Source organism: Tyto alba, unplaced genomic scaffold, assembly GCF_018691265.1.
Source record: "Tyto alba isolate M040663 unplaced genomic scaffold, T.alba_DEE_v4.0 Super-Scaffold_20000042, whole genome shotgun sequence".
NCBI classification, from domain to species: domain Eukaryota; kingdom Metazoa; phylum Chordata; class Aves; order Strigiformes; family Tytonidae; genus Tyto; species Tyto alba.
This window is the reverse complement of record NW_024881293.1, coordinates 58,573-180,468: the sequence shown is the minus strand read 5'-3', so window position 1 is coordinate 180,468 and position 121,896 is coordinate 58,573. Positions and strand designations below refer to the sequence as shown.

Below are 121,896 nucleotides of genomic sequence, written 5' to 3'. Positions count from 1 at the left end.
AAGTGTTATATTTATTGCTCTCCCATTATGAAGACTATCCTTGATTTACATAATTGTTATATATTGTCCCTATTTGATTTGTCATTTTGTGTACCAATGCTGCTACTGGTCTAGGTAAGAATCAGCTTTTCATTTTTCACTTGAACCAAGAGAGATAGTGGCTTCACCTCAGATGATGTCATGCCTAGTGTCCTACTGTTGTTTACACTGGTAGTCCTGTTCATACCCTTGACATCACACTGTTGATGCTGTTAACTGCAGTAAATAAGATTTTCACTCTTAGAGATAAGTAACTTCTGATCTAGTTTTGCCTCAAGCATGTAACTGTCCTAATTTTCTTTTTGTTCTCCTTGGTTTCTGTGAATTAAGCACCATTTACTATTAATAATTTTAATTTCCTACGTGAGGTAGGTTTTTGATCATTCTTACTTTCTTTTTGCAGTTTATAACCTCTGAAACATACTTCTTCTCATTGCTCTCTCTCCCTTTTGAATCTTGAATTTTAAGTACCTATGCATTTTCTGCACACAGATCCCAGAGCTGTTTAGTCAAACTCAATAATTCATTTCCTTAGATTTCAAAGTTTGCTTTTCTAAGCTTCAAAACCTTTATTCTGGACTTACTTTTGTCCATTTTGAAATTTAAAGTGAGAAAAGTCAGTTCACGATGGCACTTTATACAAATTTTACTACTTTTAACCCATACAAGAGTTCGGTCTGAAACAGTCTTGTATTTACTTTTGTGGACAAATCCATCACCTAAAATATCTGAGCCAACATAATCAGTAATTATCTTTCAATTCATTTTTGAGACATTAAAGACTCACATATTTCCCATTAATGTTTACACATTTGATAACTGTATGGACACTAATGGTGATTAGGCTGGAGCTGGAGGCACAGAGGAGGCTAGTGGGACTTTCTTTCTCCAGCCACCGCTCCTGACAGTGGTTTGCACCAAAACACTCTTTTGCCCCTGCCATAACATTTCATCTCTCTACGCTCTGCTTCTTGCTAACACAAAACACCACTTCGTTCCACCCATCCACACTGATTTCCAGCAGGAGGTTTCCCTGAGGTTTCTCAGTACCTCTGTGACTTTCATGCCTCTGTTTTGCACTTCCACGTGCCATAACTGTTTTGAGTCCTGTATGTGAGCATCTCAAAGCTTGTTTGATAGTTTGTTTTTTCTTACATTGTCACCAAGTGTTAGGTCAGGTCTTAGGCACTTTTAATAGAAGCTGGGTATTGGTTAACTTCTTGGCATTGTCTTTTGTGCTGGTAGTCCAATATCTTCTCAGTCCATATATCTGGTCATCATCTGAAGTTATGAGTCCTCGTCCTGCCCATTTACCTTTCTGGAAATTATCCATCCTCTCTGAAAGGCAGCTTGGATATCCTAAACTGCGATGGTCTGGCTTTATAACATAATACAAAATTAGAGAGTTTTTGGTCTTTTCTGACTCTTCTTGCTTGGAACCCCTGTTGAGGATTTTTCTCCAGCTTTCTACAAAAGCTCTAAAGTCTTCTGTGATCTTTGCAAATTCATGGTATTCTACATTTTTGCTTCCAGTGTAAGGTAGATATTATTATGGATAATGTCAAAAAACCCCAGAAACGTGACAATGAAAATGATATTTTGATTTAGAATGGATATAAAAAATGTTCAACTTTTCCAGTCACAACTAGGAAAAAAGATTTAAATGTCAGAATTGTGGGAAAAGAATTAGGAGAAACAGCATTTTTTCAAAGCTGGGATATTCTCCATTCACCCAGCTGGGTGGGCAGAACAATAGAGACCTGCATGGCTTCAACTCATGGATGATACTCTAAATGATCTACAGCATCATCTTATCTCTGTGCCTCTGTTTCTCCTCCCACTCTCTGTCTTGTCCATTTATATTGCTATGTCTCAAATTGCTTATGATATGTGTCCAAGCATCATCCAGCACAACGTGGTTTCAGGCTCCAGCAGGACTCCTAGGCATTACAATCCTACAAAAAAATAACAATGATAGTGAGTATAACTACGATAGTCAAGCTACTCTAGGTCTGCATAATTAACCATGCCCTCAGAAAAATAACCTTTTAATCAGTCTGATATGTCAGCTATGGCTTCCTTCACTGTCAGTCTCAATCTATCAAAATCCTTCCTTCATGTTTCTTGTTTAGAAACATGAGGGCAGGCATCCATTGCCCTGTGCAGAAAGTACTGGGACATTCTGTCTTTTCACAAGGCTGTAGTCCCATAATGCTTCATAGTTTGCTGCTGTCCAAGCATCATGAGACACAGTGCATGTGTTTCCTATGTCCATCCCATGAGATATACATTTACTGTATATGAGAAAAGCAGGCGCTAATGCAGTGGCAAAGCAAGACACTCCATGCCATAGCCTTGTCTGGATCAACAATAAGGTCAGATTGCAAACTGCCTGATACAAGAAGACAAAAATCTACTACCTGCAGGAGGCTGCATTCCTTGATTATTAGTTTCCAAATGGCTCTGTTCTTTGTATTTCCTCTCAGTATAATCTTAGTTTGGAACGTCTTCAGTTCTGCAATTGTATTACTTTTCCTGAGGACATCTAAGTAGAGTTTCTTGTCTGTCCTCTTTATCGTCTAATATTGTGATGTATCCGGTTCCAGTTACGCTGTGTGGCAGGCTGCCGATGGATTTCAGACATGAGACTTGAAGTAAAAACACTATTTGCAAATGGGCAGGAACAAGAGGTACTTCACGCAGTCGCATAAGCTTCTGTTTTCTAAAAACCTATGCAATTTCAGCCTACCAGGACCAACAGGGAAGCAAACTCTGTCCAGGCACAAGCAGAGGGGCTCACCAAGGCTGTGGGACCTCCATCACTGGAGGTGTTCAAAACCTGACTGAACAAGTCCCCAAGCCATATGATGGGTCATTAAAGACAGAGCTGCTTGTAGTATGAGGGTGATCAAGAGATCTCCAGAGGTTCTTTCCAACCTTAAATTTTTAATTATGATATGAAAACACCTGCAATAGATTGACCTTTTTGCATTATTCTTGTATCAGGAAATAACTGTGACATATGAGCAGTGGTTATTACAGTGCTGACAACCTTCATAAAGAAGGCAGGAGTCCCCATATTTGCACCATTTAACTTTTCTACTTTTCTACTAAAGCATTGCTCATATATACTTTTTTTTTTTTTTTTTTTTCCTCGAATTCAGTAAGTTCCACAATACCTCTCTGAATGGGACACATGAAATAAATCAATCACATTTGTCTTTCATCGTTTGCCATAAAAGATGTTGTACCTCAACATCTCCCCATCTCGAATAAAGGTAAAAGGGAACACTCGTGTACAAGCTCCACAGTGAATCCTGCTTTTCTTCATGAGTGTCTAAAGTGCAGATAGTTGCAAATGTCTCCTTTCCTCTTTTCCCAATATTCTGAATATTCTGTTAGCTTAAGTGAACCACATGAAATTGAAATACTGAGGACATTATTTTGGTGTGTCTTTCAGCTTTTTTAAAGCATGAAACCATGAGCAGTCCTCATTCCCCAGATCTACATGATACATTGTCAAGTTTCTATGTCAGGGACATGGACTTCGTAATTGCCTGCTTGTTCTCTGTTTACCTGTAGGAACTATTGTCATGCTGAGCATGAGTGGTACTTAATTAAAAAAATCTGAGTTGTCTCGCCAGAGAGGCTTTTGGGGCCTCCAGTGTTTTGCTTGAAATTTGGAAGGATTGGAAAACAAGATGCACAGCTCATGGAGGTCACTCAGAAGATGTGAAATCCTTGCCTGTCTCTGACATTGCCCCAGGTTGGTCATCCTGGGCCATTTTATGCAGCTAAATCTTCTTCAGTGGGATCTTCTCCTACCAGGTTTCTGGTACACATTTACATTAGTGTGTACTCATATATACCCAGATGTTTCAGGTGACTCATGCCACAAAGTACGTACCATCTACACCAGTGCCCAAACTCCGGTATATTATACCTCCAGCTTGCCAAAGGTAAATCCTATTTCTGCTTTCTACACCATATTAGCAGTGCATAGATGGCCAGGTCTCTCCAGCTGTCAATAACATCTTGCAACAGAATGAGGGTAATACTCCCATCAGAATTTGTCCCTCTGCTTGAGGAGTAAATACTGTGAAGAGAGGTACGCAAGGGAGAAGAAGACTACTTTTCTCAGGGGAACCCTTGCTACCATAATACAGAACAGATTTTAAAAAATTTTCAGTAGGCTGAAAGGACCTGATGGCAGGAGTAGGCTGGCAGTTTGAAGAGAAGGATGAAGCAGGAGGACTAGGAGTGGACTAAGTAGGTCTGAGCTGCATGAGGGAACGGGAAGGGCAGAGATCATGAGACAAATGGGAGGCCAAAGGCAGGTGCAAAGAGCAGATGACATTTTTCTCTGACTCTTATAACTGCACCTTGGTCCTTACAGGGGCTGGACCAGGCCCCAAAGAGCTTACCAGCAAGCTATGTCCTCAAAGCCAGCTTATGTAGTATGGTTCCCCAAGAGCATCACTCCCTGTATATGAGTGCTACACAAACTCAATGAACCTTCTATAGACAATTTTTGAAAATATCACAAATGTCACTGCCTCCCTGAGGGCCTGGATCACTATTGCACCACTGGCACCACCAATGGCACTTCGCTGTCTCAGGTTGTTGGTGTTCCATCCTGTTGCAACACCTTCTCAGAGGGAGTATACAGAGCAATCATAGAATCATAGAAACATGGAATGGTTTGGGTTGGAAGGGACCTTAAAGTTCCAATCCCCCTGTCATGGGTAGGAACACCTTCCTCTAGACCAGGTTGCTCAAAGCCCCATCCAACCTGTCCTTGAATCCTTCCAGGGAGGGGGTAGCCACCACTTTTCTGGGAAACTCTTACAGTGTCTCACCAACTGCACAGTAAAGGATTTCTTCCTTATATCTAATCTAAATCTACCCTCTTTCAGTTTAAAACCATCATCCCCTGTCCTGTCTCATATGTCTTATATACATGCACATAAATCAGTTCTGGGTCCAGAACTGGGCCGCATGGGCTTTGTATCACAGACACAGTGTTGGTGGATTGCTAAGAGTGGACAGCAAGACCAAAGAGACTACCGAGAAAACAACTAGTGGTACACCTTGTCGAGAATGAAAGTATTAACACAGTAATGATTTAACTGCAAATCAAATTTCATTAATAACTAACAACACTTGATCATTAACTGGTCTAAATATGTACAAAATAATTCAGAAAAATGTTATAATTTAATTAGTGACTTATCTACAGGTTCAAAGATGACAAGATTCACTCTAACTTACTATACGGTGTCTTAAATCAATACATACATACATGCACATACAGAAACACAAAACATGCAAGCACACACGCACACACGAGACAAAAGTAATCAGATCCAGTAGAATGAAGTATGTACCCACACATACCAATAAGCAGAGAAAGACTAAGAGAAGCTAGGTCAAAGTAAAAGTTCCCTCCTTGAGTTTAGAGTGAATATTCACAATGCCTCGGCATTCCTCAATGAGCTTTGATAGTTGAGACTCAAGAGGGTTGACTTTGCCCTGGCCTTCTGTCAGCTCTGACAGAAGATGACACCTTAAGATTTTTAAGACCCGAGAGGTGTCCCAGCTCAGGGGATTTGCTGGTCACAGGCCCGCTGCAATCCAGGAGAGCTCAAAGGATCTCACTTGGAGTCGCAATTTATAGGGCCCAAGATAATTGACTTTTGTCAGATACTTTTCTCAGGCCCATATTGAACAATGAAGCATTCTGGTATTTTCCAGGAGTTGCACAAGAATTGAATGTGCAACTCTGTTATTGTTCTCATTTGATCACATCTCAGGTACAGGTGTGCCAGTTTGTTAGGAGATGATGGACTGTTATAACCATTTCTGAGTGATAGGGAAGGCCAGGATCCAGGCTCATTAAAGGGGCACCTTAACGCCCTGATTCACTGCCACTAGCAGTCCTTATCTCTCCAGGTTGGCATATAGCCTGGAGGAGGTGAGTGTAATCATACTTAGTACCAAGGGGACTGGGGTGGGTGGAGGGGTGAGAATTTCACCACCACACACCTGAACCTCTGCCATGAAGATTTCTGCAGGCTCTTGTGACCACCTATGCATCACAATACCTGTGTGAAGCCCTCAGAATCAATATAACAGCCTCTTATCCTTGTCTAACCTTAGCTTACACTTAAACATTGGCTGCTCTGACAGTGACTAACTTCATAAACCTCCCTTAAAGCTATCTTAGATGTCAAACTCTAAGGAGCATTTCTCCTTCAAGTCGTCTTTCCACCAGAGGGGTTTTGGACATGTCAGAAGCTGGTATTTTGATGAAGTTCTCCATAAGCTTTGAGGAGGAGGGACATGATATGGCAGCATTGGTACTGGCCTGAACCATGAGACCATGGTCAGTGTGGCAGGCATGTGCTCCTAAAGACAGAAGGGATCATCAGAAAGAGTGACTGCCATGAGTTTTCCTGAATAGAGATATTCCAACCCAGAATAGAATCAGATCTGGAGAGCAGAATGGGAAAAAAAAAAAAAAAAAAAAGTCCTTTTTGTTAAGATTATTTTTTTCAGATAAAATCTGGGTGGTTTTTTTGTTTCGTTTTGTTTTCAAGAGCAGTTTCTTTGGATGTTTATGGAAGAGGTCCTAGAAAATCCATCTGAAAGTTATGAACAGTTCAGGCTTTTGTCACAAGAGACAGCTAAACATCTCATATTTCCTATATTTTAAATATATGTTTGGTATTGACAACAACATAGTTTTTAATATTTAATTAAAGACTATAAAAAACAACACTGGATCCCTGAGAAATTCCTTTTTCTACCTCTGCTACTCTAGGGAAAACCTAAAAACTTTCCGTTACATTTCTTTGTTTTGTATCTTTTAATGAAATCAGTTATTAATCCAATGAACCATTTTCCTTTACCCAATACCCATTTATTTTCCTTAACAGTCTTTTATGAGGAACCTTATAAAATGTGTTTCAAAAATCCAAGTAAATTACATGCACTTAGGTCACCTTGCACTCTGATTCTATTAACTTTTTCAGGTTAACAAGGCATACTTTTCCCTTCAGGAGCTGTGATGGTTTGACTCAATCAAGCTATACTGCGTTTATCTAAATGCTGTATTATTTGATTCTTAATTAGACTGTTTTTCTGGGACTAGTGTTCCTCACACCAATGGGTAACTTTGTAATCTTCTTAATAATTGCTTTTAGTGCAAATATAAAGACTGATACAAAGCCCACTGAAGACATTATATAAACAGCCTTAGGGTTAGATCCTGTGCAGAAATATTTTTTGGCCCTGATTAGCTAACTCTTCTAACAGCTCAATAGATTTGTTTTTAATTATTTAACTTTATTTTAAGGCCATAATCTTACTCTCTGAAAAAAAAACAAACCAAACCAAACCAAAACTAAAAACTAAAACCCAACCACCACCACCACCAACAACAAAAAAACACCAAAAAAACAAACCCAAAACCAACAAGCAACACAAAGCCCCACCACCACTCGCCTGTTCCCCCAGTGTAAAAACATGGGCTTCTACTTGCAAAGTACCATTAGTTTTTCTATTATTCTTCCTGTAGACTGTGTGACTGTCTTTTATATGTTCTTCTTCAACTCCTGATCTCCTGCTGCAGCTTTTGTTTTTGCAGACATCTCTTCCTAGTCATATTTTTTCAAAATGTACAGGGCTTGTGGGACTAAGTTGCAAGGTAATAATAAATAAAAAAGGTAGACCAAACCCGCTGCACACCTGACTAGTCAGTGGATGGGATGTGGCTTCCAGTGTGCAATTTTCCCATCTGGAAGGATTGCTATCCTGTGCATTTTCTGGCTTCTGTAATTTACAGTGTCTCCTCTACTTAAGAAAGGAGACTAGAGTAATATGTGAATCACCCAGACCTTACATGAACCAAATGATACTTTTCCCTTTACATTCAAATACTTCTATGCTTACAGCTATGTATAAACAGTCTGCAGACATGAAAAAAGTAGCTTAAGGTATTATTTGCATAACTCGCTCTGTGTGGAGCTGTGCAGGACCTAGCACAACGGACAGTATGTTCAGCTAAAACAACTTGTAACCCAGAGCTTTTGGTTGCAAGTTACAGTTTCTGGCTCAGTTTCATGTATACCACTTTCCAAGCAGGATTTCCTGGACAGAGGTGTCTGTTTACAACAGGCTGCTTTGCTAGATCAGAGCCTCACCACTCCCTCTGTCAGACACAGACACTGGTCTTCTTCTCATGGTCTCTAGTAAGGAAAATTGCAGAGGGATATGTGGTAGCAGTCAGTGGTGGAAAAGGGTAAGGGCCATATTGCCTTTATATCAGATTATGTGTACAACATCACCAAAGAGCTCAGCCAGGTCCACTGAGGAAGGGCAACTACCCAGGAGGGAGGAGCAGGAAAAGGAGGAGAATGCAGGACATTAAGGGAGAAGACAGGCAGTGGCCTTAGAGCATAAAAAATATTTTTCGCTAGGGGATCGTATTGGAATGGAGCTCTAGGAACTACAGGGGTGTTTCCTACATTTTGCATAAAGTTATGCAAATGGTTCCTTTGGCTTTGGGCTGTGGTTTTTCACGTTCTGCAATGGGCTCCAAAGAAGATTCCTCTGTTGGGCAAAGAAAGGAGATGTGTTCAAGAAACACAGTGTAGAGAGGGGGGTTATACAGCATCCCCCCACCTCATTCTTTCATCAGCTGGAAGCATTCTTTATTCTCAGTTTGAATTAGTCTTAGGGAGTTGGAAGGACAACATTGCTGGACCTGTGCCTTCTCCTAGACACTATCATATCACAGTATGATGTTTGTCCTTCACTTTACATTCTTTAACCTTTGGATTTTTCTTGTTTTTATGAGTGTTTGTTTTCTTTCTGCCTTCTATTTTTGTGTGCAGCACTGATTTTTATTGCTCCTTGTGCATACCCTGGACTGAGCAGATTTCTCCATTCCCTCCGCTGCTTCCACGTGTCCTGCCTCCCTTTGCTGCAGCTGGACAGCGTTGCCTTGATCAGTGAAGTGGCAACATGTCACTTATCCCTTAAACTACTGATATTCCCGCATGGTCAGACTAGCTGTGAAGCACAGCTGCAGACCAACAGGAGACAAACAGTTGTTCACATTTCTAAACTGCTTGTTGAAGTTCTTCAGTATGTAGGTTGTGATGCTGCCACGAGCAATCTCATCTTTTAGGCACACTTCCATTTCTTCTCTTCCCAGACCCTCAAGGTATCCTAGTCAAACCACCTGCCCCTCATCTTGCCCCATCTGTCTGTCCCACATTCCTCTTTCCGCAGGGCCCGTCTTTCCTTTTGAACAACAGTAGCTCCTGCTGCTTGGCTCCCTACCTCCCAGTTGACTAGGGCTGATCTATTGAAAAAGGCAAAGCTGTAAATAACAGTAAAAGGGGAGATACCTAAAAATCTCTGAAAAACAGACATTTAAGAGAACAGAAAATTGATAAAGGGAGTTAAGATCAGTAGAGAAAAATCCACAGTTGCAATCAATAGAATTAAGAAGTTTCTCAGGTACATTAGAAACCAAAATTCTAGTAATGACACAGATCGAATATGAGATAGATATTGCTTCAATGAGAAATAATGATGCAAGAAATAAGTGTGTATGTGTATATATTCTGTTGCATATTTGGTAAAAATATATATTTTTTTTTTTACACTGTATTATATATGGGATTACTTTTTTATTGATAAAGACAATTGTGTGTATCTAATAGAGGGTTCTTAGAGATCTGATTTTGAATGAATAGTCTAGGTGTAGGAAAATTTACATCATGTGGTATTGCTAAGATCTAAATAACAACAGCTTTAAACCTCATTGACCTTTCAAAGTCTAATTCTCCAATGAAGACTGTATGAGTTTCTCCTGGATGTATGTATGGCTCAGCTCTAGGACCAGAGATCTGAAGCCAGGCCTGACATTACAGCTGAGACCTGCTGTGGGTGAAACAGAGTCTGCTGTGCTAATGATGTAATGATGAGCCCGCACTAGCAGAAAGAAGTATATAACATTTGGCAAAGTAAGTCTGGTAAAAACATTTTTTTGATGTAGGCAGACTTACACATCTGATAACAAAGAGTGGACACTGGTGGACTTGTCCCAGCTGGCAGCTAAACTCCTATCCAGCTATTCATTCACTCCTCCATTCAGCAGGACAGGAAACGGATTTGGAAGATCGGGAATGAGAAAACTTGTGGGTTGAGATAAAGACAGGAGATGATTTACAAATATCATCGTGGGCAAAACAGATTCAACTTGGGGAAATTATTTTAGTGCCAAATAATATATATATATATATATATATATATATATATTTACCGATTCAGGTATTGGGAAGCAAAAAGACAAATATTAAACCACATAGGGAAAACACGATTCTTCCTCACTTTCCCAGGATTGACTTCACTCCAAGCCCCTGTCCTACCCCTGTTGTTACCACCAAAGGTTACACCCAACCCATTCATTAGTGAAACAAGCAGCGCAGGATGGGATTGCAATCAGTATATAACAGCTCATTTCTTCTCATTCTGTTCTTCTGCTCCAGCGTAGGTCCTCCACTGGCCACAGGGAACATCTTCTCTGACATGCAGCAGTCCTCTGATTCTGATGTTCTCTCTGTTGTTTCTCACACTTTTTGTTCTGCTCTCTCTATCCAACATTTTCTGCCCTTTCTTAAGTAAGTTTTCATGGAGGCACCATACACTTAACTTATTGGCTCAACTTTGGCCTACAGTAGGTCTGTTGCTGTGTCCAGCACAGGGCAGCCCCTGACCTTTCCCACAGTGGCCATGCCTGCTTCCTCCTGTGCTACCAAAACATTGCCACAAATACCCAGGACAGATACCTATTAAAAGATATTATATCTTTCAAAACAAATATTTGGAATCAGAGCAGGAAAAGAAGTTCCTTTTCATGGTTCTGCAATGCTGTTTTATGGGCACAGAGAAACAAAGGTGGTCTTGGGTTTATTTGGTTTAGTCCAGTTGACAAATTTTCCCAAGTCCAGTCTAAAATTGTTTACATTTTCTAGTACTAGAACTATCCATCAACACAGAAGAGTCTTCTCTGTTATTATTAATGTTCAACTTTCTTCTCACGCCATACTCCTCCCTCATCATGTCAATGTTCTTCTGGCTAAATTAATGAGTGACTCTAGTACTGTTGTTTGCAGCACCACCAAACATGAGGAGTAGCAGCCCAAATCCAAGAATGGAGTTTGTAATGCTGAATTTGGGGCATCTGCATACAGTAGAGTGAATATTGAAAAATTAGGATCGGAGACTAGGATTTGTGACAGTGATGATGCTCAGCACATGAACATCTGCATCCATACATTGGAGATGACAATGACATTGGTTGTGTGGAGTTACCTCCATATAAGTTCATGTCTCTAACCAAGAGCAGTACTTAGGCAACTTCTAAAACTGGGATTTGGAGCATGAAACATTCCAATGTCAAGACACTTAGACCTCTGACTTCTTATAAAAGACTTACAGCTGTGTCATGTCCTGCGATCAGAGCACCTGCCCAAGAAACAAAGGGCTACATGCTACATCCCAGCTGAAATCTGTAGGTAAAACTGCAAATATCTGGGGAAGGGAGAACACAAGTACCTCCCACCACCACCCTTACTCAGTGTGTCTATTTTAAAGCTGTAAAAGGAGCATAAAACACACAGATGTGTGGAACAAGCAGGTAGGAAGTCTCTTGTATGACACCCAGTAGGAAAACTGTGCCTTGAGGTTCTTCTCTGACTGCTTAGGCTTTTTATATCTGACATTTATTGGCTAAGGAAAAAAAAATACATCCAAAGAGCAGGGACTAGATGCATATCTCTGGGATGATCTTGGCTCAGTTCTATGGTGTAGGGTGACAGCAAATAACATTCTACATAGTCCAGATCTGTGCCAGCAGCACCAACTTTCCAATTTAGGCCTAGGGAAGCTGGGATTTGAATATATGCCATACAGTCTCTATGTATGTCTCTGGTGTGTGCCTGTGAACAATATTAGGGTGTGGGCTTCAGGGAACATAAACATCATAGGTACATTAAGGTATCATCATCTGCTAACAGCTACTGTTCAGGTCTCTTTAGTCAGGCTTAATCTTGAGCTAGGTCACGACATGAATTCGAAATATAACATTGTGATTTGGATCCATCTGTTGACTTTTGAACTTCCCTACCTCTTTCCATACCACATGGAATAACAATGGAGAATGACAATTTTCAGGTGTAATGAGGTAATTTTCTCTTCTCTGCAGAAGCTCTGATGTCACCTCTGCCCAGAAGCACCAGTACAGTCAGCAGCCCCATTACCCGCTCCCTCAGTTGGTTCTTTCCCATCAGATAGACACTTTCCACAAAACCAGGAAATTCAAGCCATCCAAGCCATCAGTTAGCAGTGGTGCAGACTGTGTGAAGCTTGGGTTCATATCCATATTCTGCCTGAGCCTCTGAACTTATATCTCACCACAGGCTGTCTGCTACCAGGGAGGAGAGAGAAGGTTTTTCTTGCTCTTTCCATTTACTGTTGGCATACAATGCTCTATAGGTATAAATCCTCAGTCAGTTACGTACTGGTTTCTTCTCACATTGTCACCATGCCCTAAGGGGAACAGCTTCAATTTGAGAGACCCCTCACCACAAAATCATGAGTATTCCACAGTGTTAAAGCTTTTTGGGTCAAGTCCCTTCAGACAGGTGAGGGATTTGCTCCGTCACCACTGTGAACTGGTGTTCTACTAAGGTAGTGAATGAACAAGAGTGAAACCCTCTGCTACCTGACTTTAAAAATCTGGTCTGAAAACAGTTCTGAGGCAAAATAATTCCATAATTTTTGGATACACAGAGAGTTAAGGAGAAATTTCAATCTCTTTAATAAACAGATTTTTTTTTAAAAAAGTCTGGTTTGTTCAAACTTGTTTCCACTGAATGCATGGGAGAGAGATAATTGAGGCTGGGCAGAGGTGCTTGAATCCTGCAAGTAGGTGAGGTCCTATGGAGCTAGAGGCATTTTCCTTTGGAAATTAAAGCCAATCCTGAGCCTGCTCTGTACTTGAGGATGGATCATGAGAGCCAGAAGCACAGAGGACCTTGTCATTCCTGTACAAGCTCCCTCTGTGCAGCCATCTTCAAACCAGCATCCTTAGCCAAACCCAAAGCCTCCGTGTATGCTGTTCTGTTCCAGCCATGGCCAGGATCTGTCTTGAATGTGGACCTATCCACGATATCTAGGGACAGGTCAAATGGACTAGGTCTTTGGCATCTGCAGGGTCCTTCAGTGGGACATTGCACCATATACAGACAGAATCTCCTTACAGCCGAAGGACAAAGTCCATGGGAATTATTAGAGGTCCATGTCCTCCATCGCTCTGATCCCTGAGATTTAGGCACCGTTCACAAAATGAGCATAAGGGGTCTGTCTCTGTCCTGATATGAAGGAAATCAATGCCATTTAAAATCAAATCACTGTGCTTTGGTGACTCCAGCAGTATTTGTACTGTTTTGAATGTATCAAATCAGAAAGGCTAGCTGCTTCTGTGACCTGCCCTAGGCACAGTGTGATTTGGTGACAGAGCTCTGGTTGCAGCTCAGGACATCACTTGTGTTTATGTGTGAGAATTGTACTCCCCTGCCAAAGTACAAAACATCAGGTCATGAGCTTTCTAGCACACCACCTGCAATGTGCATTCTGAGGGAACAAAACCCCAGGAACAGCAACAGCCCAGCCCTGTGTGTCCCTCCTAGCTGCAAGCACGCCCGCAAGAACAACCATGCCCACATGCAGGAAATCTGTGCCCGCTCCCTGGAGCACCCCGATGCAACACACGTGTCTGTATGTACAACCCAACACTGCTTGGCAGCAGGTCAGCCCCAGCCCCAGCTCACTCTCTGCTCTGTCTTGGGTTTGCTTTAATGGCTCCTCTGAGATGCTGCCTCAGTGCAGTGAGTTTATGAATGTGACATATCATTCAATATCATCTACCTATAAGCCACTCTGTTACCATGGCAACTGCCTCTTTAGCCCAGTTCCTGGGGCTCCTCAGGTCTGCTTGATATTCACCTTGACACCTTTGCTGGAGACCTTGGGGAAACGCATTAAGTGTGAAAACACCTTGCACTTATTGGTCCAAGGTAATTCCTCCCCACACGGATGCGCACATCATATCATCTCCAAGAGAGGGGGTCTCACCTTCCTGACTCCTGTCCATCCTCCACTTCCCCCTCTCCCAGCACAGTTAATAAGCTGCAAAGCCAAACCTGTGTAGGAGCCTGGGGTTCTCTATTATCAGAAATGTTGAATTCTCAGTGCTCTGGCCTGGATTCCTGCTGAAAGAGCTAGGCAGATGTGATTAGGAGAGTATGTGAAATATTGACCCTTGCTAACATGATTTCTCTGTATTTCTGATCCCCTGCATGTGGCTAGCTTTCCTTACTCTGAGCCTCCCTTCTTTCCTGTCCAATTATTAATTTTTTCCCTTGTTTTCAGGGCCAGGCATTTACTTTTCTAGCTCAGTCTCCTGTTTTGCCTTTCTTCCCAGGAATTTCTTCCTAGGGTCTTTGCATTCTTTTGCTCTGCTTCCATGCATCTGTTTTACCACTGGCTGATCCGTTGCCCACACTGTCCCAGTCTCCTAACTCCTGCCAGGTTATGGGATCGGCTATTTTTTTTACACAGTTGCCAGGTCCTGTCCCTTTCTCTTTGCACCCATTCAGAGGCTTAATAGAAGGCAAGATGACTAGTCAGGCAAATTTTCAGGAGATATGGTAAGTGATAATAGTGAAAAAAATTGTTTCCAGCTATTCCCCAGCCTTTCACAATAGCTACTACTGATGGTACCATGGGTTCTTCTGCTCTATCCTGTCATGTCAGATGTCTCTCCATCACTCCTACTTATGGGTAATTTTGGTGTGCCTAATGATATGTTCCCACTGGAGATTTCCAGAAGCCTGTTTCCAAAGCCAGTCACAGAGTGAGTGAGTGGCAGAGATTTACACAGTCACTCTGGAAGGCAGTAATATTCTGGAAGGCGGAAGAGTTTGTGCTGATAGAAATGTCTTATTTTCTTCAACATGCCTGGAAATGTCTCATCTGATTTCCTGTTCACTCTTCATTTGACACTTTGTTAGATGGCAGGTCTCCATTGAAGGGATGGAGACTGCACAGAATCTATAGCTGGTGATGGAAAGGCAGGGGAGAATTTATGTTCCCTGTTTTGGAGCACAGTACCAATTCCAAACACCATTTTGATTATGTCTTGTTAGAGGACTTTGAGTCCTGTGTACCAAGCAATCACTTCTTTTTAACTTCTGGAGCAGAAGGATGTTATCCCATTTGTTCCTCAGCATGAAAGAAATTGGGAAACTGAGGGACCATGACAATAACAATAGAATTATTGTTGAGTGGTTGTGTTGCCCACTCTGCATGTGTTGTCCACACTTCCTGTGGCAGCAGGAGAAACTGGATCTGATGAGGGACCATGGGTGGACTGCAGACGATATTTGATAATTTGCAAGTGCCTAATAAGGCTGCCAGAGAGAACACATGCTCTGTCCCATGCTCAGACGCAGCAGTAGCTTCGGCTAGCAAGAGGACTGATGCTGGGAGAGGAACAGTTTAACCAAACATCTAGGAGATGGGGCTGCTCTGTGCTGTCCTCACAGCCATTCCCTCTGACTCCTCCTGTGATGTTTGGGCTACTGCAAAGGTTTTTAGTTAGCTGGGAAATAATCAAGGAAACCTTTTTAATAGGAAATTATACTTGAACCTTACAAAAATTTTGTGCCGTTGATAGTGCTCTCATCAGGAAGATGTCTTGTGCTCTCATCAGGAAGATGTCTCAGGGCAGGAGACCCTCCTCTACTCTGCTGTTGTGTCTGCTTAGCCAGCAGGAGAGAGATCAGCTGAAGCCTGTTTTCCAGCTTTGGAGAAGGGAATTATACATGAGCTTCATTTGCAGGCAGTCCCCTCCACCCTCCCATCGTGCTTCCAGGCCACTGCTATTTCATCTTCTTTCTGCTTCTAAAAGGTTTCAAGCCATTCTGGCTTTTACCCATGTTCCACACATACCAGTAGTGTACTCCTGAATCAGTGATGGCTCATGCTGCATTGTGGGACTGCAAATTCCCCAGCCTGCCAGCAAAGCAGGTACAAGGGAGCTTTGCTGGACAGACTTACGATTGGTTCCGACTCCTGCTCTCTCTGTCTCTGCACAGTATTTACTTGCCACCTGACAACCAGTGGGAAGCAAAGAAACCTCAGTTTCTTACAGTTCCTAGCTGAAATCCCTGAAGTCAAATTTACACAGCCTGGCCACATGTTGCCTCTTCTTTTGTATTTCTGTCACTTACATTCCTAGGAACACTGTGGCCACCTTCACAGCAGAGTGATTGGCTACATACCCCTCACCTATTAGACACCCTCCTAGTAGCTGCGGCACTGTCCTGAGGAAGGGTAACTCTGAATTTGGGGATCACAAGCAGCTTTTTGGTGAGTTTTCACAGGCATGTGTTCTGCCCATTAGGCTTTTGTACAAGACACTGATGCTGCCCCCACCTCCAGCTACACTTTAGTGAGTCACAGAGCCAACACCAGAAGAGCCTGGCATTTTTGAGTTCTAGCTTGAGAGACATGTCATAAATCCAGGAAAACAAGATTTTCAGACATGTTTGTGCATATCACTGGCTGGCTGTGCCACCCTTACAGTCATCATGTGGCTACTGTGAATCCCACCCCACGCAACTTTCTTTCTCTCAGGTGCTGGGTGGGAAAGTGCGTGTCCTTGTTTCATGCTGTGCATGGCAGCCTGGAGTGGGACCTCAGCACTCAGCACTTGCAGGGATCAGCTTAAAGAAACACTTTGATGACAATTGCATGGACACTATAAGCTGTACCCATAGGGCAAGCATACCTTAAAATGACAACAAACGTGGGACTATAACTGCCAAAGGCACAACTGGTGAAGCAGTGCTTTGCTTCTCACCTGGAGAAAGAGAAAGTCTTGGTGGGCTGGAGATTCCCTGCTGAACCCTTTCCTAGTGGCTTAGTGCTTTTGAAATATTTTGTGTATATCTGAGAATATTTGATTTTCTCTGATACCAATAAATTATCAAGAGAAATTGTCAGATTTTATGGTAGGGGTTGAATGAGGGAGGGAAGTAGATTGTTAATGTTAAGATATTTTTCCTGCCTGGACTGGTTTAACCTGTGATAAGATGTAACATTAGGATGTATTGTCACAGTGCTTGATCCCAGTCCAAGACAAGTTTTGAGCAATTGCTCAAGGGCCTATTTGAGCAAATAGAGCTATTCTGGATTTGGGCCAGTCTCTGGGGATGGACTTGGAGAGCCAGAGGCTGTGTACCTGTAGATGAGAACACTAGTATGCTAGAGGCAGTTTATGACAACAGGATGATCGGAAAAGCCAATAACACCCTCCCCACCCTCTGCAAGCTTCTGTTCTGCTCTCATCACTCTACATCCAGCAATGTCTCACTGCTTTAATATAGCCCTGATTTTAAACCCAGACCCTTCACACAGACTGCTGAGGATCCCCTTTACCCTACCCACACTGATAACTCCACAGCCCTAAACTCCCAGCAGCTGTCGTTATGCATGCAGACCCAAAAACTGATCTGACAGATTGTTCCCTAATGTTGAGGTGGCATAGAAAGACCGTAAATTCTTGTCATCTCACCTTCCAACTTTTGCTCTTCACTATGTCTGCTCTTTCTCTAAGACTACATTTCTATAAAGGCTTATGTATGGGAACCAGAGGAAGAAATGGATGCTTTCCCCAGCATGGCCTCCTCTATCAGCTAGGAGAACAGGGTCAGGCAGAGCCACTGGCAGGGATAAGTTATGTAGGAAGAACTAGGGTTGGTCCCTGCATGATATGACAGTTCCTGCTGGCATAGCATTGGCATCCCTAACAGGAACAGCTGGGTGCTGTTCAGGAGAGGAATACAAACAGCACATCTTGCAGGAAATACAGGAACCATGCTCTTAGAGGGTGATCACCTGGCACTTTCATTTGGGTGAACTTGTGTGAGAAATGACCACAAAAGTCTTGTGTAATCTTTACAATGGGTAAGAGGAAGCATTTCCTACTGACCCAGCGAAGTATACATGTAATGAACTAGAAACCTCTCAAGCAGTAATGCATTACACCTCCAGTCAGGCATGCTCTAGGTGACAAATGTAGCCAAAACAGCTATGCAGAAGAACTGTGAAGATGGCATCTGCATGAGCTAATGAGTGTGGTCTGCCCTACACCTTGGCTTTTACTGTCATGGAGTCACAGAAGGGTGGAAAAGCCCTCTGGGGGCCTCTAATCTATCCTCCTGATCCCTCCCCAGGGTTACCTTCAAAGTCAAATGAGCTCGCTCATGGTCTTGTCCAATCAAGTTTAAAATATCTCCAGGGCCAGAAATTTTTCACCATACCTTTGCTATAGATCCTTCCCTAGCCAGATCAAACAGCCCCAGTTCCCTCATACACCTTGAACTCAATACTATCGGGTATTTTAGTGACCCTTCACTGAACTCTGCAGGCTTTCTTGGCATCCCCCTTGTACTGGAGTGCCCCCAAACTGTCCACAGTTCTCCAGATGCAGCCCCAGGAGTGCTGAGCAGATGGGAGTAGCCCATGTCCCCCATCCATCCCGCTGTGCTCTTGCTAATACAGCCCCATCTGGGCTGAGGATGTGTTGCCATTTGGGGAACAAGAGGAAGAGTTAGCTTTGGTGCATGTTCATCTGTTTTTTTGTTCTACATTGGTGTGTGGTAAGGACACCTGCCCAGTGCATCAGCACACCGACTGCATGTCCCACCCAAGATACATCCCGTGGGAGGCTATCACAGGAGAAGAACTGTCTATTAGGAGAGCATACTAGAAGACATGCTTCATTCAGAAAGAAAATGGTGGTCTGGAAGAGATAGGACTATTATCTGTAAATATTTTAGGGGATTCAGACTACCTGGGAAGGAGATGTTTTAACTAATTGGATAGTGGTGGCCCAAGGAAATACAGGGATGAATTCACAGGCCATCTGGATTTAGGATGGAAACTTAAGGTGGTATAACATGCAATGGTTGTAGCAGTCTGGAGAAAATTTCCAGTTTCATGTCAGGAGGGAGGAACCTCCAGAGGAGGTAAACCAAATGGCAAAGGATAGCAAATTCAGAAGAGAGCTGTCTGGAAGTGAGTGGTACCCTGGAGAAGGTGTCCTGGACTGGGTTGCCATGGATGAGTGGAATCTGACAGATTTTATTGACAGGGACCTAGATGACTTAACGCAACTCAGCATGCCCAGTTTGGGCCAAATTATTTATATCTTTCTCATTAGAAGTGTGAGCCTTAGGATATTTTGGCCTTAAAGCTGCTTAAGGTTCCTCTGGGCTCAAGGGAACCTAGCACAAACATGGGAAATTTTTGGTTTTAGCAGTTTTCTCTGATCCTGTAAGCTGGGAGTTTGAGGGAAGAAAAATGAAAGGTATATTCCATGGGTGATCATGGCAATTCTGGTCAGTTACCCAGCTGCAGATTTGAAGATTAAAGGTGGGGGCAATTAGCAGGAGAGTGAGAAAGCAAAGGGACATCTCCAAAGCTACATAAAAAAAAAAAAAAAAAAAAAAAGAGAGAAAAAAAAAAAAGGAAACATTTCATCCATCTGCTTACATTTTCCTTGGTGCTTCTTTTCCATTGCTTTGATAAGCAAGACACTAAAGAGATATTATGGAAGAAATTTCCTTCCCCTGACAACCACTTTCCCTTATCTATTTGCCCCCAAGTGAAAAGATTATTTTTTAAAAAAAAGAGAGAGAGAGAAAAAAGAAAAAAATCTGAAAAGAGTTCTATGATTGAACAAGACCATTGTGGGATATATTAAAGAAACAGAGGGAACCAAGGGCTGGCTTTGATGTAGAGCCTTTGAAAAACCTGAGCAGTGAGAAAAAACCTTGATCCATGCATGCCCTGATGAAAGGGAAGAGCAGGACTTGTCACACCGAAGCCAAATCTCTGTTTGTTGAAATCACATAAAGGTGCCAGGTCCAAACATGTTTATTCTGACACTCAGTGTCAGACTTGCTGTGTGCAATCCAGCTGTCTCAATCCAGCCAGAGTCCTCAAGTGGAGAGGATGGGCTGGAGAAGAGGCTGCTGGGTGGCAGCCACTGATCTGCATAGGAAGGTGTGTGAGGAGCAGAGAGCTGCAGGAGTCACCTCGCCTCTTCATACCATCTGTTTCTAGCCAGGAAGGAGGGTAAGATTATTGGTGTGCATGAAAGGCAGAGAAGAGCTGCTTGACTTTGCAAGGCTGTGGTCAGCCTCCACTAATGGTGGAGCAGCTGGGAACGCTCCTGTTTCACCCAAAGAGCCCTGCAGGCTTGCAGGATGCATTGCATACAGCAAGATGCATTGCTCGTAGGATGCATTGCACACAGTGAGATGCCTTGCTCACAAAATGCATTGCATGCAGTGTGAATGCAGAAACCCACTGAGTGAACACTGAGGCCCTGAACGGTGGTGGCCAGGTCCCTTGAAACCAGTGCTGGCTGTGGTATAAAACCCATGGCTGGGGTCTGTGGTGGGAGGGAGGAATCCCATGGTGAGCACTGTCCCTTTCTTCTCATCAGCTCAGCCCCTCAACTCACTGGCAAACTCTAAAGAGAGATGGACATATTGAAGAGTCCAATAAAGGGCCATGAAGATAATGAAGGGACCAGAGCATCTCTTATGTGAAGAAAGAGCTGGGACTGTTCAGCCTGGAGGAGAGAAGGTTCAGGGGGGAACTGATCAGTGTATATAAATATCTGAAGGGAGGGTGCAAAGAGAACATAGCCAGATTCTTCTCAGTGGTGCCCAGTGCCAGAACAAGAGGCAAGGGACAAAAACTGAAACAAGGTCTCTCTGTCTGAACATCAGGAAACACTTTTTCACTGTGAGGGTTACCAAGCAGTAGAACAGGTTGCCCAGAGAGGTTGTGGAGTCTCTATCCTTGGAGATATCCAAAAGTCATCAGGACATGTTCCTGGACAACCAGCCCTAAGTGGCCCTGCTTGAGCAGAGGGGTTGAACAAGATGATGTCCAGAGGTCCCTTCCAACCTCAAACTGGTCAGTGACTCTGTGATTCTGTGATCAGCTTTAGATCATATCATACTATTCCAATAAGCCCTGGGCACAGAGCTAGGAAAGATGTACAGTCTCTGAAGTCTTTGATTTGGCACATCAGGAATTTGTGACAGCTGAACCTACATGAGAGGTGGGAACATTTCCAGATAGTAAATGTAATCCTTCCAGCAAGGGGTTCATGACAAAATGTCTCAAAGACTATTTGGGAAAGCATTTTTCTTGGCTTAAGTTGTCATTCATGAATCTTTGAAGACTAAACTAACCTCATACTCTCCTAGGGGCTAATGGTGCAGGAAACCAGGACTCAGAGAGAAGGTACCAGTTAGACAAGACAGTCTCCACAACCCCAATATAAAATTAGCTGAGAGCTGTGTGCTGGCCACAGATTAATCTAACTGCAATCTTAGAGGCATCTTATTCCAGCAGATGAGGGTAGGGCAGGAGTGGTTGAAGGACAGTGACAGACCTTAACTCCCACACCCCAGTTCCTCACATCACCACACCCTCATGACCTCCCATCATTGGTCCCCTCCTACTACTGCTGACTCAGACCCTGAGACCCTACAAGACTATCCTCACTCTGTGAATCATACTCATAGCCTCTGTCAAACAGGAAGTCCAGTGGCACCCCCTGGCCCCTACCATCACAGCTGGCCACTGCTTTTAACTCAGATGATCCCATGTAGAGGTCTTGAGCCTGCTCTGTCTCTAGGCACAGCCTAGAGGGATAGAGGGCAACAGAAGATTATGCAGTAGACTAATCACTGGGAGGTGAGCACAGAAGCTTGCACTGCTATGTGGCAAGGGAGTGATCCCAGGAATGGGGAGAACTGCAGGAATCAATGACATGTACACTCTCCATGGCCACCTGCTCCCGCAGCAGGGAAGGCCACCACCTCTCCTGGCATGGGTCAGAGACAGCTGAAGCCAGTTCTGGGACATGGATTCTTGGATTCCACCTCAGTGCTAGACTGAAGGTCAGCTACAGATTACTCCACCTGAAACAAAATAGATGAGCCTCAAGATGCTGTGCAGACTTCGATGGGGCCTCAGTCTGACTTCCCATTCAGGTGATGTCCTCTGGACCACTGTCCAGATGTATTTCTTACTGTTCTAAACCATCATGCAAATTCTGGTGTTTTCGATCTTGTTTTGGATCTGGGGTGAAGGGAAAGCACTGCTTGATGCTTGCTTTAAACCTTGAATCAGCAGAGATCATTTTCCAGTTAGGGCTTCAATTCCTGCATTTTTTTGCATGCAATTCTGTGCAACTTACCTTAAAATGTGGGAGTGGATGGAAGAAGGTACAGAACACAGATGATATAACTGAGAGCATCCTGCTTGAGCAGTGCTCTGAGTATGAGACCAGGTCAAAGAAAATGAAGTGTCCAAAAAAGACCCCTAGGCAAGGAGTGGAGTGCTGGGTAATCTCAACAGAACCTGCAGGCTTTAGGTTGCTCTGCTGGATCTAAAGTCTTGACTTGGAGGGTAATCTCTTATTTCTAGCCTTCCCTGAGGAGTTTAATTTTAAGATGAATGATATACGCAGATACTCTTCAGTTTGACTTCCAACAATGCTGTCCTGCTGGAACACCCCAGATGGCCACACAGCTCCCACCAAGATTAGTAGTGGATACCTTAGAGTGGATGCAAGAATAGAACAAAATTTTTCTTCAAAGTTCCTCAGTGTATTCTCCTAATGTCTGTAGTTTATAGAGTTTTTAAAAACAGACAAGGCATTTTTTTCTTTTATTAATTCATCTGATTGCTTTTTGAATCCATGACAATTTTCAGCAACAAAGGCACCCTGTTTTGATGAGTTCTGCAGCTTAATTACATGTTGCACTCTGTCATTCAGGCTTACTGATATAAGTCTCAACTAGCATATCTATACATTGGGCTGGGCTGACAAATCTTTACTGAACCAATCAGAAAATAACAAAATCACAGATTGGTTGAGTCTGGAATGGATGTCTGGAGGTCATTTGGTCCACCCCCCTGCTAAAGCAGGGCCACCTAGAGCTGGTTGTCCAGGACGATGTCCAGATGACTTTTGGATATCTCCAAGGATAGTGACTCTACAACCTCTCTGGGCAACTTGTGACAGTGTTCAGTTAAAAGTGCAAAGTCATTGTCACTGTCAGTGAAAAATCATGTTTAGAAACATCAGGTGTACGCAGGGATAGATCTACCACCTGTGTGATGGGGCATTTAAACTGATGGATGAAGTACAATGTATTAGATTGAACTTGTTTCATGTAGGTAATTACAGCTGAGGTAATTATAGCCCCAGTAATATGAAGTCATAGACACAGTGATCCAATCACAGTCAGCTCCAGGAATCTGTGTGTGACATCAGGGTCAGAGCTTCCATCTCACCACCTAAAGCTGCAAGCTGTGAGTTTTGGGTATCCATTAGCACCAAGGTGATAGAGATAAGTGGAAATAACAACAGGATAAAAATGTAGCAGAAAAGCAACACCAGGAGTCCTAGCTCAGTGACAGGGAAGTTCAAAAGTTCAGGAGCATGCCTGACAGTGAAACGTGCTGGAAAATAAAGACCTTAATTACAGTGACCATTTCTGACCCTGCCATTGTTAGTGACTCGGTAGCTAAAATGCCACACTGAGCAGAGGCTGGTGCTGGTGGCTGTGAGAGCAGGCTTGGCAGCAGGGCAGCGAGCAGGAGCACTGACAGACAAGGCTGGAAGGTATATCTCTCTGGTAAAAACCCTCTGTTCAGTTATTTTGGATTGAAAGCCCCCCAGGCTTGCAGGTATATCTCTAGCGTGTAGCAGGGGCTGTACATGCAAGTATCTCAGAGAAATGCAGACATAGAAGATTTCACTGGTAGAACAGGAATCCACAAGGGAAATTTGTTGAGATAAGTGCCTGATTTGCAGGTACTTATGCAGACGTTCTGTGATGCCTCTAGCAGTGACTTTCACCTACAGTTTGACTATGTGAGGGCCAGAAAGTCTGGAAACAAGGTATGGTGAAGTTTGGCTTTATTTCTTGCACATGACTTGGGAGCCATATCTGAGACTTATTATACTCACATGGTGAATTGTGTGTCCCAGTCAAGGAGTTAACACAACCAGCCACAAAGTTACACTGAGGACTTAATGACAGGTTCATCAAATTGAGTGTTAGTTGCATGAATCAATTAAAAGGAATCTTTTTTTTTATCAAACACATTCCATGAGTTTATTGTATTTTTGTTCATGTTATTGTGCTGTTAGCTATTTATTTCAGGTGCCAGTCCCACTCATTGGTGCTTCTTTGTGAGTGAGCAAGGTAAATTTATTCCTTTTACTGCTTGTAAATGTAAAATCAAGGAAATAATCTGTAAATCATTTATGAGAATTACTGATCTCTGCACCAACCAAGTAGAGCCAGGACCTTTATACTGTGCCACAAGAAGGACCACAGTGTGGTCTGAGTGTTCAACAGTCTTGCTGCTCACAGAAAACAGTGGTGCTGCAGTAAGCATTAATTTTGATTACCAGTTTACAAACTACCAAAGGACATGGGCTGAAGTCCAGTGCTGGCAAAATCTCTGCTTCTCAGCTATCATAGCTCCGTTATGTTTCCTGTGAGACCATTGCTTCCCCCACCCACTCCATCCTTATTGTCTTCAGTGCTTCTCAGGGGACATGGATGAGTTAGGCTGCTTCAGGCTCTGTATACACGTTGAATTATTTGTGAGGTACCTTACACATCCTTACTGAGTGCTTTTTAGAGAGTGTGCTTATAAATATATTAACTCCTTACAGCTCTAAGATACCTGACACCGAATCCTTCCCCTTTTCCATGCTGTTCAGGACTCAGTAAGCCAGGATAAAAGTTTATTTTGTAACAAATAATTTTATATGACCTAAGGTAACCTGGGTCTTAAATTTTCCTGTCACAGGAAGAAACCCCAGAATTATTTCATCCTACTGTCCACAGTGTGTAACTTATCCAACAAACTGATCTACTTTTGTCTTAGCCTACTGCTTGCTGACATGCAGTTGGAACTGGTTTCCTATGGGAAATGGCTTGATAAGTTTCTTAGGTGCTTTAGAAGTACAGTTTCTTCTGCTGTGTGAATTGACTCCTGTCTAGATCTCTCCCCTTATCAGAGACAGATTTTATTAAGTCATAAGGCACTTTTAAGCTCTGTGATGAATATTAGTATTCATGCAGGACAGCTGTACAACAGGAGTGAGGTGGACTCTATGTAAGAAACATATTCAGGCCTGGAAGAGTATTTAGGATTAAATGAATGCTAAAAAGGGCCTATATAGGAGGAAAGGTATCTCCAGCTAAAGTGGTTCCTGTTGAAATACAATACAATACAGCTTTACAGTGAACCAGAAAGGGGTCAGGAGGAGCAAAGCTACTAACAAATGGTGGAGACTCTGCAGGTGCACATCAGTGCAGCGCCACTGATGTCATTAGTGTTGCTGAAAAAATTCACACAGGTTTCAAGCCAACCTAGGGTCTTCAATGACATACTTGAAAACTAATTAGGAACATGTCAAAATGTTTCCAAACAGTTTCCCTGGGCTGGATAGGAACCAAATAGCCTGTACCTGAGCAATCAGCTGGCCCAAGTGGAACATTTGGGCTAAGACCACAGTGTGGATGAATGCAGTTTTTTTCTCAGCACAGAGGTCTTTACTGCTATATGCAAGAATTATTTTTCTCCTTTGTTCTCTGCTTCTGAGCCCCCTCTGGCAGTAGTAATGGCAGAATGGTAAGCTATGCCTCTGTTCTGAAATGCAGGTCATCGTTCTAAGTCTCCTCATCGTTGGTAACTGCTGAATTTTGACCTGTTGACCATTCTCCTTTCACCCTAGATGGATTTTGTGATGGAGACTTGTTTAGCCAAACTAACTTACACCCATTTTTTTTCCTTTTTCTTCCCTTGGCTCTTGCAGGATCTTCTTGGCTGGATCTGCAATGTTGGGCAAGAGTTAAGTATTTCACAATAAAGAGCATCGATGTCAGTGGGAAAGGCTGAGATGGCCTTTATCAGAGTACTCTAACCTGTCCTGAAAATACAGCTTCCAGTTCCCTCGGGCCAATATGAAAGCATGGAACTCCATATGACAGGGTAAATCTGGTGCTTTCCTGTATCAGGAGTGAAGCTCAGCATGAAGATGTCATGTCAGTGTTAGCTTCCCAGTAAGTTGGGGCAGCAGCTGGTGATCAACTATGGTCAACCATCACAGTATGCCAAAGACAACATTACCCAGAAATGAGACAATGCATATCTTTATGATTAAGCATGAGGGGGGGACATTCAAGGTGACATTCACTGCACAGGGGTGCAGCCAGAACTAAAGTGACTGACAGTCTATGATTATCTCCTCCAGCTTCCTCAGTGCTCTGCATCCTTTGCACAGCTGTGGGTGGATTTAGTGGCAGAAGGTCTGAAGGAGTAATTGAGGTTCAGTTGTTTTAATTGCTACCATCCCCTATGAGGGATGTATTTGGGGATTTGTACAGTAACTTCCTCCTTCACAGAGCACTGTGTACCTTGTTCTGGCTTCTGGGCTTACTCTATAAGCCAGTATTAGCACAGTGAGGAAGGGAGGGAAGGACTTCCTTCTAATCAGTACTGATCTGATGAAGGTATTTTTTCTGTCAGGTCCTCATAGGCTACCTCTTGCCATGCAGCCACTGGGTTCAACCAGGTATTCCTAGTTATTCTTAGTAACCAGGTACTCTTAGTTATTCTCTGCTATAACAACACCTGGCTGATGGTTGCACATTGGTCTCTGCCCCTCACCATCTGTGGTGCACAGAAGTTTGCTCTCTGGAGAAAATGAGGCATAGTTGAAGCCTCTGGGCATGACATTTGGGCAAAATGCAATAGTCTGTACTAGTACAAAGCCAAGCTATATCGACTCACTTGTTCCCTCTGGCCCTGAAACATGTGATGTTCTGAAGGAAGGTAGAAGAGAGCAGGAATCAAACAGGGATCTGACCAGTAATTTAACCATATCACTGATGCTGACTTCTCCTACCAAATAACAGGTCCCACACCCTTTCTGTATGAGTAAAGCAAAGGCAGAACATGCAAGATCTTGAGGGAAAGAGGGACAAAATGCATATGCTCAAGGGTGCAGAGGGAGTGGTTGCATGGATCCCCACAGCCCCAGTTAGTCATCATGGAATCCCAAGCACAGGTTTTCTCCAGTGATGGAAACTGTATGTGCAGCTTGTGGTAAGGACACATGTAAGACCCTAGTGCTAGGTGACTTGGGGTAAGCAGACCAAGCTCTCTGAGGAAATGAGCACTGCAGGTTCTTTGGGAAATGCAATTAAATACCACTAGGTCTTTTACTATATCCCCTGACAATCTGCCACCTTATAATGGAAAAATATGTCTTAGGCCTAAATTGGTCCCTTCCTGCTGCCTGGAGAAACAGATTTTTGTCAGTGTCTCCAACCCTGCCCAAGCCCTCTGTCTCCCTCCCCAAGTCCTTGCCTCTCATCTTTCTCATCAGATGCTTTCTTTCTGCAGACAGAGAAAGGCAAATGGGAGTTCAGAAACAGGCTTTATTCTTTCCCTGTAGATCTAGTACTTCATCCTATGCTGTCAAGTATCTTCAGACTAGACAGGCCAGCCTTTTTCTAACCCCTTGGGAGGTACTGGGCCTGGTCACCTTTCAGCTTTTCACAGGAAACATCTGCAGAAATACATCTTTCTTGAGATTTGCATGCAAGCTGGAACAAGCACCCTGTGGTTCAGGGAAGAGGGACAGAGCCCTTTGTGGAGAAAATACCTGAATTCAGCCATGCAAACTAGCCCCAAGGAATGTCATACCTTTGCAGGAATGCAAAAGAGAATCTCTGTTCTGCAAGATAATGCAGAGCCAGGAAGGAGCTTGGCACTGGCTGTATCTTGTGAGCGTAGCAAAACTCAATGAGAGATTGCAAAGAAGCATAAAACTATGTGATTTAATTTAACTTTCCAAGGAAGTTGATACTGCCCACCTGCATTCCCATATGCACATTTGCAAACACCAGGACATGTATGCCCAGGTGGTCTCAACAAGATCAGTTGTGTACAGCATGGAGGACAGTGAGTGTCAGCTACTATGTCCTTACAGTGACTCCCTGGATGCTCTTGATTGGTGTGGAAAAGGGGGTTTTGGATAGTACTTTTGACTCAGGAGTCAACATTTATTGCAACGTGATCTTTTGCTTTAGAATTTTGCTTGCTTCACCTTCTGTAAGTCTTAGGAGAGATTGATTTCTGTTGTCTATGTTTCCTTGTTTTGGGCCTCTTGTGGATCTGGTCTCTTTGTTGGGGTAACAGGAGGAGAAATGGCACATACATTGTGATGTATGGCTGCCAGAGGACAGGCTTTTTACTGACAAGTCACCCGAGCAGTTGGTTGTTGTTCAAACAGCACTTTTCTCTTTTACTATTGCCGGTCATGTCCTTTTAATCAGCTTGTGCTTACCTGAAAACAACTCATACAATTTTTCTGTGAGAAGGCAGAATGAATACCATAGATGGTGGCATTAGGAAGAAAGTATTGAATTTGACGAGCAGGCGCTTATTTTCTAGGTTCACATGTGCATCCACAGCACCACATCAGGGGAGTCCCTGATTGTAGCCCCTGGCTGGCTGGAGTTTGTTGTATGACAGTTTCATGAGATGCATATGGTTCTCTGTGACTTCAGTGAGGAACTTTGACAAAAACTTCTGAAAGACTAAGTAAATTGTATCCTTCACAACCAGTTTGCTGACACACTTAAAACAGGCAGAGGAACACAATCTTCCTTTAAAGAGGACATGATGGGTTCTCTGTCTTACATGCCATAACAAGTAATGAAAGTCAAGCACGTTCCCTGCACACTTGCAGGCTTGTTTAACCCTTCTTTGTCCACTGCCTGCTGTGAGATGCATGAGGGAAGATACCAAATTGCTAATAACCTGAGTAATTCTGAAGATGAAACAGGTAAAAAGGCAGTGACCTGACCTAAACCAAAAAAGCCTGATTCCATATGGAAAGGAGGAATGGATTTTGAGGGGTGAGTAGGGCTATAAATAATGATATTTTTCTTAGGTAGAGATCACATTTACAGTTTTTCCTCCTAGTTTTAAAAAGAGTTAGGAGAGCAAATTGTTAATTAAAAGGTACATAGCTTGAAAAACTAACTCTAAATATTTGTTAAATATTGTTTGTAGCTAAAGCTTGCATAGTTAAGTATAGCTGTATTTACCTGCTAACAGAAATTTCTCTGCTCTTGTTTTTCAATTCAGTTTGTTTAATTAAAGTAAAAAATATTTATTCATCACACAGGTGGCTGATACTGGGCTTCCTGGACATTAAGTCCTGGATGCAACATGTGCTTTGCTAGTACTGTCAGTAAAACCTCACTGTTCTCCTTGTTTGGATCTTACTCCATAAGAGAGAAGGTGAGAGTAATGAATGTTAACTTGAAGAATATCCTCTTCATTCTTTAACCACAGACAAAATGCACTTGTTCACTCCCCTCCATCCATGAGGGTTGGCTAAAGAAGTCCTTTTCCAACTTTACACCCTTCAGGGTCTTCCCTCTGTGGTAATGGAATAACTCTACTTTTGCTGGAGTCTGAGCTCCCCAAATGACATCTGTTGCAGAACTCCCTGTGCAAAGTCCCTTGTATCAGAAGGAAGTCCTGTCTTAGAGAGCCTCATCTGTTTCTGTTGGCATCTATTTATATGTCAAGCTTGGAGTAAGCTTTAGGTTTTTCTTAAGGGTTTAACTGATGATTTAGGTACTTCATTAGATTTGCATTTTATAGTTAATAGTGAGTATATGTACAAATAAGCATGTATTTCACCTCTAACTTAAAAACAGAGACTGTCTCTTAGCATGACAACAATCTTATATAGAGGGGGAAGTCTGAGAATATCACCATCTCTTTTTCTCTGTCCCACTGACTATAAATAGTCCCTTCTTGGTCACTGAAGTAGATTTTCCCCCTTATTGTTTATCATGATTGGTTAAATAGGCTGATACCTTTGTAGAGGCTCCTACCTTTTCCCCGAAACATTTGATTCAGTGTATAGGCACAGCATAAAGCACATGCTACCCTGCACTGAGATGGCAAGTAACTGTGAAAATGCCTGACCAAAGAAAACAGACCCGCATTGGAATTCATTCAGGATTCCCAAACCTTGTCTGTGCACCCCAGAATGTGGCTGGGCAACATGCATCTCACCAAACCTAACTGTATCTGGGAGCTCTTAGGAGGGAAGGCTATGGGGGTTAGTTATCAAGCCCATCTCCTGCCAGGACAAACAATCACAAATCATGGGAAGAGGTTGTGATCCAAGAGCCACAGACAATGTGTCAATGATCTCAAGATGGGAAGAGTCAGACTCAAGCCAAGGGGTGCATCCCACAGGTGAAGGGTTAGATGAGGTTGCAAGTGGAGGGTGTGGGATGGGAAGCACTGGAGGTAGCACGAAGGTGGTAGAATAGACCAGTTTCAGGAAAGGCTGGACACCATTGAGTTTATACAATGAAAAATCTTGAGTTAATGGCTGTGGTAATGGACCACCCATATCAAAGGGCAATAATCAGTGGATACAATCAGATTGAAGTATGACTGACTTTGAGTAACAATCAAAGTATCCCAGAGTCAAGCAGCAGACTAATATAGTTCAACATCTTCATACACTTTCTGGACAGTAATTCAGATGCACCCTCACAAAATTTACATATAACACTAAATATGTGGAAGTAGCTGGCACATAAATGACAGAGGGTCCAGAGGGACCTCAACAAACTTCAGGCCTTGGCCAACAGGACCCTCACAAGGTTCAGCTACTAGGAGGGCCAAGCTCTGTACCCAGGGCAGAATAATGCTGGGCATCAGTGCAGCCTGGGAAGCAATTGATCAGCCCTGCTGAGAAGGACCAGGAAGAGGACAAATCGAACATGAAACAACAGTGCACTCTCATGGCAAATAAGGGAAACCACAGACTGGGCTGCTTTAAGACTGTGACCAGAAGGGAGGCGTTATCATATCCCTCTACTCAGTGTTTCTGTTGTTGCATCTTGAATATTCTGTCCACACCCCAAGCCCCCTCCCTCCACCCATAACAAGAAGGATATGAAAAAAAAGAACAGGAGAGGTCTGGCAGAGGGTGGCTGAGATGTCAAGAGCCTCAGACATATGCCTGAGGAGTTTTGTGTTGTTGGACAGAGGATGCTGAGGGCCTGGTATTCACAGCCCACAAATACTTGTAGAGCAGTTATAAGGAGAATGAAGCCAAACACTTCTCAGTGATGCCAAACGATAAAACAAGGGCCAGAGAGACAACAAAGGTTAAGGTAGGATATTAGGAAAAAATGTCAGAATAGCATTAGCTTTTGCTCAGTCAGGTCCCACAGTGACCTCTAAGACATTTCCCAAAACATCTGCTTTTCCCCAGACCCACACTGCTCCATGCAGAACAGACGTTCCCAGTTTAAAATCTTGCATACGGCTATCTCACTTGCACAGCAAATACCTATTAGAGTACATTTTCCTCAATATTTGTTTGTGTGGAATTCTATTTCCCTGAAACTTTTCACCAAGCAAATTTCAGACACGTGCTTAAAATCTATTCATACAGGAAAGGATATGAAAAATGAACCACCATATTAAACTTAGTCTGCGAACAATCAGTACTGTGTAAATTGGATAGTCAATGCTACAGTTTGGGATAATGCCTACTTTGTGAACAACTGATAAAATAACTTTTGATAAAAATATTCATACAATGTAAAAAAAGAATAGATCACCATGGTAGCTAGAGGTGGAAGGGAGGTGGAAAATGCAGTAGAAAAGGAAGCAAATCAACTAGTAGATGAAGAAAGAGTATCAGCAAAAGAGAAAACATAAGAAAAGCAGAAAATTTTGACTCATTCAGACTAAACAATTTTTTACTTGTTCTTAAGGGAGTCACATGGAATGAATGCAAACTGAGAGGGAGATGTATGCAAATTCATGTAAATTTATCTGAAAAACAGCACATACCATCAGTTTCTTGGCAAGTTACCCAGTGTCTCTGTGCCTTAATGACTGTATATGACTAAGTAGGAGGTTAAAAGTGAGCAACAATAGAAATGTTGCAGTACATTGCAGCAAGGTTCCACAGCCCTGGGACAAGAACTGATAGACTGCATTTACACAGAAAAGATTAGGGCTATATTTTTGCTGCCCTTTTCTCACTCTAAAACTAACATAGGATACATATGAGAAAATGAGAAAATGACATATGAGACACTGGAGCAGGTTGCCCAGCAAAATCATGGATTCCCAAACCCTAGAAGTGTTCAAGGTCAGTTTGGATGGGTCTTTGAGCAACCTGATCCAGTCACAGATGTCCACAGCGGACAGGGGGTTGGACAAGATGATCTTTAAAGGTCCCTCCCAATCCAAACTGTTCTGATTCAATGATCCCAGGCCAGACCCTGTAGTAAGTCCCAGCTCTGAGCTTTGTACAAAGCTGTCAGAAAACCTGTGAAGACCTGTCCACCATTGCTGAAGAAGAGCTAAAGCCATTTTGCAATACTCATCAAGCCCATGAGTGGGTTCCTATTTCCTCTATACCCAGTTTGCATGGTTATTAGTATTTTTATCATGTGCAAATGATAAACAGATAAGTGTGGTCAGTTTTGAGTTAACACACTTTCCCTGTTAGACAGGTGAAGCACAAGAAATTAGTAAGAGTCTCACTAAGGCTAAGCCTAACATTCTATAAGCTGTTTCTGTATGTTTGGATGTGGTATCAATACCATGACTGTCTTTGTAGAGGGGAGACAGCCCTGCTAAGGTAGCGGATGCAAGGACAGTCCAGCCTGGTCAGTGGCAGCAGAGTAGCACACCACTGCACTGTGACCTTAGAAATTTATTTTTTCAAATGTCTCAAATGTTTTTCAAATGTAAAGCCTCTGCCAGAAGCTGTGTCAAATATTAGAGAAATATTCTTGCATTACCCAAAGAAGAAAATTTTCTTTGGCTTCAACTTGTAGGACAAACTAACCAATGTCCTGCAACAGCATATCAGAGACTGTTGCTGGCCAGCACTTCTTCTGAGGCATGACCAACATTTACCTGTATTTCCTTCTCCTAAGTAGGTATCAGAAGACAGACTGTAGGGTGGCAATGGAAACTCATGAATTTAAAGTGAATGAGGAAGTGAAAACCAGATAAACAGAGAGTGCAGATAAACCAATTAAAACCCAAACTACACACTGGCCCGTGAAGAAGGGAGATGCTGTACAAATCCCCAAATAAACAAAGAGCACAGATATGTTGTATTGCCATGGTGTGTTTGCTCTTGCAGAAAGTATCACCCATGTCCCCTGGGCAAAAGAGTCTGCAGTGTCTGCCCTTCCCCCAAAGCAGAAGTGTTTGGGGTGGCATGCACAATGGTGCAGAAACATTGACCCAGCCAAAGCCCACAGCTACAGCCAAACTGGACATATGTCAGCACTGCATAAGATGCTGGCATGAGGCAGGATTTCCACAACAACAGAACAAGGTTAACATGCAAAATGCATCATGTGAAGCTGGTTGGTACTGGGAACAAACCCCCATGGCTGTGGAAGAGGAGCACAGACCAGAAAGGAACCTTTTCAGCTGTGAACCTAGTTCATAGGCATGCTGCAAACAGTTCTAACATTGCTGATGGGAATGGCAGGTTTTTACTACTTAAACTTCAGAGGTATTCCAAGCTGTCCTTCACTGACAACCCTCTCATCTCCATCTTTCCTGAGATCGTGGTTTGTTTCCTTCCCATGTGCCACAGGCAGAACAAGTGCCTAATGGCAAGGAAAATGATAAACAAAATGGAAAGGACCATAATTGCCATAAATCAGGGTAAAGCTCGTTGATAGAGAGCGTTATTCTGAAGGTTAGGGGCTAGGTCAAATGTAGCCAAGACTGGTTCATAAGTGGCAGTTACTCCTTGCCCAAGTTTTTGTGGGAGCTGTGGAAGATATCTCAGAGTCTCACTCATTCTGCTTGACCATCCTGGAGTGCAGCTGCTGCACAGAGGCTTTCCCCATTTTTAATAAGTACACGTCCTCTGTATCATGCATCACATGGATTTCTGGGCACACAGCCTAATCATGCCCTGCATCTGAGCCATAACAATAGGGAGGAGGAAAGTGTCCTTCATTGGTAAAAACCAGGCCTGTGTCACTGGGCTGCTGAACTGCATCCATGCCATGGTGGAAGCAAGGAGTCTTCCTCTCCTCTGTGCCTCAGTTTCACCAGTGTTCCATGGGCTGGGCATTGGGCAGTGGTGTCCACACTTCTCCCAGACTGAGAGGCAGGGACACCATTGTTTACAGTGTTTAAATAGCACATTCAGGCTATCACTTGGTCAAGCTAATAAGATTTAAAGTCATATCTCTAAAACCCAAACCAATGGGAAGCAGTAATCATTGGCTATATCTTTCAAAAATTAATCTTCCTTAAGGAGACTTCAAAAGAGCCATAATGATACAAAACCAGTTGTCAGAAGACCAGAAGACTTTGGGGGTTTCCAAGATCTTACAGGAAAAATCTGTAAGTAACTTGTTGTGACCAAGCTGATCCTGGTTTGTGTAGTAGGTTGGACTAAATCACTTCCTAAGGTCCCTTCCAGTTTGAAGGATATCCTATGAAAAAAACGGGGAAAACCCAATTACAGTCATGCTGTTACAGGACCTGAGTGAGTTCATCCTACCTGTTGAAGCAAAAGGAATTTTCTTCCTTGGGTTCTGCAAGACTACTCCTTTAATAATTTCACATCTGCAGCATTTGTATAAAACTGCAGTTTTAAAAGCTGCAGTGATGTGACAACTCAGCACAAGGGGGAGGTCTTGCTTTACCTTCTACTTCTCCAGAGGTGCTCAGAAGACACCGCAGTGATCCTGGGGTCTCCTAGAGCATGTTTGTGAGTTGAACCCCCTTGCAGAAATATTGACAAGCACGTGCGATACTGCAAGGGAGGAGACAGGGACTGGGGTGAGGAAAGAGTAGGGGAGGCAGGAAGAGGAACAAGAGTGGATGCCTCCTCTTTGCAGTGGAAGGAGCCCCTAGGCTGGCTGAATTGTCCTTGTTACATCCTCTTTTGTCTCTGTCTCCTGGGTTAACTATTGGGATCTGGGAGTGTCCCGATTTCAGAAACAGGACTGTCCCAGCACAGCTGCTGTTATGGTCTGGTCTGGCACTGGGGCCACCTCAGCTGAATGCACTGTCACTCCTCTGCCCCTGGCAGCCTGCTCCTGTTTCCAGTCCAAGGTGGGCTGCCCTACACAGTCACTATGGACCTTATTGATCCTCAGTAACAAAGATTAAAATGCCTCTTCTGAGACCAGGCCAGAAGGTTGTGTCTCAGAGTAGCCAGAAGCTAAGTCCTAAGGCAAAAACTTGTCATGGTGGTATATGGGGAGCCATTGTACAAGGTGGGATCCAGAGCAAATCTCCTGGGCAAAAGGTCATGCCTCTGTACATACTCAGAGACCAAGATACTCCTGGGAAATCCCAATTTTACATCTCCCAGTCTCAAATAAACTATCTTGGCTGAAGGTGCTCCCACACTTCTCCAGAGAAGTGTAGGGGGTCCTCAACCTAATGAGAGGAGCAGTTCAACCTTCCTGCATGATGAAGTGTGATAAAAATGTCCTTTAACCCTTCTCATTGCCAGTTGCTGCCCCAGATATTGTCATTCTAAGTGTCTTTAGGCCAAACCATCTAATTCTGACCTGTCCAGGACAGAGAAGTTCTTCCATAGGATCACTTCTGCATGCCAGTAAGTTTGGCTTTACCTTCACCAGCATCAGTGCTATTTGGTCACCTTTCAGTCAGCTCAGCCTCCTGTTCCCACATGTGTGCAAGGATAGCTGCACTGGGACTCGAAGCACCTCTCCTGGCACAGCTTCTGACATGGTGAACTCAATTTTTTGGATGCCATAACTCTCCTCTCCAGATCTGCCCATCTCAGAGACTGTCACCTGCCTCTTTGCTACACCTGCTAAACCAGGGTCCCTCATGTTGTTGTCTGTGCTGGAAATTCCACATGCTTGCTAAAGAGATAGTGGGTTCTTTCAGCTTTTATTGACTGTGCTTGCTGAGGCCAAGCATTCAGTGTTCAGACTTTTTCAGGCCAGTCCACTACTAAAATGCAGAAATGCATGAGAGTTAAGGGAATCCCAACCTCAACAGTGATCAGCAGTGGGCAGGACGAGAGGCTGGAGCCCCTACTTGGGAATTTCATTATGTTGCTTTTGACTAGCAAATTCAAAGATGAAAACTGGAGTTGTCAGTTCAAAGCATTGCCACTGCTGTCCTCAGAAGTATTTGCCACTGTTCCTGATAAACACTGTGGCACATGCAGAACCACAGGCCTTTGTCTTCTTGAACCCAGTTAAGACAGATTTTTGAGACCATTCCATTAAGCACTATTGCCAGTTATAGGGTACCACTCAGATATGTGCTATAAATGTCTATCTTATAACATGGCTATGATGCTCTGGGCTCCCCTGGGTTTGCTTATTTGATATCTGCTGGCTGCTAAATGAGCTTTGGGTGATGAGGGCATGTAAAAACAACTGGATGCAGACACCTGGAAGAAACTACATAGAGTCTTTCCCATTTACTTAATTCTTCTCAGATATCCCTGTCACCTGGTCTATTGGGAAAGCAAAGGAAAGAGGTTCCCAATGGAGTACTGGCAAGAGCACTGGTAAGAGCAGAATGTAACAAGTATTGGTAAGAGCAGACGTGACCACAGCAAAGACCACAGCCAAATGGAGATGGTTCCCAGAAGAGCTGTTCAGGTCTACCTCATCTCAGGTGGGATGTCAGCCCTGTTTCTCCTAGAGGTCTGCTGGAGACTGGGAAAATAAGAAAGACATGTCAGTCCTCTCTGATTCGCACAATCATTATTTATTCTCTCCCTTATGCACCTCACCAAGCACCTGACACCACAAGCCTGGTCTAGCTCTGGGCTCATTCTCAGCACTCATCCTGTTCTTTTTCCCCAGTAAGGTGTCTCTGCCCTCATGATCACCCACCATCAGACCTAATTTTGTCCACCAGTCAATCCTTATCCTTTCCTCCCCTGGTGTCCTGCTGCCCCCACACTGCCCATACTCTGATGCACAAGTCATGCCTTTTACTGTGACTCCACTTGCTCTCTGTCATAATGAAAGCCTTCTGGCACCAAGTGACATGTCAAGACCAGCCCTGTTCTCTGTTTACCTACAGAAGTGGAGAGACTTTGATCTCCAGGCTAAGCTGGCACTTCACTGTTGGAGACCTCCACAGTGGCTGCTGGTCTCTGCAGTGAGTCAGGGGAGGACAGAGAAAGGCTTTTCACTGGCTCCCTAGAGAGGAGTTTTTACTACTGTGACCCACAGTGATGTCTGGGACACATGCCTGTGTACATTTATGAACAGTGACAACATCTTCCTGACCTGGCTGGCGGTGCTGAACTGGCACAGGCACATGGCACATGAGGAGTTAATGAAAACTGCTGGATTAAAATCATTACATTGTCACTGAAAACCCCTGCTGTTAGCCACAGGGAAGGACCTCATCTGCAGCTCCCTTACACTAAAATGAAGGGTAATTTCATCCAGTCACCTGCTGCTGACCTATTTAAAGTTCCCAGAGGCAGGTCAGAGCAGGCCGCTGCTGGTTCATCCTGCAGCAGCCAGACTCAGGCTGCAGAAAAGACATCCCCATGCCACTTCTTTGGAAACAGAGTGTCCACACCTTCTTCTCAGCCTGGACAGTTCAAGCAGGCAAGCTGGTGCTGCTGGCAGCGTGTCTCTGCCTCTGTCCCTGGTCATGGTCTGTGCCATGGGCATGCTGCTTGGCAGAGGCTGGGGTGCCTGGTGAGTGATGGGATTGCACGAGCGCAGAGAAGACCAGCTCTACCCAGGCTCTCCCCAGCACAGAGAGCCCAGCCTGAGCACCCAGGGTTTGGGGACACCTGCACATCCTTCCTCAGGCCCTGCCCCATGCTCCTTGGGGCTGGAGAAGGGGAAGTTTCTCTGCATTAGCTGCCACTGAATCTGCTGCTGTTCAAGCTGTGCTTTTAAGACCTGAATAAACTCTTTTTACATTCAGTGACTTGGTTTGCACACCCGTGGAAATTGGCTGTAGTGCTTAACTGTATGCTAGTGTCTAATTGGCCTGAAAGTCAGTCTTGGAGGCATTCAGACACCAGATCCAGCACCTTGCAATATGCTACAGGATATTACTCTGTTGAGAATGGGTCACAGCTGCTATGAAACCCCTCCCTGGGGTCACATTGGTACCTAGCAGGAATTCCCTGGCTGGGTTAGGTGGCTCTTTAGGGACACAAAGAGCTCAAGCCTTTTGTCCACTCTAGAAGACATACAAGGATATTAGAAGGTTATTATGACTTTTATAATATTCAGTGTTTCCCAGATCTTGGAGTCCCATTATGGCTGTGGGAGAAATGCTGCTTTTACCAAAAAATTTGGAAAGCTTTTGAAGCCCCATTGGCACAGAAAAAAAGGCAGGTGATGCAATCTCAGGAGCTGCAAAAGAAAGCTGCAGAGTGAAACGCTCTTAGAAACTTCATATTTCTAAACCAGTTATGCCCCTCCAAGATGAATATTTCTTATGGCATGCAGTGCCATCAGTCTTGGTGAGCGCCGGTGGCCACAGGGGCCAGGCACTGTTGCTGTGTATCTTGTCCTCTGCTGGAGCTCATACACCCCAGGACAAGTGTTGCACAAAGTGGCTTCCACAGTCAGCAGCTCCCCCATCCACACATACATCCAGTCCCACACAGGGCATCACAGACACACACTTAGGCGTGCAAGTTCCCCTTGTGCCAGGCCCAGCCCAAAGGATGACAGTGCTTTCAGCGGGTGGAGTTGTGCTTGGGAAAAAGAATGACCCAGGGGTGTTGTGATTTGCTTTTCTTACCCATGCACACCTTCATTTCAGGTTGCCAACTCTCTCTCACCCTGTAGTCTCTCTAAATCCTTTCTCTCCACAAAAGCAAGCTGATAATCCAATTTTATCAGCCCTCTCCATTGCTCCAAACTATTCTGACTTCTCTCCCCATTGGTGACAGGGTGTGGGAAGGTGGCACATGGGAGGCAGTGAAGGAGAGTAACGTGATAGTCCTGGGCATGTGCAGTGTGAAGCCACTAACCTATCATAGGGACATTTGGGACCACCTATGGGTTTAGCTCAATCTGGCTGGAGCTGGTCAGGGTATTCATCTTTCCAAGATCAGTTTATCGTGTCTGAGGAAGCTAAAAAAAAAACCCTGCTGGCCACATCAGGGGTGTTGGAACTGCTGCATGGATAGAAATCAATGGGGAAGGGAATTTATCTGTGAGAGCAAGTGGCATGGAAATCATGGAGGCAGGGTTGAGCAGAGTTGCCCCAGGGCTCCCCACAGTAGTGGAGAAGCTAGTAGTGGGCTGTATTAACACAAGTATAGCTGGCAAGTCAAAGGAAGTGTTTCTTCTCATTTCCTCAACACTCATGAAGGCAAATCTGGAGTACCTGTTGGGGAAGCTCTCAAAATAAATAGAACAAATACTTAAAATAAAATTTATTTTAAATGCAATCAATTGGCACTCCATCAATCATTAATAAATGACTGTACAGTCAATTCAAGAACTTCTTAGGATTTAACAACAATCCAGAATGCTCAATCACTCACCTTAAAAGTGAGGGCTCTCAATCTCAAGGAGTTGGGCAGTGTCCTGATCAAAGGGGAGAGCCCTTGACCACAGCCTTGTTGCTCCAGGGAGGATGAGCTCAAAATGGCTCCCCAGGGGGACTCCATTTATACTTGATCTGAATCTTATCTGTGGTCAGCATCAGCTCTTATTGACTGAGGGCCCCAATTACCATAAAGACGTGAGAACAAGGGTGTGAAAAAAGAATCATCAGCCACTATGTCTCAACAGCCAGGAAACCCCATCTTTGTTGGGCTGGGTGCACCTACCACAGTACCATGTCCACTTTTGGGACACCTTGGTATGGGAGAGGTGGTGGTGAACCATAATGGGTCCAGAGGAGGGTCGCTGAGATGGTTGGAGCTGGAGTACAGTACACATGAGGGGTGCTGAGAGCTGGGTTTGGTCTGACAGGAGAGGAGGCTAATGGGGGATTTAATGGCTTCTTGCACTGGCTGAAGGGGCTGGAGCAAGGACAGAGACAGACTCAGGTGCGCAGAGAAAGAACAGTGGCAATGGGCGCATGGTTCTGTATGATGAGACATCCAGGAAAATTTCTTCAACTTGAAGGTGGACAAGCACTGTAAAAGGGTCCTAAATGCCTCTGTTGGAAATCAGGTGAAATGAGTCCTACCCTTGAAATCAGGTTTCCTGTTGTTTCTTATATGGAAGATTAGCACCTTTCAATTTTCAAAATGCCTACAAGATTCCCATATCTCCACCTGACTCCATGGAAAAAAAAAGAAAGCAGTATTTCAAGGTACTAAAAATTTCACTTCCAGGCCAGACTGTGTCTTTTTAACATACTTGTGATTGTGCCTATTTTTCTGCTTTACCTGTGAAGGGAAATCTTAATTTCTAAAGGACTTTGCTAGAGGCAAGAGGTGGATTACTAGAGCTGTGTCCTTCATTTAGGAATAATGGCCATTAAACTCCTTGTTGCTATGGGGCTGCAATTTCCAGAGGCAATACCCATTATCAGAGAACTGGGGGCTGGCAAGCAGTTAATGAGAGAGCTTTGAAACGGCCCAGTAAAAATCCAGCTTCCCTGCAGACTTCTGAGACATGTATGAAAGAGAAAAGGGAGCCAAAGCTGGATCCAGCTGTGATCTGCACAGATGTGGAGTGGTGGCAGCCTCACTATTGCTCCACAGACTGAGGGAAAGTGCCTTTTAGACACAGCACAGGAGGTTTTTTTGCAGAGCTTTAGGGGGTCTGCATGACTGTGGCAGGTCAGAGCTCTCTTCCCTTAGTCCAGACCCCCTCCCTGTGACCCAAGACAATGTTAGCATCCTGCTGAGATCAAGAAAATACAAAGGTGTTTTTAAGCCATTAGAGAGCACACATGATTGCTGAGGTACAGGGTGTGAAGGAGTTCTTACATCACGGAGTCATTCCTCTAAATTGAATATTAGATTAGACTGAATTATTAGGAAAAAATTATTCACTGAAAGGGTTATCAAACATTGGAACAGGCTGGCCACGGAAGTGGTTGAGTCACCATCCCTGGAGGTATTTAAAAAACATGTAGATGTGGCACTTAGGGACATGATTTAGTGGCTAGGTTTACAGTTGGACTCCATGATCTTAAAGGTCTTTTCCAACCCTAATGATTCTATGATTGTACTTGTGCTGGATTTTGGTCTCTTCACTGTGTCTTCTCAGCAGTAGAGAGTAGATAGGAAAGCAGCAAATCCAGATGGATGGGGTTGCTGCCTAGATGGAGGAGCTGCATGCCCACACACATCAACTCAGCATCTCTTGGCAGCACAAAAGCATCTCACCAGACTGTAAAAGGGAAGTGAGGGAAATGTCATGGTCCTCCTGTTCCTCTCCACTGAAATAAATCTGCAGTAGATATAGCAAAGATCCTTGCACAGAGTCATGTGGTCAGGCCTAATCCTCAGGAACAAGCAGTTTCTCTGAGGCCCAAGGCAGCTGGATGAAATAAAGCAACTATCATGCTTTCAGTTTTACTGGTTTTCTTCCTCTCTCTTCACAGGTGTTGTAAGAGCACTGATGGGGATTCATATTCATCCTTCCCTTTCCAGGATGAGAAAGTCTTCATCTTGCTTTGTGACTGAGGAAAAAGAGAGGAAATCTGAAACATCAGGGCTCTGCTGCTCCCTGGCAGAGCCTGGAGGGGGGCCCAGGCTGTAACAGGCACTGCCACCACGGCTGAATGCCTCTGAGCATCTCACTTGTGCACCAGGTCCTATCATGGACCCCACGCTAGAAGTGGTCTTTCTGGTTGTGTGAAATTCTCCCTGAAGCAGACATGTTAAAGATCACTTCTTGGGATGCTAAACTTTTTTATTGCAAAGTCTAAATGCGATGTAGCTCAGTGCAGCTTTAAATAGAGAAAACAATGGAATGTGTCAGACTGCCATAGTTACGCTCCATAAAGCTGAAGGACTTTCCCAGTGCTTAAAAAAATAATGTCAGCAGATCTAAAACATAAAATAAATGGATGACACTTCAGGGCCAGGAGTAACAGTTTCTGGCTTTTCATTTATTTTCTAAAATCAGCCTTTAGCATGGTATTTTCATGTTGTAACCAAGAGGGTTAGAAATACAGGTTTGCATTGAAATGGTGTATACTAATCACATGAATATATGACTCTTGCTTTCTGAATTTCTGCATTGGGCAATGCCAGAAAATGGCAATGCTGGCCACCCCCTCCATCGTCATTCAAATCCACACCGTTGCTAACATGCCTGGATACAGGAACTTGCAGCCAGAGCCCATTTGGCACTCTGCTCTATCTTTTGACTTTCAAAACCCACTTCAACCATACAAAACTATCAAGAAAATGAACCAGCTGGTAATGGGACACAAAGGCTGACAACAGTGCCCACTAGGACACAAAGGACACCCAGTGGGACAACAAAGTCCCTGGCTGAGCTCTGCAATATTGGACTGTGGAGGAGGGAAAATCTCCCTTCACCCCCACATTGGTTCAAAGGCTGGCATTGAGAGGAGGGCAATTAGAGCTGCCAATTGCTTTTCCTGCTGCAGTGTCCCCTTTGTCAGTGCTAAAAGACTGACAGACCAATAACAGGCTGAGCCCATGTTCCTGAAACATGTTCACAACTCTCCCTGGCAGACAGGAAGTGCCTGGACCATTAATTCAAGAGCCTGACTCAGTTCATTTTATAATTCCTTCTTTTTCTTTAAGCTACTCATGTATCAGGACCTGATTCATCCACTCAGGCTGTTTCGTTTGAGATTGTTCAAGTATTTGGGGTAAAACTTCACCCAGACAACTTTTGTTGAGTTTGAATCATCAGACACATAGAGCAGGGAAAAAGACATACCCAGTGGGATAGGGACTGTTTAAGCCCGACTTTCTGTGTGCATTTCATTGCCATAGTTCACCGAGACATGATTATTCACTGCTTAGTCACTGGGCCTGTTTACTCTGTAGATAAAGATGATAAAGAAAAGTTCAGAGGTGATTTTTCTCCCACTCTAGGAGCCAGCACACCCCTGAGCTCAAAAATTCACTTCAATTCCTGCTAGCTAGCAAAATCAAACCCTGACAAGATCTCTGTATAGGGATCTGCTCTGAACCAGTGGCCTGGGCAGTAGCTGGGACCTTCCTGAAGACCTCTATGTGCATCTTTTTTTCCTGTCTGTGGAAGGAAAATGGCAGGAATACCCTTCAAGGCAGAGATCTTGCAGAACAGTACTGGAAAAAAAGTCATGTGTGAGAGATTTTCCTTATGTGCATGTAGTGAGTTAGCCTTGCCTAACAGCAAAACTCCCACCCAGCTGCCCACTCATTCTCCTCCCTCAGCATGAAAGGGGGAGAAAATATGAAAAAAATAGGAGCAAGAAATGTCGAGGGTTGAGATAAAGACAGGGAAGTCACTTACTAGTTACTTTTGCATGCAAAACAGACACAATTTCAGGAAAATTAATCTCATTTTTTGCCAATTAAAATATAATGTAAGTACAAATTTGAGTAGTGGGAAACAAACAAACAAACAAACAAACATTAAACCGACACCTTTCCTCTCCACCTTTCCCAGACTCAGTTTCACTCTTTCATTGCACATCCACACCCCTGGAGTGCCCCCTGACCCCCACCTATCACCCCCCCCAAAAAAAAGAAGTGGTGCAGGAGGGATTGGGGGCAGGACATCAAGATCACTACTAAGAGGTTTGTTTCTGTCATTCCTTCATCCTCACCTTTCCTGTGCTTCAGCATGGGATCCCCATAGGGTGCAGTCCTTCAATGTGGGTCCTTCCTGGGCTGCATTTTCTTCAGGAATATCCATTTGCCCTGGAGTGGTTCTCCCATGGTCTGCTGTCTAAATATCTCTCTGGCATGGTCCCTTCCACAAGCAGCAGGCAATATCTACTCTGGTATGAATCCTTGTCATGGTTTGAGCCCAGAGGGCAAGTGAGCACCCCTTCCCCCTCAGGAACGGGAAAGCAAAAATAAATTAAAGGGCTCAGAAATTGAGATAAGGACAGGGAGGAGTTGCTCACCCATTAAGGTCATGGGCAAAAGACAGACTTGTTAGGGGAAGAGAAAAGAACATCACATTAATTCAATCACTAACAACAACAACACTTAACAGACAGAGTAGGACAGTGAGGAGTGCCACCACATCTAAAAAACACCTTCCCCCCACCCTTTCCTTCTTCCCAGGCTCAGTTCTGTTCCCAATATCTCTACCTCCTCTCCCAGCAGTGCAGGGGGCAGGGAATGGGGGGTGCAGTCAGTGCTGCCACTTCTTACTCCTCAGGGGAGAACTTCTTGTGTTCTTCCCCTGATCCGCATGGCTCCCCTCTCACTGGAGACAGTCCTCCATGAACTTTCTCTGTCATGAGTCCTTCCCATGGGATGCAGCCATTCCCATGCTGATCCAGCATGGGTCACTCCCACATGCTGCAGTCCTCCCAGTGCTGAACTACAACAGCAGGGGCCACTTCTCCCCAGTCCCGGCTTTCTTTAAGCGCAGCTGCTTGTCCAAGTGTCAGGTCCTCCATGGGCTGCAGGTCTGCATCTGCTCCACCAGTGACCTCCATGGGTGGCCTCTCCCCAGAGGCCATGTCTGCAACACTCCACTAGCAAACCTTTTCTGTGTAAACCCCTAATTATGGCAGGCTACACCCACCAAATTCAGCTAAGGAAAGAGGATGGGGGAGAATCTTAAGAAGGAGAAGATTGAGATTCTGGAATAATTAAATTCATGGGATGCCCAGCAGGACACTACAGGTGGGAAGGGGTTACGTGCCAGGGGGGGTGATATCACATGCAGTTGATTTCCAGTGTTTCTGCATTAGCCCTGTTAGTGCCAATGACAAAGATTGTTTTGGGCAGGGCTGGCAGAGAGCCTGCTGGGCATTCTGGCTCACTTCTTCAGCAACAGCCTGCCCCATGCAAAGTGCCTGTCACTGTGGCGGTGCTTGGCTGGCTCCAAATCATCTGGTAATGGAGAGGGATGCAGCCACTCTGTCTGTTGGGGTGCACCAGGACCTGCATAGGTATTTGTGTTGATCTGCAGCTGAGGGGGTAGAGAGGCTTAAAAAGCCCAGGAACAGCTGTCTGTTTTGGTTGTTCCCTATTCCACTGGAGTCCTGGGTGCTTCCAGGTCAAAGCTATTTCATGAACTGACCTTCACAGCCTGAGTCTGTGTTGTTTTGTTGTAACTGGTGTTATGAAACATAAAATCTTCCGTGTGCAGTCACTTATGTGCAAAATATATTTGCTTGGGCAGCAGGAAGGATAACTGCTTTTTACCTTCCTAGTTGTGGCTCTCTGGGTCAGAGGGATGTTCTGAGAGAGCAGCCCAGGAGGGAGAGACTACCCTGGAAACCCACTCAGAACAGAGTGAGCATGAGCTCTTCTTATCCCCCTTCTGCCATGTTTTGAGGTTTTTCTAGGATGGGACCCTTCTCTGAGCCAGTGGAAGGTCATTCAGTTTCAAGAAGGGACTGAAAAACATGAACGTGAAGCTTATGAAACACTGTTGAACCAGGAAATACTGAGACTCCATCATGGTTGTGGGTATGCAGATCTTTTTTTGGGGAGAAAACAGAGCCAACAACTCTCAGAGAGAATGTCTAGAAATATGGGGATAATGAGTGAATTGCTGCAAATCACACTGAGTTGGAGACTGAAAAACTCTAATTTTTAAAATGAACTCTACAAAAAAGGAGTGAAAATGAAGAAGGAATGGGATGGCATTGTGTAATATGTAAAGACCATGAGTTACCTACATGTGCACTTCTTCTCTTTGGCTTTGAAGGAAGACCACTGCACAGACTGTAAAGGAAAGCCTGGGAAGGTTGGTAGCAGGGACAGAAGGAAATAGGAGGTCCCAGAAATGAGAAGCAACAAAACTGTGAGGAGCTTGATCTACTCTAATTAGTATTGAAATTGTCTGCAGCCCTGTTCAGCAAAATTTGGGCACAACTCTGGGGCACAGGCACATGAATGTATAGGCTCCACTTGAGTATTTTGAGCATTGTCAGAGCCTGGGCCACTACTGGATATACTGAAATGAAGAGATGGTATTGAAGAGAACACCCTTACCTGTGAACATCTGAAAAAGGTAACAGGATGGCAAGATACCTGAGGTGCATAATCCCCCTAGATTTGGTGCATAATGGTACATGACCATGCCCTCCACTTTGAAAAGCTTTTATAATATACTTTACATGATAATGGCTTTTCATTATTGACACTTCCAGGTCACAGTGTGTTAAGGATATCTACTTCCTGAGCTCCCCATTTTCCACTTTGCTATATTGTTTGAGTCACGAAATCACCAGCAATACTCCCTTTTGGATGCATCCCTGGACAGACGCTGCATTGCTTGATGAGGGGTGAGGCATAGCAGATTAATCTGTGCTCAGAGAGGCTGACTGTTGGAATTAGTGCTTCGGATGTCTTTAACATCTGCAGCTCCAAGCCATCCCCAAATTCATCAGCACTGGAAACCAGAGGGTAGCAGCAAGGCTGGTAAGAGCTCTTATGGAGGGGTTTTCCTATTGAATTACTGCTGTCAGGTAGCAAGGCAAGAGGAAGATTTTATGGGAAAGGTGGCAGCTGTGCCATTATCTTCGCAATTCCAAACCTGTCATACAGTTTCTTGGCTGTGTCTGTGATTCTCAAGACTAAGAAGAGTGTTGTTCACTGTGTAGAGGGAGCAAATCTGGGAAGCCAGGGAGAGGTCTGGAAAGACCCTGCAGAGCTGGAACACTGGAAATGTGTCAGACCTGATGGTCTCGAAGCTCCAGGTCCTTGTGTTTGGGAGGTGGGGTGAGTATGGCTGTGGGCTCTGACAAGTCCCAGAGCTTGGGTCCAGCCATTGCGGTAAACACAAGGTGCTGCCAAACCAGAGGTAGAGAGAGGGAAGGTGTTACTGAGGACTTACTTCATGTGGTTACTGTGGTTTATCTCCCTACCCAAAACCAGTCCCTCCCTGCTGGTCTGTTTATCTGGGCTTCCCTCCTTGCTCTGACTCACTGACTTGCACTAACTTTTTTTTCCTGCACTAACTTTTTGTTTCTCTTCATCACAGGGTTTTATGAGTCTTTTGTTTGTGGAGACAAGGCAGCACAGGGGATGAGAAGAGACTTCTGAGAAGCAATGGATGGGTTACAGTTGCAGGTATGGCTCATGTCATGCAAATCACAACTTTCTACCATCCTTCAGAGTCCCCAGCAGCTAAGGGGAAAGAAAATACCAGCTCCATCTATGTCTAGTGAGCCTGTTAGTTGGGAGTCACTCCCTTGTCTATCACTGTGGGGGAACTCCAGAAGGCTGTCTGGGATTAAGCCTAGAGAGCGCCTGAGCTCCTGGCTTCAGCTCCCCCACCCCCTCTTCCTGCCTGCCCCCTCCCAAGCCCAGGGACTGCCGGCTGGAGGCACACAGAGGCTGTCCATCTCATGAGTTAATCGCCTCCTGTTCAGATGTCAGGAGGAGATAAAGTTGCTATAAATAGATTGTGAAGCCCTCATGGTTTCAGCTGTGATTCACACACATGACAGAGAAGCATTAGGAAGAATTAACATTCAATCTCTCAGGCACTTTTCTGAGCACAAATGCCATTCTGTCCCTGCCACTTAATCTTCAGAGGAGGTCAGCAGCACTTTCTGGAGGTACTGAATGGGTGAAAAGGACAGGGAAACCTGGAGCAGGACTCTCTGGGAGCTAAAAATGGGAACTTCAGCTGGAATGACTGAGCAGTCCCTGACCATGGCACACAGCTGCATTTAGGAGCATGGCAAGGTGCTCTGCTCCCCCGCTTACTGGGCCTGAGATCAGATGGTGTAGTTTTGTTATGGTATGCACATGCCGGGATGCCTGACAACAACCTCTGGGACTGAGACAGCTTCTGACAAGGGTATGTGCAGAGGACTGGGGTTCTTTCTGGCTCTCCCTAACTGGTGCTGAGGTGTGCCTCTGACTGAGCAGTTTACAGGGTCTGTTGTAATCTATGTAGATGAGCTTGGTGGGGCAGGACACTGTACCGGGGTGGTCTATGTGAAATCCCCATTTCTTCCCCCTCATCCTAATTTTTTAAAGTTCAGGGTAAAAAACAGAGTATACATCTAACCTACCCATGGGAAGCTTTGTACACTTGGTCCTGAATGCGATTGCATTTATTTGCATGTGTCTAAGTGCTTGGTAGCCTCCCTTCCCCTGTCATGCTGTGTTTAGGATGTTAGCAGTGATGGTCACTGAGCAATGTACGTGAGAGATGGAGAAACCAGCTGAAAGGGAGATGAGACTAGACAGGCTCCCAAACACAAAGTGTGAGGAGTCTGTTTATAGGTATCTATCCATATGTTTGTCTGACAGTCTCCCAAGTACAGGGAAAGAGTGGTATTTTTCCTGAGAGGTAACTAAGAAGGCAGAGCATCTCCTCAAGATGATGACTATTCCTCACACTTTTACACATTTGGTGCCCTGCCAATAAAAGAGAGATCTATGTCTCTAATTTCATAGCACTGCCATGGTTTCATTGCATTGCCACTAGATCATTTGTCAGAGAATCAAAGATATTCAGGGCACTCATCATCCACAAGAGGTAAAGGGGAGTTTGGACTAAAGAGTGAGAGTTCATTGTTGGTATCTTTGGGTCCTCAGTTAGTGCTCTAGGGATTTTGGAGTTCACAAGATGATGCACATACCCTAAAATCGTTTCCTTTCATCCTGCTCTTAGGGACCCAAGAATCAGGGTTTCTCACTGAAGCAAGGAAAGAGGCAGAAAAATGGACAGAGGAACTTCAGATTGTTGGGGGAGTCACCTTATTATGATAGAACTAAACCAAAGAAAGTCAGCCCATGACTACTCCAGGTCAAAGAGGGCCCTATCCTACTCCTTGCTGCAGCAAAACAGCATCTCATTGCACTTCTAGGCAACATCCTTCAGCACAAACTGAAGCCTGCCAGCATGGGGGTAATTAAACAGATCTCAAGACACAGGCTTCTCCTTGTGTGGATATGATCTTCTGCCTACTAAGGCATTATATGCGCTTGGTATATCTAAACCAAGCTGGTTATGGTGTCAGAATGACATCATTCCCCTGTTTAGGAACACATGTCACAGGCTGGAGTATGGACTGCATGTGTGCTCTGTCAGGCTCAAGTCTGAGTGGGTCTGCAGGCACCTGTTACGGTCTTAAGCCATCCTTGAAGTTTTAAGTATGTTATGGAAGAACCTGAAGTAAGGTTCCTTCAGAAATTTATGTGGGAATGCCTGAACAGGTTCCTTAGTTGGATCCTTATATACCCACAGAACCATGTGCAAATCTGGAAGTGGCTCTGCAGATTGCCTAGTTGTGAGTGACAAGGCTCAGTAGCTTTTGCATGAACCATCCTGTATCTGAAAAAAAAAAAAAAAAAAAAGGCCATGTGGAAAGGCCATGTGGAAATCTTAAAATCTTAAAGGAGTATTTTAGTCTGTCTATCCTACAAGTGAGTCCAGACAACCTGAAACATCTTGGACCATACTGGATGCAAATGTCAGGCCATATGTTTTATAACATTAATTGCCAAACTTTCACAAGCGCCCTATTGACCTCCTACAGTCAATGAAAGAACACAGCTCATGCTTAGGCACCTAATCATTTGTCATATGTTCCTTGTTTTTCTTCAACATTTATATGGTAGTATCACCAACATGGATGGTCTCCAGTGTTGTGAGAGCTGCACAAGCCCAAAATATTAGTCAGTTTTCCAAAACATGGTATCTGGAAATGCCAAGCTTACAGATGGTACATGATATAATGAGAATTACAGGCACAAAATAGAAGGGTAAGGGCAGTACATGGTGAAAAAGTCCATCATTCATCTATAAAAGCTGGATCTGCTCAGATGATCTGATGAACAGATGCTGGACTCTAGAAAAAAAGGGTTGGAAGGATATCCAGGAATAAGTCGTGATGGCTGAGAAGGGAGGAAATGAGAGCTATAACAGAGAATCCTGCCAGCCTGGGCTGATAAGGTTCACTTGCAGGGAAGGGAAAAGGCAAAAGGAGAGGATGATGTTCTTCTAGAAGAACCAGCAAGGTCAACCAGGTCTTTCAAACCTAATTGGAAGACAAGAAGTCATCTCTGGTTCCAGTTATTTCAATGTGGGCTGGTATGCCCAGCTCTGGTGTCACAGTAGTACTGTAATTAGTTCCTGTCCCTGCAATAGCCTTATTCTCCAATGTAGTGTGCCTCTTTCACCTAGCTGATATGCATGAGAGGCAGTTTTTCTCTCTCTGAGCTTTTCTGTTTACAGCAGGTATCCAGCAGCCGAAGCCTCCTCAAGCTCACTGTCATGAAGGTCAAGTGGATTCACGTGTTGGTCATCTTCTTCTTCCTGTTGTCTGTTGCAATGACAGGCTGCTTTCTGTGGCAGTACAGCCTCTCCAAGGTGGATCCCAGTGAGTAGTCATCCATAAGCTTGGTCATGGTTTGGCACAGAAATTTGTGAAATCAAGAAATGCCTTTCTTTTCATGTGGACATTTTTTCCCAAAGAGCATTTCCCCAGGCAGCATACAAATTTTACCTTCTCCTAGCTGGTGCAAGGACACAGAGGAGATGAACATTGGGTTGATGGAGTACAATGTAACTCTCCTGGTGTCCAGAGAAGCTCCATTACTTCTGGTGTTAACCTAGGTTAATTGTTATACCATGGAGACATTATATTTTACGTTCTCTATCTTTTTCTTTAGCATCCTGTTGTAAAAGTCACTCCAGTTTAGAACTGGTTTTGTTTTACACCTTACCATGTGCTTCAGCTTAAGGGTTTGCCTCCTTTCCTATCACCCTAATCTTAGATCTCTGAACTCAAACTGGCTCAAGCTCTCAGTTCACACTAGAACTCTTTATGATGATTACAGAAAACTAAGATAGGCTGAAGGCACTGTATAATCAAGGATGAAATACATACAGTGTAACTGGATCAGAGTTTTACATAGCCCAAAGGTAACATAAAATCCATGGTGAAGGTGCCAGAGGTATTCATAGATTAATGTCTGAAAAGTTTTCAGACCCTACATTTTTATCACACAACATCAGGGACTGTCTATAGGCTCTTGTGTATCCATCTCCATTCATCTCAAATTTTTAATTGTGCTATTTCTCTTCTCATCTGTATTTCTAATGGTTCATGCTCAGTTGGTAAGTCAAAAGGTAAATAAACATTTTTGTTTACAGCTAACAGAGCAGAGGAGCTGTGTTTAAGAACATCTTGGGATCAACTGGGAAATAGTTCCTCCATTAAGAGAGTTCCCATCTCTCACCAAGTTTAAAGATATTTGCTTGCCACAAAAATTTAAGATATGTCCCTGGCATGTGTAGGAGACAGATAATTCAGAAGACAGCTAATATACTACATATGCAGCCTATCAACAGTTGTTATAGTGCTAGATTTCAGGTGGCACTCACAATTCACTTCTACATTGTTTTTCTGAGATTACAATATGCATGGGACAGCTCTGTCCTTCTGAACCCAAACTCAGGCTTTCCCCTAGACATGGGCAGGGCATTTTTCTGGGCTCTAAGCCCACTGTCAAGTACCCTACAGAGTCTTCTGAAGTTCCAGTTCCTAACTCTTCCAGGTTGCAGAGTCAGTTGAGGCCTATTGCAGATCTTGCCCATCCTATGTCCATCCCATGTTTGAATAAGCAGTAACAAAGCATAGTGCCCTCTTCACATCCTGTTTTATGTGAAATACTGTCCTGGCTTGGGCTGGAATAGAGTTCATGTTCGGTTTTGGTAGCTGGAGGAGTGCTGATGGTACACTGAGATTTCAGGGACTCTCCAGCTCTGTGTGCCATGCCTGTGTGCAGGCACGCAAGAAGCAGGGAGGGAACACAGCTGGAGCACTGGGCCCGGATTGGCCGGTATTCCATTTCATGTGACATTATGCTCACCATATAAGGGAAGGAGTGGGCGGGAAGGTACGCTCTCACTTACGGGATTGTTGCCGAGGCATCTTTGTTTTTCGGGATCGCTATCTGGGAGCGAGCAGAGTGTTGGTCAGCGGGTGGAGAGCAATTGTATTTCACATTACCCATTTATACTGTCACCGTATTATTTCATAACTCTTATTAAACTGTTTTTATCTCAACCCGTGAGTCTCCCTTTTCCCCTCTGATTCCTTCCCCATTCCCAAGTAGGGGAGGGTGGGTGAGTGGCTGCATGGTGTTTGGCCACTGACTAGGCTCAAACCACGACAAATAGAAACAATTAAAGATTGTCTCTTTCCTATGCAAAAGTGTCCTTCAGCTTTGGACAACACAAGCATGAAAGCTGGTGCTGTCTGTTGGATGAGGTTAAAGCTTGTTAGTGTGTCTATAGAAGTCACATATGCATTCTTTGGAATGTTTTCCAGGCCCATCTGTGATGGAAGTGAGACCAGAATCTGTGCAGATGTGTCCCCGCTATCCTGAACCAGTACCTCTGGATCACCCAATCCCCATTCTGAAGGATGCATTGGAGAAGGTCTGTGAGGAAAAGGGAAGAGAGAGAGAAAGAACTCATGACTGCTCTTCTGCAAGTGTAACACACAGAATATGTATTTTGCCCCTGAGCATCTCTGGGGAAGGAGGTGGGGAATTGTCATGGTTTTAGCTCAGAGGTCAACTGAGCATCACACAGCCGTTCACCGCTCCTCCTTTCCCCTCAGTGCTGAGAAGGACAAAATAAGTCAGATTTGGAATTCAAGATAAGGACAGGGAGGGATAAATCACCCATTACGATCATGGGCAAAAGACAGACTTTTTAGGGGAAGAAAAAAAAGAACCTAGGTTTAATACAGACACTAATAACAACAACACTTAACAGACAGACAGAGTGAGAAGCATTACCACATCTTGAGAACACCTTCCCCCCACCCCTCCCTTCTTCCGGGGCTCAGATCTGCCCCTGATATCTCTACCTCCTCCCGAAGCAGCGCAGGGGCAGGGAATGGGGGATGCAGTCAGTGCTGCCGCTTCTTCCATCTTCAGTGGGGGGAGCTTCTGGAACTTGTTCCCCTGCTCCATCGTGGTCCCCCTCTCACAGGAGACAGTCTTCCACAACTTTTCTCTGACTTGAGTCCCTCCCACAGCCCTTCCTGAGCTGATCCAGCATGGGACACCCACACATGTTGCAGTTCTCCCAGCACCGAACTAAAACAGCAGGGACTGCTTCGTCCCACAGGGCCCCGGTCGCCTTCAGGTGCAACCACCTTAATGTAGGGCCCCCCACAGGCCATATATCAGCATCTGCTCCACCGCAGACCTCCATGGGTGGCAGCGGAGGAGCGTGGCCTGCCATGTCACCACAGGATACAAAGGGGTCTCTGCTCTGGTATGCCTGCCCCAGTTTCCTCCTCCATTCTTCCACTGACCTTGATGTTCACATAGATGTTGCAACTCCCTCTCACAAGTCCAACTTCTCCTCCCAGGTCCCTTCTTAAATACGTTATCGCAGAGGTGCAGCTGATGGGCTCAGCCTTGGTGCAGAGGTGGGTTCAACTTGGAGCTGGGGGAACTTCAAGAACATTCTTACAGGAGGCCACTGTTGTAGCCCTCTTCCCTGCTACCAAAAACCCCACCACTCACTCAAACCCAGGACAGGAATTGAGGAGTTGAAGAACATGTGAATCTAGAAATGGGTATACAGAACTCCTTCACTGAACATACAAAACAGATCAATAAGTAGTTCTCATCCGAAGTGTAAGCTATGATGAAGAAACATTATTACTTGTCCATCAGATGGTCTGTTGAGCATACATCAACACAAAATGATGGCTCTCGGCATCTTGCCTACTATTGGGCAGCCCTCATGTCCTGGAAAGTAGGTGACTTATGTAACTAGTTCCTATTCATCAATGACTGGAAATTCCTTATTTTATTGCTTTGTTGGCTTTTCCCCATGCCGCCATTTAAAAATGAAAATGCTACTTCAAGGTAGCTTCAAGGAAGGGAATGAAGGGGAAGGGGAAGAAGAAGGGGAACTGCATCTGAATGAGAGACACATAGTTTTCCTCCATATGATATACTGTCTCTGAAATTTTAACACTGTCTGAAATTCTGGTAGGCTCTATTTGCAATAAGGAAATACTGAAGCATTGCCTTGACTGTATGGACCATAAGGACAGCCATGCTCTGAAAGGACACTCCTGATTTTGTAGATTTTGTAGTATATATCATATAATATAACTTCTCATTTGTCTCTTTCTCATGAGTAGTTTAACTAGTCATAATAGAAACTGTCCCACAGCTCTGATAATTCTTTTTACCCTTTGAATCTTTTCCAGATCTAGCATACTCTTGTGGAGGTGTGCGAAATCCGTACTGTACACAGTATTCAAGGTGCAAGTGGGTCAGGGATTTATACAGTGATAAAATGGTGTTTTCTGTTTGATTTTGTTTTACTTCTCTAATAATCCCTCTTATTTGACTTACTGTTTTTTTTTGCCATAGGATACTGAGCAAATGTTTACATAGGAGCATCCATCATAGCCCCAACGTCTTGTTCCTGAGTGCTAATAACTGCCCACCTGTGTGTGTATTAGGGGTATGTGTATGTGTAAGTTAGGGGTGTTTTCCTGCATGCACATCGCTTTATCTACACTGAATTTCAATTGCTGCCACTCACTTCACATTAACTTTTCTGCAGTCTCTGCCACTATCTCTAGGGTTATTGTAGAGAGGTATTTTATTCAATTAGGATTAGTCAGAGGTAGATGAATGTGCAGAACACTGAGTGTCCATCAGAGAGTCATATAATCTCCCTTTTTTGTGCTCCTCAGAAATTAATTATCCAAGCACTTCCTTGAAGTAGGCTGGTGAAACTGTTCCTATTTTTCAGATGGAATAAGGCACAGAGAACCTGAACACTAGATGCATAGGAAGACATAGGTATTTGAAGGGGTCTTAGATACCAGAACCTCAAAAGTATATCTCCAGGTGCCCTTAGGTTCTCCTTGAACCCAGACTAAAGATCTTGCAGTGCCTGAGACAAACGACCATCCTGTGCAAGGGACCCTGGAACTGGGACTCTGGACAGTACCATATGTGATTATATTGCATACAGGGGAGACTTTTTCTAGCCCATGGCACCTTGAAATTGGAGGATGATATTTATTCATGCATAAGGCTTAAGGAAAGATTTCTCTTCTAAGCGTAAATACTTTTGCTTATCAGAAAGGCATATTTTTTTCTCAGAAGTCTTACTAGTGGCCAAATCCCAATGGTGGGTATTGGATTCAATGACACTTGAGATTAGAAGAGTGTCATATATTTCTGTCAATGTTCTGCATGTCCAGGCAGGTCTCCATGCCAGAGTCTCTCTGAGAAAACTATAAGGAGGACCATGCTTGCTGGCATGAGACCAGTCTGTTCTCTGGAGGTGCTGATGTACCTAAACATACTAGATGTGCCACTGGCACATGAGGAGGGGAGGGAAAAGAACCACTACAGAAGGACTTGGCACAATTTGGATGTTTCCACTGCTGGCTGTCAGTGCACCTCACCAGTCCATCCAGTGAAGAGGTCCTGAGGATGTGACTTGGCTTGGTCTTTCCTGTCTCAAATGCTGGGCTTGGAAGGTCATCTCTCATGTCTTAACCTTTCTGTGCAAAAGATTTCTTATGCATGATTATGACATAGCTTTGAAAATGTCATAAAAGAGCAAGTCCAAAGCATTCTGCTTGCAGGAGATGGGTGGAGCATAGCTGGCTGATTAGGTCTACACAACCCTGGCACAACAGGGAGCAAAGAGCAGCCCTCTAGTTGCTCAGTTCTGTTTCTCAGACTGCAGTTTAAACAGGATTCCTAGCTCTAGCATGTTTCATGGTATGAGATGTGCCATGGGATATTTGAGAAGTCTGGATCTTTTTCTCATACATATTTGAACCTAAAATACTACTGAAAAGAACAGATGTGTACAGTACAATTTTAAAAAGAAAGAATTTACAATCATTTGGTTTTTACTTTTGTTTTTAATGATATAAGCATCATAGATATTACAAGGTTGAGCACCATATTCTTCTACACAGTAGAAAGAAAGATGCTGGATAATTCAGCATAAGCAATTCAAAGGAACAGTACAGTTAAAATATTTTCTTTTGCTAAAACACATTTGAAAAAAATCACTCTCAGGTGCTTGGAAGTAAGGAGGGCTGGTGGTCTCCGTCTTCTACTGCCTGTTGCAGACTAGATGCATTATAAGACTCTTCATTTGGAAGTTCACCATTTACCATCATTCTCCAGGTAGATGTGGTGCTGCGCCAAAAGATTCATGGCTCTGGTCTCCCTGCAATGTCTGCCATTGTTATCTACAATGACACTGTGCTCTGGACAGGCAACTTTGGAAAAAAGAATGGTTCGGACCCCTCCTCAGTGGTGCCCAATGAGTACACTATTTACAGGTGAGATAGATGTATTGCAGGCATGAGAGCTAGAAAAAGAGCAGATACATGCATGAAGATCTGATATCTAGGAATAGAGCCACTGTCACAAACCCCATCCTCTACTGGCTCAGGTCCACAGTAAAAACCTCTTCTGGGTTACACTAAAACTTTATGAGACAATGCTTCAGCTAGTCCCTAAATTATCATATCCTTATGGATTACTGAGTTGTTTACTTTGGATTTTTTTTTTTTTTATTTTGATCTGACAATATTTTAAATTGGAATAGCAGTGACCATCATGAAGAACCTGAAAACATACTACTTCCATAGAAATGATTCCATGCTTTCAGAAGGCCTAGGGCACAAATCTGAAGATTGAGAGCTATCACAGATTTTGTGAGCATCAAGGAGACAGTGCCATAGGATAAGAAAAAAAAAAAAAAAAGTTCAGTCTAGCAAAAAATGGGGTTTGGGAGGAGTATCTACTGAACACTGTAGATACTACGAGTATCTACTTGACATAAAAACCTCAACAAAACCAAAGAAAGTGTTTACTTCCTCTGAAGATCTATTTTCAGTGAATTGCAACTGTGCTATATATGAAACATATGGGCTGCACACTGACTATCAGATGTTGTCCTCAATATAAACAATTGTGGAAAGTTTCGTCAGCTGTGATTACCTGTTTTTTCCCCCCCTCTATCATGGTAGAATCCCTGCACAGATGACCTCATGCTATTTCTTCCAGAATCACAGAATGGTTTATGTTGGAAGGTACCTTAAAGGTCATCGAAGTTCCAACCCACCTGCCATGAGCATGGAAAGGTGAACTTGTTCCTGGGTGTGTACAAACCAGCAAGCTTGTGGTTAATGGCCAAACATGCTAACAAATTGTGTCACATAGACCCCCCCCTGCCCCCACCCCATCAGCATCATTTATGGTTGGAACTACGACAGTATCTGATTATCTTCAAATATCTGACTTTCCTTTTTGATTAATGAAATTCTTAGCAAAAGCTTTAGCTCTAGGGTTCCTTGTGCCAGTCCAAGAATTTAATCTCTAGTGGCACACTGTGAATGCCCTTGGCCATCCCTCTTAATCATGGCCTTATTTCTGAAAACCAACAAAACAGAACCGGAGTCCTATTCCAGAATACCTTTTGTAAATTTGACTCTGTTTTAAAGCCACCCGAATATTAACACTGAATATGAAATATAAAACTTTATGGAATTTCAACCTTACAAAGCCAATAAACTACTTGCAACTCATTATGGTATTGACTAAACAAAAATTTACATAATATGTCATCTTAGGTATACTAAGGGAACAGAAGTTCTGCAGCTCAGTGCAGTACTGGGGAGATAGTATTGAAAGTTATGTAAGTTATGTTCCAGTCCGTAAAGGGCATCCGTTTACCTGCATTTTAGCCATTCCCTTCTGAATTAATAAAGGTGTTGCCTGTAAAGCTACAGGCAGTGGGTCAGTTGGCTGATCTCATGTACTGACCATCTTTCCTCTTGATTCATGCGTTTCTTAACTGTACATTCTGTAATGTTTGTTCCTTAACAGAATTGCCAGTGTCTCCAAGATATTTCCCACTATTATGTTGTACAAGATGTGGGAGGAAGGAAAAGTCACATCTCTTGATGACCCACTAGAACGTTATGTCCAGAACTTTGTTATTAAGAATCCTCTGGGAAGGCTTAAGGAATCAGAACAAAGGTACACAGCAGATGGGCTGATGTTTTTGGAAAAAGGCTCAATGCCACTTAAGCCATCTCCTGTTACATTGCGCAGAATGGCCAGCCAGCTTTCAGGTGAGAGAACACTGCTACTTGCTTGCCCTCTGCCCACCACTATGCCACTTGGAAAAGACCACAGAGAGAACAGGCCATATGTCAGTTATAAAAAAAGGTTGCTGTTGAGGTCATTTCCCAGTATGGACCCTGCACCTTTTCACTTCCCAGAGGTCAGTCAGGACCCTTGGAAGCAAGCTGTCAGCAGCTTCATGAAGTGTTAAAAGAAAACTCTTGTCCAGGCCACCTGATAGGAAGGAGGCCAAGCTGCATTGTGGACTGGGGAATTGTTTTTGCCGTGCAAGATGATAATATATTTATTTTAACACAGTAGCATGACCAGGATCCAATTGCATAACAGTTTTTTGTATTCCAGACTAGAATGCTCTCATTTTTCTGAGATGTGCAGTTGAGGGTCAAAGTGGCATCAAACCTCTTTGCTTTGAAAAGATAGACATTGATTGCTGATCTAAATTTAGCTGTCATTGTGGTTCTTGATCTGGGATTCCTGAGCTATTAATAGCTTTGTACTTGCTGGCAAAAGACTGTTAATTCTCTCCTACCTTCATAAATGGGTAACTCTTACTTTAAGGTAGAAGGAGCTCACAGGACTCAGAAGAACTTTAAAAATTCTCAGAAATAAAGCTGCTAATACACGACTCAGTCATTCCAGAATTTAATGGCCAAAGAGACTATGTTGATATCTCATGTGGCATTTTGATGTGATGTCTGTAGCACCTGCATTACTCCATATTGGAATAAACCCCCTAAAATTAGGACCTAAGTTCACAATAGCACATAGGCAAATTGCAGTACCTCAGGACAGGGTACAGCATCACCTGAAGTAAGCCAATATCAGAATAGGGGTTCCCCAGAAAACAATAAGGTAACTGAAATCCAGAAACAAGCAGACAAACAACCCAAAGTGGCCAGTGGCAGCAGAAGGCAGAAAGAAAGATGTGTGCCCAGCCCTGGCCAGCCCCTCTCCCTGTACACACAGTCTTTCTCTAGCCAGCCTGCTGATGTCCTCAGGAGCACTAACACTGCCTGGTCCCCTCTGACTCTCAGGAGCACCTGAAGCTGGTCTGGATGCTCCTTGCAGGAGCAGTGTGTGCTGGGGCTGCAGCTCCCAACCCTGCTGCAGTTCCCTGTTGCCTAGTGAGGTGGGAGGTATGCCCTAGAAATAGCTCTAGCAAGCGTATGTCAAAAGTGTACCGAGTCATAGCATAATTGCTTGTAATGTGTAGCCATTCCATTGCTTCCATTGCTGTGCTGGATTTGTGCCCCTGCTGAGCTCCTTTTACATTCCTATGTCTTTCTTTTTTTTTTTTTTTTTTTTTTTTTTAGAGGGTGGCCCAGGTTTCCCAGACCACATCAGCAGGGTACACCAACCGGCTTGGACCCTAACAATTTAGTAGAAGGAGAAGCAGGGTTTCAAAATCTCAACTGAAAATCAAATAAATGTTGAAGTCACATATTATATTTCCTGTCTGTCAAAATGCAAAAAGGAATAGGTTCTGCTTACATCAAGATCAAAACCACTGCATGACATACTGTAAAGTGTTTTTCATCTAAATTCTTCCAGTGGAATCTGATCTATGATATATCCTCATTATCTGGGCTTTTCTACATTGCATATTACAAAAGTAACTCCAAAGGTTTTTCTCCTCAGCACTTGATGGGTACATTGCTAGAGGGAAGATCCAGCTTGTTAAGACTATGCCCTTCAAATATATATGAATGAGAATATGAGATGTTATTGTAGATTGTTAACAGCATGCTTGCAACATCAGTTAGCAACCCATGAGGTATAAATCAATGACTCTGGATTTTCTGTTATGCTCACACATTCTCTGGTTTACTATTTTTAATCAACCCCAAGAGAGACATTGCACTGCTGTCATGGCACTGGCTGAATTCTCCCAGTGGTGCAACATTTTCTTTGCTGCCATTGTGGCAAGTAGGAAATGAAGGAGTCCATTGTCTACTGGAAGATGCTCAGTCCATCTCTTACCTGGTCATTCAGCTGCACAAATAACCACAGACTAGAAGCAGAAAAAGTGCTTTTGTTTCAATTCAAATCCCAAGGTCAGGCCAGTTGTGAAAAACAGAAGCTGCTGCTACAAAAGAATAGGTCCTCATTCCACTTTGCCATGATGAAGCACATGCTCACTAAGCATATGAATGCAAGTCTTTTTTCTGTCATGTACCCTTCCTGATTTCCTCCTAATGTCTAAATCAAAGTCAGATGTAAACTGCAATGAGGAATTAATTTCAAATGTAATCCACGTTCTGGACTTGGTGAGCTGTAGAACCTGTGCAAAGGATCTATGGCATTTTAAAGTCTTGGCGAAATGTTTTTAGGGAATCCATGATCAGTGTTATGGAATTAAAAGTGAATAGAACTTCAGTATTTCTACATTTAGGAACCCTGAATAAATGTTGATGAAGCTGAAAATATGAAAGCTAGAAATATTTTAGGCCAAGCCTGAAATGGTTTAGAGAAGTTCAAGCCCTTTGTAGCAAGGTGTAAAGAAAAAAAACCTGTTTAAAGGGGCTGTTAGACACCTTTGTATTCAAGAGGATACAGTCACATGGAAATATGAACAGGGATTTCTCCAGCACCCAATATGTCCTTCTCTTCCAAAATACACTTGGGGATACAGAGTATTTTTAATCATTCATCAAGGTATTTTTACTGAAATGTAGCAACCCAGAATCAGTGGTTCATGACTTGAACACTGTGTTCTGCAGTCTGGTATGAACAGGTTCTTGCAGCACATTTCTTATGTGTATAAAGCACATGTGTGCATCATTGTTGTTTCCATCTCACCACTGACTCTTGCCTTTTGTTCTCTCTTCACCAGACTCAAAGTTTCCTGGACCACAATTTGTCTCAAATTGTTAACTTCTTTTTTCCATGGCACAGGCCTGCCCAGAAGGCTGCGATCTACCAGCCTGCTGTGGAAGGGCAACACGCAAGAGGCTTTAGATCTCTTGAAAGATGACGTCTTGGTTGCTGATCCAGGAACCAGGTCAGATATAGTCACTTATGAGTTTCTGGTCTGGGTTTGTGTCCTCCACTGATATTAGCCCCAACTGCAGTCTTCATGGCCAATGGATAGAAGACAGCCATTCCTAAAGGGAGCTTCAGCAATCTACCCATACACTTAAGCTGGAAAGAGGACTGTTGGAGGTGCCATTAAGCTAGATAAGGACATCCACTCATATTTTTGAACCCTTTATTACTTGACATGTTGATGGTTTTAACTCTGTCTCCCTGTTCCTGGATATACTTCACAGCTAACAGATCTTTCTTCCTAAAGGAAATACCCATTCTTTGGTATAGAAATTTTAACATATTTTTCTGGATATGTTGAAATTCAACTCCATTTCATATATAAATTTTAGATCCAGAATATATTTGTTCTTGGTGTAGAAACATATATACTCATCATGCTTTTATTCAGTTAGATGGGCTGGAAATGGTTGAAGTGGTACCAAATTTATGATATAAATAGGCCTTAGTGAGATGTGTGGCTTCACACAATTGAAAAACAAAGCAAAACAAACAAGGTTGAAAACATGCTGAATTTTGAAAATGTCTTTGAAAAAAAGTTGCTCATTCATGTCTTCATGTCATGAAACTTCATTCGAGTATAAAGGTTTAAATTACTTTATGGTTATTAAATACCGAAGCACTCAGATATCCTTAATGACTCAACATTGCTGGATGCTGATTTGTAGACTTTTAAGTGCTTTTTAAGTGATTACATGTTAAATCTCCAAAGAGACTTACCTGGGATTTTGAGACCTGTAACTTTCAACTCTGCTATTAAAAAGAATGGATATTTTCTTCGGTGAACAATTATAAACAGTAAGTCAGGATATGCAAGTATATAGGGTTTTGCCTAAACTTGGTTTTTTTTTTTTTTTTTTTTTTTTTAGTTTTCCATCTCCATCTCTCTTTCCGTACATAGTGGTTAAATAGCTCTGCTGATGTTCCCATAAAAGATTTCTCTTTCTTGACTTAACAACAAATCAAGACAACAACATTCAGTTTTTCTCCATCTCTCCTTCATCTCTCCTCTCTCTTTAGCATGTCATCTGATAAAACGAGAATTTTTCCACAGAGAAGAGACCTAGCCCTTGTTTTTACATAGTCATACAGTTACTATATCACTGAGGTAAGGCTGATCCAGCCATATTCCTCTTCTTTTTCAGATGTCATTACAGCAACTTGGCCTTCTCACTGATGGCACATGTTCTAGCTGACCATGCAGCTGAGGGACAATACCAGCGCTGGATCTCAGAGAACATCCTGGATCGCTTGGGTATGGAGGACACTGGCTTCGACATCACACCACCGATCCGCTCCCAGATGGCTGTGGGTTTCTACAGCAGTCGGCAGCTGGCTCCTCTCTATGACCTTGGCTGGTACAGGCCTTCTGGCCAGATGTACTCCACAGCTGCTGACCTTGCCAAGCTGGCAATGGTCTTCTTAGGCACCTACCACCGTCACCTCTTAGAGCCTGACACAGTGAAGACGATGCTGACCCCTCTGTTTAAGTGCTCCACTGAATACTTTGCTAACAAGACTGGCACACCCTGGGAGATTAATGAGCAAATGGGATATGATGTCATTAGGAAGGATGGAGATCTTGATGGTTATTCAGCTACCTTCTCTCTTATCCCCAAGCTCCGCCTGAGCTTCATTGTGCTGATGGCAGGGCCCAGGCCTCAGGGCAGAGATATTGTGACTCAGACATATGAGTATCTTATTCCTGCCATGGAGAGGGCGTTCAGAGAGGCAGAGAAAAGCTTGATTCCTCCTCCAAGTCCAGGCCCTTATGTTGGCTACTATACCTATTCCAACCTGACTTTCTATGAGATCAAAGTTGGACCTGGTGGGGTGCTGATTATGCAGCAGTTTGGGCCTCATGTGGAAGAGCTGATTCCTGAAAAGTACCGGACAATCAAGCTCCATCACCTGGAAGATCGTGTTTTCCAAGTAGTTTTTGACAAGGAGTTCCCATGTGTTCTGCACCTGGGCTCTGCCTCCATCTCACTGGAGACCCAAAATGGGCAGCTCTTTAACTTTTATCCATTCAACCACAAGGGTTTGTCTCCTGGCTTTGATGCACCAGGGCTGAACACATACAATGTTGTGCGTGTATTTCGAAAACCTGTATTCTATAGCTAAATATCCCCTCTACTTTTCTGACCACTTCTGGGAGATGGCTCCAAACCTGTGTCTTACCAGACTTTCCTGTCTGTGTGGCTTTATGGATGCCATTTAAAATGGAAAGATGGTGGAAAATAATCCTTTTTCCCAATAAATATGTCATGTTCCACTTCTAATATGACTTTAATGGCTTGCAATCCCTGACAATGACATGCCAGCTAGCAAGTGGGGCTACCTGCAGAAAAAAGAGGTGGAAATGTGTTGGATGGATGGTGTTTGGGGACCACAAAATCAAGCCAAGTACTTAAGTCTCCTCTCTTACAATGTCTGTTTGATGATCATTGTGGTAATTGACTGGTATCAAAAGGCTGAGAATTTCCCGTGTCTGTCAGAAAATATCTCTTCTTGAGTCTAAGGGTTTTTCCAGGGCTCTTCAGTAGCCCATTTACCATGAACAAGATTACTCATCTGAATTTGTCAAAAGCATTATGTGCTAGAAAATGGCACCAGCCTGACATCAGGCTCTGCTTGTGATACCTGGGAAGTGAGGGTTCATTTGTTTCCTGGGTCACAACAAGGAATCTGTGAAAAGAGCAGATAGCAATTGGATTACAACTTGGATCCATGGTTTTCTGCAAAAGCAGTGGTCACACTAAGGATATTGTATCAATTAGGTATAGAAGGTGAAGACTGTTCCTGTGAGCAGGGACATATGAACATATGCTGGTATATTCCATCTGAACTCAGGTTTGTGGCTATCTCAGTATATAGGCAAGTGTGCAAGTGTGGTGTTTAAGTACTGGAATGCATGGGAATCTTTATGTGTGTTTTGGGTAAGGTGTCTGTATGGATACGTACCCATTGTCCTTATGCAGGTATAAGAGAGGTTGCTAAGGGGAAGTACATTAGCCTGGGGAGTACTAAATTTCAGAGAGATGCACCTTCAAGCAATCTGCAAAGCCACAGATGTATTTTCTTCTCCCTTCTTATGCCCACTCAGTGCCAAGGCAGGACAGATGATATATCATTAATGAACAACAATTAATAGCCTAGCTGTGGAGTATGGCAATGGCTGTACAGCACGAAAAACCTGAAGGAAGTGCAAAAGGGTAGGCATACTGGCACAATCAAAGATTCCTCAAAGTACATGTCCCTCATACCATATCTGGTATGAGGTTGGATCCCCTTGCAGAGTAACCTCCTTCTGCTGCTTGTCCACACAGAGTCTTGGAAGTGGATACATCTCACAGAGGATGAGAAAATAAATCTCCCTGCCTCCCTCTCTTGTTGTCTCTCTATTTTCACTCTGTGTGCAGTTCTTCACCTTCAGTTTTGTGTAGAGACCATCACTGAAGTCCTAGAAAACTATGACTCACAAACTCAGTTCTCTGCTTTTTTTTTTTTCTGACAATTTCAGTTCCCTAAAATAACGTAATACCTTAAATAATGTAAACGTTGCCTTACAGGCAGTCATGGTTGCTGCTGTATTGGTTTCCTCTTGACTTTGTAGGTGATTACTTTTCATACCTTGTGCAATCTTGTATGTTCAAGTATTTAATCTGGGCTATAGCAACAGCAATAAAGTCTATGCAAATTCTTGCTGCTGTCATGTGCAATCATGCCCAGAGGTATGTGTGCAGGTGGATAGGTTATACCATGGTTTATTTTCTGTAGAGGTGCCTACACTCACTCTGTCATGGCATACCTGACACAACAGTGCTTTCTGGGCTTTGAACTCACAAGATGTAATGTCTGATTGCAAGATATTTGAGTGGTCTAACCCTGGTCTTTTTGACTGAGGGCTAAGTGCCAGTTTGGGGTTACTGTTCTTGCTTTAGAACAAAAAAAGTGAGTGTTTACCCATCAGCTATGTTTAAAAGCTTCAAAAAAAAAAAAATTAGTATTTACATCCCATGGCAGGATGAAACATCAATCACATTGGACTGCCTCCATCTGTCTGATGGAGAGGTTAAGATGTTTTACTTTTCCATCAGTAATGACACAAACAAGTCTTTCTTTTTCTAGTGAGTGACCCTCAGACCTCTACACTGATACTTTTTGGTGCTCTTGTTTTTTCCCATAACAGCAAAGTACAGGTCTTTGCTATTCATAGCATGAACCTACACATGCAGTAAAACTCATCTCACAAAGCCTTCGCTCACACTGGAAAGGTGTGAGCGGGAGAGCACCCTTACCTGGTATGGAGAGGAGAATGGAGACCTTGGGATGCCTGTACAGAGGATCTGGGAGAGGCTCTGTGTGGCAGGCAGGATAAGGTAGAATTCTGGAGGACACTAGTCATCCACGGAGAGCAGCCAGATTCACAAAGCTCAGTAAATGCTAAAAACACAGATGTCCATTTTCTTTCTGTCACTTCATGCCTAACAGTATCCTGAAAACAGCAATTTATTCCTACATGCTTAATTTCTTTATACTTTTCCTCAACCAGAGCAATGTGGCCCAGCTGTTTACTGGACAGCATCTTTGCAGAGCTTTTCTGTTCCAATGATGGGATTAAGATGATGTGTCTATATGCCTTCAACCACCACCAGAGCAGGACTCAGAAAACAAGGATGAAGTCAGGTTAGCAAGAATTGAGCCTTGGTGTCAGAGTCTGATAGTTTATTAAACACTAACTCCAGGCTCCCTGTTTTCCTCCTCAGAAACGTGTTGGCATTCTTCTCACAAAAGGATGTGTTAAACCCCTGCAATGTGAAGCACAAACTTTTTTGACTTTTCAGTTCTGTAGGAGTTTGTGGGAGCTGTTTAAAAGTAAATGTCAGCATACACCCTTTAAAAGAGAGAAGAGATTAAGAAAGCTGCTAGGTCAAAACCAGTCACTGTCTCCTTTTCATCTATAAAGTGAATACCAACAAATGTTTAAGTACTTTACAGTTAGCAGGGAATCTTCAATATATATTGCTATTAGGTGCAATTCTCACTCAACATAAGGTCATGTATGCTTCAGAATGAAAAGGATAGAAGGATGTTTGCAAATTTAATCATTTCTTGTCCATTCGCTTCTGTCTTTATGAAGAGTCTGACATCTCATGACTTGGTTTACAGAGCTGCAGATAAGCAGTCACAAAGAAAATAGATGACAGAAAATCTCCAACACTGTCTCCAGAGAAGTGAGACAATCTCCATTTACATCTACATTTGTGCAGCCCAGCTGAGCATGAGCTGTTGGCTTGTTATGACTACGTCTCTCTGTAGGGCTCATCCTTGCAGACATAACTAATATATCACCAGAAAAGACGACTCTGCTTTAGTTCACCAGGTAAAATCCTATGTTTGCATGAAAGAGCTCTTATTTTCAGGCCTGCATTACTTTTGGGCTCCTAATCTTGTGGTTGTGGTGGACACACTCTTCTGGCAGTTTCCAATATCAATAAGAGACATAGCTAATATCTGAAGTCCAGTGTCATAATGTCAACATTGCATTAAAGCAAAAAGCATCTTGCAGTGGTGTTCTGGCCCACGGGATGGGGGAGACTGCACACCCAGCTCAGCAGCAGACCAGACCTTGGAAATAGCCATGGAAATGATAGGAGAAGAGACTGTAGATGATAGGACTAATGTCAGAACTCAAGTCGAATAAGATCCTTAGCAGGATGTAGACATCCTGGAAAACAATGTGCACCAGATCTGCCCAGTGAACACCAGACCTCCACAGCAATCTCTCTGCCTGAAACACCATCCAGCTTGTCATGAATGCTACTATGACACGTGCAGACAGGAGGAATCAGGAAATGAAAGCAAGACAAAGTGTTAAAAACAGAGCTCAGAAGCAGAGAGGACTGGCTGAGAAACACTGTTAACAGCATCCCTCTGGACTGCCAGGGACCCTGGACAAAAAGCTGCATGCTGTTAGGTGAGGGATTGCTCCTCTGGGACATGGTGAACTGCAGCTCAAACCATCTGATGCTATAAATAGCATTTGGCTGATAAATAGCATCAGGCATTTGGCTTGATATTCGTATTGTGGAATATAATGACTGAAAAGTGTAACAAATTGGCCACAAAAGACTATCACCCAGCAGAGACTGCAAACCCTGGAGGGGGAGGGAACAAGACAAAGGAATGCACGTTGCCTAGAAAGAAAGAGATCTGATAGCCTTATGGTAACATCAGGTATCAATATAGGGATAAAGGAAAATAGGTCTCCAGTTCTTTAGGTTTGAAACAAAAGGTGAAAATGAGCGAGGAAACTAAGAAAGGCACTTTTCCATCTGTTGCCACAGTCTGAACGAGGCAGTACAGCAAGAGCTGAGCCCTAGTCTTCTGAATGCAGTGAAGAGCTGCCTAGATTTGGGCTCGGTAGGATTTGTCCTGGTTTGGGTGTCCTCAGGGAACTGAGGGAAAGTGTTTCAGACTATGAGTCTGGCAGTCAATTCTTCTAGCTAATATGAATCAGGCATTTCCATATTATTCTCTTAACAAGTTATAACTGATGCCCGTTTTAATGAATTGGGGCATTGTTATTCATAACTTTTGCAGTAGGTAGGATTCCCAGGTACATATTCCCAGAATATCACAGAAGTGATATTCTGTGACCCATGGGAGACAGCCAAGCCCCATAGTTGCTAGCCTATTTTATGTTTTTCAGTTGTTCAACATGAGACAGAGTTTTTGGTATTTGAAGTGTGCAGTTTGCTTTCTCCTGGTAATCACTGCCAGACAGAGGAATGTCTTACAGATCCCAGGTTGTGTGTCTGTCCAAGCATGGTACTTATTTAGGTAGTTATAATGGTGATCCCCAATGTTTCAAAAGTGAAAGCCAGCACATGGAGCAGTTTTGAGGAAAAAGGAGATAAAAAATGGGTATGGCTTGAATATGGTGGTTGATGTAGCCCTTGGTTAAAATCTCAGAATTAGGATATTGTTATTAAAAACCAGCTACCATTTTGTCCAATTATCAGATGGTCTTTAGATGCCAGAAATTGCTAGCCCAGCCTCAGGGTACAGAGCATATGTGGAGTGCTGCAGAATGCAGAGAAAATGCTTGCAGCGGAACAAAACCATTGGGCAGATAGTTGTGCTGGAGAAAGGACTGCAGGCATGCAGCATCTCTCTGTAAGTTCCTTTCTGCACTGAGGAGCCAATGGCAAATTTTTCCTTTGAAACAAGGTGTCTTATTCTCATTACAGAAATGAGTCCAAGGGGTCTAAATGCACTTCTCTCAGATCAGTTCCCTGTTCACAAACATTTTTACCTGTTCCCGTCAATGCTGGAGCCCTGGTAGCCAGGTGAATAGATCACTACCAGTCAGGATCTGAAGATTAATCAGTACAGAAAGAGACTAGAAAGTCCCTAGCTCAGGCAGTTCAGTTTTTTACTCAGTGACCACCTAATGTGTCCCAGCTGGGAATAAACAGCTTACTCAATTTTCCAGCTCACTGCCCTTAACTTTCTGTCAGATTTCTCATTAATTTTCAGACTCAGTATAGTTGCTTTATCTTCTCTTCACAATTGCCATCTCTGCACATAGGGATGACTTTTCTCCTATTCTCTTTTGCAGCTGTGTCTCATTTATCACCAGCACTCACTTCTCAAGTTCATGTGTCATCTGGTTACTCCAGTACACAGAGTAGTCACTTTCCATCCCTTTCTTTTCAGAGCCTAAAGTGGAGCATATCCCCTAAGCTCACATTATCCACACTTCGTCCTGGAAAGCACTCTTTTCTCAACTTGCTGTACTCTGGCACACCCACTCCATCCCCTGATGGCAACAAGCAGACATCATTTTAATGGTAAAGGTAGAATTATTGTACAGACAGTGCTGACACTGGCAGGCTGAAATACGGTAATACTACAGTCTCTAACATCAGCCATGTTGAAAAATTATATATATATATATGTGTGTGTGTAAAAAAAAAGAATAAACAGATCTTTCATGCCTAAATACATTCAAGGACATCTCAGAACGGGGCGGGGGGGTGGGGGGGGAAATCACTTTCTTAACTGGACAAGAGGATTCAAGGCCTTTTGGCAGACATATAAGCAGGAATTACAAGAATGCAACAATAGTTCAAGTATATGATGCAGTCACCAGCCAACACTGAAATGATGTGCTTAACCTGTAATTAAGAGTCTAATTATTTATTGTGGACATTTGGGAACCTCACAGACCTGCGTCCTGACACTGCAAGCTCCTGTTTTCTCATCCCACTGGAATCCCCCTACATACCCAAAGTCACCTGTCTTCAGAGCATTTGGCCACTGAGAGCTCTAGTCATTCATCACAAATCAAAACACAAATATTAATAAAGAGAGAGAAAGACTTACATATGAGGACAGTCCTCCTGCCCGTTGCTCCTGCCACACCACTTTTACGAGGTATTTGGAAGGAAACTGGACAGAGCTTGCAAGCCCAGACTGACCTATGCCATTCAGCCTCTCACAGAGGTACCACACATCTCCCCCTTTGCTCCCATTCTCAGCTTGGCAGTCCTCCTTGGACTGGTCTGTCTCTCCCGATTTCTGTACTTCTCCTTCATTCCCATGCTGTCTTCTATATCACAGGTTCTGCATCGCACAGTGCCACAGCAGGAAAGCAGGAGGGAAACAGAGAGGGGAATGCCTCCATCCTACCCACCTGTGGTCTGGTAATAATTGCTCTCAGGCAGATGCCAGGCCTCCCCTGATAGCTATTCCTTTTTCAGAACCCAATTATCAGACTCATGATTTGATGCCAACTCCTGGATGCTGCTCTGTCTGCTTTCATTTAGCTCACAATTTATTCCTCTAAGGAATGATATTTCTGCTAGAGATGGGTAAGCACATTTAGTTTCATTTCAGTTCCACCTGAGCACTGTGGATTAGATGGCCTGATGCAGTAACATCTTGCTAACAAAAGGTTGTGGAAAAACATGTTAAGAGAGAAGTCAGCAGGAGGATGAAACGAGCACAAGAGGGAGCCGAATATAAAGGGATTCTGAGATGCTGCCTGGAATAAAAATGTCCAGTCACAATTTTCTATCACATATATCACATATTGAATATACTGATGAAAATGTAACAAAATCAGTTGCTTAGACAGAAAATCTGAAAAACAGGAGCAATGTGCTTCCAAACAGGCAATTGAAACACATTGTGCTCTGCATTCACCCAAACTGTGGGTGAAACAATCTCTTGCTGACAATAGTAAGGCAATTCCAGAATGAAAAATGGTTATCACAACCTGTGTGAGAAACAGCCCCTAAGCTTCCATACCTCCTCCTGTAATATATGGCATACTCTTCACTGTGATAGTGTGCAATAGATATTCTCCTAGGCCAACAGGTTTAACCGCTGCTGTTCTGGGTTCAGTCTCATTATCTCCAAAAGTCTGCTGACATTGTGCTTATTGTAAGACATAAGCTCCCTTGGGGGTGTTATTCTGGTTCCCCCATCTGCTGTTGCACCTCTCTGCTCCTTCCTTGTGAGTGTGCGAAAAAGACTTCTATTGCATAATTTAACATTGTCCACGTGTGTATGTGATTCCTGGTGCATGCCAGAAAAGCTGGGACAAACTGGAACAAAAAATGGCACACTGTCTCTGAATCACCTTACAGACTGAGAGGCCTTATTGGCTGTAGGTGGCACATATTATAGGACACAGGGGAAGAGCATCTTAGGATTGCACAAGAGTTACTATGGCATATTTAGGGAAGGTGGGAAAAAGGAGGAATCAAGGGTATTTGCAGAGGAACAAACATGGGAAAATAAAGGGATAAGGGAGTAAAAGGAGCCTGCACCTTCCCTTTCTCTCGTCCAATCTGGAAGATGTAATCCCACAGTCTGGCCCCATGCCAGTGTCATCTGATGCCACAGAATGTCTTGTATCTATGATGAGTGGTTTCCTGACTGATCTGTATGAGTCAGGAGGGGCTGAACTTCATTAGAGTAATGGTCACTTTTTGCCGTGGCAATGCATACAAAAGTGGGAGGTTCCCACAAAAAAGTTTGTGCATAGTCTCCTGGATATCTCCCAGGATGGCAGGCTTCCTGGAATTTTACAGCCAACATTTGTTGATCTATACATGGAGGGTGATTTAACTCTTTCAGGAGGCAGTGGTTTCAACAATAGGATTGTTGTCCTTGGCCTGTTCTTGTACATGCTTGAAGGGAAGAAGCACAGGTAACATCCTACTGTCCAGACCTCTCTTCTGAGACAGAGTGAGGTCCTTGCAAAATGTTTGGGGGATTTCACAAGAGTGATCCTCTGCAGTGTAAGCTGTGGTGCTGCTGGAAGAGCTCAGGAGCTTACCTGTGATGTGAGTTCAAGGCTAAACAGAGTACGAACATGTTCACAAAGTGCACATGACATGGATGAACTAGGGAAAGAATGAATGTGAAAGAATACCTGTGGCAGAGATTCACAGGCTTCTGGGGTAGCTAGGGCACCACAGTGTGCTCCTGCTGATGTGCAGCTGGGATTTAATCTGTTTCTTTAATAGCCTGGAACATGAGCAGTATGGAAGTAAGCCACTCCACACTACATGGCCTGGAAACCACCCAGTGCTCCCTGGTGCAGAAAACAAATGCTCAAGATATTCATGAGTACAATAACCAATTAGCCCCACACAAGGGCAAGACATATTAGACAATTTCTTTTAGGTAGCTAGAGTCACTACATGGTGATGTGTTGGTTTTACACTATGTACCATCTGCAAGGATGCCTATTGGAATCCACACAGAACAGTCAAAGTAATGCTTAAAATGAAAATACTTGCAGCACCTTTTTTTCATTTAATTAAAAAGGTGTCATTGAGTTTTCCACCAACAGAGGAGAAAGGAGTAGGAAAGGGAGTAGAAAGAAGAAGGACAGATAAATATTTGTACAAGAATCTAAGAAAAGATAGGGGAGAAAGGGATGGAAGCGAAAGCAGACTTTAGAGAAGTAGTCTGACATGATGGGCACACAGATCTGCCTGTGACGACAGTAAAGATCTTGACAATCTTTTCAGGGAAGACCTGGTGTGTGCAAAGTGCTCATGGCCATGACAATTATCTATTTTGACATTGTTAGTACTCTGCTGAAAGGGATTTTGTTTAAAAAAAAAAAAAAAAAAAGTGGTTAGATTTGGGGCAAGCTTGCAGGGAATAGTCTTTTTAGATGCCATTGCTTATGTTGGTCCCTCAGTGCATTCAGAAACTTGTTGGTGACCTCTGGAAGTCAATACCAATCTTTTAAGTGCCTCAACAGAACAATCACATAACACATTCCATGTGCAAAATCTTCACTCGGTCCCACAGTTTCTATTCACCCAACAAGAAGTTAAAGAGTTCTATTGTCTGCCTCTTTCCCATTTCCATCCTGTCCTCGGAAATTGTTCAGGACTGTATCCCTTCTCTAGGATGTTCATTTTGAGGTAAGAGACCATATAAATTCCTGGCCTGCTGGGGTAATATTAGCTGCTTGTTAGAAGGACCTCTCTGCCCAGCTTTGGTGTAGATATTGAAATCATCTAGCAAGATAAAACATTGTTTTTGTCATACAGCAGTTGAAGACTCTGGGATGTGAAGTTGTCCCAGCCCCACCAAATAATGGTAGGGTGATCTTGCACCATCTAGCAATGTGGGATTGATATGAAAGGTGGATCCATGTATACACTGAAGACCTGTTTTTCTGCCATCCACAGCTGTCTGCAACTTCTCCCTAAGAAATTGCTTCCTATTTCAGTTACTATGAGGAAACCCACATGACTTCACAATGCTCCAGTTTAGCCTTGACTGATTATTTTGCAATCTTTGCATATAAGCACTGAAGTGTTATATCAGGCAATCTGTTGAGCCCAGTAGTTACATTTTCATAAAGACCTTGTCCTGACAAATAAAATAACTTGGGATCACAGGCAACTACTAAGCAAATTAAAATCTGATGCAAATAAACAATTCAGCTTTAAAAAAATGCACACTATAATAAATGAACCAGAATAGGTCCCATTCCAATCAACAAAAGAAGGTTAGTGGAAGCAGTATGACCTTTATAAAGCATCAAAATATCCAGAAGTGCTGTGGGTTATCAATGTGTTAGAAACCATGGAAGCACCTGAGAATGGTCATGTAGCAATTAGGGCTTCTCCCCATTAAAAGGTGACAGCATCAATAGCACAACTGAAGTGCATCTACACCACTGCACACAGCATGGGCAACAAACAGGAAGAGCTGGAAGCCATTGTGCAGCAGGAAATCTATGATATAGTTTCTGTCATGGAAACATGGTGGGATGACCTGCACAACTGGAGTGCTGCAATGGATGGCTATAAACTCTTCAGAAGGAATAGGCAAGGAAGGACAGGCTGTGAGGTAGCCCTGTATGTTAGGGAGTGTTGTTTGATGGTGACAATAGGGTTGAGATGGGTAAGAATCAGGGGAAAGGCCAACAAGGCAGATATCATGGTGGGAGTCTGTTATAGACCACCCAACCAGGATGAAGAGAAAAACTAAATATTCTATAAGCAGCTGGGAGACATCTCATGATCTCTAGCCCTTGTTATCATGGGGACTTCCACTTACCAGATGTCTGCTGGACATACAGTACAACAGAGAGGAAACAGTCCAGGTGATTCCTTGAGTGTGTGAAAGAGACCTTCCTGACAGTCAACTAGGGAAGGTGGCCCGCTGGAGCTTTTATTTGAGAACAGAGAAGGACTTCTGGGTGATGTGATTGTTGGAGGCTGTCTTGGGCATAGAGATCATGAAATGATAGAGTTTTCAATTCTCAGAGAAGTAAGGAGGGAGGTCAGGAGAACGGCCAAAAGACAAGCTGGCAGGGAATAAGACTGGCCTGGCTGAACAGAGAGCTTTGGCTTGAACTTGAGAAAAAAAGAGAGAGTTTATGACCTTTGGAAGAGGGGGCAGGCAACTCAGGAGGATTATAAGGATGTTGTGAGGCTATGAAGGGAGAAAATTAGAAGGTCCAAAGCCCAGCTAGAACTTAGTCTGGCTACTGATGTAAAAGACAATAAAAATATGTCTATAAATACATCAGCAACAAAGTGAGGCTAAGAAGAATCTCCATCCTTTATTGGATGCAGAGGGGAAACAGAGTGACAAAAATTGAGAAAGAGGCTGAGGGACTTAATGCCTTCTTTGACACAGTCTTCAATAATAAGACCAGTTGTTCTCTAGGTCCCCAGCCCCCTGAACTGAAAGACAGGGTTGGGGAGCAGAATGAAGCCCCCATAATCCAGGGGGAAATTGTTAGTGACCTGCTACATCACTTAGATGCACAGGAGTCTATGGGGCTGAATGGGAACCACCCAAGGGTACTGAGGGAGATGGTGGAAATGCTCACCAAGACACTTTAAATCATTTACCAGCAGTGCTGTCTGACCAGGGATGTTTCAGTTGACTGGAAGTTAGCAAATGTGACACCCATCTACAAGAAGGGTTGAAAAGAGGATCTGGGGAACTACAAACCTGTCAGCCTGACCTCCATGCCAAGGAAGGTTATGGAGCAGGTCATCTTGTGTGTCATCACATGGCTTGTACAGGACAATCAGGTGATCAGGCCTAGTCAGCATGCATTTATGAAAAGCAGGTCCTGCTTGACTAACCTGATCTCCTTCTGTGACAAGGTGGCTGGCCTACTTGGTGGATGAGGGAAAGGCTGTGGATGTCGTCTACATTTCCCACAGCATTCTGGAGAAACTGGCTGCTTATGGCTTGGATGGGTGCACTCTTCACTGAGAGAAAAACTGGCTGGATGGTTGGGCCCAAACAATGGTGGTGAATGGAGTTAAATCCAGTTGGCATCTGGTCACAAACAGCGTTCCCCAGGACTCAGTACTGAGGCCAGTTCTGTTTAATATGAGTGGTCTGGATGAGGGGATTGAGTGCACCCTCATTTGCAGTCAACACTAAGTTGAGCAGGAGTATTGATCTGCTTGTGGGTAGCAAGGATCTACAGAGGGATCTGGACAGGCTGGATCAATGGGCCGAGGCCACTTGTATGAGGTTCAACAAGGCTCAGTGCTGGGTCCCGGGCTTGGGCCACAACAACCCCATGCAACACTACAGACTTGGGGAATAGTGGCTGGAAATCTGCCTGGTGGAAAAGGACCTGGGGGTGTTGGTTGACAACCAGCTGATCATGATCCAGCAGTGTGCCCAGATGGCCAAGAAGGACAACAGTACCCTGGCTTGTGTTAGAAATACTGTGGCCAGTGGGACTAGGGAAGTGACGGTCCCCCTGTACTTGGCACTGGTGAGGCCACACCTCGAATACTGTATTCAGTTTTGGGCCCCTCACTACAAGAAATACATTGAGGTGCTGGAGTTTGTCCAAAGAAGGGCATCGAAGCTGGTGAAAGCTCTGGAGCACAAGTCTTATGAGAAGCAGCTGAGGGAAGTGGGGTTGTTTAACATGGAGAAAAGGAGGTTCAGGGGAGACCATATCACTCTTTGCAACTACCTGGAAGGAGGTTGTAGCAAGGTGGGTGTTGGTCTCTTCTCCCAAGTAACAAGCGATAGGACAAGAGGAAATGGTCTCAAGTTGTGCCAGGGGAATTTTAGATTGGTTATTAGGAAAAATTTCTTCACTGAAAGGATTGTGAAACATTGGAACAGGCTGCCCAGGGAAGCAGTTGAGTCACCATTTGTGGAGGTATTTAAAAGACATGTAGATGTGGTGCTTAGTGGTGACCTTGTTAGTGCTAGGTTCATGGTTGGACTTGATGAGTTTAAAGGTCTTTGCCAACCTAAACTATTCTGTGATTCTATGAATCTATAAAGATGTCCATCCAGGTTAACAGAAGTATGGCTGTTTTGCCTTGATTGAACAATAGCAGATGGTTTCTGAAAGGGACCACAGACCTCCTATATACTTTGTTTCAAAGAAACAACAAATCCATTCCTGTAAGTAAGGCCCTAAGTATTAATTATGTTCAGTGCAGAGTAGCTGGGATCTTGTGTGAGAAGAGATCAAGGGTACAAGGTAGGCCATGGAGTCAGCCTCCTGCTCAGAGTTGAATGGCACTTGGGTCAAGTCTCCCAGGTGAACAGGACCATAATTTCTCAGCAGTTTGAAAGGACCTCTCTAATTCATTGCTGTACCATGTATCTTCCCTGGCTTCTTTTCAACTTCCTAGGAAGATCCTGAGGTGCTGAAAAACTGCAGAATTCAATAGAGTGTGACCAGGATGATCATGCCTGAACCATAGGACCTATAGGGAGAGGTGGTGGGATCTGAGCTGTGTAAGTTAGATGAAGAGAGGGCTTAAGGATTGATTTACTAGCAGCTATGGATACTTCAAGGACAATTACAAAGAGGACAGAGGAAAACTAAGTAGTACCAGACAGCACAAGTGGTAATAGCTGCAAATTGCACCTTTGGAGGTTCAGGGTGGCTTTAGGATAAAATCTTTTCCCGAATGTTTCTGCAACCCTTGGACAGATCACCAAACAGGTGAGGTATTTCCAGTCTTTGAGGTCTTCAATTCAAGACTGACAAAGTCTCAACCACCCTGATCTAGTGTAGGGAACATTCCTCTGCTGTGAGTGGGACGTCCATCATCCACAGAAATTTCTGTCATCCCAGTGTCCAGGTTGGATCATCCCAATTTATAATTGAAAGAAACAATAGGAAAATTTCTAAAACATTTGGACTTGAACATTCATGGCAAGCGTAGATGCAGTACAGGTAGATAAGGACTGTGACCCTTCGCTCAGATCTTCCACTAATCTGTTCTATGGCTTTGGAGAATTTATTCACACTACATAAGTATTTCTTTCTGTGGAAAGGAGTGTCACAGAGTACATTTGTCCAATGCTACTCATCTTATGCCAATATGAAAAATTACTGTCCAATGCTCACTTTGGTACACAGCATTTCAGCAACACTCAGGACACGATCTCACAAAACTTCCTGGAATCAAACCAAACACTGCCCGTGTGGTTTCCCTTCTTCAAGTCAGGTTCAGTCTCTTAAGCAAAATGCCAGACACATCTGGGGTGAGTGGTTGGAGGCCCTCCTTGGCTGAAGATCTAGCTCCATATTTCAGGAAGTGTTGAAAGATATCTCACTGTTTATGTCTTTGCACTGGGAATCAAAGTCATCAGTGCAGGCTGAAACACAGAGCTGCAGCAGAAGGAAGAGCTTTCTCCTGACCCTGCCAGGAAAACAGTTTCTTCCCTAATGTACAGGTTTATGCTTTGTCAGGTACCTGCTTCCCATCCTTTTTTCTTTGTAATTCATGTGATGTTGTGAAATGCCAGTCAGGCATCCACTGGAATGGAACAGCACTGGGTTTAGGGTAGAATTGTTCATTATATTAAATGAATTTTATACAAAAGAGTTGAATAATAAACAATTTATTTTGATTTTATCTGAGGCAGTTTTACTAGCTTTTGACTATTTTTTTCTTTAATTATTCATCATGGATATAGGGTAAATTTTAACATTTCTGGCAAAGGCAGGTATTTCCCTAAAATCTTTACTTGTAAAATAAGCAGGAAAAGTACATGATTCCTGAGTAACAGAACAGATTTGTTACCACTTCCTGTACCTGAAATACTTATAAAATAATTTCTGCTGTTCAGATTTCTGGCAAAGTGGCTGTACTGTCACCATAAATATAGCACTACTGTGGGTTAATCATCCCACTTCGGGACATCTTGCTTTTGGAACTACATCCATGATCATAGTAGGTACAACATCTTCATCTGTCAGCTATCCTTCATACAGAATTTTTTTACAGTTTTGACTTGTGTCTTTCTAAAGATTTATAACTCAGCTTAATACCTAGGAAGGTATTAACAAGCCAGTTTTCTCTTTTTTTTTTTTTTTTTTTTTTTTTTTTTTCAACCTGACAAACCTTAATGATCTCACTTTTTCCATCAGCTCTAGAGGTATTGCACATTTGAACCATATTACTCAACAAAATGGCACGAGGTAGAAGTGGCATTGCACTAGGCACAGTTATCCTCAGAGAGACCATTTAGATGCCAAAAGGTCTCTATATTTTTATGGTAACAATAAATCTGGGGAATTAGAGAGGCTGTCAACAGTGAGCTTTCCCACAAAACATCTCCCAAGCTCACCCACCCCAGGTCGGTAGCTGCCCACAATGTTTCACAGTCCGGCTGGAGGTCCTGTGGGCTAGAAGTGAGGAAGAGGAGGAGAGAGGAGGACCAGTGTGTGCTCCTTATGGAACCCCAAACAAGTTACAGGAACTAGCTTTATTATGAGGAGTCCTTTTATTATATGTCTGTGAAGGCTCAATTTTTGTGTTTTGCACAGGCAAAAAAAAAAAACAAAACCCATGAAGGTTTTACAGTAATGTCTTTCCTATTTAAATATTACAATAGCAATTCATGTGCCATCTGTGCTGAATTTTAGCAGTATTAGAAAAGAATAGGTCCTGAGGCAATGAATCCATACCCACTAAAATGCGAAGAGATTTGCTTAAAGATACAGTTTTCTTCTTTAGTTTAGGCTATATTTTGCTAATGCTTACTTTATCTGAATATCTGGGAAGCATTTCCTGATGATCCTTATTTTTTATTTGAAAGCTGAGAAGAAACTCAATTTCTTCCTACACTGTGAGAAACTGTAGTAAACATATTTTAAAAAATATTTTGTATGCAGATAAAATGTAAATGCATATAAAAACTGAAAATTCATGTAAGTAGATGTAAATATAGCCTCTTAAGACAAAGAAATTGCTTATTAAGTTGTTTGGGGCTTGGTTTTTTTTTGATGAATATGATATAAGCATCTCTCTGCTGTTGCTTACATTGCTTGCTACAGAGATAATAAAACAGCATGTTATAACTGGAATTTCCAGAATTTTTCACTTGTGTTTTCAATCCTGGTCTCACAATCAGAATTTCAGAAATCATTGCAGGCTCACTACAGGAACTACCACTTTTGCTGCAGGTAGACAAGAAAAGCAGTGTTATCTCCAGGCTTAGATCCTTCTGTCTTGAACTTGTAAGGAAGTGGAACATCATCCTGTCTATAGCATATGGCACTACACATACCATGGGATATGGGCCCTCTGCAGTGCCCCACACTCCTGTATCCACCCCCATTGTGCATTTTATGTGAGCAGGAATTTGTTCTGCTATGGTCTTCCCACACCTGGTCTCCTGGCCATGGAATCAGCAAGATATGGTGCTCTCCCTTACTGTGCTACAAACCAAAACAACACTGAAAGCACTGCTTAGTGGGTTTTAAGACCTTTTCACCCCAACAGGAAAGGGAATATTCACTGAGAAGAGCCACTGCTGCTTTAAAGTAAGTTAGAGCATTTGGGTTGCCATTCAGGCTCATCTTTTTGCCTCAGTAAAAGTTCCTTGTGGAAAGACAGAGAAATCCCTGCATGACCAACATCTTCAGAGGTCCCCAAGTCAGCAGCACTTCATATCTGTTAAGAAGACTTGATTAATGTATGAAACATAAAGGGAAAGATAAGGTCTGGAAATCTTTTCCAGAAAATAAGCCTCCATCAAAGAAAATCCCAACTCCATAAACTCAAGCCATAAACCTCAAGGTCAAGGGAGGAGGAAAAGGACGCAAAGCATACACTGATAACTGTTAATCTGGCTGAAGGGCATGAAGAAAGGCTCCTTTCAGATGAAGCAAAGGTTGGTGTCTCAAGGGGACAATGAAGGTGTGTTCATGTCAGACACAAGGAGATTGGGGCTTTACAGAGACACTTCCTTTTCCCCAAGCAACTCGAGTAGGCAGTAAAACTGATCACAACTGATCAGCCTCGAAAGCTTTGTATGATGCAAGAAAAGACTGATAAGTGTGCCTGTCAACTCAGGGAGCTATATATGGCCTGCTGTGGTTTGGAGGAGACCTGTGGGTTAACTGCTTTGCATACCAGTGGCTAAAATATACACATGGGCTTGTCTTTATTGTCTTTATCATCTCTTGCCTACTGTAAATTATTTTTGTAATAGTACCCTACATGACTTTAATATTTTACCCACCAGCTTTTCAACACAATATTTCTCATTTCCCCCACCTGAAAAATGGGGTTAGCCAGGTTTCCTTCCCGTCTGGCACAGAGGCTGGTGAGGTTTGGCACAGGGGTTTGTGAGGTTGTATTCACTGAAGTTTTGAGAACACTTGGCAGAGAAGATTTGGAGATATCAGAGATGCTGCTATAGCTGATGCATTTTTCAGTGTGTGCAGTGACCAACCCTGTCCCAGCTCTGCTCTGAACTGATGCTTCTGAGGATATGAAAGCCCCAGGGGTCTACAGGTGACCTTCATTCACTCAAGGAAAGATCACTTCTCTGATCTCCTGTGGCATCTCACAGTAGATAGGCAAGAACCCACATGATACACGTCACCCACATTATTCCTGGCCTTGAAATAGTATTAATACTTCTGAATGGTGGGGTCCACTGCTTTGGGAAGATGTGCCTTGTGTAACTCCACAAAGGATTAAATTAAAACTTCAGCCCAACCTTCATTGAGCAAGAGCTTTACAGAATCTGCACCTGGAACAGATCATGGTGACTGTGTCTCACAGGTCCATCTTTTGAGAAAAAACATAAAATAAATGTTAAAAGTCTGAAACTACTGAGAGAGTGCTATTCCACCTTAGAAGGTCAGATAGACTGGGAGCTATGAGGAGCATTACGTATGATGTCAAGGAACTTCAACTCACAAGATTAGAACTTGTGGGAGGGTAATGATATTACAAGCTTCTCTCTCTGAGGATTGTATTTACTTTAGAACATTTGTGGGTCCAGATTTCTCTGGGAATTATGAGAGCAACAACAGCTTCCAAGCGAGGTGACAGAAGGTGACATAAATCACTATGCAGAGAGCTGGATTTGGAGTGATCTCCCTGTTAATCCTGGTAGTGCTGCAGGTTTGGGATTCTGCACAGGCAACCTCAGTAAAAACCACAGACTTGCAAGCACTGTGTTCCTACAGTGAGTGGTGGCTTGTACTAAAGGTGGGTCCATGTGGTATAGCAAAAGTCACAGAGATGGGAAGCGAGAAATCCTGTCACTGTAGTTTTGTGGGAAATATCATCTGCTGCTGTGTCAATACTAGTTATAATTTTGTGGGCAATGTAAAAAAATGGTCCCCAGAGCACAAGGTGCTTTTCTCTGCTATGAATGAGGGCCTGAAGATTGGTTTTGTTCTAAGCTATTTGGTTACATTCACTGAATAGTCACGCCACAAAGTCCCATATTCATGTCCCATGAAGTCTACTGAGTTGTATCAGTTTTATACACTATGAATGACTGAATCTGAATTCAGTCACAAGAACCCACCCAGTCCTTGCTTGGTCTTGAAAAAAACCCTGACAGTAGGGTCTTCCAAGAACACTCTGTTTCCCAAACTGTTTCATATCACTGAATAAAATAGAAAAGGTTATACACTACTCAATCCTTTGTACACCACATCTGTGTGCTACTGCTTTGCAGCTCATATGTGTGTTGAATCTCAGCCAGTTCACTCCTCTTCTACAGACATTTTCTTCACTGAAAAATAAAACCAAGGGTTTCCTTCCTCATTGAACATTTCAGTCAAGTAAAATGTAAACTAGGAATATGTCCCCTTGCCTCTGCTTGTTTCTAAGAGTACCAGACTCCATTCTCTGGTCTTTTCTGTCAGTCTCTAGTCCAAGTGTTGCAGAGGATCTCATATCCGTACTGTCATACTCAGGGCCTGCAGGGATGAACACACTTCATGTATGTTGCAGGAACACCTTGTCCTGCAAAATGCGTCCCATGCTCTGACAACAAGGATATACGCAACAAGCATTTTGCTCCCAACTCCTTTATTTCATGAACACCCTATGCCTACAAAGAGCTTTGAGAGAACTGGGATTCTTTAGCCTAAAAAAAGAGAAATCTCAGGGGGACTCTCATCAATGTACATAAATATCTGATGGGAAGAATTTCAGAAGATAAAGCAAGACTCCTTTCAGTGATACCAGTGACAGGAAAAAAGACAATGGGCACAAACTGAAATGCAGAAAGTTCCACTTAAAGTATTTCTTACTGTGAAATTGGTCAAAAATTGGCACAGGTTACCCAGAAAGGGTGTACATTTTCCATCCTTTAGAGGTATTCAAAACCTGAGTGGACACATTTCTGACCAGCTTGCGCTAGCTGATCTTGTCCTGAGTGGGGCGGTTGAAATAGACAATTTCCAGAGGTGCCTTCCAACCTCAGTGATTCCGTGACTCTGTGGCTCTGTGACATGGCCCTGCCCAATACAGTGACCTCAAAGAACACAGTCACAGAATCTCAGAAAGTCTGGTGGGACAGGATCACTGGAGTCTCCTCTTCACAGGAAGGCTATGTCCAATACTATATCAGTGTAGACATGGATTTATGTAGTCAAATCTTGAATATCACTAAGAACAGATATACTCTACCTCTCTGGTGACCTGTACCAAGTCTGCATCATCCTTTTGAGGAAACACTTTTCCTCCAATGTCCAGTCTGAAAGTTTTAAAACACACCTTGTGTCTTGTTCCTTTTGTGTTGTCTGGCACCACCGAAAACAATTTGGTTCTGTCCCCCTATGTAATTGTCTTCAAGCTGTACCTACAGCTTGATCCCCTTCAGCCTCCTTCTCACCTGGCTAACTCAACCCATCCCATCTCACCTCTCCTTATAGGTCCTGTCTTTCAGGCCTGTCCATCTTTTTGACCCTTCTCTATGCCCCCGCACAAACTGGATGGCCCATCTCTTGATGCTGGTAAGAGCAAGGTCTGGCAGGGTAGATTGGGCCATGGGCAGCCCAGACAGGATGGTTTCCACTCTAACTCAGATAACTGCCTCTGTCTTTGTCTCCTAGTCCAGCTGGCAACACTGAGCAATACTTGGAAAAGCCTATGCAAGTCCAAATTCATGTTTCACAAGCACCAACCAACATTAAGAGCTATGTTAAAGAGAATTTTGTAAGTATGAACACACAGTGCAACAGCAGTCTTTAGTGTTCATCCACTTGAAGTGTGGCTGGGCTGCCAACATGCATGCAGCCAGTCTTGTGATGATGTTCAGCATCTGTGAGGCCCTGGAAGAGCCCCAGTTTTGTCAACAAAAAGGGTAGATTGGATTTCTTAGCTTCAGAATTGTATGAATAACCAAGGCCAAGCTACAGGTGGCAATCCTGCCATGTGAGACTGAGTCAGGACACATCACCTGCCCAATGTATGAAGAGACAGAGGTGTTTCAGATGAGATCCTGAACTGCTGGTGTTGAGAGTGGGAATGCCAAGGAAAGACATTAAATCTCACCACTCTCTGGCATCCAGATGCCTAATCTGGCACCCAGAAGTAGCTATCTGGGACTGCAGTTCATAATGGCCAACCCTCCTCTGGCCTGGAAGATGTTCTCCTCAGTATAAGCAGGCCATAAAAATACCTTGCACACCAGGTGGTGGTCCTCTTTTCTTCTCCACCACCTCCCAGGAAAGATTTCTTAAACCGGAAGGTGGTCTTAACATCTGGAAAGGCCTTGCCCAGAGTTAGTACATGACAACCAACTCTGTGGGATGAGGCTGTCTTATGCAGCCAGGGACATCCAGCCTTGCTTTGGTACATGCCTTCAGTAAGAGCTCATGAGACAGGAACCCAGCCTGGCCTGTCTATTCAACTGTCACTGAACTCTCTTCCTTCCTCTGCCTGGCCAAGGACATGCTATTTCCTCTACATCTCTTGGTTATGCTACTTGCTTTGTTGGTTTATTTGCTTGTTTTTTTTTGTTTTTTTTTTTTTGTTTTGGTTTGTTTTTTTCTTTTTTTTTTTTTTTTTCAATTTCACATCTCTCATCAACTGTATAATCCATAATAATACCCATATTTTTGCAAAACTGCTCCATAGCCAGTAGTTCCTATGGGCCTACATGGAGCCAAGTACTCCTGATGAAGTTACATGGCATGTACCTGCCCATGCTCAACAGTATTCATTAAAAAATAAACGACTGCATCTCCAGACTGCCAGGAAAGACCATTCTTACTCTAAAGCATCTCCCAGTTCAAGTCATCCTTTGCAGGTTGGTTTTACCTGCAAATGTAAGCAAAATCTGTTTAATACAATGTGTTAAATGGAAACATTGAATAGTGCTGGCTCATACAGACTCCTGCAGAATCACACTTGGTACATACCCTAGTTTGACAGTGAACTCCTCTCTGAGGGTGTCTTTCTCCAATCAGTCTTACAAGGATGTTGTAATTACTCCATGATGAGATAATTTTCTCAAAACAAGCACAATAAACTCATTTAGCTAAGGTTGCACTTGAAAGACATTCAAATATGGATAAGTGGGAAGTACGCAATCTACACAACCAGATAAAGCTTTTTTCACAGCTGAGCTACTTTCATAGGCACAAAATATTGCGGAACATGTGGGTTTGTTTTTAAAGCTAGCATGAGTTGACAGCAGAACCACAAAAATACTTCTCAGCACTTTTGGCAAGATTTAGGGCAATCTGAAGAGTTTTAACATATTTTCTTCCCTAACTATGAGTGGATTATTCTTATGTGTAGTATTCACTTGGAATTTATCATACATGCAACAACAACATCCCTGTGGTGTTTTTTAACCCTCCCCAATTGGTCTGTTCTTTCAGTCTAAACTCTGCTTTAATATAGGTTTAATGCAATCTTTTGTTGAAAAATTCCATCTATGCCCAGGATATTAACTGACAAGTATTGCATTCTGCTATACAAATAAAATGAGAGCCTACTGATTCTTTGCTACTTTCCTGGTGAGCAGATTTCAGATTTTAATTATTTAAAAGTCCCCTTTCAGAAGGGCTCAGGGCCCTGGGATAAGCACTGTGGTAGCAGGTGCTTGAAGCTTGAAGCCCATGATGGCAGCCTGTCTTTTCCCATCTCCATCTCATGTCAACCTTCACAAAAAATGCACATTCCCCTGCCTCCATCTACTCTGTATCTGGTTTATTAGCTCCTCTGTTTAAACTCACAGATTTAAATAATAATGCTGTCATGTAGAACAATTTTCTGCAAGCCTCACCAAAGACTCCCCAGGATGCTCTTCCCAATTTCCCTTTAATTTTCTACCTTAACTGAAATAAAAAGAATGAAAACAATTAAATTTACAATATTTCTTGTGTTGTTGTTTTTGTTTTGTTTTGTTTTGTTTTGTTTTACACAAGGTCTTCTTTCAGGAGGTCTCATCTCGGGAACCTGCTGGGAAAATGTAGTGATATTAATTTATCTCAGTAGATAGAAACACAGGTGAATTTTCAGATTGTAAGTTTAGTTGAAAAACAAAAACACAACGTGCTGATCTAGAGCAGGTGTGATACTACGGAGGTACGGGGTTTGTCAGTTCCCAGCCTGTATAATCTTGTCAAGGGGAAAACATGAAAGCTCTTCCAACAGTTTCAATCAGCAGTGAGCATTGATTGGCTATTTCAGAATAAATCTCCATAAGTAATAAAATTGGTAACGTTCATCATCTAGCTGGAGGGGAAAAAAAAATAAAAAAAGACAAAACCAAAAAACAGAAGTTATGTCCACTTTTGTAGTGAAGATGTCATCTGTGCAAAAAAGAGACAGACAGTGCTGTTTCTTTTCTGCGTATTTCTTTTGCAGACTTGCTGTTCCCATCGTGTGAAGGGATCTGCAGATGTTCACACGTGGGGTGAAGCATGAAGTAGTATCAGGTTCTGTCTTCTGGAAGATGTTTAACCAGTTGAATCCAATACCCCATTTACAATCACCGTTATAAAAATTAGAGGAATCAGAGGATAATGACTGATCCAGAGCTGCTCAGCTCACTGCCTACCACCAACAACAGAAGCCAGGTGGGTCTGGTCCATGTTGCAGGCTATTCCAGTGATCAGTTTTGTTATTGCTTGCTAGCACAAGACTCCCCAAAGGGAGATCTTCTGATGCTGAAAGGGGGACCTTCTGCTGCATCTCTGGGCTATAGAAAAAGAGCAATACCTGCAGTCAGTGTCCCTGGGTCAGCACTTACTGCGAGGTAGTGGTGCAGAGTATCTCACCAGCTCCATGTCTTTCCACTACTTGCATAGCTGTCTGGAGGCTTGCAAAACACCTGGCAGTCTGGAGCAGGGCAGCAGTTTTATGGCTGTTTTGCCTGGGCTATGGGCCCAGCTATGAACAAGTCAGGAAGAGACAAGCAGCTGAGGCTTGGCAACTTTGCACCAGAGAGCCTGGATGTGGCATGTTTAGGTTGGAAATGAGGAGACCAAGGTCTTTGTTGTTAGCATATGACTAAAAAAGATGAGTGGGATCCATGAGCAAAGTATATTTCATTAGTTAGATCATGGGAAGACTTTTCTGCCAGTTGAGTTTGGTGGAACATTATTTCACTGTTCTTGCAGGACATCTTTTTAAACACTTTCTTTACATCCACTTCATTGACAAGAAGTGATCAGTAGCTGCACAAAGGTTTCTGTTCATTTGTTTTACTTCCAGCAGGTGACAAGATGATTTTGGCAAAGGTCTACTGAAAAGAGATGCATAATTCCTGATGGGAAAAAAAGGCAGTGTTTGTATTTTCCAAGATTTTGATGTGAAATAATGAAAAATCCACAGTGGAGTTTAAACCCCCCACATTTCCCCAGAGACAGAATAACAACAAATTTAGTTGTTTACAACACCATTTAGTATTAAGTCTTTATAATGTTTTCAACATCATTACATTTTCAGTCCACTGAAAATTATAAATAGACTAATTTTTCCCTTTAAATAGCAATTTTCAACATTTGTGGGGCAGGTAGTAGAGCGAATAATGCTGCTTTCACTTGTCCAACCATGAAAAGAGCCTGGAGCAACTAGTGCAATACCACAGAAGGAAAGCAGATTGGGTAGTATAATTGTTCTCACTCTTATTTACTGGTAAGCTGAAATTATTTTCTCTTATCCCATTTTCAGTTTTCACACTCACCTATACATTGGCTAGGATCTGATTTTGTGTTATGGTGTTCTGTATAGCATAAGAGTTTGCGCATCAGAGTCTCCTCGCTGATCTACACACAACAACTTTATCCATTATCCACTGCCTATATTTGCACATCTCGTGTGTATTACAAGAGCAGGCTAGCAATCTTGCTAGGCAATCTTTTTACTCTGTGTCAATATTTCTTTTATTTAAGAGTTGCCTAATAAAAAAAATCTTGTTTCAACAATCCAGTAATCTAAACCATTCAGTGGAGCACACAGTACACTTCGAAGGTGCATTTGTATTTTGAATCCCAAAGTCTCAGCCAAGTCAAGTATCAAATTTCTGAAAGTAACTTTCATGGTAATGGCAATGATATGCATACAGTTCCCAGGCTTTTGAAAACATGAAGAACAGCTTCTATCCACAGACGAACCACCATGGCTAAACTGGTGTACCTATGTACTTATACACACAGACAAAGGGAACAATTTTCACCCTAAGGGTTTTTCAGAATAACTAATTCCTAGTGAACAAAGATCACAGGTAATATTTCAGATGCTTTAGTCATTCCTTGAAAAAATAGTGACATTGTAATTAAGAATTCTGCATTATGGCAAAATGAGTCCATTTTTGACAAAGTGAAATAAAAGAGCTTCTTTTACAAATGTGTTTTCCTGTATTACTGTGAATCATGAACTGGTGAAAGGCAGGTTGTATCCAAGATCCCTGCTGTGGGGAGAAGGCCATTAACCTCATTTCCAGCAGAGACCAATTTCTGCGGAAGAAAGAGGCAAGGCAAATGATATTCCAGGTTGCTAATTGTTTAGTGCTGTTCAACCTTTTTCTGACCTTTGTTCTAGGTATACCCCTTATACGACATCATCATCTTGGTTCTGACACCTTCAATTGCTAATGTGAAAACTTTTGCCTCCTCCTAAAGGGAGGCCACTCTTCTGCTCTGGGATGAATCACACAGAGCCTCAGAGCATCCTGTGGCATGTTCCCCTACTGGTCACAGCTTTGACCTCTTACTCCAAGAAGATGGGAAGTCTTTAAGCTAAAATCAGACCAAAAAATCTGCAGTTCAAATAAAATCTGTAAATTTATCTTCCTGAGCAGAAAACCTAAGTGACCAGTGGCAGCACGAGACAGAAATGCCTGTGCACAGTCCTGCTCTATCCCTTCAGCTCAGCTCAGATTATAGTGGAAGGATCTTACAACAAAAATACCACTCTGTTTCTGTGTCTGAGCACCCCTTTCTGCTTGCCTCTGAGCTGTTTGCAGAGGAAGTCTACCCTGACCAGGAGAGCAGACAGAAAAAAAAAAAAAAAAAAAAGACAACCCCCCCCCCAACAAATTGATCAGAAAATGTTTTAAAAGAGTCTGTTTGTATATACAGGAAGCCTGCAAAAACACAGAAGATATTCTGAAGTGGAGAGAATGTGTAAAGTGTGCGCCGCCTACCTCTGCTTACATGGACCTATGTTGAGGGGTCCCTCTAGCCTTTGGCAATAGACAGAGCAAGCAAGTACATGCTCCACTCCCACAGCAGGAAGCCCCGGGGGGAGCTGCCAACAGAGTGGGCAAACAGGGCGTGGCGCTTCAGACAGGGTGTGGCACCTCTAGATGTGGCTGGCACCTCAGCTGGGGTGTGGCACAGCAGCTGGCCCACGAGGGGGCTGTGCAGGAGGGCGCCTCTCTGAAGGAGGGGCATTTGACTCCACACAACCCAGCAGCAGGGCACCGCTCTGTTCCCACCCGCCCGGGCCCAGGGTCCCCCAGGTCTGGCCTCTCCCGCAGGGCAGGGGCGCAGGCACTCAGTCAAGAGTGAAGGCTGCAGCTGTGGTTGGGAGGTCTGCACCGTCTGCCCCTGCGGAAGCCAATGCCTCCCCATAGCTGGAGCTACTGAGGGGACAGGGGCTGTGGCGCAGGCCTCGGGCTACATGAGTGCCCAGACCCTTTTCCTGCGGCAGGGATCAGCGGCAGAGCTGCCTGCAGAAGCTGTGCCCAGAGGGAGGCCCCCCCTGCAGCTCAGGGCTGAGGAGGGCCAATAATTCAGAAGAATGGAAGCTTGCAATGGCAAGGACCTGCATGAGGAACAGAATTCCCCCGAAGCCTGAGGTGCCCTTGCAGAACTGCTTCACTGCTCTGCAGACTGAAGAGGAAAGACCTGTCACATCAGGAGAGGTGCTGGAGCTGAGTAGGCCAGCCCGATTTGCTCGCCATGTAACAACCGGCACAACTAAGGAAAAACGGCAGGTGGTAGTGGCGAGCAACTCGCTTCTGAGGTGTATGGAGGCACCATCTGTTGCCCTGACACACTCTAGAGAGGGGTGCTGCTTACCAGGGGCTCTCATCAGGGATGTCACCGAGAGACTGCCAAGCCTTGCACACTCCACTGACTATTGTCAGCTGCTGTTGTTTCGTGGGGGCACCAGTGATACAGCCGGGGCAGTTTGTGGAGTATCAGGAAGGTTTACAGAGCCCTGGGAGCAGTGGTGAGGGACTCTGGAGCACAGGTAGTTTTTTCATCAAAGGGAAGGGGTTCGAAAGGGCCAGTTGAATCTATCAAGTCAACAGTTGTCTAGGGGACTGGTTCCACAGCCAGGGGGTCATCTATTTAGACCATGGGGCTTGCTTTGAGAAACCTGGTCTACAGGGGGCTGGTGGGGTCCATCTGCCAGAGAAGGCGAAGAGCATCTTTGGTCATAGGCTTGCCAAGCTGGTGAAGAGGAATTTAAACTAAAGTTGCTGGGGGAGGGGAACCTCAACTCATCCCACCTACCGGTTTGATGCCAGTGTCAGCAATAGATGTCCAGAACTTGGAGACGGGCCACAGGTCATCAGGAGAGCACCTGGAGAGCAGCACAAAGGAATTCCAGCCACTCCAGCCAGTAAGTCACCTTCATCGGGGGCTCAACTTAAATGCCTCTATGCAAACACACGTACCATGGAGAATGAACAAGCAGTTAGAGAAGTATACACACCTGCAGGGCTACGATCTTATTGTCATCATAGAGAGATGGTGGGATGGCTCCTATGACTGGACTGTTAACATGGGAGGGTATGGGCTCTTTAGGAAGGACAGGCAGGGGAGACAAGGGGAGCAGGGGTCACCCTCTGTGTCAATGACCAGCTGGAGTGCAGGGATCTCTGCCTGGGGATGGGTGAGGAGCCCACTGAGAGCTTATGGTTCAGGTTTAAAGGGAGGGCAGGGACAGATGAAATTATAGTGGAGATCTGCTACAGGCCACCCAACCAGGAAGACCAAGTGGATGAGGTCTGTTGTAGACAGGAGCAGCCTCATGTTCACAAGCCCTGGTCGTCACGGGGGACTTCAATCACCCTAATATCTGTTGGAGGGACAACACAACAGGGCATAAGCAAACCAGGAGATCCCTGGAAAGATAATTTTCTTCTCCAGGTGATAGAGGAGACAATGAGAAAAGGTGCTATGCTGGATCTTGTTCTCACTAACAAGAAAGGGCTGGTGGGGAATGTGAAGCTCAAGGACAGCCTTGGCTGCAGTGACCTTGAAATGGTGGAGTTCAAGATACTCAGGGCAGCAAGGAGGGCACACAGCAAGATCACTACCCTGGGCTTCAGGAGAGGAGACTGTCCTCTTCAGGGGTCTGCTTGATAGAGTACCAGGGGATACAGCCCTGGAAGGAAGCGGGCCAAAGAATGCTATTTAATATTCAAGGATCACCTCCTTCAAGCTCAGGAGTGATGCATCCCAACAAACAGCAAGTCAGGCAAAAATGCCAGCAAGCTGTAGGGATGAACAAGGAACACCTCGACAAGCTCACACACAAAAAGGAAGCCTACAGAAGCAAGGACAGGGAGACTGAGAGGGGTACAGAGAAATTGTCCAAGCAGCCTGGGATCAGGTTAGGAAGGCCAAAGCCCTGATAGAACTAAATCCAGTCAGGGTCATCAAGGACAACAAGAAAAGCTTCTATAGATATGTCAGTGATAGGGAAAATGTGGGACCCTCTCCAGAATGAAATGGAAGACCTGGTTACCTGGGAAATGGCTGAGGTACCAAACGACTTTTTTGCCTCAGTCTTTACCAGCAATGGCTCCAGCCACACCACCCAAGGGGCAGAAGGCAAAGACAGTGTCTTGGGTTTGAGTGAGTGGTGGGGTTTTTTGGTAGCAGGGGAGGGGGCTATAGGAGTGGCCCCCTGTGAGAAGCTCCTTGAAATTCCCCCAGCTCCAAGTCAGCTCTACCTCTGCTTGAAAACTGAGCCAATCAGCTGCACCTCTGTAATAACGTATTTAAGAAGGGACGTGGTGACATGCAGTCGGACTTGTGAGGAGGAGTTGCTGCAGCTGTGGGAACACCAAGGTCAGTGGAGGAACAGAGGAAGAAAGGAGGGGGGAGGTGTGCCAGAGCAGAGACCCCCCTGTATCCTGTGGTGAGACAGCAGGGCGGCCCCCCTCCACCCCCACCCCCCCCTGCCACCCATGAAGATCTATGGTAGAGCAGACATTGATTTATGGCCTGTGTTTTTCTCATGGTTGATCAAGGTGTTGTGCCCGAAGAGGCTGGGGTCTTGTGGGAAAAGTTAGACCCCGCTGTTGTAGTTCAGCACTGGGAGGATTGCAGCATGCAGGGGTGTCCCACGCCGGAGCAGCTCGGGAAGGGCTGCAGTCGTTGGAGGGACTCCAGTTGGAGAAATTTAGTGTCCCACACCGGAGCAGTGTGGGGAACGCTGCAGCCCATGGGAGGGACTCATGTTGGAGAAAGTTTGTGGGGGACTGTCTCCTGTGAGAGGGGGACCACGATGGAGCAGGGGGAAGAAGTTCCAGAAGCTTCCCCCACCGAAGATGGAAGAAGTGGCAGCACTGACTGCACCCCCCCATTCCCTGCCCCTGCACCGCTGGGGGAGGAGGTAGAGATATTGGGAGCAGAGCTGAGCCCGGGAAGAAGGGAGGGGTGGGGGGAAGGTGTTCTCAAGATGTGGCAATGCTTCTCACTGTCCTACTCTGTTACATGTTGTTAGTGTCTGTAATAAATGTATGTTCTATTTTTTTCTTCCCTTAATGAGTCTGCCTTTTGCTCATGACCATAAAGGGTGATTTTTTTCCCCATCCCAGTCCTATCTCGAACGCCAAGCCTGGCTCTCTGTCCCTACTTATTGCCGGAAGAGAAGGGAGAGAGAGTGGCTGAGTGGTGTTTGGCTGCTGACCAGGCTCAAACCTTGACAGACAGGTACTGAGAAAATGAAACGCCCACTGTAGGAGAAGATAAGGTTTAGAACCATCTAATGAACCTGAAGGTGCACAAGTCCGTTGAACCTGATGAGGTGCATCTGTGGGTCCTGAGGGAACTGGCAGATGAAGTGTCAAAGCCTCTATCCATCATATTTGAGAAATTGTGGCAGTCTGGTGAAGTTCTTACTGACTGGAAAAGAGAAGATGTAACCCCCATTTTTAAAAAAGGAAAAAAGGAAGAACTACAGTCCAGTCAGTCTCACTTCTCTGTCCAGTAAGATCATGGAGCAGATCCTTCTGGAAACTATGCTAGGGCACATGGAAAATAGGGAGGTGATTGGTGACATGGCTTCACTAGGGGCAAATCGTGCCTGACGAATTTGGCAGCCTTCTACAATAAGGTTACAATGTTGCTGGATAAGGGAAGAGCAACTGACATCATCTACCTGGACTTGTGCAAAGCATCTGACACTGTCCCACACAACATCCTTGTCTCTAAATTGAAGAGACATGGATTTGATAGCGGGACCACTCAGTGGATAAGTAATTGGCTGGATGGTCTCACTCAAACAGTTGTGGCCAACAGCTCAATATCCAAGTGGACAGCAGTGATGAGTGGTGTTCCTCAAGGGTCGGTGTTGGGCCTGGTGCTGTTTAACATCTTTGTTGGTGACATCAACAGTGGGAATTGAGTGCACTCTCAGCAAGTTCACTGATGACACCAAGCTGTGTGGTGCAGCCAACACACTGGAGGGAAGGGATGCCATCCAGAGGGACCTGGACAGGCTTTGGAGGTTGGCCTGTGTGAACCTCATGGAGTTTAACAAGGCCACGTGCAAGGTGCTGCAGATGGGTGGAGGCAATGCCAAGCACAAATATGGGCTGGGCGAAGAGTGGCTTGAGAGCAGACGTGTAGAGAAGGACTTGGGGGTAGTGTGTATAGCTCTGTGGCCCCCAACATTGGAAGGATATGGACCTGATCAAGCAGGGCCAGAGGAGGCCACAAAGATGATCAGGGGGCTGGAGCACCTTCCCTCTGAGGCCAGGCTGAGAGAGTTGGGAGTGTTCAGCCTGGAGAAGAGAAGGCTCCGGGGAGACCTTAGAGCGACCTCCCAGTACTTAAAAGGGGCTACAGGAAAGCTGGGAAGGGACTCTTGATCAAGGGGTGTAGGGATAGGATGAGGCATAACAGTTTTAAACTGAGAGATGGTATATTTAGGTGAGATATATAGAAGAAATTCTTCAGTGTGCATGTGATGAGACACTGGAACAGGTTGCCCAGAGAAGCTGTGGCTGCCCCCTCCCTGGAGATGTTCAAGGCCAGGTTGAATGGGGCTTTGAGCAACCTGGTCTGGTGGAAGATGTCCCTGCCCATGGTGGGGGAGCTGGGACTAGGTGATCTTTAAGGTCCCTTTCAACCCAAACCATCCTGTGATTCTATGATTCTATGAAAATATTTTTTCTTTTAGTTTTGTGTGTTGATTTAATATGCAAGAATGTTTGTGGAGGATGGCTCATTCACCATCAGATACAAGTAATGTTGAATTCCCAAATGCTTTAAGAAATTATTGGGCAAAGCTAATGTATAACAACAGAAATCCTTCACTACAGCATTTCAGAATCATAGACAGATTAATGACCTTTTTGCAAATTAATTCCATTTCAACAGTAATCCTGGACACTGCTAAATAGTTTAGATTCTTGATCCAGTAAGTGCGATTTTTTCACACATGATCTTTATTCTCAATAGTGTTATACTTATCCATGAAAAATGAGATAGAAGGTCTTTGTTAAATGAAAGGGCAACTATTTATATACCTTGAAATAAAAGAAGATTTTTGTATCTTTCTGTTCATGCCTTTTGCCTCTGATGATCTGGAAAACTCTTGAATTAAACAAATTTAGAATGCACACAGAGTAAGGTGTGCAGCATTAAGTGCAAAGACCTCACAATCAAAACAAAACAAAAATAACACTTTAAAAAAAATAATGGAGCATGACTAAGTAACCTAGTTAAACTTTAACTCTTTTGTACGAAGAAACCACACAACTACTTCTACGAGTGCAGATTTTATAGTTTCAGATAAAGTGGTTTTTAAAACATAAAGAAGATTAGTTTTACTCTTCCTCCATCATGCTATCATTAGAGGGCAGAGTTAAGGAAATTGTTGTTTTATGAACTCTGCACTTGTCTAAAACATGCCCTTAGTATTTAGATTCCTCATTTTTGTTTGGTAGATCTGTAATATCAGTCTTAGCTTACTTTTGGAGCTGTAGGTTTCAAAAGCTTATTGATAGTAAGAGCAGAAAACAATTAAGTTGGTATGAATTGGTATTTGCTCCCATGCATGAAAAACCTTGAACAGCAGATTGAAGACGACTAGCACTAAGGATTTTCCTTTCCTGCCTGTTAAAAATATTCAGCTTCCTATGAATTAGTTAAATACTCATGGAGCTGAAGAGAGACTGTTCAGTCTGGTAGATCAAGAGCAACTTGCTCGAAAACAAGGGTTTTGGGATTTACTGATGATGACACATTACCAGTAGATGGGACATCTGGCTCAGGATAGAGGGGGATTTGAACCAGGTCTCTTGTGCGGCTGAAAATCTCTTTGGTTATGAAATTGCTATGGTGAGATCTGTGCTCTTTATTTTGGCCATCTGAAACACCCTTTTGTTTGTTTGCTCTGGTCCCCTCACACCTCCATGGACTGGGTACATCCTACATGATGCACTGCTACTATTTCTTGGTGGATCACCAGGCAGCCTGATACCTTCAAGGTACCTCACCCTGCCATTGTGGCATTTTAGCAGGTTTCAGTCCTGAGCTGCTCCGACTTGCTCTCAGCCACTTTGTGCCAGTGCTGCTTCCCAAAAGCCCTTTTCCTGACATACACAGTCCCACTTCACATGCAGTTAGGAGCAGGAGCTTTGTCTGAACTGTTTGGCACTGTGGCTCCCTCAGTCCCAGTTTCTGCCATCTCCCACCCACAGATTTGTAAAATGCAATTATTGTGACCAAGCATATAACTATATGCAAAGCGTGAGGGCATACATTTACAGACATCATGAAAAGTCTTGGTTGTAAATCTGTAAGGTTTTGATCATTTGTATCATACCTCAACAGCTCCCTGATTTTTCCCACTGCTTAAATATCAATCACACAGCAAAATGACAGCTTGTGATGACTGTTCTTTGCCATCACCAGGACTCTTCTGCCATCTTCTGGGAGAGAGGTGCAAGCACCCTCAAGAGGGATTTTTTACAAGAGGATGAATTAGTAAACCTAAAGACACAGAAGGGAATTTGAATGTGCATTTCTGCCATTTTCTTAAAAAACAAAGCAAACAAACAACAACAACAAAACAGTCAAAGTGCTCCTCAGTCTTTATTCAAATAGTACTTAAATATTTTATTTGTGCTACTTGAGCTCAAAAAAAAAAATATTAGGCTATTAATGGTTAAGCTATGATTACAGACAGACTTTTCAACCAAAAGTAATGCTCATCTGTGCCTGAAGGCCAGTCCAAAAGAGTCACCAATTAAACAGGAGTAATAGAATATATTGGAAGTATTGGAAGTGGTGTATTTTCCTCTTTAACCTCAACCCTGTGATGTCAGCATGCCCGTTAACAGACATAATGACTACAAGGATATTTTTAAGAAAATTATTGAATTTCTTGAAAAATTTAAATCAATCTGGATGGAAATATCACTAGTTGTTTGGGTTCTCACTTCCTAGCTCTCAGCCTGTCATTTCCTAGACTGCTCTAATGTAGAAGTAAGGTTTGAAAAGTTATTAAATAGACCGTAAGTATGAGTGCTTGTTCCTAACCAGTTCCTCTAGTTCTTGCTCAAGCAATATTGACAGGCATCTTGATAAATTTGTTGCTGAGATGGACATTTACACTTGTGATGTAACTCATGGTCTACCCTTGTATGTCTTTGCAATGGTAGGAAAACATAAATGCTTTCCATGTTCCTAAATCTTAGCCTACATAGGAGCAAAGTATAAGATTTGGATAATCTTCTAAAACCTTTCTATTACACCAGTAACAAAAATGGAACTTTCCTAACTAAAACATATTAAATTCCTATCTAGCTCAGAATGAGCAGAGATTGAAGCCAGTAAAACCTACTGTAAAAGTAGCCCTTTGCTCTTTCCTGTCCCTATGTGGGACCCTCTGATGAAATCTTTTCTTACCTCTGATTTTCTGGCCAATGCATCAGTGTGCAAAGATCCTGAATTTTCTCCTCTTTTCCTGGACCTGCATTAGCTCTGTTACCCAAAAAGACTTTTCTGTGGGGAGAGATAGTCAAGACAGATGCCTCCCTTCTTCCCACCCTCTGCTTCAGGCAAGCAAAGGTGATAAAAAGATGCCTAATCCAACAAGCTAAAGACAGATCCTGCTAAACCAGGGTATTCTGCAGAGATGCTTCTCCATTCCTCGGACCTATTTGCCTTGCTGTTCATTTGATTGACCCTTTCCTGTTTTCAAGGCAGGCTGGCTTAAAGCAGGAGAAATCAATGTACCAGGATCAGCAGAAGGTGACTGCCACCCTTCTAGCTTTGCATTTGGATAAAAAAAAGCAGCTGTACCAAGCTACACTGCTTATGCACTCATATAACCTGCCAGTTCATCTTGCATGCAACACCCAATCTCCTCAATCTTCCACCCCGAGTATTATGAGAGAATGGGCAGCATAATTGCTGATCCACGGTGAACATGCTGCTGATCAGTTGCAGTATGGAGAGTACATGCATGAGAGACAGATCCCAATTCTATCTACAGTCTGTGGGTTAAAAATAACGAATGCTTTCTCTGTCCTCAGAACTCCTTCCCTGTGTCTAAAATTATTCCATATTAGTATTATGTTCACAATAAAGGGAAAACAGTCCCCCCCACTCAGTGCAGCTTTCAATGATACATGTCATGTAAGGATTGTGTTTTGAATTTCCTGTCCCGTGCCTTGCCTTTTGAACAAGATTTCACTCTGTGAACAGCCAGGTTGGACCAAGACTGGCCTCAGAGAGACATCTTCATTGTAAACAGAAGCAAGAGCCAGAGGAAAAGCTGAGTTTCTGGGATGTCTCGGCTCATTCACTGCAGGCAACAAAGTGATTTTCTCTGCTCTCTGATGCACACAAAGATCCAGGCTCCAAAGTTCAAGGGGAGCAACCTTCAGATTTGATGAACAGATGAACCAACATACTGTCTCACTTAAAAGAACTGTCCTTTATTATCACCATGTGCACACCCCATGTCACATAAGCCCCTAATGCAGATCGTAGATTGTAGGCAGCACCAGTCCACACAGAGATGGGGGAGGTCCTGGGGACTGGCACAGATGTGCAGTTCAGTGATCGTGGCATGAACTTGAACACTGAGACAGATTTTGGGGATACATGTTTCTAGTACTGCCTGGGAACCAGCTGAACCTTCATCACTACCTCCACTTCATTGAGTGAGATCCAGACAAACTGGGAGAGATTCAGCAAACTTCTCACTGTTGCATTCAAATTGTGTGATTTGAGCAACTGAGTTGTTCAAAGGTGTCAATAGTCCAATACAGGCCAGATATATTTTATAGAACTGTTTATAAAGTGCATATAAGACTGAATGTGCATGGGAAACAGAAAGGCTGATAGAAGTTGACCTTATTTAAGCTGAAGAGTTATGATCTGAGATATCCCAGGCTGTGAGTTTGTGAGTTCTCAGGGGTTATCATGGCAAAGAAAGTTCCCAGAAGAAAACTCCATCCCACCCAGTCCACAAACTTTAGACAGTCTCTTAAGCAAACAGAGGTGCAAATATTCCTGAGACAGTAGAGACACATACAGAGACCAAATGCACAGGACATCCCAAGCACAGGACATCACTGTTAATTTTTAACAATCGTAAATTGTATTTGCTTTATTAACTTGACTAGTTGATACACTGTCCATCTGTACTTGCATATCAATCTCAAGTTACTGTGCATGCATGGCTTGTATCACATAGATATAAACATGCCTAGTCATGAAGTAGCATTATACAGAGGTGGTTTTAGTCATCTGCAGATTACTAACTTGAGTTCATTGCCCTGAGATTTCACAACCCTGGTAAATTCAGAATGTTCAAGCACAGACTGGACAGTTTCACACTTAATACATCAACTTGTAACCACCCCAGTCAGTACTTTGCAAAAGTATTCGGAAGAGTTATAGAATTCAACATTTATCCCCCTTCACATTAGGCATAGGAAGAGATCGTTAAAATGTCTGAATATCTCTTGCCATCTTCTTCTGTCTTTCCAGACACTTAATGTGTGGAAAGGGAGTTAGTTCATCGATCATTTCTAGGTTCATCAACCTAGCAAGTCCAAAGCTCCTGTGAGGTCCAGAGAGTTTTCTGGAGCCCATGATGGGTGCAGCAGGGCTGCCAGAAACACTGATGCCCCCAAGTTGCCACATCTCTGTATCCTGGGCCAGTGTTCATGATTACACTGATTACTCCAGGAGTGTCAGGACAGAATTCTCTCTCCCCAGTTTGTCAAGGACTGTCAGCGATATTCTGTCTTTCCTGCAGACATGGTTAGGTATCGGAAGTCATTTGGGAACTGTGCATACCTGCCTATGGCATGTACACATGACTGAAATATTAGTCATCCTTCTCTTTTCTTCTCACACTACATTTTGAAACTGTCGGGCTTTTGCATAGGAAATATTTAGTCTCAGGTGCCAGTCAATATTTTGTGCCTTCCAGTGTGTGGTCCCTTCTGTCTGTTGTTATCTCATTGTTGCCTGTAATGCAAAGGCATTATACGTCCCTTTCAGTCTGATCTTCCTTTCCAAAGACAGAGACTTCACTTGATTTTTATTTAATCTAGCACCAATTTGCATTCATTGGTACAATCCACAACAATTTTGAAACTTCCAAAGCTTCAAAATAGACAGACCACTCTCAACAGTGGACATGTCTGAAAGGAGGGCCTTTTTGCCTCAAAAGACAAGGTAGATCTGACCTGGGATCTCACTATTTTTTCTCACAGCTGCATCCTAACTGTGGTTCTCACTCAGGAACTCCATGCAGCCTCTGCTCATTCATTTTCAATATTCAAGTTCTGATCTTTTTTTAAATGTTATTTTTGCTGGGAATCAGACTTTGATGTAGCTCTAACTTGCTAGGCCCTCCAGATAAAAATCTCAGGACACACAAGCTCTTTGGCAGAGGTGGGAGTCTGGAAGTACACTAGCTGAGGCTTTGCTTGTTGCTTAACATCAGAAAGACTCAGTTCCCAGTACACAGAAGCTCTGAAGCTTGATCTCAGGTCTTCCCAGCTCTTTCAAAGACCCTTTACCCAAAGACTGGGAATGCCTTGGATGCCCAGCTCTCAGGTGCTAGGATCTCCAGCTGACTCCTTCCTGGAGAGCAACCTGCTATGAAAGATTGGGGCATGTGACAAGCAAGCAGGACCATGACAGTCAACTCATACATGCTTTTTAAGCCAGGATACAGACTTACCAGAGGAAGAAGCGTGCCTTAATTTCCCTGGTAGCTCACATTTCTTGCTCTCTTTCTACCAGGAAATGGGAGACAAAACTTCTTCAAGCGGTGGCCAACTCAGTGTACCTTCAGTTTCTGTCTGCTCATAGAGCTAGTGCACTGAAGCTCTGTGCAATGCACATGATACACTGCTGCTATAGAAACCCTCTCATCTCAGTCCTGAGTCCTGAAACCATAATGTGACCTGCAATTATGAGCAAGCAGCTTTCCCTTTCAACATGAGCCTGCAGTCACCAGCTGGGAGCTTCAGAAGAGATATCAACAGGCCAAGGCAAGACATCTTAATATTTCTTTTCCTCACCAGTTTGGTGTCCTTGGGGCTTGCAACTCTGAAAAGTACAGAATCATTTCTCAACTCCTGTCTTAGCTGAAGCTCAAGAGAGGAGCTGACTCTACCTCCCTCTGGAGAGAAGGTGCATCAGTTGGAAGGGAAATTGTGCCTCAGAGAGACAAGGGAAAGCCTAAAATAGGTTTAGTTTCCATTCATTTCTCATATTGTGTGTGGATACATGTGGAGTGGCTGGAAGCAAATAGGCACGTTGTGAGTGATCCAGACTGAGGGGCCTCACAACTGCAGCTGTTGTGAAGGACATATGCAAGGTGGAAAGAGATAAGGAAATTGGGGTTTTGAGAAACTGCCTATGTTGCAGAGAGGTAAGGAGAATGGAATGTAAAAAACAAGATAACAAGAGGGAGAAACAGAATGTAGGTACAGCAGAGCAAGGCGTGTGAACAAGCAGCTTTAACCTATTAGCAACCAAAACGTAACGCGTGCGCTTTGTGCTAGTGTATAAATTGCTGTGTATCCTTTAATAAAGTGGCATTAACTTGATCACATTGATCATGTTTGTTGTGTCCGAGACTTCCGCGTCAGAGACATGCCTGTTAAAATAGTGTGTTTTAAATAATGTGTTTTAATGTGTAGTCGTGATGTAGCAAAACACAGAATGAGCTAGTAGCTAGAGGGTTCAGCAAGTGCATGTGGTGAGCCTGTCATCATATGTCAGCCAGCTCCTGCATGGGGCCCTCTTTCCAGCAGGATCAGTGACAGGGTCCAAATCTGATTTCGGGAAAACAAGTTCATGGAAGAACAGAATGTATAGTTTAATCTCCCTCATTCAGTTGTGCAGGTGGCAGACTGACTCAGCATTCATGGCTCCTAGAACTTGAGTGCGGTCCTTGCTGGTGGTAGATGAATCTTGGGCTTATACCTGGATGATCCACACCAAGGTTCCTTCACTGCCAGCCTCTTCTTTCTAGGTCTACCTGCAGTTTAAAAGGATCCTGCCCTAAAAAAAATCTGCTGTTGTGTAAGAGTTGCCTCCATCTGGATCTGTGGTTGAAGGAGAGCATGGAGGCTTAGCACTTTTGTTCAGCTTCTGGGGAATAACAATTCATTAGAACTCTTGGGCACTTCAAGGATTTTGGAGAAAAAGCTGGCTTCATCAGGAGCCTCTACTTTTAGTTCAAATCAAGAACACATTTTTTTAAAAGCAAGTCTCCTGACTGTCTTCCTTTGTGAGACTGGCTTGCATTGCAGCTTCAGAGCATGGAAAATTCCTTTGGGATGAAAGTGGAAGGAAAGGTGGGCTAGAGCTCTTGGTGGGCAGTCGGTCCACAGGGTCACCATGGAGCTAATGTAGAGACTGATTCTGAATTTCCACTCTTTGCTCCATGCTCTAGCAATATCTTTTACCCCACAACAGTCATCACACCTCGCATTTTCACCAACCATCCTTTTATTTCAAACTGATTAAAAAAATTAAGTGAAACTCAGCACAGCTATTCTAAGCCAGAACTTAGCTAGAAACATGAAGCTTCTGGTTAAGACTTGAAGGTGATGTTGAGTGCTCCAAAGAATTTATCTTTTTTTTCCAGTTGTATCTGTTGGTTTAACAAGAGACATTATCTCACTCTGCAAATTTTCACTTGCTGGCATGTGAATAGACAGGGTGTAAAACTTCTCAGGGTATATGATATTTTTCCAAATATCATTAATCTTAAAACACCTTCTATATGATCTATTGCTAAATATTATCAAATGCCAGAGGCTCTCAGAATGAATTCTGGGCCAGCTGAGATGGCAGGGGGAGGGGGCTGAACAGACACTGGTAGGGTCAGGTGTGAACAACCATTTATGCTATAGACACATTGAACAGAACTAGAAAATCTAGTCTAATTAGGGAGACAAAGGGAAATAATTCATCCAAAGCTCAAGGCAGTGTCTGCAGCTGGAGAAAATGCTTTGAACGAGGTCACAACACCCCATTCTGGCATGACTGCAATCCTGTCTGTAGTAATGTTGTTAAAAACAGGTTAGATTAACTTTTTAGGGGTTATCATTCTTTTGTATTGTGATGGAAAATCTTTAACCTGGGCACAGATAAGCAGATAAGTTTTAATTGTTTATTAAATAATAAACACACTTTTGTTATTTAACATGGTTGGTGTTAGGGTAAAAACAATGGAAGGCGAATGTCTCTCCCCACCCATTAAGGCAGCCCAGAGAAGGAAGTACTGCTGGGCTCAGGCAGGGGCTCCTTGATTGGCTACTGGGCCCTTCTCCCTGCTCAGGGAGGGCACACAGACCTTCTTCTGAGGCATGCCTCTGCAGTCCCAGTCCAGCCAGATTCCCAGCAGCATTGCCTGTTGGGAGACATCTCTCCAGGCATGGCTTCTTCATCTCCAGAGCCACAGTTCCTCTTTGCCTACTACATCCATGGCCTTGCTCTCTCCTGCCACCCTTCATCCCTAAGGTAGTAAGGATCTCACTCTCTGCTGACAACTGTTTTTCCATCATCAGTCAACTGACATGATAATGGCTGTCCGTAGCTTGGGGACCTTCAAAGTTTTTTGACTGTGCAGCACATCAGGAATTCTGCTGAAGAATGGACTGCTCCACTGGAGAGGCTGCCAGGAGCATCCAGAACATGTCTGTAGAGAGCATTCTTGCCCAGGAATGAGAAGGGAGGCACCAGTGCAAAAGCTGAAAGAAGACAATAACAGTATCAGTGCTGGTAGCTCAAATCCTCTGAGAGCAAGAATATAAGATATAACCTAGTGGGTTGTAATAAAGGTCTCACCAGTGTTGGGATTGAGGGAAAGGTGTGCCTCTCTTAATTTTCAAGGAAGGCAGAACTCTAGAGGGCAATTAGAAGGCTCACATCGTCTGCCAAGTTTTTGATAAACTGCCAAGAGGCTGATCCCAGGCACTGAAATGTAACAGGAAAAGCTGTGAATATGAGGCAGCAGCTTGTGGAAGAGGTCAGCCTATGTCAGACCCACATGATGTTAAAGCATTAAACACACACTCAAGAACACTTGCTTGATATGCCATTTCCCACCCAGATACAAGTGAAAGAGGCAGTATTGTATAGGTGTGAGCTGCCAAATCTACCTGAATGGAGGCTAAAGCCCAATACTTCTCTGTCCTGATCCATCCCCGTAAGGTGAGTTAAAATCCCTATCCAGAACTAGGTGCCCGTGAGCATGTGTGACACCAGTGGAAGTAGATGCTTCCTGCTGCAGCCACTCAGACCATGAGGTAATTTCCCACCTCAGGGACCTGGCAGTGCAGTAGGTGAGCTGCCACCATTTCTGTGACCTCCTATCCCTCAGAAGAGAAGAAGGCTGCTTGGTCACTGAAGATGTCAAAGAGGTGTCTGGAGTAGACCCAGTTATACAACTCAGCAGCAGGCCTAGTAGACTCATATTTTTTTAGTAGTGACATTTCTGTCCAGAGCTTTTTGCATCACTGCAGCTGCATCTACCTATTGGACGCTGTCAGGAGGCAGCTACAGGTCCAGAAGCACATGTGGAGGAGACCTCTCATCCCAGAGGAGGAGGGAGATGCTTGGGTTTAAGTTTGCTCTCTTTCTACCTTAACCAAGCACCCAATCTGGGTGCAGGTGTTCAGCAGAGAGGTTTCAGGGCAACTGCACACATGGAAAAGGAAGGAAGGCTGGCCCAGGAGGGCGAGAGTATCCCCTTATGTGAATATCCCTTTACCTTGCTCTGTCAAGTCTCCTGTAGTCTATCCTCCAAGGACCCCATCTTGTTGCTCTCACCAGGTTTGCTAGCAAACCCCATCCAGAGGGTCTAGCCCCCACCCCATGTGGTTTAATTAGGTGGTGACATGAAGGATGGGTACTGGTGATGGCCTTCTCCTTCCAGACATTTACAAGGGGATGCAAGGTCAGAAGCAAGGCATGTCCTCTGATGTTCCACAGGCCTGCACCCAGAGACAAATGAGAAATGGGACCAGCCTGCTGTTCCTGCTGGTCATCCCATGTAGCCCAGAAGAGCTGTTCTTATGATCCCTACATCAAAAAAGACAGGGAGCAGTAATAGATGCAAAAGAACAGCATATAAGCCATGCTTAAGGAGCATGTTTCCAGTTAAGCCTGCAAGCTTTCTTCAATGTGCAGTTTAGCGATTTTTTTTTGAGCATTATGTGGTATATTTATGCTTAAATATCTAGGAGGATTTTTCTTGTATGCTTTTGCCTTTTATACCCACTCACCTTCCTGACAGAATTTGTGAAAATATGCACAAAAGTCAACATCTCCAGTTACACAGAGATTATGGCATTCTCTTATTCATGCAAAGGTTTATTTTAAAACTAATGAGGTCTGATTTTCACCTTCATGTTTATTTTTTAAATTTTTGTCTAATTAAGCATCATTATTACTGACTTTTTTATGTGTGTGTGAGGAAAGATTGTCTTCCAGACTCTTGCAATGCAACATTATATGACAAAGTAGGTCAATATACAAATTCTGCTACAATTGTTTATGATTACTAGGTCTTAGTCTAACAGGTCCACATATCAGGTTACGTTTACACTGCATACACTGAAAGCTTACAGAAATCCTTTGAGTTACATGTCAACAAAAATGCACAGATGTGCCCATTAGCCTCACAGCCCAGCAAAAAAAGGGTATTTAATCAGAATATTAAAATAAGTTGCAAAGGCATAAATCATCATACTATGAACCCTAACAAAAAGCTTAATCTCATGAAGCAGAAGAGAAAAATATTAGAAATTTAAGATGTTGAATAAGTCAAAGAAATTTAAGATGCAGAATAAGTTAGACAATCCCAAGGCAGTTTTTAGGACCACTGAGATACAGTTATTGGCATTTTTACAATAACCACAAAATAAGGAGCAGCAATAATGACTTTTGGCTAAAATTACATTTCATTTTTATATAACAAGATGTTACACTGTCAGCAGATTAATACATCTATGTGCAACACATCTGCTCCACATATGTATAACCTGACGATGTGGAGTGGCATCTCACCCCAATAAGGATTACTTCAAGCCACTGTGATGGGTTCACCAACAGACCATTGCTAGGTTATGCATATTCAACCCACTGCATTTGATGACAAACCATTTGTCAAGGTTCCCAAGGGTAAGAACAGATTCAGAGTTCTCAACATTTCTGAAAAAGTACTCAGATCTCTTTTCTTCTTTTTCTTTTTCCTTTTTTTTTTTTTTTTTTTTTTTGAAAAGAGTATTTTATCATCTGGATAAAGTTGAGCTCTGCCTCAAGAACTGAACATGCTAGACTATGTAAGTGAACGTGCTGCAAAGGGGACAGTATTGTCCAGCTTACCAGTAACACTAGTGTCCCCATGAAAAGAGTGGCTGGGTGGAATGGGAAGCCTCTTCTCAGGTAGGACCAAAAGTGTGAAATTAATAATATGCTTCTCTATCCACCACACTCATATGGTTGTAGAGTGACACATGAAGGGTCTGTATATGATGGTGAAGAGAACATGATACCGTGGTTGGAACTCAGCTTTAGTAACTGTACCCTGTTCCCCCTGCAAGCTCAGCAAAGAAGTCACAAGCTGAAAGACCTCAGCCAATCTTATATGACTTTTCGTTGAAAACTGGCAATTCTAGCTTGCTTAGCTACAAAAGAAAATAAGTGAATCCTAGCAAAGCTGGTGCAGTCCATATGGCCCCTGACATTATACAGTTGGCAGCCCCGCTATAACATGTCATCTGTTTGCAGAAAAGCCATCCTGACACACCAGGAGTTTTATCCAGATAGCTTGCAAACTCTTGCTAACTTCGGTACACAGCTGACAATCTCAAAGGATCTTTTCACATCAATACAGCTTTCTTTCAAAACAAATGAAAAAAAGACAGTGCGTAAGACAAGTATCTGCCAGAGCAGTCCAATTTGAAGAATGTTTCTTATGACAAGCCCCTGCTTCCACAAGGGAAAGCTATGGTGGTGCTAAAACCACCTTGTAACATAAGACTACTCATGTTTCCCAGCACCCACAACAGCTTCTGTTTCCATTTCCACATCTTTATGAAACATCCTTGGGCTTGTACTGACTCAGACACCTCTTCAATTGAAACAGAAGCTTTTACTAAGACATTTAGACATATCAAGGCAAGAGATATTTCTTGGATGCAAGTAATCTCTAACATGGACAGAACACTTTGAGGCCCTGTACCTACCATATGCCTTTGATTCCAAGGCTTCTTCACTGACTTCTTTGTACTAACAAGAGTCGTGTCCTGATTCAAGATGGTTTTAATAAGAGCTACATTTGTTAGCAAATTGCAGGAAATGAGCAAGAAGAAACAATGTTCTGTAGTGCCTTGGGCTAGCTTGTCTCACAGAAACCTTTTATAGATACAAAATTTTGTTCTGCTGGTGAACCATGGTGCTATACCAATAGACCTGGAAACCTAACCTGAAGGAAAAGAGCTTTCTTTTCACAATTAGCACTGCCTTCCACTCTAATCCACTTAAGAATGTTAGTTACATTTAGGATTTAATTTAATTTTGTATTTCATAAACAAAAGCCCGTTAGGCAGAACTTGAGAAATGGGGATTCCTTCCTTCTCTTGGGGACAAGCAGATATTTTGTTACTCATGCTTTTACACATCAAATCTTCTACTGTGTTGTCCTTTGTAATTCTGGAGAATTTTTTTGTTATTTTTTTGTTCTGGCTTCTTTCCTAATTGAAGCTAAACCTCAATCTAGACTGGACAATCTGAAAACATACAATTCCAGTGGCTGCAGCTTACATGGTTTGTATCTATACTGGTAAGTCCATAAATGCTTTCCGAGCCTACTCTCCTCTCAGTCCTACATGAAGAGAAGACCCAGAGTATACATCATCATTCCTTCTGCCTTGGTTTACTCAAGGAGGAAACCCAAATGCCTGATCTCGGAAGGCACCAGGATCCTGATCTGTACAAGCAGGATCCAACCTGATCTGTGCTACCAAGCACATCCTCTGCTTGTACGATGGTGATCTGTTGGTATGTTCCCATATCTGCAACCATTCTGGATTAGATTCTTTACCATATGCTGTACTTTTCTTGCACAGTTCATGCAGCTGATTTTTATTTTACTTTCCCAGGTGGGTTTTCTGAATAGTTTTGTCTATGTGTTCAAGCTATTTAGAGGGTGATTTTCTGCTTTCTCCTTACCTTGTGCCAATTATTCTGAAGGAATGTCTCCTAGACCAGCTCTGTGTTCCCATTAGGCCAGTCATTCTGTGGATTACAATTTCCCTGCTCAAAGGTGACTTTTAGCAGTGCACCTAGACAGTTGCATGTGCTTTTACTATGAGATCAGTCATAAGCACAATTACAACCAAATGAGTTTCTTGGCTGTCAATAAGTTGGAAAAATATTCAATTTCACTTTGGGGAAGGATGATCTATTATTGCTTGCTCCCAGCCATGTTCACTAGTATGGGTGCAGCAGCAGATGATTGGAAAGAGTAGCTCTCCTTGAGCAGTTGAACAGAGAAAGATAATCTTATCAGTTGAATACACATAGGTGCCACATGATGGAGCAACAGATCTTTTGAGGTGCTACTACTGTGACATTTGTTGCATGGGGGTAATATTCTTGCCATCTGATTCCAGATGAGATAAAATACGTATACAACATGATTATGTAAAATAATGTACATATTTATCTCCATAACAATTCTCAACATCACAAGCACAAGTATCATAATCATCATTAATATTTTTTTTATTGTTCTCAGAGACCAAGTAGAATGAAATTAACTCATCTCTGGAGTTTCTTTTGTTTGGTTTTGGTTTTGGTTTTGTTTATTGTAGTTCAGTTTTCCAAGATACAAAAAGCAGTGGCCAACTTCAGGTCTTTCACTTCCAGAATACAGGAGATTTTGAATTCAGGGCTGATGCTAAGAAGCATGGATACAATATTAATAGCCAGTGGGGTCCATTCTATTAAATTAATTGAATAAGCCTCTGTTTCCTATCTCTTTAGTGCCCACTGAAATGCCACAGAATCTAAGCAGGAATTAAGGTGCAAGTATATTATGGGAGCTGGATATGGGATCATGTGACCAGGAGAAAAATACATCTCCAGACTGCCAGACCGATACAGAAACAAAATATTAATTTAATTGTGTGTGTCCTGCAGAAATCGGACTCTTCAGTTGTGTAAGGAAAACTATAAGATATTTACAGGTGAGTGTTTTATTCTCCAGCCTTTCTTTTCCAGTTGAGAAAAAGATTTTCAAAGTAGGTTTTAAAAGATCTGTTTCTTAGAAGAGCCATCTTTGACTCTCATGGTTTTAATTTATTCTCTGCAAATCTTCATTTGAGGGAAAGTCTTATGTTCTAGGTCATTAGAAGGTGACTTTTAGTTAACAGCTTAGTCCCTGATCCCTGTATGATTTACCTATCTAAAGCTTTTGTTTTGCTTTCAGTTTAATCATATACATATATATCTCAAAGTATGCTCTTGTAACTTCATCTGGACAACTGCACTCCTGAACAGAAACCCCTGTCCTTGGACCCTGGACTCTGGAGGGTGAACTGCTTCTATGATCTACTTTGCTACTTCCCTAGCTTTCATTCTATGTTATCAATCCCCATACAATAACAAAATAATGGCTGCAGCAGATGTCTCAACTGATAGAAGTATGGTTTTGTGGGTGTCATGGGAACAGGTCCGCACTTCATTCACTGGCAGCCTCTCCGCTGGTGCCGATTCTACACTGTCCCTCAGAAATGCAAAACATCTCTTCCACAGTGGAGGGGGGTGATCAAACTTCAATACAGTAAAATAACATCTTCACCTTCAAAATCACAGTCTTTCCTACGGGATTCTTCCAAAGAGTGCCATCAAAATGTAACCCATCTGGAGAAAGAAGGTTGTAACTGGGATGTTAAAAAGCATTGTGGAAGTATGGATGGCTTTGGACAAGACACTTGGAAAGCCATCTGATACATAAAAAAAAGTGAAAGAAAGGGGGAAATATAGTGTTGTTCCTTTGATAATTCTGACAACAGAGTGTCCATTTTGCTCAGTACCCCTCCATGGACTGATCTTCCATAAGCTTTTTCATTCCTTTTTTAATCTCATGCAAATATTTGCCATCTGTTACTGCATGTGACAAGAACGTCCACGGCTTAATTATCCCCTGCAGGAAGATACAAATCCTTTTCCTTATGTTCTGAACCTGCAACCCTGTAGTTTATGTGGTGCTTCCTAGTTCTTTTGTTAGAAGTGACATTGAAGCAATAAATCCTATCAACCTTCTCCATACTGCTCATTGCTTTTTCTCCCTCTTTCCTAATACCCTTTGGTCTTCTCTGCTCCAGGATGATGAGACATTTCTTCAACAATTTTGCAGAATTGCAGTACTGCTAGTAGGAAGGGACCTCTGGAGACTCTGGTCCAACCTCACACTTGGAGCAGGACAATCACCAACATTAGATCAGGGAAGTCATGGCTTTGCCTAGGCCCATCTTGGATAAATTCAAAGTCCACGATTCACCATCACTCTGTTAATATGTCTCAGGATTGCGCCACCTTGCTGACATAATTTCATTGTTATTTTTCCTTTAAAAGTCCGCAAGTGTGGATGCTACCTAAGACTTACTGCTTACTCTAAAGCTTATCTTCTAGATAGAGCACAGTGTCATGTGTTGCAACAGATTAATTCTGAAGTCAAAGCTGGAAATATCTCCTTTCTTCATCAGTTTCTTCATCAGTCATCCCTGTATCAGCTGACATGTTGTATCTCTAGAGCATAAAGGATTCCTCTCTCTATAGTTCTCCAGTTCTGTTTTATCTCATTTATTAGGCATATTGATGGTGTTCATCTATCAAAACAAAAAGAAAGGTGGGTTATGGGGAAAGAGTTCTAAGAATTAGTTGTTTTGGACACCTTACCTTAAGAATGCCTTTAATATACCCATGAAAGTATTACAATGTCAAGAGCCTTCATTGGGAGGTGTTTCTAATAGGTGAGATTTCTTCAAAGCAGCAGCAGCAGCAAAAAAGATAAATGTTTGGTGAATAGACAGATTAATATCTAAGCATACTTATTTTATAAAGAATGTGAACAAATGAAGGCAACTCACTATACTTAGGACGGTGAGAGACATTTTTGTACAGTTACAATATTTCACATTGGAACAACTGATCATGGATCAAGGACTGCTGCTAGTTTAAATAAGAGTTAAGCATGTCTATTACAGCACCTCATTTCTGGCACAAGTTTTTACTGGAGAGGGGAGTGACTGGGAAATGCTCCTTCTTCATCTTTCTGTTATCTGGCATGCCAGGTGGAAGGTCAGACCAGCAGAAGCAATCTTGTCATCTGCCTTTATTTTTGACTACTCTGGTTCATCTCACCAGAAAAAGTGTCACTAATGAACTCTTACAAATTATCTCAAAATCAAAGGGAAATAGAAAAGACAGACTTTGTATGTGCATCAAGTCTGTGGGGAAGTTTCAGATTAAATTCACACTGTTTCAGACAACAGAAATTTATGTGCAAAGGCAACATTGAGAATTTTCTTGTCTGCACAAGATAAGTCTTACGGAGAGCCCATGCCTTCCTAGGCACTGGATACACTGTGCATGGGAAAGCCCTGCGTGAGAATCTCCAGAGGAAGCATTAGCCAAAGCTCTACTTTCATGATGTATCATGCCTCATATTCTGGATTTTAGACTGAAGATTGTGTTTTCTGTTTGTGTTTGGAGACGTGTATCCATAAACAACATTTCCTGTTACAGCTTTTATTTCTATGCAACATTAAGGACAAAAGAAAAACACAAGAACCCAGCAGGTTCCAAATAACTGCATGCAAAAATTTCATATACTTCAACTTTGCAGCTTTTAGTGGGCAATCTACTTCTCAAGGGAAAAGACCCTAGCCTATTTACAGAGGTACTTTTATAATTCCAAGTCCATTTCCTGAATTGCATTATTGCACACCAGAAGTGTCTAGTGGAGCAGATATTTGGTGAATCAACAGGTGATGGACTGTTGAATTTCTTTCTTCCCAGTCTGTTGTGTGTTACAAGATATGCCTGAGAAGCCCAGTTCACCATCCTCCCAGCATCTGCCCAAGCAGTTACCACATTTGCTCTTCGAAGCACTGGGGAGCTCGCAGGTGGTTCTGAATTTTACATCAAGAGAAGTACATGTTCCAGCCCTGTGTGGCTGCAACTCAGTTACTCTTAGAGAAGCTGATAGTGTAAAACTGACCTTTCCCAAAGGATTTTGGATTAAATCTTTTAAAAATTCATATTGAAATAAGTAATGACAGCAGTAAGAAACAAAAATCTACAATGAGAGCGCAGCCTTCCTCCTCCAGAAATCCCTGTGGTACACTAGATGGCAGGTGCTTCTTCCTTCTGATATCTCTACATGCCAGTTTGCCCTCAGATGCCCACTTGCTGTGACTGCCGCTACAACAGATGGGAACTCACTGTGCCTGTGCACAAAGCAGATTAAAAATCTCATAAACGTGCTGAGCAAGACACAGAGTCTGAGCTAATTCACTTTTGTGTGAAGCAGAATAGATTAGTTTGATCTTCTCTATTAATGGTTTCCAGATGGCCTAGGTTGTGGCAAAGTGAGTTGGTGCCTGCCCTAAGTACACACAGAAATGCAATCTCAGCACTGGGGACCTAACTGGTATCAGTGTTTTCATCTCTTGCTTGGTCTGTGATCACTTCTTCCTCTGTTTTCTCTTCCCAAGACATTATTTAAAATGTGTTAGAAGACACACAGCTCAAGCTTTAATCTCCAAATGCAGAGTTATATTCATGTCTCCTGAAGACATAATGCATAATTGGGAAGCAGTCCCCTGGACCATCTGATTAAAGCCAGAGCAGCATTGCAATGCAGAGGAGCACAGCTAAGGGAAGGATAAAGAAAAGCAAGTCATGTGGTAGGCACAGTCACATTGTGCTCAGGAGTCTAAGGAGTACGGGTGAAATCCTCTTTTAACTCTAACCACTCTGCAGTTGAAGATTTCTTCCTCCTCTAGTGGTGTTTATGTTTCTTATCTTATCAAAACTAGGGTTCAACGTGTTTTCCACCATTTTGTAGGGACTCCAGATCAGAGATAGGATGGATGGTTCCTCACTGAGCTGATTTTCTCTCTGAGACCAGGGACCTGGCAGAGTATTTCTTTAATAGCCTTGAGACTACAGTCTGATGATGTAGATCCTTCTTTCTCTGTGGGCTCTTTCATACAAGTTGTGTCCTATAGAAATAGAAATAATATCCTGAACCTGTCTCCCCTTCATATATGAGCTGAGCCTCTCTGCTGCTCTAGCAGTGGAGAGGGGTAATAATATTTTTTGTAGTAATATTAATTAGAATCTCTCCAGTTATATCGTTTCACAAAGCTTACTTAACATCAGGTAAAGATATGAGTGTGTTGAACCAGATGTTCAAGGGCTGCTGAGGGTTGTTGCAGTGGCAGGAGTTCAACATAAGCTTCTGAGCTGAGTGTTTCCCTTGCACTTTGACGGCCTCAGGAGCCTGTGATGAGCTTCTACTTTAGATCCACTGTTAACAGTATCCAGGTTACCTACTTTAAAGTTGGTGATTTGTCTTTCTGAGTTTCTTTCTCAATAGTAGCTGGGACTGAGTCTTGACTGTCAATCCCCAGTGCCACCAAAACTTACTTTATTCACATAGGTAAATGTAGTATTTACTTTCAACTGAAACATGCTAAATAAATACGTTTCCAGGAGGTGGAATCTATTTGTTCTCTGCATTCATTGTTCATGGTGAGAAGCATATATTGCTCACCTCAGTGCTTACACCTGAAAAGATCTGTTCAGTTGGACCAAGGATGACCTTGGTCATCCAACTAGGATGAAAGAATCCACCAACTGCGTTTGCTTGCTTGCAGTGGGCTATTATGGGTTGCATTTACTGTCTTAGAGACTGGAAGTTTTCATTTGTTAATTCTCTGTGGCACAATAGGATTGGTTATCCCTTTTACTCTAACTGCTCTTGTAAAGAGGTCTGAATCCCATGAAGGACTTGCTGAAGAATAAGACAAGTACAACAGCTGAACTATAAGTTTTTTTGAAACTTGGGCTCCTTTGTGCTTAGGTCTTAGTAGATATAGGCTCCATTAATACCTTCCTTTGGGTAAGAAATCATTGTACTTCATCATTCATTGGCTTCTGAAAAGTAAATGAGCCTATATATGAAATCTTTTTATTTCATAGTGTCAAAGGACATGGAAAATACTGAGGTATTCAATGTTTCCACGTCTCCCTCAGTTTTCTCTGCAGAAGTCTGCGCTGAAACACTCCTGGCAGACTCTATGGGAATACAGCATTTCCCAGAGCAGAGGGAGGTACCTCTTCTGCCTGTTGGACACACACAGATCCATGGAATGGGAAGGGATGCACCCAAAGGCATAGAGAGAGCTGGAGGAAATTATTGCAAGACTGTTTTCTATCATCCCTGAGAGGTCATGGTGAAAAAGGAGGTTCCCGATGCCTGGGGAAAAAAAAAAAAACCAAAACAAAACCCTCTCCCATCTTCCAGATGAAAAGAAAAAGGGGAATCTGGGGAACTACAAGCCAGTGAGCTTCACCTCTGTCCCTGGGAAGGTCATGGAACAAATCCCCATGAAGCTATTTCTTGCCATAGGAAGGAAAAGAAGGTGACTGGGAACAGCCAGCAGGGACTTATTAAGGGCAGATCATGCCTGAGAAACCCAATTGCCTTCTGTGGTGAGATGACTGGTTCTATGGATAAGGGGAGAGCAGTGGACATTGAATACCTTAAGTATAGAAAGGCCTTTGACATGGTCTCCCATAATACCTTTAGAGCTAAATTAATGATATATGAACTGTATGGAAGGACTATAAGGTAGGTTGGAAATTCACTGGCCTGTCAAACTCAAAAGGTGTTGAGTGATACAAAATCCAACTGACAGCCTGTCACCAGTGGTGTCTCTCAGGGTCCAATATTGAGGCCAATACCATTCAATGCCTCTTATAATATTCTGGATGATAGGACAGAGTGCACTCATGGTAAATTTGTAGATTATATCAAAGTGGGCAGGGTATCAGTCAATACACTGGAGTTAAGAGCTACTATTTGGCAGGATCAGAACAGAATGGAAAAATGGGTTGACAAGAACCTCAGGAAGTTCAATAAAGGCAAATGCAAAGCACGGCACCTGATACCCAATAATCCTAAGTGGCAAGTCAGGGAGGCATCCAACTAGTTAGGAAGTAGCTTTGCAGAAAAGGAGCCTGGATTCCTGGCTGACAGCAAGCTGAATTAAAGTCAGCAGTGTGCCCTTAGAGAGAAGAAGGGGAGCCACATCCTCAGCTGTATTAGCAGATGCACTGTTGGTAGGGGGAGGAAAAGGATCCGTTTCTGCTGTTCCACACTTGTGAGATGATACCTGAATACCAAGTTCATCTGGAGTCTTCCCAATTTAAGGAAGGCATTAACCAGCTGGAGCAAGTCCAGCAGAGGACCACCAATGTAACTGAGAGCTGGAGCACGTGATGGGGAAGGGCTAAGGGAACTGGATTTGTTCAGCCTGGAGAAGCAGCTCCACCTCCAGAAACAGTGTGAAGACAGCGACTGTCTTCAGACCCCTTCAGGGTGAGCAGAACCCAGGGCTAGGAGAAGAGGCAATAGGGACAATCTGGAAGATGGAAATTTCAACTCATTTTAAGGAAAATACTTTGTGCCTTGAGCATGGTGAAATACTGGAACAGGAACACAGAGAGGTGACAGGATTTCCACCCTTGGAGCTAATCAGTACTCAGCTGGACAACCAGCTCAAACTGGGCCTGCATTGATCAGGAGATTGGAGTATACCAGGACCTTCTATGGTCTTCTCTACATGATTTTGAGGTTCTGTGAGTTCACAGGTCAACATATGGAGAACTATGGCACTGGTGAAGCACTGGCAAGTGCTAATACATGATTAGAGAAGGAATGGAGAAATAACAAGGAAAGAAACTCCTTCACAGATACATACGGGAACTGGGCATGATAATACTAGCAGAAACAGGTATACTCTTACTGAACTTTAATCATGTGATTTGAGGTTAAAAGATGTGTGAGAGGACTGTCAAATAAAAAAAAGGTAAAAATGGAAGCCTGTTAGCATTCAGGATATGATACATTAAGTAAAAATCTCTTGGGAGCATCTGTTACAAAGATAGCAGGTCTCAGGGTTTCATGCTAAGCTATCAACATTTGAGGTACAGAAGTAGAAAAGTTAAATCAACTTTTAGGCTTGCAATTTCAGCCTTCCCACTCTCAACAACCATCTTAAGAATGTTTATTACATTAGCCTAACTTGCCTTAGTTATGAGACCTGACATGGGCTTTTCATTGCTCGCTGCTAAAGACAGAGAAAGCCATTTTCCTACCAATACATTTTGAATGCAAGGAAAAGTGTAACAAACAGCCTTTGTTAGTATTTTCTTTCCAACTTTGAGTTTTGCCCTTTTGAATACATCTCCAGTCTAAGAGGAATGTCTCCCTTTGTTCCCTCTGCTAGGAAATAGCTGTTGAGAATCTCTTGAACCTTTATCAGAAAATTTGAGCCCATTTCTCACACATGACAGGATAAGGTTGCCCTCTTGTGGCTAACGGGAGAAATAAAGGTTGAGGGCGGGGGGGAAGGGGGAGGAAGAAAGGTGGCAAAACGAGGTTACTGCTGTCCTTCTCATAGCCAACGTCTCATGTTCCCAGCTCCTTTCAAAATGTGAAAAAAAAGAAAAAAAAAAAAAAAAAAAAAAAGGCATCTCCTCCTAAAGGATATGTGGACTCTTCAGCCCTGCACATACACCTGCCTACTGCTCCCTTCACTTGCAGCGTGCTTTACCTTCACTGGAATATGTGAACTGTTGCTTTGCACCTCCAGATTTTCTCTGATTGTTTACATTCACTGCATGTAGACAAATGAGACTTAGGTACTTGTAGTGGGACACCAGCTGGACATGAGTCAGGCAGGTCACTGTATAGTGGAAACAGCAAGTATGGCATTGGATGTGAAGAACCATGACCCGCAGTGTGTGTATTATCCTTTTACATTGTTTTAGAGAGCTACCCTTCAGGAAAATGTGGGACAATTAGTATGACTCCAGAGAGGATGGCGAGTGTCCTTAGAGGGACATACCAGTAAGGGAGAACAGAAAAAAAATAAGTAGAAAATAGATAAGATGAGGTAAGGATAAAAATAGCCCTTGCATTTTTAGGCAGTTGACAAAAGAGAACAAGGCTGGGCTGATCTCCATTTCCATGAGCAGAATTGGGAATAGCAGGTTTAAACTGCAGCAAAGAGTTGATTCAAAGAGAAAATAGTTGAATAACAGATATAGTGAAGCTTTGGACTTTTCTGAGGAAGTTGTGGAATTCTCTTTTCTTATATGCCCTTAAGAATAAGAGAAACATGCATCTCCCAGGAATGACTCAGAAAGAATTGCTTCTGCTTTGGAAGGAAAATGTAAATCTATGTAGATCAATAGATCTGTAGCTCACTGTAAATCTGTGTGGATCAATAGTCATGTAAACTATTCTGGTTTCACATGGGCACATATTCTTTAGCTCCATGGAGGCAGCGTGAATCCTGCTGGTACTTGCATTTCTCTATTTCTCCCCTTTAATTCCTAATGCACTACACCAACTAATTAAGGCACAGTAATACAGCTGCACACTTCTAAAAGTGATCTCCAGTCAGACAGGTGGCTCTATGTGTCTGGTTATCTGGTTCTGTGTGCTGATCTTTAACCTCGCTGTGCAAATCCCTTCCTTATTCTTTCCTTTGCCTCAGGCAATTCTGCTGTGCTGCCTGTGGACTTTCTTACTCTTGAGTCTCATGACGGGTGCCTTGCTAGTTGGAGGCTTGCTGTGTTTTTCTCATCAGCTTCTGACTTGTGGCCTGGAGACAATCTGAAGAGGTGTGTTCCAGGTGGAGGAATATCCCATTCTAGAACTGCAAACTCAGAGGAGCCCCATGAGGAGGGATGATCTTTGTGGGTTGCTGTAGCTTTACCCCAGGGCAGCAGAGCTTTCTGGAGGCATCTTCTGGTACACCCAGGCCACAGGGCTGGTGCATGTTTGAAAGATGATGTCAGAGATATGTGCAGAGCTTTATCAGGCAATAAATGTTAATGTTCCTTAGTCCTGAATGTCAGAGTGTTACAGTAATGGTTTTGTTATTTTTATTGAGGAGAAGATGAAAGACTGGTAGGAGTCAAAGAAAATTGCTTTAGAAGGGCCCCAATAACTTGAATACCACCTGAATGGATGTAGCAGGCTATGCCCACATCCTCCCATAAAGCCTCACCACAAATGAGAATATTTTGTTATGCAGTTGTACCTGACCGTTTGACCTTAGAGCGATCAGCCAGCCTAGGAAACAGGATCTGCAATTGCTCCTATTTTGCAGTGAGCAAATATTATTCCTGCCATAAATTCTTTGAGGCAGGGCTCCTATCTTCTGGGTTTTATTTAATCCCAAGCATGTTGGTGCTTAATAAACAAATACTGTCATGGTTATGTTTAAGCACTTATTTGTCCAGTCTCTTTTCAAACCCAGCTATCTCCTCACATCCTGTACTCACAAGTAACACATGCTGGGTGCCTCCTTGGAGATACTCCAGTCCTTAACTAATTTAACTGCTATGGTTCTTTTCTGATGTTGCCTCTCATAGGGAGACACAGAATTCAGCACCCCGACGGAGAGGCAAGGCTGCCATAGGTCCATGCCACCAGATCCAGCTAGTAGCAAGTTTGAGCATGTATTCACAGTAGCTGCACAACAGTTCAGTAGCTACACCAGTATTCTTACTCTCCCCCATTGTCTCCCACACATGGGCACACACACATATGTAGACAGATCTCTCCATTGACCCTGACAGACCTCGTGATGTCTCCAGCAGCTGGCCTGAACCCCACTGGTGCTTCTGGTAGACAAATCCTCCAGGCATCTCACGCTCAGAGACACTCACAGACTCCTGGTTTCCAGGCCTTTTAACTTGCTTCTCAGGTGTTCTGGCTGCATTCTCGTTAGCAATCACATACTCACATACCTGCACAGCTCCAGCTGCTGGCACATAAACCCTCTGACCCACAGTCCCACTCTAGTTGCTGGCACTCAGACCTCCTTGCAGACAGAAAAAACAGTACCTGACCCAGAAAAAGAGTTAGAAATGGAGTTTAATAAGAAGACAGGGCAGAGTGTAATGATTGTGATCAGGGCATGGCAGGACAAGCGTGACTGGCCTCTCTTATCCCCTTCTTTTTTCCTGTGTTTGTTCCTCTCCAAATTCCATCGATACCTTTCCCACCTTTGGTTCCTCCCGTAAACATCCTATAGTAAGCCTAGTGGGATCCTGAAATTCTTTTCCCCTGCATCCCATAGTGTGTTCCATATCCCTAGTCAGAGAGAGAGAGGAGAGGGAAAAAAACTCTCATTGACTCATGATGATGTGTTTCGCACCTGGACCACGGGGCTGAGGCTTTCCTGGGACATCCCCGGCAGGAGCCAGGACATGGTTCCTTTCTCTGATGAGGTGATGGGGATTTCCTCACCTGCCGTTATGCATCTGTGCCCATGTGTGTTTGTGTGTGTAGATGAGCCTTTTACACATTTCTCACCCTCCTGTGATGAGCCTGAGGTAGCTGGGTCTGGGTATAACTTGGGTTCTTCCACCTGCCAATGTTCCTCTGCCCTATGTTGTATGCATGGAGACAAGCTTTTTATGTTATAAATTAACAATCTCTGCTATCTCAGGTGTCACATACTTGGGAAAACAAACAAGGAACATAAATGTACAAGGTAATATTTGCATTTAATTTCTTTCTGAATAAACATTTTGTTCCTGTTCCTGATATATAAATAGTATTTTTGCTGTTGTAAGTTTGAAATTTCAAAACAAGATCTGCCTTTGGAGCTATCTGCACGCCTATATTTTCAATCTCCCATTAGGATAGTGCTTTTGGCTGCATCAATATCATATGCATAATGTCTTTAGTGTTATAGAAAAATTATGAAAGAAATTTGCACCCAGTAGTTCCTCGCTCCCTTGAGTCAGTCATTAGCTCATTCTCTTTACCAAGGCAGTGGTCATGGAGGGGTCACATACAGTGAAGCATTGTCTGCAGAGTCACATCCTATATTGTTATAAAATGTGTAAAATTAAAAGCTGAATCTCTGGCAAGGCAAGGTGACAGACAAAATGTTTCTCAAGCAAAAGCAGCTCTATCATTACTAAATAAAAGAAAAAGGCATGGGCTGGGTATTTCAGGCCCCACTCAGTGCTAGAAGGCTAAATTAAAATTAAGGGAAACTGGGTATGAAACTACCTCAGGAAACACTGAAAATATCAAGCATGTTATTCTGTTGGAGATAATAATTTACAGGACACATTCAGATTTACACATTCAGCTGCAAAATCCAAGGATTGCAGTGCTGAAAACCATTCACAGAGGATGGAATCTGGGATGTGAAGTGTCAGAATGGGGCACACAGGAAACAAGCAGCACTTCTTGCATCCATTTTACTTTTTACAATGGAGGTGTGTCTTGTGGCTTCTGTTTGACTCTCTACTCTAGCTCCTTCCTGCATCTCTTATCCTTAATTGTCCTCTCCTAGAGGCAGTCACCTCTAGCTCTTTTTGGTGGACAGTGGAACTCAAAGAGCTGCCTTTGTTCACTGTGTAGGGTATCGTGGCCTCTAAGCAGTTTCTTGTCTGCACAAATGTGCAGAAATTTGATCCCCTGAAATCTCTAACAGGTTTAATTTTTTCTACAAGGGATCCCAAGATAAAAAGGTACCTGACATGGATAAATGGTTGAGGAGAAACAGTATGAATGGCCTGAAACCAAGCCCAAAATATAGTGTTGGATTAAAACTACAAAGCTCCATTCAGTCTCCTCCCTCGGATATTAAATCCCATATTTGTTTGGTGTTTGTCCTGGATTTGAGTGAGTGGTGGGGTTTTTTGGTAGCAGGGGAGGAGGCTATAGGGGTGGACCCCTGTGAGAAGCTTCTTGAAGCTCCACCAGCTCCAAGTCAGATCCACCTCTGCTTGAAAACTGAGCCAATCGGCTGCACCTCTGCGATAACGTATTTAAGAAGGGACGTGGTGATGGGCAGTCGGACTTGTGAGGAGGAGTTGCTGCAGCTGCATGAACACCAAGGTCAGTGGAGGAACGGAGAAAGAAAGGAGGGGGGAGGTGTGCCAGAGCAGAGACCCCCCTGTATCCTGTGGTGAGACAGCAGGGCGCCCCTCCCCCCCCCCCCCCCCCCCCGCCACCCATGAAGATCTACGGTGGAGCAGACATTGATTTATGGCCTGTGTTTTTCTCATGGATGATCAAAGTGTTGTGCCCGAAGAGGCCGGGGTCTTGTGGGAAAAGTTAGACCCCGCTGTTGTAGTTCAGCACTGGGAGGATTGCAGCATGTGGGGGTGTCCCACGCCGGAGCAGCTCGGGAAGGGCTGCAGCCGTGGGAGGGAATCCAGTTGGAAAAAGTTGGTGTCCCATGCCAGAGCAGTGTGGGGAAGGCTGCAGACCATGGGAGGGACTCATGTTGGAGAAAGTTTGTGTAGGACTGTCTCCTGTGAGAGGGGGACCACGATGGATCAGGGGGAAGAAGTTCCAGAAGCTCCTCCCAGCGAAGATGGAAGAAGTGGCAGCACTGACTGCACCCCCCCCATTCCCTGCCCCTGAACCTCTGGGGGAGGAGGTAGAGATATCGGGAGCAGAGCTGAGCCCGGGAAGAAGGGAGGGGTGGGGGGAAGGTGTTCTCAAGATGTGGCAATGCTTCTCACTGTCCTACTCTGTTAAGTGTTGTTAGTGTCTGTAATAAATGTATGTTCTTTTTTTCTTCCCTTAATGAGTCTGCCTTTTTCTCGTGACCATAAAGGGTGATTTTCCCATCCCAGTCCTATCTCAAACCCTGAACCTGGCTCATCTGTCCCTTCTTATTGCTGGAAGAGAAGGGGCAGAGAGTGGCTGAGTGGTGTTTGGCTGCCAACCAGGCTCAATCCATGACAGTGTTGAAAGTTTTACTTCCCCAGCAGGTATTTGCCTGAATGTTTCTGTTAGGAAAGGTAATCTTGCAGTTAAAGCTGTGAATTGTTATCTGGAGATCTATGAACAGATCTTGGCTCTGAATGTTAAAGCACTTGTGTCTGTACAGAAATTATACCCTTCAAGCCCTTGAAACAAAACTGTGCTGCC

At 43.4% G+C, this 121,896-nt stretch overlaps 1 protein-coding gene and 2 long non-coding RNA genes across 9 annotated transcripts; 1 reads left to right on the top strand and 2 right to left on the bottom strand.

Annotated features, from left to right (window-relative positions):
- Window positions 1-669: 669 nt before the first annotated feature.
- On the bottom strand, window positions 670-44,284 carry LOC116962687. Its single transcript, XR_004407729.1, has 2 exons — window positions 44,101-44,284; window positions 670-1,994 (listed from the first exon to the last, which is right to left on the bottom strand). It is a non-coding gene; the product is annotated as an uncharacterized LOC116962687 (long non-coding RNA).
- Window positions 44,285-46,777: 2,493 nt separating this feature from the next.
- LACTBL1 (lactamase beta like 1) lies at window positions 46,778-64,785 on the top strand. 7 transcript variants are annotated; one of them, XM_032997294.1, is made up of 8 exons: window positions 46,778-46,885; window positions 47,448-47,536; window positions 50,664-50,805; window positions 52,762-52,871; window positions 56,630-56,787; window positions 58,340-58,587; window positions 61,496-61,601; window positions 62,791-64,785. In XM_032997294.1, exons 2-8 carry the CDS (start codon window positions 47,516-47,518, stop codon window positions 63,767-63,769), a joined length of 1,764 nt encoding a protein of 587 aa, XP_032853185.1. In that variant the 5' UTR covers window positions 46,778-46,885; window positions 47,448-47,515; the 3' UTR covers window positions 63,770-64,785. The 7 variants fall into 7 exon arrangements, with proteins under 7 accessions (XP_032853185.1, XP_032853184.1, XP_032853187.1 ...); XM_032997293.1 differs by having other exon boundaries at window positions 50,661-50,805; XM_032997296.2 differs by lacking the exons at window positions 46,778-46,885; window positions 47,448-47,536 and adding an exon at window positions 47,779-48,272.
- On the bottom strand, window positions 61,467-65,341 carry LOC116962691. The gene is made up of 3 exons (XR_004407735.1): window positions 64,791-65,341; window positions 63,792-63,793; window positions 61,467-61,477 (listed from the first exon to the last, which is right to left on the bottom strand). It is a non-coding gene; the product is annotated as an uncharacterized LOC116962691 (long non-coding RNA).
- Window positions 65,342-121,896: the final 56,555 nt, after the last annotated feature.

What these genes read in the sequence shown, in the direction of transcription:
- LACTBL1 (XM_032997293.1), top strand. Translation starts at nt 47,516, where the DNA reads ATGGATGGGTTACAGTTGCAG. An exon ending in CCTCTCCAAGGTGGATCCCA is followed by an intron (nt 50,806 to 52,761) that starts GTGAGTAGTCAT and finishes AATGTTTTCCAG; the next exon opens with GCCCATCTGTGATGGAAGTG. An exon ending in TGAAGGATGCATTGGAGAAG is followed by an intron (nt 52,872 to 56,629) that starts GTCTGTGAGGAA and finishes ATCATTCTCCAG; the next exon opens with GTAGATGTGGTGCTGCGCCA.